This window comes from Cryptomeria japonica, chromosome 11 (assembly GCF_030272615.1).
Source record: "Cryptomeria japonica chromosome 11, Sugi_1.0, whole genome shotgun sequence".
NCBI lineage: Eukaryota > Viridiplantae > Streptophyta > Pinopsida > Cupressales > Cupressaceae > Cryptomeria > Cryptomeria japonica.
The window spans coordinates 105,206,170-105,350,348 of NC_081415.1; the positions used below are offsets into that span (position 1 = coordinate 105,206,170).

Genomic DNA, 144,179 nt, shown 5'->3' on the forward strand with positions numbered 1-144,179 from the left:
GAGAGCTAGGGCAATCTATAAGATAGACCACGGGGGAAAATACATCCTCATTGTCATCTACACTGTCACAAGAGCATAGTGCAAAGCGAAAATAAAGCAGCAACAGTCAGCAGCGATGGCTTTTGTTCACAGATTCGATCGTGTTCGCCGATTCTAGAGGCCAACGGAGGCAGGAGAGCCAGTGAGTACCACAAAACCTCCTCGTAATTTGATGCATTTATTATTGTCATTAATTCATACTAGGTAATGTAATAAATGCGCATTTATGTCAAGAAAATGTGTTTGTGTCCAAAAATGCGAATTTGTGTCTTCCAGGTCAAATCGGCAGTTCTGTGATGAACATACGCTGTCGATTGGATAAGCTGCTGAGAGGATACACTCAAAAAGGTCCTCTAGGGAAGACTAAGATAGATCAAGGCACTTTGTGATGAACAGTGAGTACCAAGATAGAGTACTTTGTGATGAACAAGGAGTACTAAAATATGAGCAGCACTTTGTGATGAACAGGGAGTGCAAATGTGAGTAACACTTTGTGATGAACAGTGAGTGTCACACACGTAGTACTTTGTGATGAACAGGGAGTACTACTAGGATAGATAGCAACACTTTGTGATGAACAGTGAGTGTCACTAGGATAAATAGCTATGTGCATTTAGATAGCGAGTAGCATTTTGTGATAAATAGTGAATGCCACTATGACTGACATGATTTGATTTGCTTGACTACAGGAGTACTTGCCGATGCTGGAGTCACGGGAGAGATTCCCATCGACTCAGAGGTTGCGACCTGAGTTGACAGTCGAGGACTGAGCTGTGATTGAGGTTATGGGATTGAGATACATTCTGTATGTGCCTGAGTTTCGGGTGAACATGGGATTGTTGACTGCACTGGCTGAGAGATGGCACTCAGAGACTTGTAGTTTGCATTTGCCGATGGGTGAGATGACAGTCACCTTGGAGGATGTATATAGGATTCTACAGATACCGATCGATGGGGAGTTAGTACCCTATGATCGAGACGGAGATAGGGATGCACTGAGACGAGTATTCTAGGATCCAGGACTAGGGATGAGGGTGGGACATGTGGCATGGGATACCATGACATGGACAGGATTAGCACTACCAATAGTGTTGACAGGAGTTATCAGTGGGTTCCTCTGTCTGGATAGGACGACACGAGGGGTGGCTGCAGGGGACACAGGGGCCAGGAGAGTTGATCTTGGGGTGGGTCCTTCTAGGGCTCAAACTCCGTCGAGGCCAGGCGGCTCCGAGGGAGGGAGTACATCATAGCCTTAGAGGGCTCCCTATGTATCAGTATTGTACCATTTTTGTATTGTAGACACCTGCGGGTGATTTTGTAGCCATATGATTCTTTTGACATCATTGTATCATGACACTTTTGATTATATATGAGAGATGATCCATTTTTGCGGCAGCTATATGCATGTGTACCTTATGTGATGAAATGTTCTTATGTGATACATGTTTTATGATATGGATGCTTATATGATGCAATGCAATATATTTTTATTCTTTTATGTTGTATATGTGTATGCATGATGCAAATGTGAATGTATGTAATGCAAATGAATATGATAATACAAATGATTATTTACATAATGAAAATGTGAGATGTGCTAACATGTGTTGTATGCAGGATGTGATGCAATTGTGATATCTATATGTATGTATGAAATGCTTATATGTGGTGATGTAGGTGTAACTATATGAAATGCAAATGTTTGTGGTGTGTCATTATACTCAGTCATGTGATAGCGGGCTACGCGGACTCGAGAAGGACAATGGAAGTCAATCAAGAAAGGGGGATGAAAGACAGAAGATATGAACGTGAAAGAGCTTCTTGTGCATTATCATCATTGAGCTTTATTATGGCAGAATAGGTTATGACAATCGAGGCATTTGTTCGGCCCAGAAATTCATTGTACCTGTTTGCATGGAGATAAGACAGTCACAAACAAGGAATGCCCCAGTTCATACTAGACTCACAGTGTCCTCATATCCTTGGACAAGTCATAGCATTACTAAAAGACAATCGACAAACAACAAATGCAAATAGGTGACGATACCCCATCCTCGCCTTTCTAGTCAAAGACATCCTGGAGATAGAATCTCTAGTCAAAGACATCCTGGAAAAGCTAAAAGACATGTCACCAAAAAGATAAAATCAAAAGAAAACCAAGACTCGACACCAACATCCACTGTAGTCCTCAAGTTTAGTGTCTCTTGTCACTTGTTTAAGTCTTATTCGATTGTGGTCACAATGTTCACTTTCACAAAAAGGATAGATAGCACTGAACCATATGTTGTCTGAGTCTGTTGAAAGATTTGATTTTGTTGAAGCTCATTGTTGCTGCTGTGTCTCATTTGAAACTGACTGAATCCATGAAACTGATACTTTATTGTGGAGAAGATGGAACTTTATTGTGGACTGGCGATGCAGATGTTGCTTTATTGCGGATTGTGCACGGATAGACTGAAGAAAGCTGGAAGAAACTGTACTCCTCGAAACATGTGATGTTCTCAGTTCCACACCCATTACTAGACGTAGGATTTGCCTTAGCCACAAATAGGATCTGATTTATTATGGATGGAAAGGGAGTGAAAAGGGAGGGTTATGGATGGCTAACCAATCTTAGGTAGATCAATAACAAGCCACGATGGGAATAGGTAAGTTTATTGTGAACGAATAGTTTGTGAGTGTGTGCAAAGTGAAAGATGAAAGAGAATCCTGAAAGAGGGAGGAGCAAAGTCTCTACACATGGTGCTGGTGACCCAGTTTTCACCATGGTACTTGCCCAGGGCGCCACCGAAGTGGTTTTCACCGTTGGATGAAATTATTTCTCTTTACTTTTTTTTGATTTTTCAATTTTTTTGTTGTCACAAGGTGCCTGTTTGCCAGGTTTTCACCAAGTGACGATTTTTTTTGTTTTATAATTTTTTTTGTATTTTTGAATTAGGATGTTCCGAAGAGCTTATGTGTAGAACCTGCGAAGGTGCATGCTGTTGATAGGATCCTCCAAGGGTTCACCTTCTGTAGTTGAGAGCTGATATGTCCCAGATCCATATACCGCTGTGATGATGTAAGGACCAAGCCAGTTTGGTTCGAACTTGCCCTTCTTATCTCTATCTTGCTGATTCTTGGGGTTCTCTCTGAGAACCAAGTCGCCTACCTCAAATGTGCGAGGCTTGACTTTGTGATTGTAACTGCATTGTTCCTTGACTGAATGATGTGTAGCTTGAGTGACTGTCTTCCTTGATAAAGGAACTGAGATAGAATTACTAGTGTGTGGACTACACAGGCCCGTATGCGTGTCACCTGAAGAAGTTTGGGCATCACTGATAGCAAAGTCCTTCGAGGAAGCTCCATTAAAGGTCCATGATGTATCACTAGAAGGGAAAGGATGTGCGGAACAAGTGGATGAGTTATGAAGGCTTATGATTGCAAAAAGAAGTGAAAGTAGGATAGCATGATGGAGACTTAGGATCAACAAGTATGCTTTTTGACTTGAAATTTTAGAACTTTTGCCCCCAGTTATTTTGATATTAGGGGAGATCAACTCTTTCTCTTTTTGCTTCATAGGATTTTTATCCTTGACTTTGATTTTTGCAGAGTCCAGTAGCTTTTGATTTTGATTTGGACTAAAGGACTTCTCTTTATTTTTGACTTTTAGATTTTTCTTTTCAAAGCTTGATTTTTGATCCCCAATTAGTAAGGGCTTTTGTAATTCTTGTTCATCCAAGTCTGGGAGTGGAGTGGAAATGGAATGAGTGGATGAAATAGTAAGGCTATGTGAGCTCTCAAGAGGGCTGACAATACGCTCAATAGATTCTTTGTTGGAACCACTCTTAGGACTATTGATATCAAGAGTTGCTTGCACCACTAGAGGATATTTGCATTCAAACTTAGTAGCCACAACACTAGGTGGTTCACACCCAATTCCTTGACATTGCAAATTGTTTGTAGTTTGTTCTTGTCGACTGAATATCTTAGCAAATAGTGGGAGTTGATCAACATGAAAGATATACTCACCACATCCCAGGTCTTTAATCTTGAACTTTTCTTTGATCTCTGCCTGTTTTGATGTAGAAGCTTTCAATGATTCTGGATCCACATATGATGAAGATGGAATAGCCTCTCGATTGATTGGAATTGTTATTTCTGATTGAGGTTGCAGATTGTTGCAATATATGAATGGATTTGGATCAGCTTTGACAGTCACTTCAACTCCATTGTGTGGAAACTTGATGCATCGATGATATGTAGATGGGACTGCACTCATCTCATGAATCCATGGACGTCTTAGCAATATATTGTATGTGAGATCAAGATCAAGGACTTGACAAACCACATCCTTTGTAACTGGCCCAACTCTGAGAGGTAAGGTGACCGTGCCCTTGGATGAGCGCTCTTCATCATCATATGCCTTGATGGTGATTTGATTTGTTGAATTCACAGCTTTATCAGAATATCCCAATTGTTTAATGGTCCTCAATGTACAAATGTTTAGACCTGCTCCTCCATCTACCAGGACTCGTTTGATTGTATGTTTGTGTATGAAGGCTTCAATGTGTAATGGTGCATTATGTGGCTGACTTATGGAGGCGTCATCGGCTTTTGTGAACGTAAGGGAATGTGGAATGGAAAGGTATCCCACCATGGCTTGAAATTGGTCCACGTTCAGATCAGTAGGGACGGTAGTATCTCTCAAGATTTTGTCAAGGATAGCTTTATGTGCAGGGGATATACGTAAGAGCTCAAGAATGGAGATGAGCACAGGTATCTTCCCTAGTTGTTCTACAAGGTCGTACTCAGGCTTAGTTGATGAAGGATTGGTATTCTTAGTGGAGGCACCTGGCAATGTAATCTTACCTCGACGGGTTGTAACATGACATTCAGAGGTATGCTCAGAAGAAGATCCCACACCTCTTAGGACAATTTTAGGTCGCTGAGGAGGATTCTCAGGATTTTTGTTTTTAATAGTAATAGTAGAAATATGATTGTCCATTGAGATGTGATTGATAGTAGAATCATAATTGTAAGGTGCTCTAGTGTAATTGGCTTGATCATCTGTGACTTTGCCTTTTCCTTTGTCGTGTTTTGGGAATGGTTCCTTAAACACCTCATGTTCTTGGTTAGATGAATGTCCCTCAATCTCAATATCTCCTCTATCAATGAGATCTTGCACAATGTTTTTCAATAGATGGCAATTACCTGTCTTATGACCCTTGCTCTTATGAAACTCACAAAACTCATCATCATTCCACCAATTTGGTTTAACCTTTGGTTCATATGGAGGAAAATCTGGAACTGTGATCACTTTGTTTGCCACAAGCTTTTTGAATACTGATTCAAGTGGTTCTCCCAATGGAGTGTACTTCCTTCGAGGTTTAGAAGTCGTTTGATTGTTCACTTGATTGTTGGTAGAACTTGATCCAGAAAAGATGAACTTGGGTCTCACTGTGTTGGCATCAACAACACCATCATTAACTGTGTTCTTGTTCTTGTTCCAAAATTTTGGTTTGTCCTTTCCTTTAAAGTCCTCTTTGTTTTCTTTGAATATCTTAATGACTCCTTGTTCAATTAAGACTCTTTCTGTTGCTAGGCCCTTTTCAATAACATCCTTGAATGTGGACAAACAAGCTTTCCTGAGATCATATCCAATATCCTTGTTAACGTTTTGTGTGAACATTTCTACCATTTGTTTCTGCGGGATTTCGCAAGAACATCTGCTAGCTAGATTTCTCCATCTTTGTAAAAATGTTGCGAAAGATTCTCCTTCCTTTTGTTTCGTATTGCACAAGGTAGTAACTAAGACATCTGTTTCTATATTGTAAGAGAAATGCTGAATGAATGCCTCTGCTAAGTCACCCCATGACTTAATACCAGGAGGTAATTAAGAAAACCATTCCATAGCTTGATCACCTAAGCTCTGTGGGAACAACCTCATCAAGTATGTTTCTTCTGCCACTACCTCAATGCAAGCTGTGAAGAATTGTCTTATGTGTGCCTTGGGGTCTCCTTTCCCTCTATACTTGTCAAATTTTGGCGTCACAAAGTGTGCAGGAAATGGAGGCATTGGAATGCTCTTATCGAAGGGATAAGGACATATATCTCTCATAGTGTATGTTGGTTTTGATGTACTCATGTCCTCCATTTTCTTTTGTAAATCTCTTATTTGTTGCTCCAAATTATTTTTGGGAGGAGATTGATTTCTTGTAGCATACCCCATGTTTGAAATACCCATTTGAGGAAGAGCTTGTTGCATATATGGATGATACTGATCGTAGACATGTCCATATGGAGGTCTATATTGTTGTGTCATATAAGGAGCACTTGGCATAACTTCTTGTTGAGGGACCCCATATCTGTTTTGTGCATATATACCATATTCAATAGGCCTTTCATTTTCCATTGTGTTGCCCCCAATTTTGACATGAGGTCTCCTTGTGTCAAAATTTTGAGGATGTCCTTGAGTATCTACTTGTCTTGATGAATCCATACCTTGAGCATGTGTTTGAGCATAAGGCCTCCATGATTGTCTTTGAGTGTAAGTATCATATGTTTGAGCTTGTGTATGTGGGATTGCTGGTTTTTGAAGCAAAACTGATGGTGACTCAGGCATTACATTCAGTCCTCTATTTCCTCCACTATTTGGTCTCCTTTGATCCATGTTGAATTGAGTTTGCTGTGAGGGTCGACTTTCCATAAGTTGAGATAAGTCAAAATCATGCGGTATTTTAACTCCACTTTGTGCCATCATGTTTAAAAAGTATTGACGATCTCTCCTCATTATCTCTTCAACCAATCTATTGAATTGAGGATTCATTATGGATTCTTCTATGTCTGCTGATAGTATTGAAGAGTTGTCCGCATTGTCATTGTGCGTAGCATTGTTGTTTATAGTGTTTGTGCTTTCCACATTTGGATTGTTTCTATAAACACTCATGTCTGGTAATGTAGTGTGCTCAGGATTGTAAAATAAATCATTGTCATACTCATAAGAACTCATGTTTGCGGATTCTTGAGCTTCTTTAGCTATTCTCCTAGATTTTTGAAGGCGGGTTTCAACCATGAACTAGGTGTTTGACCAATATGTGAGAGACTAGATGAAAAATGACAAGAGTATGGAAGACCAAGAGTTGTATGAAGTGTAAATGAATCTTGAGGCGTACTTGCAATGTCCAAAGTGTAAGACCAAGTATGTAAGTAGTAGAGTAGGTGTGACTTCCAAAGAGAGGATCGTTTCTCTTGATGAGGTAAGCTGACCTTGACTCTAAGTAAGACCAAATGAGACCCAAAGGTAAGAAACCTTGATGAGGGACCACTTAGCAAAGTGTAGTAGTATGTAGTGTGTTGAAAGAGTATAGTGAGGACAAGCAAGTGACCTTTTTGACTCAAGTTTTTTGACAAGTATGAATGTAAAATGAGATGTGAAGCAATGATGGACTGTATGAGACCTTAGAACAGGCTGAATGCTAGATGAAACCTGAAGAGACAACCTAGGAAGCTCAAGTATGCTGAAACTGATTTTCTTTGTTTGCTGGACTGTTAAAGTTTTCAATTCCTGACACAGACACCTCTGTATACTTCACAGACGCGATTTCCAGACACAGACGCTTCTCTGTTTGACGCAGACGCGGATAAAAACACAGACACTATTCTGTACTTCACAGACGCGCTTATATGATGCAGACGCGGTTTTAACAGACACAGACGCGTTTCTGTAACCTTAGTGCAATTTTTTCGATCTGTGAAGTTATTTTGTTGTGACCAAATCCGACTGTTTGACTGTTTTTAGTGACAAGAGGACACAATATTGATGACTCAATGTTTGCAAACTGTTTAGACTCCAAAAGTGTGTTGTTTGATGTAAAAAGTTTTGCATACACTTGAAGACACAAAAGACACAATGTTTTGTTGTTTTGTCTTGAATGTTTGAGTGTTTAGCATAAGACAAGCACAAATCTTAGGGCTGGCCAAGACAATAGTTGTTGATCCCACATAGGGTTTTACCCCCGAGGCTACGCTATTCAGAGCGGATACTTAGATGCTTGACCTCACTGGCTCCACCCTCGGCACTCACTTCTCGGGTCAGCCAAGCATCAGTCCCCATGAAAACTCCCCATGGCGAACTTTGCATCTCTACTAAGAACCGTATGTGTGTGGGCCGCTACTAGAGGTCCGACCTCCTGCCTCAACAACTAGAAGGATTTGGGCTTCTAAAACAAAAAGGTGCTAGTAAGGGCATCCGCTCGTGTGGCCATACATGCGGCACTTTCAGCTCTGTAAATACAGAAGGCTCCCAGCCAGTAGGGGTTACGCCCTACAAATGATCAAATAAATTTGATCAAACGGGTTTATGGGGAGACATAGTGTCGGTATGAACTAATCAGCACACGTTATTCATAGTTTTCACCATGAATACATTTGATTATAGTGGTTCAGAAGAGGTGGGTTTTCCTCGCTACCACTTGGGTCGTTCTCTTCTCACTAGTAGTCCTAATGACCACACGGGAAGACAAGCCCTCTAAAGATTAAACAAAAAGAGCCTATTGCTCAAGACACAAAAGACAATGATTCAATTTTAGTGCACCAATGGAAGTGTTTGCTAATCTATGAAAACAAGGCACACAACAAAATTACAAAACCCTAGCTAAGGCCCTGCAACAAAATTGTTAGTAGTTTGGGTTGTTTCAAATGATAACCCCTTCCTGCAAGCACACAAGTTAGGTTAATTTTAGAAAACCCAAAAAGACTTTGTGAAAAGGGGCCTTCAACAAAAACGTTTTTGCCTCCCAAAGCAAGCTGCACAAACCAGGTTAGCTAGATCTGCAAGGGTTAGCCGAAAATAAACCAGATCTAAAACCTTAAGTACGAAATCCGAAAAACCCGAATCGAAGAAAAATTAAAATTGCAAAATAGAAAGCACAGACGCTGCTATACCATACACAGACGCGTCTGTATTACACAGACGCGATTCTGTGATGCACAGACGTGCTCAGAGACCGCAGACGCTTTTCTCGAACACAGATGCGATAAGATCAAGCACAGACGCGGTTTTAATTCACAGACGCGGTTCCAGAGACTTGCAAAAATAAAATCTGGCAAAAACACAGGCACGATCCACGATATCACAGACGCTTCTGAAACACAACAACGCGATCCGAACACTCGTAGACGCGGAAAAACCTAAAATGTCGTCGAAAATTGTCGTCGAAAATTGTCCGATCTGCAACTTCAAAAATGCAAAATCTGCAACAAAAATGTTAAATGCAAAGGGACAAGGGTCCCACCGGGCGTGCCAAAATGTTTATGGTGAAAATGGATAACAATAACAACAATATTGCAAGGCTAAATGAATCCAACCACTAAACCCTAGCCTAACAATGAACAAAGATCCACCATAACATATGAAGATCACCTAACACAATGCAAATAACTCAAAATCACAAAGATTATACCATCACATGTCCAATAGGGTTTTGATCTCCATTCTTCCTATCTCCATTGATCTTGCTTGATATATTTGCTCTCAGATTTTTTGTATGCACAAGAGCTCAACAAAGAATGAAATGTGGTTGTAAGTGGAATTGTAGTGTAGCCAAGTACTCCAAAATCAGTCATTAGGGTTTGACAATGAAGGAAGCATCTCCTTAAATAGAAGACACAATAAGAAATGGAGGGTTAAGATTGAGAGGTGTAAAAAGAGAGGTCGGCTAGGATTAGAGGGTAGGTAAAAGAAATACCAAAATAATGAAAGAGGTAGGTAGTGTATGAATTAAGAGATGAATGACATGTGTCATGTGTAGAAAAAGATAATGAATTAATTAAATAAATAAAGATTTATTTAATTAATAGAAGAAGTAAGACAATTAAATAAATAAAATATTTATTTAATTTAGGAAAGGGATAATTTAAATAAATAAATGTATTTATTTAAATGAGAAATAAGGCTAGAAGAGGATAAATGAATTAATTAAATAAATAAAAAATTATTTAATTAATAGAAGAATTAGGCTTAGATAATTAAATAAATAAAATATTTATTTAATTAGACATGACAATTTTGAGTGTCTACACTATGTTAATGCTAAAATATGTACATTTATCTTATTTATTTAAATTCTATACATTTTATTTAATACTTGATGAGTTCTATTCATTTATCTATATGAATACATTCATTATCATTTGCCTAATTTTTTAGAAAATGTCAATGTATCCTTAGTCTGTTAGTGAAGTTGAAAGGGGGTTCTTAATGAGCCTACCATTAATCAAGTCCTACTAAATGTAAGGCTTCACCATCTTAAAAGATGAAACTGAGATTGTATTTTGGACGAATTCAACAGAATGGATACCCTCAATCCTTGATCCTTAACTGAAAGGAGTGAATAATCATTCATAAAAATTAAAATTGTAGAAAAATTATACCTGAAAAAAATTGAAGTCATTTATTATGGTGTGATGATGGGCCCAGAGTCATCGACCTAGGACAATGTGAGACAATGACCTAGCACCAAGACTATTATTTGTTCCTCGTATGATTTTTTATTGAAAAGAGTCTCTTATATATTAATATTTAATAACTATGATAGTTTAATTTTAGAGTATAATTAAATAAGCCGTCGTGTGAGAAATATTAAAACATCTCATCATTTTATACAATACACCAAATAGCTCAAACAGAGATTATTTATCGATTCGTGTCTATTTTCCCTGTTTTTATCCTGTTCCTATAGAAGGAATTTTCTATTTTCGGTCTGTATGGTAGCTGTTTTTGCTCATTCTTCTTTAATTTATTCTATTTTCCAGCGTTTTACTTACGCTTGTAATTTCAGTTGATTGACACCCACAAAACCAAAATCCGTAGCTTTCTGAGCCGCCCTGTAACGTATAAGTAGATCACTGTATACTAAGCAGCTTGCGTCACTTTATACTCAGTAGCTCGTGTAATTACACTTGGAGCAATATTAAAAAAATACTCAGTAGCTCGTGTAATTACACTTGGAGCAATATGAAAAAAATACCCTTTTCACTTTCCAAGTATCTTTTTTCATTATTATTTAGATACATATTTGTTAGGGATGTGATATAAGTATTAGGGGAAGATTAAGGGTCTCTTTGACAGCATTGGCTATGCAAAGCCTTGTGAAGTTTGTTTGCCGCATTCTCTGGACGGGCTTTTTTAAAAAGCTTTTGAAAAGCTCTGCTGCAAGTAAGTGTACCGTTACTGAAGTAACTCTCCTCGTGTGGTGTTGTTTGGATGCTGGACATGTTCTGTGAATATCATTCAATCTTTATTCAACTGTTGATTTTACAAATTGAGTCTTAAAGAAACGCCCACTTGAGAATTTTGAATATACAAATCATTGTAAAGCCAATACTCTGCTCTGATAATGCTATCTGGATTCTGGGTCTCTTTGGGAGTATGATTTCTTTGATTTTGTGACTATTAATCATAAATATGCAGTCATGAAATCATCAGCAACTGGGAATTTCGTATACCCAAATGATTCCTTAGGCCAGATCAGATTAATCAACTAAGCTGTAGTTTTGTTTTATTGATTCTGGGTTGTAAATATTTACAGAATGAATATATATGAATGTTAGTCATGCAAACGAATCGTAGGATTATACACTGTTGACAATTTGACTATCCCAGTCACCGTCAGCGCATCTTAAACCTAATAACTCTGCCTGTTAAACATACAAATGGAGCCATAAAAAAACACTCGTTTGAGAGTTTTGAGTACCCAAATCACTCTTAAGCGAATTGAGATGATAATTTAAGTAACGCTTCGGCCCCAAATTTTGAAGTGTTTCAGTTCTATATATTCATTTACTTTTTTCCATAAATTAGTCCTCAGCAGTCGAGAATTTAAACCGATTTTGACTTCCCCAAAATCAGTCAGCCCTCTTCTCAATTTGTTCCTCCAGAGTTTTCAAAATTTTGAAGAGCTCGATCTGCTTCTCAGGGTGTCTTAGTTGGATTGATGGTGTTTTAAAATATTTGTATATCCCGGTTGCCAATGAACTCACTACAAAAGTCCCAAACTACGGAACTTTTTTCTTCCGACTTCCTTTGAAGCCCTAACCAGATGATACAAGTACCTTGGGAGTTTCAGTTTTGGACAGTTTAGTTCAATTACAAGGGCATTCTTCCTGTTCTATAATAGCTTCAAACGTTGGATTGATGGTGTTTTAAAAATATTTGTATATCCTAGTTGCCAATAAACTCACTACAAAAGTCCCAAACTAACGAGCTTTTTTCTTCTTACTTCCTTTGAAGCCCAAACCAGATGATGCAAGTACCTTGGAATTTCAGTTTTGGACAGATTAATTCAATTACAAGGGCATTCTTCCTGTTCTATAATAGCTTCAAACGTTGGATTGCTGGTGTTTTAAAAATATTTGTATATCCTAGTTGCCAATAAACTCACTACAAAAGTCCCAAACTAACGAGCTTTTTTCTTCTTACTTCCTTTGAAGCCCAAACCAGATGATGCAAGTACCTTGGGAGTTTTCGTTTTGGACAGCTTAATTCAATTATAAGGGCATTCTTCCTGTTCTATAATAGCTTCAAATGTTGGTTTTGCTCTGAAATTCATTCTTGCAAATAAAAACAACTATTTTATCTGTCGGTTGAAAAATTTATTGCTTGTTCTCTATTTGCTGTAGAGTGATTACTTGGCTTTCTTCTAGCAGAAACTGAGTTGTAGTCAGAGGAACCCTTAAGATTAAAGGAGCACCCTAACAGTATTGGGATTGGGATTGGGATTGGAATTAACCTAGTCAATTTCAGGGGATGTTCTTGAACTGTTAAGACGCTTAAGCTCATGATTTGATTTGGCTCATCAAGGAAACTTTAGTCATCAGACTAGTTTGGCTCTACAGGTAATCTCATGTTCTGGTTTTTATTTGTTTTATATTTAGAATTTCAGAATTTATAAGCAAATTAGAGTTGAAATAACTGTGCAATACAGCGAGGAACAACACTTACAAATTATCTATACTGGGTACTCATAAAGTGAAATCTTGATTTTAACTTATACAGGTGATGGATGGGCCTATACCTGAACAGATATTGTTGAGCCAGTGTATGTAACATTTGATTGCTTGGTGATATGTTGTTGGTTCTCCACGGGCTTAGTTTTTAATGAAATACGTGATGCTAGAGAAGAAAAATCCAGTAGTTTGGATCCTCAAAACTCATTCTCATTGTTTGTGGCCCAGCATATTCATTTGATGCTATAAAGTTTGCTACCTTGTTAGAAGGTGGTAAAACTCTAATAAAAAGAAAGGCACGCCATATATATTAGATTTCAAAAGAGCTGTACCTTTGGAAGATGGAGTTCACAGTAAAATCAAATGAAGGATGTAAGGAAGATGAAACTTCGTCCAGTACAGCAGCCGAAAGACCAATTATTCCTGCATTTACTCCAAGCCAAAAGGTTATACTCATCTCCAGCAAATCCTTTCTTGAATCAATTTTTGGGTTTTGCCTCGTTAATAAAAATAGTCTTAAAGAGGAGTATTTAGCATTGCATTTCATGTTTCCATCTCTTCTTTTACTGTTTGGTATCAATTCGTTTTTAAAGCTTTTCTCTTTCTTGCTCAAATGAACCATCCAGAATATTGGGTTGTCATCCACTTTTGAATAACAATCAAATTGCCTAGGAAAAGCACACTATATATATTGCTCTTGCATAAGTAACAAGATCAAGAATGCATGCAAGAATTGATTATAGAGAATAATTATTAAATGCCCGGGATATGCAAATATAGAAAGTCTTGACCATTATAATTTCTCATCACAAATGCCACATTGGTTTCACTTTTAATGGTATATATGTTTTGTATTTTTCCACAACTATCTAATGCTGTATGCTTTGGAAATTATAATCCAAACCCCAATAGTTTCATGAAAAATATTAAATAACAGAAATTTTTTTCCCTTTCAAATTGCCCAAAAGACTCATCTAAATATTGTTAATTTTCTTACCATTTAATTAAATAAAATTCTAGGAAAAGCATACGGAAGGGATCTAACACTAACAATTGAAATAGCTATAATTTATGGTGGCCAAATTTCATTGACTTTGTGGGCTTGTACAAATTGACTAAATCCCATCTGAACGATGAATTATATAGAAATTAGACTAAACAAACATGATTTCGCCAAATTTCGATTGCTGTGGCCATGAAGAGAATTTGAGGGTAGTTAAAACTTGATTTTGAAGAAAACGTCACAGTTTAATTTGAAGAGAGGATATTAAAACTTAGAACAAAGGTGAAATGGGTGCACAGTTATATATGATGCAGGAACACAGCACCTTGTGTGGACCTCTGAAACATGGCTATATTGGTGATTCTCTTGATATGCATAATTGGCTGATTTAATAAAAAGGATAAATTTTCATGGAGTAAAACAATAATTTAAACTATCTAAAAGACATATGTTAGTAATGTATTCAGCAAGGTCAGACATTGCATTCAGGCAATAGGCTTCGACTTGTATATTATCTAAAAAGTTCTCAGAACATAAAGTCCTGTCATATCAATAAGATATGTTAGGTTGCTTCTCATGCACAAGGATAATATAACTGAGTGGCCAGCAACAGTTTTAAGCTTCAATCTTTTTGTTTTTTAATAAATAGCATGACATTAGAAAATCTCAACAATCGAACTAATTCCAAATTTTAAAGTATTGCCTCTCTCTCACTTGTATTAAACTATCAAGCAAAGAAACGAGCTGTGAAGAAGACTACTCTTGAAGGTATCCTATGTCCAAAGAGTCAGAATACTACTGCTGTTCTCCAATACACGATTTTCAGAATTCATTCAGTTTGTATTTACATTATCTCTAGAACTTTTTTTCAGTTTTAGCCCTGTTGCATATTGCTTGAGAATGATTCTCTATTTTGGTGTTTGATCTTGAACAACTTCACAGTTTTTGCAAGGAACTTTCTTTTGTACTTAGTGCTACTTTTTCACGACTTGAGTTTGATACTGTAGAGAATGCATGCAGGCATTGCAACCAATTGAAAGTCCAGGAACTGAAGAAATCACACTTGTTCGACATAGTGTAAACCGACCAAATATTTCAGTTCAAATACCTTCTAGAAGTTCGGACGATTCCAATCTTAGTCCTGCAAAAGTAAATTTACCAACTACTCCAGGTTCTTCAAAGGGAAACAAGGCCTCGATTCGATCACTTATACCACGGCCAAGCTTCAAGAGCAGGGTACCTCCCGCAGAGAGTGAAAAAGCTGTTCTTCTCACCCCAGGGGTATCATCAAAATCGCTACTATCTCATGGTGGAGATCAGACACCTTGTGCTCTGAGATCATTTTCACTTACAAAAGTACTTGCACCATTGGCTGCAAAAAGGACATCATCTCTGCCTGTTACTCCTATTGCAGATTTGACTCAGACTTCCTCTGCGTCAGTCCATGGAGTGCATGCTGTTCAGCCAGGTGCTTTAGCTGTAAGTGTTTAGTTCCTTTTGATTAAAAATAATACTGTATGTATATATTAGCTGTGTAAACTTTCTCTTCATATGTTCATTACATTTTTCATATTGTTATTTTTATTGGTTCTGGCCTCTAATCCAGTTTTTTAAAATGGTTTGAGCCCGAGTCAATATGTGCATTATGAAGACATTGAATAGGGCTAGATTTCGGGTAGGGAAGGGATGGACCCAGAATGGATAGAAAGGAAAAAGCACACATTAATGCTCTAGGAGGTAGTTTTTTTCCCGATTTTTACAGCATATGTACACATTTTATATATTGTTGAACAGTGAACAGTGAACAGCTTGCCTGCTCTTATCTATTAACATCGCTTTATACCCAAGAAAGCAAAAGGAAGCAAATGACAAATCTTAATATAAAATCCCGTATAGAGGTTGCACACTTAACAAAGTTGGATTGCAAAGGTAGATGGAGGGATGGCTAGCAGAGGGGTAGTTATATGCTAAGGTGTATTCTGAAAATAACAGAGCAATGAAGATTATTGAAATATTAAATATGAAAATCTTCAGGGGAACTCAAATCCCTTAAATTTAAAATTATGAAGAACTACCTGTTATAGTGGAAAATAAAATTACTTAGAAATTTGAACATGGCAAGTGCTTTGTAGAGCCAAAATAATTTGGGGAAGGTGCCATTCCCAATCTGGGTGCCCTAAAAATGGGAAATGGGGAATCACCCAAGAATTGCATTAGAATCGGTAAATTTTAGGTACTGGTGATTCTTCTGCTGTAAATATTTTCATCAGGCAGGAAAGTTAGCAGGGTGTTTCCAGATTATAATTTCTTTTTTTTGTGGGCAGCAATGGTGCTTTTATAAAAATTATTGCCATTCAGTTCATTGTTCCCTCAAGTGTTTTTTTACAACATTTTTCATTTCTTCCGAGTCAGGGATGGAGCTTCTTCCTTTCCAGCACCACCTCTTTTAAAAAAAAAAAAAATCAAGTTGCTGTCAAGGGGACAGCTCCCTTTCCATTAAACTTCAGAGAGGAAATTACAATTTTCAGATTTGAGGTACTAGTTCCAATCCTTTATTTAATCAGTGTTATGCAATAGATGCATAAGTCCTTTCTTCTTTTGAGGGAAGAACAAGTCTAGTTGACCAATCAAGAAAATCCTAAACTCTTTGAAAATGCATTTCATTGGCCCTACTGCCAAGAGCTTCAGACATTCCTTCAAATCTGCACTATTCTTTAATGCTCTTTGTTAGCTCTTTCCCCTGCTACCATGTCTCCTGATGCAGCCTGACAGTAATAATTTGAAATGGCTGAAAGAACATCGTTGTGCTACAAACTGTTAACATACCTGTTTGAAGCCAACTAAATAGCACCTTTTTTAACCATTAAAGGATTTTCTTTGTATTTGTAATTTTGTAAAGGCCTTGTTTTGAGGGTCCAGTTTGCATTTATGATCTGTCAATTTCTTCATATCTGAATTTTGTACTTTGGCTTTCAAATTTTGTCTTCATTTTCACTTTGAACTCAGTGTGTAAAACTAAATATCCACAAATGGCCCTTGGTGTATCTTGATTTGTTTTGCATTTTTTATGCCTGCTTTACAGCATCATGGCATGTGATAGGAGAAGTTTGATTGCATGCAAGTCTTTTTGCATCTTTTGAGATTGCTAGGACATCAACACATACTGTGTTATGATCATTTGCACTTTTGAGATGTGATAATTGAACTTTTGATTAAGTTTCAGTTTATCTTGTTCCAAATTATCAACTGGACAGACTTATACCTATTACGTCACATTTGTAAAGCCTTGTGCATTTTAAATCTTGGCCATCTGTATCCTGGCTCCTATTGCATGTAATTGGCAATCATGGTTTCAGTGCCACTTCATCTTCTGTGCATTGCACTTTAATTTCAACCATTTAAGGTAATTGTTTACACAGAAGGTAATTTCAAATACGAACTCCTATATACAACTTGACTTACACTTGGATATTGAATTGACCCAAGCCTGTGTACCTCATTGATGCTTTAACACTAAACTTGAGTTTTTTTTCGGTTGCTGTGGGAATCATGTCTAAATTTTTTCATGCTTTTTGGTTACCAATATGCCTGTCTATATCTATACATTTATTTTTATGATTATAAGAATTGCTACAAGATAGGTTGGAAAGACTTCATTAGCCTTGATATCAACTAGCTCTTATCTATCTTACAAACTTTTAACTTTGTGTTTGTTTAATTCTTTTAGAGCTAGAAATAGATGTTTTAAAGCCTTTAAACAAACAAGGTTAGTTGCACATCTAGAGGATGCAAAATGTATGTGCTACTAGGGTACACTGGATACATTGAAATATTACTTAGGTTGAAATAATGATTGTTTCATTGTACTGGATTCTAGATCTGAGAGCTTGATACCAGCAATAATTTTGCATAATATCTCACAAGGGCATATTTATAGCAAAGTGTTTTCTTCTACAATTTCATGATGGCTGAGTTTTGCCATGGATTGGAGTTCCTTATCAATGCGAATTAGATGTCAATTTGTTATTTATGTAAATCTTGACAAGTGTCCTATTCCCCATCCTTTTTAATTTTCATTTATCCATAATTGTTCTCATTTTTATGAATTATGTAGAGATAATTTTTGATAATTTGAACAAACGAGGTTGTGTGTGTTGGAAAGGATTTCATTTCCATCACTAACCCTAAGAGGAAAGATATGTAGATTATAGATCTATTGAAGTTTCAGCAGCATAATGGATGGTAAAACTCAATGTATTACTGAATGTAATATATTAATGTGGTGCAATTAAAGAGTGTACTAACACTCCCAAAGCTCTAGGGGATAGAAAGATACTAACACTCCAATGCTACAATTAGAAGCTCTTGGAGGTGTTTGTGAACTGTTGAAATCAATTTAGGGAAAATATAAGTTGAAAGAAGTCCATTAGGAAAGTGCCTGAAACAATATTTCATTATTGATTGAATGATTACAAATGGAGATGTAGTCTCCTTACATCTTATATAGAGAAATAACGAAAGACAAAACAAAAACAGTAGAGATTACAAAAACATTCTAAATTACCTAACTGACATAGAAAATAGAAACTAGCTGATAAACTAAAGATGCCTAAAAGACATAAAATGACCATTATAAGATAATCTAATATTATCTTAATACCCTCCTGTTGATGTGTTTTTTATGCACATAACAATACAGAATAAATTACCAAAGTAATTTACCCTCTCTTGAACAAAATCACCTCAGATGCTAAGAATGAGATCAACTAAAATGATTCCAAGGTTTCTACATGTCAGGTCTTGACAAGTGGGTAAGTTCAGTGGTTGATGTGATTTGCTGTGTTTCACTTGGGGACTTACGCAAATGTTTGGATTATCATGAATGATGCGGAATAGGTGTGCTGACAACTTTAGATTTATCAATAAGGCTCTGGATTTACTTCTTACTAAAAAAGGGGGAAAAAGAATAGGGTTCAGGAAATCTATTCTAATCCTAGGAATGTAGGAAATGATGAATGGATTTAGTGGAATCAAACCAGGCAAGGTCTCACAATCAGGTATTGACACAAGCTTAGTGCAATCATCTAAGGTATACTTAATGATTTTCAGATTATTACCATCAAACGTAGACACCATCTAAGTTGATGCTTGTCAACGGACGCATAATAGTTGAAGTTATGCTTACTCAAACTCCAGTTGACCACACAAGGCGCACTTACCAGCGGCAAGAGGCTAGTGGTATGGATTAAGGATTCCACACAAATAAATTCAACAAATCTTCCACTCAATCTAACATACATGAAAATAAATTCTAATCTAAATTCTAATCTAACTTGGAGGAATTGAGAACCATGAATGCAAATACAACATTTGAAGAGCAAAATCACCAACAATTGAACAATGATTAGGATTCAAATAGCTGTAGCATATACCAACAATTCTACAAAAACTCTCCCTTACAAATGAGAGACAAAGAGGCATATATAGAGTCTCTTACAAAATGGATGGCCCAGATTGATCTAAGATCAACAGCCAAGATTACAAGATAAAACCCTAATTAGGGTTTGTACAACCACCATTACATTGGCCAATAAGAAACGAGGGTAGGTAAGATAAAATAATATTTGATGTAGCGCCATGTGTCACCTATTCCCTCTTTGAATGAATGTTGACTTGGTACCCTTTGATTGAACAGATGGTGACTAGGATGCTACCTCAGCTTGCCTTGCACACTTAATCAATTTGCCTTGTACATTATTCATCTTCACAATGTTTGGAATCCTTTATGATACTTTACATTCCATCCTTATGTTAAGGAATTCCATAAACTGTTCTCTCCTTATGCTTGGAAAATTTCCCAATCTTGGAATCCTGAAATATTTCCTTCCTTGACGCACTTTGATATTGAAATTCCTTGATGTAAAATCCTTTGTGTTCATTTCTTGAACTTGCTTTCCTTCATTTGTTCACCATCAAAGTGAAGTCTTCTTCATGATTGATCTAGTCCTCATCTTCACCTTCTGGAACCTCTATCTGGAAATCCCTATCCAATCTTTGAAGTATTGATCTTCCTTATCCTCATTGCGTGCATCCTCCTTCACTTCAAGCCTTGATCATCGTACTTCCTTTCCTCGTAACAATCCTGCAAAACAAATAAGCATTGAATCAAACACTAGTATGATAAACTTAACTTCAACCTTGGTGGGAAATTCATCCGCATATGGATTGATCATTCCTCAAAACCATCCATATTATCCTTGTCCATTCTTCACTCGGCGGAAATTTGATGCCTATCTAGACAACTTCCTTCCTTTGTAATTCCGCCCTGCAGTGGAAATCTGACCCTCATCCGGACTCATTGTCCTTGAAAATCTTGTGTTGACTGGATCACCATTCCATGGAGTGGAAATCCGGACAGCATCAGGACTTTGTTCCTGACATTTGTCCCAACATGTGATAGGTAATCTTAGAAAATTGTAACACCAATTCTGGAAAATATGAAGGTCCGGATTAAAGTCTGGAAGATTTTTCTTAAGAAAAACCGATTTTCAGACTTAGGATAAGTCTGATAATAATTGCTAAGTCTGAAGACACCCATGTAAACTCAGAAAATCAAGTGTTTGGAGCCCAAAAATGAATGTCCAGGTCTGGAAATATCACTTGGAGGTCTGAAAACACTCAGAAAGTGACTGATTTTTTATATCAAAATTGTAATAAAAGTCTGATTTTCTGAGGACAAAGTCTGAATACGCCCTCCAATGCCTGAAAATACTCAGAAAATGGTGTATTGAAGTCTGATTTTCTGATTCTTAAGTCTGAATACACCCTTTGAAAGTCTGAAAATGGCTCCAGAAAGTCTGAAGACACTCTGAAAATGATGAATGTTAATGGCTGGAAGTGGTCACAGCCATGTCACATGCTTGCATTTGAATTATTTTGACCTTCAAAACTCAGAAATGGTCACACTTGGGCACAACTATGTGGCTGGAAATGAAGTTTCAGTCTGAAGACAACCTGGTATACTCAGAAAAATGTCAAAAATGGTGCTCGGAAGTATACCACAATTCTGAAAATGCTTGGAAAAGGGTGTGGAAAAGTCTGATTTTTAGTTCATAAAGTCTGAAGACACCCTTCCAAGGTCCAACAATGGCTGCCCAATGTCTGAAGACAACCTGCAACCTTAATAAATCAGTCATTTAAACTTGTCGCAGTCCTAGGAAACACCTGTATTTGATGGATTTCACCTTCCGAAAGTGAAGTTTGTCAAATTTGGGCACAAACAAAGGGCTAGTAAAAAATATCTAAGTCTGAAGACAAATCTGAAAATGGAGTTTCAGACTTAGATCAGCAATGGAAGCTCCACCAAATGCCCAAAAAACTAATAAGAAATGACGACCAAGTGAAATTTTCCAAGTTTTCCAAGTTGGCAAGTGGCTGGAAATGAAAATCAGTTTGAAGACAACCTGCAACTATGGAGTTTTAGACTGTAACAACAATGGCAGCCCTTGAAAATGCACTGAAAACTCCTCCAAACAGCCCTTAACCAAAATCGGCTTAGTGTGGATGAGCTAGGCAATGGAGAATAATTCTGAAAATGTGTTCCCAACCAACAATGGAGGTCAAATCACTCCTAGCAATGGCGCCCAGCAAGGTCTGAAAATAATGGCAGCCACCAAGCATGAAGAAAATCACCCCAAACAACGACACAAAGCACTCCCAAATAAAAATCGAAATTTTCCCAGCTATGGCGCCATTCCAAAATTCTGAAAATGTCTTCAACAGCAGCTCGGATCTGCAACAATGGAGGTTGGAACAACAAGCAAAAAATGGAGAAAAATATCGCCCAAGTCTCCAAACACAAAATTGCCACGTTTCACCAAAAAGTGTCAAATTTGGAAAAATCGCCAAACTTAGCAAAAATCGAAAATCTGGAACTGGTCTTTAATGGCAGCAAAGGGGAATAGATCAGCAAGCTGTAAAAAATAGAGGAGGAAAGAATCCTCAACCCACCACTTCACTTCAATCACTTGCTAAGATTCACCCAACTTGGAGAGAAATCGCTTTTTATGGAGACACCTGGCAAATTTAATAATAAAATAATGTTGGAAACTCCTCTCATATACTTGCTTTCATCTTTCACTTTAACCACACAAGCAATGTGGGATAAAACACTTGTATAAATACTTGCTTGGTGAAACCCTAACTTGATTCTAGAAGGTTCAAACATTTAATAATTATTGCAAGTTATTAAATTTTGCTTTTAAATTTTAAATAATCATTAATAATTATTTAAAAGCAATTAAATGGGGCTTTATTTTATAAACATATTACAAATTAAATCCAAAATAAGCCTCCAAGGGAAAATCGATATAGGTTGGGATTGAAAAATCCCTTTAAAAATCATTAAAATGCCAAAATTTACCCCACAAGGGAAATTCGACCCATGCTTGGATAAAAATCCATGCATAACTTCATCAAAATGCACACAAAAAACCTCCCAGGGGAAAGTCGATATGTGTTTGGACAAAAATCCAGACAAAAATGCACTCAATTTGCAAAAAATCACCCCCAGGGGAAATTCGATATGTGTGTCTGGACAAAAATCCACACTCAAAACTCACTTAACTTGGAAAAAACCTCCCTAGTGGAATTTCGACCTCAGTCTGGATGAAAATCCGGACTCAAAACTCTTAAAAAATATTCCCAGTGGAAAATCTATCCCTGTCTGGATGAAAATCCAGACAAAAATCCTTACAAAAATGCTCAGGGGAAAATCGACTTCTGTCTGGATGAAAAACCAGACAAAAATCCTCACTTAGTTGTCACAAAAATCCTGGTGGAAAATCGACCCAGGCATGGAATTATCCTTGCACTTTAGTCCGCACTCCAGTCCGCACTCCTGGTGGAAAATCGATGGCAGTCTGGATAAATCCTGACACTTAGCCAAATTTTAGCACTTCTAGGGGAAATTTGACCTAGGTGTGGATAAACAGTGGGGGAAATTAGTAGCCAGTATGGATTTTAGGGGAAACCCATGTGTAGTGTGGATTTTGAGGGGGGGAATGGGTTGGGTAGTCTGGAATGTGAGGGGAAAATCACCTCTAGCATGGATTTTGACCCTTTAACCCTTGGAATATGGATTTCCCTTAGGATTTTATCATTTTGACCACTCGAAATCACTCAACGACTTTAAATTTAATTGGACTTAGACTAATTTTCCAAAAAATATGAGCGAAATGCTAGGAAAATATTGGAATAAAGTGCAAAACCAATTTAAATAATGCCTATGGAGCGAGGAAACAACTCCAAAAGGTCTGTGAATATCTTGGCACTTTAAAATCACTGATGCTCGTGTTTAAAAACACGTTAACGCTCAATATGTCTACACTTAGACAAAACTTAGGATCATTAAAAATATCATCTTTTGCAACTTGATCCTAATACTTCAAAAACCCTAGATGGCACTAGGCATGATCAAAACTCCGAGACTTGGGCACGGGAAACGCAAAATTGCCCCACTCCAAAAAGTGAAAAGTGGGGGTCCCCATTTGCAATGGGGCGATGTGTGAAGACGTCACAACACCTCCCATAATGGTCAATTTATTAACTAACCACCCTACACAAGACAAAAACATTAAAACACAAAGAAGGTTGACTCCTTCTCCTTAGAATGCTTTGCGACATGAGCCTTCTGTTGAGACTCTCCCTGGTTGGTCTTCTTATCAGCCAACCGCTCTCTGCGGAACCTTTGGATATGACCAAGCTTCCCACAATAGTGACAGGTGAAATTCTTCTTGGAACCATTCTCAGATGTGTGCTGTCCTTCTTCTGAGTGGACTCGTCTTTGCCTTTATCCTTGGCAGTAAATGCTTGTTCCGTATCGACCATGTCACTGTTGCTACCAAACTGCTGTCTCGACCGAGCTTGCTGCAATAGCTTAGTGCACAACTCTTCAAACTCAAGTCAACATTAGTGGAGGTAATGTTGAGCGTCTCAATAAAGTGTTTGTAGGAGCGTGGTAGACTCTTTAGCGTAATCACTACCATGTCCTCCTCTTCCATCTTGTGACCAATGGCCACTAGTTGATCGCGTATATCCTTGATCTTCATAAGATGCTCTTTCAGAGACATCTTCTCATCCATCATCATTGAAAATAGCATGTTCTTCAGAAAGAATGCTTGGCTCTTGTTTGAAGTCTCATGGAGATCTTTCAAATTTGTCCATATCTTTGCAACTGGCTTGCGAGTTGGCACCTCTGGAAGTGTTTCATTGGTGACCAATAGTTTCAGCCAAAGATGTAAATATCTTAATCGACAATAAATCTTTTGGCCGGAAATTTAAAAAAAATTGGGAATCAGGAAAAAATCGGCAAAATTATTGAACATTTGAAAATATATAATTTCTTTAAATATTCTAAAAAAACACATGTATACACTAAATTTATAGAACACAATAGCATATTACTGGTTTCCATCATATATAAATCATAGTTTGAATCAAATACATAGCATATAGCAAAGTGATATACCAAAAAAACAAAACAAGTTCAAGTTCTAAATAGTAAATACGTTTGAGTCAAATACATATTGTAGAGTCTAGACCACTAAACAAATCAATCTGTGGAGTCTGAATACATATTAAGTTCATGGTTTCATATCATTGAAAACTAGAAATCATAGATTGCGTCTATGACTAAAGCTCAAAAAACTTTATTGCCGCTGAGTGGGTGCTCAAGTAGATGGTGTTGCAGCAGCAGCTGCTGTTGCTGCAATATCCTCAGCAGGTGAGGAATTTGCCTCTTCTGGATCAGCAAACTTGTCTCCTGCCTCCTCATGTTCTACCATCTGTGCCACCCATTCAACTACCTCCCTCTCCATCTCATCTAACTGATCGTTAGTGATAAATGCATCCACATCAATATCACCAGTAGCACCATCGGGTTTAACAATCCAATCCGTTGTGTATGGATCAATCTCATCAATGTCAAGTGTGTCATATGAATTGTTCCCTTGTACCCTCTTTTCATGCAGTTGAAGGTTGTACCGCACATATACAAGGTCATTCAAGCGCTTTTGAGTCAACCTATTGTGCTTTTTTGTGTGAATGGCCTCAAAGACACTCTAGTTGCGCTCACAACCAAAAGCACTACAAGGCTGAGATAATATGCGGATTGCAAGCTTTTGAAGATTAGGCGTTGTGGCACCATAATCTTCCCACCACAGATCTGCAAGCATACAAATTGGCATTTATAAGTTGGTAAAGATTTTTATAAACTTAAAGATTGAAATAAATGGTAAAATAGATTTAAGAGCACATTTTTTTTTACCTAGCAGCATGGTGTCTCTCTTACGAATACCAATAGGTGAAGAAAACAATGGCCCATCTTCCTTCTTGTACCTCTGCGACTCATCAACAATGAGGTCTTGAATATTTTCATCAGGAACCAACCTCTGAATACATGTGTCAAGGCCAAGTTGAACCTCCTCATCTATTTTGATAGTGCGGGAGTAAAAGAACTTGGTGTTCAAATATTAGGCAGTAGCATGGATATGTTGGTGGAGTTGTCGGTTCCACCTTTGATCAATTATGCGCCATATGGGTTCATATTTGGTCTCGTCTGACCCATACAAGTGCTAAATTGCCTCTTTGGCCTTATCCATGGCCTCATATAGATACCCTATGGGGTTTTTATCCCCATCCACCATCCGTAGAACCCTCACCAACGACTCTGACAACTAGACACGACAAATTTAACAAAAATCAGCAATGTGTAATATTAGAAAATTAAAAAATAAATCATCAATTGAAATTTGAACTTTGAAGACTTACATTGATGATCTCCTCCATGAGTTTGCCAAATCTATCATCAAAAACGGCCTTCACGACTTTCTCTGCTTCAGGCTTCCTACAATAAGGGCTCTCCAACCATCTTTTACTCACAAGCATCCTCTTTAGGTTGGGCTATGCATGTAATATGCTCTGTAAGTTGAGAAAGTTTGTGGCAAAACGTGTGACTCCTGAACGCACAAGATCCTTACCATCAGCGTGTTGTCTCATAAGCTCCAAGACCCATATGTGGTTGTAGATGTACTTTGTGATTTACCTTCCATCTTTAACCACATTCTTCACCCAACTAAGTTTCCCTATGTCCCCGAGGAGTAAATCAAGGCAATGAGTAGCACAAGGGCTCCAAAATAATGTCGGATGCCTAGCCTGTAGAAGTTTACCGACTGCCACATATGCAGCTGCATTATCGGTCACAACTTGAACAACTCCCACTTCGGTCACCACCTCATCCAACATGTTGCACAAGATTTCTGCATTCTTCACTTGATCTGAGGCATCAATCGATTTTAAAAATACCACCTGTCCCCTTGAAGCAACTAGAAAGTTTATGAGTGTCCTATTCCTACTAAACGGAATATTGTTGTAAAACCAAAATCTAGCCATTGCTGCTTTTGTCTGCTGATGCACTTCCTTATTCCATGAAGTACCTAACAATCCAGGTTGCGCACCAGGAGTGTTACGAGGAATGAAAAACAAGATGTATTGCTGCCCACCCCAATATTTTCTGACCCTGTAGAACTGATATCTCTCATTGGGGCTGCCATTGCCTTTGCTGTCCTCTTTTTTTCTACCTTCTTTTGCTCATATTCTGAAAGTCTTGCTTTTGCCTCTCTTTCAACCTCTTCAAGACAATTTTGACATATCGTAATATTCCGTCCACTGATCTTTGCAAGGTGAATTTTGAGTCAGTATATGCCACCGGTCATAGTTTTCGTGCAATGGTTACAAATAACCTCTCCTGGCACTGCACATGGTGTGCCATGTTTCCACATATGATCCCTCTTTCTACCACCACCTCTAGTTGCAGAAGCCATTGTCTTTTATAAAAATTCGGAAGACACCTAGAAAAAGAGAACAAACATGGATCAATATGCCCTTGATACATAATACATATTACAAAAATATTGGGTGGCAATATATGCCATTAAGGAAAAAATGCTGGTCTTTATCTAGCTGATATTGGAAATGGCATTAAAAGTCTAGACTCTATACACATTATAGACATTCTGAAATATACAAAAATTGAGAAAATGATTATGATCAAGCTTAGAAAAAGAGTGCTAGCAAATCACAAACCTATGAATGTATACAACAAGTAAGGTGCATGATATTATGTTATCGAAAAATCAGATAATGAACATCATAGGTATTGACATGATAACAATCGGATAAAGTTTTGGTTGCTTAAGAGTGAGAAAGGTTGTGGATTTGAGGGGTCTGTGAAGGATAAAATGCATGTACAAATATTGTGTATAGAATGTCTCCATTGCTGTTTATATTTTTCTAGGGAGATCTTTGACGGTTGTAAAGGTTTTCTCTTGTCACACTTACTAACATGAATGTAATGAAGATTTGATATTGTGACAAAATTCTAATATATTACAAGCTTTGTAATAGTCATTTGTTCACTACATATGGATTCATACAATTTAATTTGGATAACCAAGAATGCTTTTTGTAATGTTTGTACTTTGATGGTACATGTGCCCAGATCAATCCTTTTATCAAAGACTAAGCATCATTACATATGGAGGATGTTTAATAAATTAATACTAATGAATAACGTTCAATCTATATGCACGGAATAAAGTTTTTTTAATTACGAATTGTCATTGAACAATGGTGGCATGAATAACCATGATTGAACAATGGTGGCATGAAATTTGAATAACCCTGTTGATCACCATCAATTAGATCAAATCAGAATTCTTGTTAAGTTATAGGGATCGATCCAAACTTGGAAGTGACAATTTGGAGTTTGGACGTCGGGCATGAGGGAAGTCGCAGAGGGATGTCGGGCGTCGGGTAGAAGGGAAGTTGCGGGCAGAGCCGTAGTTGCATGTTCCGGCAAAAAAAAAAACCTTTTTGCTTTCATTTCGCATGACCCTTTTTACATTTTAGGGTTCACGACTTTATTTTTAATGCCGATTTTTTGCATTTTAATCGTGTTTAAATCACGATCTTTTTCCACTTCGAATCATGATTTTTTTCGAATAAATTAGACGTGATTTAAATGAAGATTTAATCGTTTGGGCAAATGACTTGCAATAAATCGCGATTTGCCCGATTTTTTGACGATTTTTACATCCTTGGTTTCAACAACATAATTGCTTCTCTGTTACGTTCATCAAACTTGTCCTGGTCTTTGCCCACCACTGTGGAACGAGTAGATTTACCTAGAACAATCTGATCGAGACACTGGTACTAAAAAATGGAGATCATCCTCTGCTTCCAGGCTAAGTCACAGAATATGGCAATTTTCATGGATGAGGTTCGAATTTAATTGAATTTCAAACTTTTATAAAAAAATCGTTCAAATTCGTCCATAAAGTTAGCAACTGTTGGGTCGCAGGTGCTGGTTTGCGGGTGTCTGCAACTGCTGGGTTGTCATCAGGTTTTCTCCAACAAGGGTCAATATGCGACGAAATATTCAGCGACGGAAGTTTAAGTATGTGCGACGGTAAATGTCTCCTTAAACTTTAAGTTGAGGGAATCCTTCAACTTCAGTCGGATTTTCTGAAGGCAAATTTAAGTATGTGTGACAGTAAATGTCTCATATATTGTCGTCACTGAATATTCAGCGACGAAAGTTTGTTATTATCCATTGTTGGGGATTTCATATTTGTGCTTGGTAAAATTATTAGCGAAGGTCTGGAAATATTATTCAGCGCAGGGATTAATTAAGGAAGTTTGTTATCATATATGTATTTGTCGCGTATACATATAGTTAAGGATGCTTGAGGCGTGGATTAATTAAAGGAAGTTTGTTATTATATATATGCTGTCACATAAATGTCTCGTATACATATATTTAAAAATAAACAAAATTATATAAGGCGAATTTTATCTGAATTTTCCCAGGTCAAATTTCATCCGAATTTCATGGCTATCGAATTCAAATTCGAATTCGAACCTTGTGACTTAGCTTCCAGGTATTGCAGTTCCTACCGTTGAACCATTGATTGGCCTGCAACATGATGTTGGTCAACGATGCCATCCCTCTTGTGTTGTTATGCACAAAAAACGAGGTCGGACACAAAATGTAAAAAATCTGATTTTTCTATCAAAAATCAATGAAAAACCTTCAGCAAGTGGTTGGCACAAATCCCAAGACAAATTTGCACAATATACAAAACTTTGTTTTTAGGAAAAAAGGGTAAACCCTTGTACAAAATGATGATTTTTAGGAGAAAATTGCACAAAACCCAGATAATGAAACACAAACCCTAGCCACATTCCAGAAATACCAGTTTGGAAAAAAACAAAACCCTAGTAGGATTTCGAGTTTTGCTTTTAGAAATCACATAGGTCTCAAAAGAGCAAGCTGATGCCCAGACAAAGCCGACAGGTGAAAAAAATGGGCACCAAAACTCACCTGAAAATATCCCAACTTGGATCGGGTACACAAAAATGCGAATTTAAACAAAAATCCGCCACATACCCAGATTGTCAAAAGTTGCACTGTTGCCCAAAAAAACGAAACTCGCGATTCTCTAAAAACCGTGTTCACTGCGAAAACACATAGAAAAACGTGAAAAGCGAGCTGCTGTTGCCGCTCAAAATATGAAAATCTTAGAAATGACTCTCTTAAAACACCAATGGTAGAAAAAAATGCACTGATCACACATAAATACGCTGCGAAAAACACAAATGCACGGGATAGAGTCGTGTTGGTAGAGAAAAAATGGTGCCACGAACCATAGAACTAGAAAAAAATCGCATGGGCCCAAAACTGAAAAATCCCTTGCAATTTGAGAAGCATGATTTTTCATAAAAAATCGTTTAAAAAATTCTGGAAAATAAATTCTAGGTAAGAAATTCATGAAATTTATTTAAAACTTCGCCAAAAAAATGTTTGGCTTTGATAGTACCATGAAACAATATTTCATTATCGATTGAATGATTTTAAATGGAGACGTAGTCTCCTTATATAGAGAAATAATGAAAGACAAAATAGAAACTTTCTAAATTACCTAATTGACGTAGAAAATAGAAACTATCTAATAAACTAAAGAAGCCTAAAAGACATAAAATGACCATTATAAGATAATCTAATATTATCTTAATAGGGCCACCATGATGTGTTACCACTTGAGGCAGGGTATTATCATTGAACACATTGTGGCCAAATGATTGACTAAGACGTTACTATTATGATTTGATTTACTATTGTCTGTAAATGAGACCATCCTTGCCTTGAAGTCATTTTGACTAAGCAGCATAAAATAATTGGAGTGCTAGGAGAAATCTTCAACTCAATCAAAACTGGGTATTACCAATTTGCAGAATTACGTGCACAATAAATCCTAAAGCGATTACCTTCCTGGTACATTGGAGGGGAAAATTGGATCACAATGGAAATAGGAAGGCAACACATCAACATGAAACTATTTAGATTGATTTGTACATTGTTTTATCCTTAGTTACAACTTGCAACCAAAGAATCATTAAAAACAATTGATTCTAGTTTTGACTAAGATAAAAAGTAGTTTAGTTACTCAAACAATTAGTTTATCCATGCAAAGTAGTTCCTTGTTCTGTTTATTGAATTTTGAAGATGAAACACAATGCATCTTCAAAGTGTCTCCTCATAAGTACTGTTATGTTGCAAACATACATGCCCCATTGCAATGTGGGCCCCCACTTTTTTGCTTCCTAGTGTAGGTGTTTTAGTTAGTCGTCTTTAGCTTGGCAGTGGTCCTAGTTGCTAACCTTTGCTCTTGAGAGGACGTAAGTTTTGTCAAATTAGGATTTGAGGTAAGTTAAAGTTGCATATTTTGTCAATGTTGCAAAAGTTGTCAAAGTTGTCGATGTTGTCAGGTGCATGATGTTGTGAGGAACTAATAAATGAGCTAGGAGTGGTAAGCTTGCTTGTAATTTTGTTAGGAATTGCAACCATAACACCTTAAGGTCACGCATTTCAAGACCACATTATGTAAGACCTAGGAGGGGAAAATTATGAAAATTTGTATAAGTATGTGGTCAACCCCCTCCTGGCATGTACAAATTTGTGCAAGGTTGGGGGTGTAAACTGTGCACTAGTGTCAAACCCAAGCTCATGATCAAGTTCTTAAGTGTCGAAGTGTTGAACCAAGGGGGTAATTTCGTGTACAAATTAGTGTGATTAAGGCCTAGGTTCTACCCATGGAGGAAATGATGAAAATTTATCTTAGGCGAGATTCAACCCTTCTTGAGCATGCACAACTTGTGTTTGCAAGATCCCATGTGTTTGCAAGATCCCAAAGTCCGCTCTCATGTTTTGGCATCAAGGGTCCTTAATTCCACCCAAGGGGGGTGAGTTGTGCAAAGCTACCCTCCATATGGGCCCATGCACAAAGTTGTGCAAAGCACCCTTCCATATGTGCTCCAACCTAGGTTTGTGCATGACACTACCTCAAGTGCTCTCATAAGCTGTGCACTCATACCCCTAATTGCCAATCAAGATTGTGTAGGGCCACTTTCCTTTTGAGCTCAAGGCGGAAAATGGAAAGGTTTTAAATCATAGTGGCCAAGATGAGATCAAGTTGTGTAGACACCTATCTTAGATGCGCTTAGCAATCTTGTGCGTCCAAACTCTCAAGATGTGCCCCCTTTAATTTGTGCACATAGGCACCTAAATCCTGCCCAACATCTATGCTTGTGCATTTCATCTTCTCAAAGCCGCTCAGCTCCAACTTTGTGCAAACTCTAGTGTCTTATGCGCTCTAGCAACTTACCTTGTGCATAGCACCCATGTCAATCCCGCCCATGCATCTTGTTTGTGCACACCACCTACCTAAACCTGCTTCTCATTATTGTTGCATACCCCTACCTATGTTGTGCAAACAAGTTACTAAATCCTGCTCAAGGCATTTATTGGTGCAAGATACCCCCTAGAATGTGCCATAGTTAATTGTGCATGTGTAACCTTCAAATGTGCTCATTAAGGAGTGCAAGTGGGCACTTCAAATCTGCTATGCATGCCTAGACCTAATATGCACCCAAGGGCCCTTGGAGAAGTGGTAAGGAGTAACCAGGTCAGATCAGACCTCAAAGCATATTGATCAGACCTTTAAACAAGGAAAGATCAGACCTAGGATGGTGAATTAGACCCTAAACAACATCAGAGATCAGACCTAAAACTCAACTCAGATCTAGAGGCATTAAACTCAGACCTAGATTGTGAAAAATCAGAATCAATTCTCTTCAACTCAGAGCGCTGAGGTAATTAAATCTGAATATGGTATTTGAATGGTGTTGAGGAGGGCTGCGCTAGACCTTCATTTATACCCCCCTCTTGATAAACAATCATGATGATACTCATGGCTGACTCATTTGTGCAAGTTAACCCCCAAAACCCGCTCCACATATTGTGCACATGTACTTCTGTAATGTGCTCAAAGAGGATGAAGGAAGATAAAAGGTTGGATGAAGAATTAAGTTGGCTAAGGTGTCTAGGTGGTAAAGAACATTTTAATTTATGAAATGCCAAGCCACCCCTAGTGGAGGAGATGTGACTATTGATTGAGATACCTATAAAAGGAGGATGGGGCATCATCATTTAACAACAATTCAAATCATAAACAAGCAGACCAGAGTGATTTTAGGAGCAGATTGAAAGTTTTCACCAGTACACTAGGGCAAATCATTAGATCAGATTTAGAAGCAAAGTTAGACTTAGTGCAAATTCAGGACTGAGTTAATCAAAATCAGAAGTTAATCAAAGGAAATCAAACCTGGAGGGATGAAATCAGACATGTGGAATCACCATTTTCAGATTAGGAAAGTTTTGGAAGCATGACAATTGTAATGTTATAATGTTAAGTTGAATTCTATTTCATTGTTCTTGATTCCTAAATATGTTCTTTTCAGGTTTGACATGTGAAGAGGATATATGGAGCACGGAGGTGGACTCATCAACATGAAGAACAAAATTTACAAGTTCAAGGAAAGCGTCAAGATGAGGACTATCTCAAGCATGAGGGTGATTAAAGGGAGATTAATCAACATCATGAAGGAGCTAGCACATTCATGCCGAGGACTCATACATCAACATCCACGAGTTTAAGTTGGCAACATGAGGAGCTCAACGTAGTCAAAGCTTTCATTACATCATGAGTGACAGAGGTATCAAGATTCAAGGCAAGGAGGGAGTTAACATATAAACCTCACACTTTCAACATCGCACTACAAAGGGAGACTAGTTCAAGAACTTTAAGATGAGGACTCAAAAAGGGAAAAGCATGAGACTATCTTGAATTTCATTTGGAAATCCAAGAATCAGGGTCAGTATAAGGAGGTAATTCCGATTAGGGACATTATGCACAAGAGGATCAAGTGTGGACACCATTAGGTTAGGATTAAGCATCAAGGGTATATTCACACTTGGTTTGTTAGGAGGAGGTAGGATGTTCAAGGTGAAATGCGTCACAAGGAAGATTTCAAAGTTAGAGGATGGAAGAGTAAGAACGATCAAGTTGGATAGCTTCAGAAGAGTTAATCAAAGTTAGAAGGTTTGATCACCAAGATGATGCAATTCAAGAATATGTCCCATCATCATCACAACTGAGCTTGGAAATGTTGAGTATCAAGAGATATTGCCCCAACACAAACACTTTTCTGTGATGATCTACAAGACAAGTGGGCTGAGGTGGCATCCAATCATCATCAAACCAATCATGAGATTCCTAGTCAACATGTCCAAGTACATTGACCTTGATTCACCTAGTGAAGGAGAAAGTGACACATGGCATTACCTTCGAGATTGTTTTACATACCTAACCTCATTCCTAATTGGCGTACATTCAAAGAAGGACATGTCTCCTAAATATTGTAATAATTTCATTGGTCGAAGGGAGTTGGTTGTAACTAACCCTAATTAAGGTTTTATTATGTAATCTTGGCTATTGATCTTGAATCAATTTGAGCCATTGAATTGACCTCTATATAAGGCCTAGACCTCTCATTTGTAAAGGTTAATAGTTAATAGAGAGTTCAGTAACAAAAGTAATTAGCAAGTAGAGTAGAATAGGAGGAAAGGAGATTGTTGCCAAGGCTTTGTTGTAATAAACATACTATTTTCATTGAAAATATGGTGGATCTCGTGTGCTATTTCAACATGTTGCATGGTCTCTACTTCTCATAGTTTAGATGTGTTAGATGTATGGAAGACATTATTGTTGATGAATGATGAAGCCTATTGTTCATATCACTTGAAATTTGTTGATTGCAAGTTGCAATGCGTGGTTAGACTAAATTTATCAAAAATCTTAACTTCAATTGCTTTATGCTCATTGTTCATAACATTGGTGCTTATGATACGAAAATCATTCACTTAACCTTAGGAGATTGTACCATCTTTGTGTGGTTGTTTCCTCATGGTGAAGCGAAGGTTGGTTTGGTTGTGTTGATGTGTGTTTTATGCACATAACATTTCAGAATAAAATACCAAGGTAATTTACCCTCTCTTGAACAAAATCACCTCAGATGCTAAGGGTAAGATCAACTAAAATGATTCCAAGGTTTCTACATGTCAGGTCTTGATGAGTGGGTAACTCAATGGTCGATGTGAATTGCTATGTTCACTTGGGGACTTACACAAATGTTTGGATTATTTTCTTCGATCATGAAATATGTGGAATAGGTGTGCTGACAACTTAGGATTTAGCAATGTAGTTCCAGACTTAATTCTTACTAAAAAGGGGCAAAGGGAATAGAGTTCAAGAAATCTATTCTAGGCCTAGGAATGTAGGAAATGATGAACAAATTTAATAGAATCAAACTAGGCAGGGTCTCACAAACAGGTATTGACACAAGCTTAGTGCAATCGTCTAAGGTATACTCAAGGATTTTCAGACTATTACCATCAAAAGTTGACACCATCCAAGCTGATGCTTGTCAAGGGACACATAATAGTTGAAGTTAAGCTTACTCAAATATCCAGTCGACCACACAAGGCGCACTTACCAACGGCAAGGGGCTAGTGGTATGGATTAAGGATTCCACACAAATATATTCAACAAATCTTTCACTCAATCTAATAAACATGAAATCAAATTCTAATCTAACTTGGAGGAATTGAGAACCATGAATGCAAAACAACATTTGAAGAGCAAAATCACCAACAATTGAACAATGATTTAGATTCAAATAGCTGTAGCATATACCAACAATTCTACAAAAACTCTCTCTTACAAATGAGAGACAAGGAGGTATATATAGAGTCTCTTACAAAAATGGATGGCCGAGATTAAAACTAAATCAACGGCCAAGATCATGCCAACAAAACCCTAGAATTGCCTTAATTAGGGTTTACATAAAAAATGGCGCCACCAACATATGGCCCAATAGAAGGATACCTAGTCATCAAATAGGGGATCTTCTAGAAGATTCCTCTCTGCATCTCTCTCTCTCCTAGCATACTCCAAGAATCTAGCCAATACAAAATCTAACTCTTCCATGGAAATGCTAGGTAAGGTATCTTGCTGCTAATCAATCACGTCCAATGAATCCGAGCAAGCGTCCAAAGTGTTCTCCCAATCTGACATGAGCTTCTGTGAACTATGAACATGAATCAACAAAGAGACCAAATCATCCATCTGACTCTTCTTCAAAGAGTCCAACTGACAAAAATACATAAGTTTCATCTTGTCTCTTAATTCGGCTAAGTGTAAACCACTAGCATCACTAACATCAACACCCAATAATTCCTCAATTGAGGCAAGGATCTTCATTTGAATGCCCTGAATCAATCCTTCCATCTCTATACAACTCAGCTGGGCGTTCTCATAAGTTGATTTCTTCATGGCCAATGAACAACTAGCCATGGAAATCGTATCTGTCTCCACTGTGCACAATATTCTCGCTAATCAACGTGGACTTGGGAATCTTCTTCAAAGCTCTGAGGCGTGGAATAGTTTTCTACTGGATAGGCCGGAATTCTTTCCAAACTCCCTCCAAATATTGGATTCTAAATATGAGCCCTGTTGTCCTATCATATGCCTGGACAAATTGAGTAAGTAAATCATCCGCCTGTTTTATTGCACTTTCAATCCACTTCCCCACCTTCAAGAGTGTATCTCTCGTTGCCTCATAGTGTGAATGTAGTCCATAATCAACCTGTTGACGTGTATTTTGTACACAGCCTAACACAGAATAAAATACCTAAGGGTATCTTATCCTCTCTTGAGAAAAAGTCTCTAACTGCTGAAGATTCGCATAAAGGATCAGTTAGGATGACTCCAAGGTTCCTTTTAGTAGGGTCTCTACATGTGGATAAACTCGCCGTGGTATGATGTGATTTGCTGGAATCACAAGGGGACTTACATTTGGTGATTGAATTTCCGATCTGCTTTGCTAGAACACAAGCTCTCACTAACTTAGATTAAAAAAGGGAAAAAAGGAAGGGGGGGAAGAGAAGATCTAATCCTAATACTAAGAATGTAGGAGCAATGATTTGATTTTTTGATGAAACTCTAACTAGGTCTTGTTTTGACATCAATGGAACATCTACACAAGGCTAGTGCGATCTTCTAAGGGAAGCTTTATGATGTTCAAATCATCACCGCAGGCATAGACACCATCAAGTTGATGCATATCAATGAAGAAGCGACAAATTGAAATTGAGCTTAAGCTGAACGATTCCAGTTGACTACACAAGGCAAGTCTGCAATCAACAAACTGCTAGTAGTATGGATATACGAATTCCATCATTAATCAATCACATTTCCTCCATTCATCTAATCATCTACCATCTAAGATTGAAGACTCAACAAGAAACCATGCAAATTGCAAGAAACGACACACTTCACCATTACTTCAATGAAAATGGAGTTTGTTTACAATCAATGGCAACAATTTCTTGCCTTGTCCTCCTATTCTACTCTAATTACTATTCTATCAACTATATTCTAACTCTTCCAACTATTTACATGCTATCTCTAACTTATTGCTAATTAGCCTTTACAAATGAAATGCCTGGGCTTATATAGTGCCCACAATACAATTTGATGGCTTAAATCAATTCGAGATCAATGGCCAAGATTTTACAATGAAAACCCTAATTAGGGTTTGTTACAACCATTACATAACATTTAATGCTCAACCAATGATAAAATTGTATTGCTTGGACACATGTCCCTTCTAGAAAAATCGACCAATGGATAGCCGGGGTAGTGTTGACGTGTATTTTGTACACAATCATACACAGAATAAAATACCTAAAGGCATCTTATCCTCTCTTGAGAAAATAGTCTCTAACTGCTGAAGATTCGCGTAAAGGATCAGTTAGGTAGACTCCAAGGTTCTTTTAGTGGGGTCTCCACGTGTGGACAAGCTCCAGTGGTATGATGTGATTTGCTGGAATCACAAGGGGACTTACATTGAACTTCCGATCTGCTTTGCTGGACACAGGCTCTTACTAACTTAGATTAAAAAAAATAGAAAAAGGATAAGGGCGAAGAGAGGATCTAATCCTAATACTAAGAATGTAGGAGCAATGACTTGACCTTTTGATGAAACTCTAACTAGGTCTTGTTTTGACATCAATGGAACATCTACACAAGACTAGTGCAATCTTCTAAGGGGAGCTTTATGATGTTCAAGTTATCACCGCAGGCATAGATACCATCCAAGTTGATGCATATCAATGAAGAGGCAACAAATTGAAATTGAGCTTAGGCTGAATGATTCCAGTTGACTACGCAAGGCAAGTCTGCAATCAACAAACTGCTAGTAGTATGGATGTACGAATTCCACCATCAATCAATCACATTTCCTCCATTCATCTAATTATCTACCATCTAAGATTGAAGACTCAACAAGAAACCATGCAAATTGCAAGAAAAACGACATATTTCACCATTACTTCAATGAAAATGGAGTTTGTTTACAATCAATGGCAACAATTTCTTGCCTTGTCCTCCTATTCTACTCTCTAACTACTTTCAACTATTTACAAATCTCTCTAATTCTATCTAAAAATCTCTTTCACTCTAATTCTCCTTTTACAAATGAAATGTTTGGGCTTATATAGTGCCCACAATACAATTTGATGGCTTAGATCAATTCAAGATCAATGGCCAAGATTTTACAATGAAAACCCTAATTAGGGTTTGTTACAACCATTACATAACATTTAATGCTTGACCAATGATAAAATTGTATTGCTTGGACACATGTCCCTTCTAGAAAAATCGACCAATGGATAGCCGGGGTAGGTACATCGGAGTTTGTGCCACCTTCCATGAGTTAAGTACATTGAATCTGGACATGCTGAGATGGACTTCTCTGATTGGAGAAATGATGACTAGGACGCCACCTCATCTGACACTTGAAGCTTGCTAGATATTTAATTTGATGTCGTTGAGAGGCTATCTTTGATTAACTCTTGTTCTAACTCCTTTTGTCCTTGATGTGCAGGATGATGTACCTCGCCTTGGAACGCTGGATTGGAAGAGGTCGCCCATGTCTTGGCTTGATCGTCCTGGCGAAGACCGTCCTTGATCCGGCTTGATTTTCCTTGAAGAGACCTCCATTTGACGCCTTACTTGAGAGCTTAACTCTAAAATGCAAAATAAAGGAATTCGCCTAGGCAAAATTTGAAATTCGATAGTCTTGATGTGATCTTCAAAAGAACGTTCCTCTTATCAACTTCGCCACCCTTCAAGCCTTGGACGTGATCTTTTCTTCAAGTTAGCAATTTCGCCATCTTTGATATGTCTTTGACGTCCTAGGCAACTTCGCTCAAATAGAAACTTCAAGTTCGCCTCTCCTTTGGATAGTTACTAGTGCCTTCTAGCTTGAAATGAAATTCGTTCCTCCTTTGCCTTCTCCAAGTCGCATATGAGAGATGATAAATGATGATGTGAAAATGAAATAAACTACCCCTCCCTTTATAGCGCTCACACCTCTCACCACCATTTAGGCCGACTTTGTAAAAATAAAGCAATTTAAATGATTTTTAAATGAATAACAAGGGCCGACCTCCATAAAACAAATAAATACCAAGCGCTCCATTTAATTTTTTAATGAATTAATAATCAATTATTAAATGCCTTCATTTTTAATTAATAAATTCGATTTTCTTACAAGGCAAAAATAATCAATTAATACCAAGCGCTAAATTTAAATGCCATTAATTAAATATCGATTTTCCTAGCATTTAAATAAATTCAAAAATGCGTTTGAGCGCCAAAATTTTAAAAAACATGGAAAATATGTACCTCATCGCCCTGGTCCCTGACTAAGGGACAGGAGCGATCCATCACTTGGTCTTGATTTTTTGCACTTTTGACGTTCAAAGCCTTTAACCTCACGTTGGAATTGGCATTTTCGCTAGGATTTTCAAACTTGAGTGACTTGTCTTGCAAATAAATGTCCCTTAGATGTGATATCGCCCTGGTCCCTTGAAGAGGGACAGGAGCGATCCTGAAGCTCTAGCCAAAACGTGTCATCTTTCATCCTTGGTTCCTCGTTCATTGCCTCTTAAAGGACGTCCTTGACCTTAGCTATCCTTGCATTGTCTTGATTTTGTCGGAACATGAGTGTTTTAGTAAAAATCGCCTTGGTCCTTGTCCAAAGGACAGGAGCGATATGAGTCCTTTAACTTAATTGATAACACTTTTACGTTCAAAACTCTTGCATATCATCTTCAAAAGACACCTTGTACCTTTTACCCCTTTGCAAAACCTTGACTTAACGTGATTTTTGAAGGAATTAGCAACTATAATCAATATCGCTCTGGTCCCTTCCTGAGGGACAGGAGCGAACTTCAAGTCTTTGGGTTCATGCTTGCGTTCTCCAACTTGCAATCACCATCATCGTGCAAAATAAAGTTCCTTGATCCTTCGTGATCACTTGATGCTTGATAAACTTTCAAATTTTAAGCCTTCATAAGAATTTCGCTCTGGTCCCTTGGAGAGGGACAGGAGCGATTTTAGCTCTATGGGCCTTATTTCACTTTGTCACCTTCAAAACTTATATTCAACGGGTTCGTAATGTGCTCTTCTATTCATCCATGCCTTGAGATCGGTTCAAACTGTGCAAGAAAGTCATCCACAACAAAAATCGCTCTGGTCCCTTCCTGAGGGACAGGAGCGAACTTAAGCATTTTGGTCCTTTGTTGACGTTTGATAATCTTCAATTTGTCTTCAACGGGTTCGATTGACCTCCTTTCTTGCCTTCGAACATAAAATTTGCTTGATCTTTGCCTAGATCGTACCTTATGAAGAATTTCGCTCTGGTCCTTCAGTGAGGGACAGGAGCGAATTTGACCCTCTAGGCAAAACTTCATCATCTCATTGTTTTTGATCAAGTCTGGATGCTCTATCATGCTCATTTCGTCCTTCACCATGCCTTTGATGTCTCGATTCGTCCAAACAAGGTCAGGAATGGCTCAACTAAGCATTTTCGCTCTGGTCCCTTGGTGAGGGACACGAGCGAAATTTGACTTGTCGCACTCTCGATCAGGACAATTTTAATGGAATATAACATTTAAGTATAAGTGACATTTCCTTCTATGTTTCTTCTTTCTTATACTTTAAGTTATATTCCATATATACTTTCAGGATGTTTGAGAGTGGTTTCAGACCTCCAGGAGTTATATTGCAAAATCTAGTTTTTGGAGGTTTTTTCAGTTTCCAGACTTAGTCAAATTCAGGATCAGGGCATTCCAGACTTAGCCAAATTTCAGGATCAGGACCTCACTCAAGCCGGACTTGCTACCCTGTTGATCTCCCCGACAGCACTTCAAGTTATATTCATTTGATAAAATGTACCTCTTTGGACCTTCTCACATCGTCAAGACGTTAAAATCTTGCAAGGACAAAGCAAAATTGGATTTGTAGCTCCGGTCCTTCACTGAGGGACAGGAGCGATTTTGCTCCTACAGGCCAAAATATCATGATTTTACACATTTTATCACTTCACAAGGCGAAAACAAATCATTTGAAATGCCTAGGATCAAAAATCAAAAAAGTCAAAATTTGGTCAAAATTACTCAATTGGACAAAATTCATGTTTCATCATCAACACTTAGACGAATTTAGACTCTGCGTCAACATTCCAATTGAAAATTAGACCATTCTGGCGAATTCATTTCATTCAAAATTTGCATTCTAGAAAAGGAAACTCAAAAGCTCTCAAAAGCGACTGGATTCTGGTCCGAAAAGACGGTAATTAAAACCCTAAGGCTTGACCCTAAATCCAGACAACTAACAAACTAACAAAACCCTAAAAAAAAGCAAAGCGAAAACGAACAAAACGAGCAAAAAACATGGGTCCCCATTTGCAATGGGGCGATGTGTGAAAACGTCACAACATCTAGCGCCACCTTGAATAAATGTTGAAAAACATTTCAGAGATAAAGACTCAATCGACACCTAGAACCTCTGGAAAATTCAACCTAGCTCATCAAGAGATTAGAAAATGTACTCAAAGTAGAAGGAGAATCCTTAACCATATCTAGACACTTAGTCTTTGATTACCCAGGTGTGTGCAAGTGTATTCATTCCTCTCGACAAGACAACTATGACTTTCAGGTTCCCCTGTGATAGGCTACGTAGTATATCTGAACTTCAAAAGCATCCTGGATAGAGCCTCGCTGCCAGTCAGACGTCCATAGTCCCGACGAGGTTATCGCCGCAAGCTCACGAACATTGCTCCATTGCCAGCCAGGCGTCTATAGCCCCGATGGAGTTACTCGCATATTCCCTTTAGCCAATTTTGATATTTCGTTTCATTTCACTTTTCTCTTCATTTTTTTCTTTCATTTTCTCTTTTTTTTTTTCTCTTTTTTCTCATTTTTTCCTTTTGATATTGCTTTTTCTCTTCGTCAATTCCTTTGGCTTGTAAGCAGTGAAGCTTACTGGGGTTTGAGGATTGCGGTGGCGCTGAAGCCAGATTTTAGATTTTTCACCAATCACAGCTTTGCCTAAAAACCATAATGACTCGGAGTCTATTAATGTGTGAAGATATAGTAATCAACAGATGTCGGCATCAAGACACAGAAAATGATTCCCTTCCAAGTCAAATACAGGTCCTGATCAGATGATAAAGCTGAAGAGGAACAACCTCGGATTCCGAGCACTTCATGAATAGATATCTAAGAAATGAGTCTAACATAAGATCCAGGATATTGCCAGCGTGCGGGCAACAACACAAACGCCCTTCTCACAAGATGGAGGCTCCCACTCAAGACACCTAAACTAAAGCAAACCGACCGACAAACCGACTCAAAGCAAACTAAACTAAAACGCACACCAAAAGCAAACAACTAAACTACCTGAGCCACACTAGATCATGAGTCAAATGACTCAAGGCAAATTAAGAACAAGGCTCAAAAGACCTCTAATCTAAAAACACAAAAAGAAAACCTACTCTAAACCTATATACAAGAGTCCTAGACTCGACACGACTCAAAGAAGCAAAATATGTACATGACTTTACATGATTTCTCAGGTTGTGCAACAGGAGCATGGCAAACGTGATGGTTCTCAATCGGGCAAATTCATCCTTAAATACAAAAAGGCAAACTCTCACCATGCACATCTCATACTCAAGCAAGTTTTCACTCAAAATGATCAACTGAGGTAATTCGTTAGGACCATGATCAATCCAGATGCAAGTTGTTTTCCCAAAATCCCCATAATCAAAATCATAATAACTTTCAAGGCTAGGACTAAGGAAAGAGACAACCTGGCGTATTTCAGGCTCAGACGACATTGTATTGTCGGAAGCGAGGTCACCAACTGCTTCAGGAGGTCGCCATTGATGACGAATCATTCCACGAGTATCCACAACATATTGATCTTGATTAGGAAATTCCTCTTGAAACAAGCTCAGCGCCCCTTCGAATAGCTCAAGATTCTCTGTTTTCACTGAGATATCTTGCATAAACCAGGCATCTTCATGAAATATTGTTAGCATATCTTCAAAAATGAGAGTCTCCTTGATAGATTGAGCTTCAAACATCTCCTCTAGTGGATCAAAGATAATCTCAGGTGACCTTTCTTCTTCAAGTATAGTCTCGGGAGGTCGAAGTTGATGATGGATCATATCACTCCCAGTAACTTGCTTATCTAGAAAAAATTTTGGCAGTGATTCCATTTGTGTTTCCTCTGCAAAATCTTTCAATGCTTCCTCAAATAGCATAATGGTGATAAAATCTTCAAGCGCCCCTTTGAATTGTTCTTCATACCTGGGCTCACTTATGATAATTTGTAGCTCTTCACTCAATATCTCAACTTGATTGTCTTCTTCAATGAGGCCATTCGAAAACTCTTGCAATTCAATTTCAAGGATCTCCTTTTGTAGCATAAGTGAGAATTCTTCAAGGAATGAGTCGTCCTTTCCTTTAGTTGCTTGTTCAACTCCTGGATCTTCCTTTATTATTGCTTGAATATTCTCAACTGATTCTTCAACTTTTGTTTCATAGTATTCCTTTTCAGGTGCAAGGCATGGCAGGCTATCCATTGTAATACATTGATCATCAGGTGCATTGGTATTGTCAACGTACACTTGATCCTTCTCACATTCAGATGTTGGAGCAATGTCCTGTTCATAGGTTCTCCTAAATTCGGCTGCGAGATGTGCACCCCAAGATCCATTCATGATACATTCTTCCTCGGACAAAGTTGGCATTCCAAACTGGTTTATGACTTGATTGATAGCCATTTCACATACTAAGCAAGTAAATTCCGAGTGAGGTGAGTTGTGAATTCTACACCACAATGGTAGCAATATGTTTTCCAGACGCATTTCACCATCCAAAACGAGTTGACTCTCGATCATCCACATGAAGCTTAGAAGAGGATCTTTAGTCTCTGGGACACTGAAGTTGCCTTCTTCCGTTTCTGGCCTTGGGACATCCCAAAAGAAGATTTTTCCCTGTGCTGCCGATTCCATCCTTGATAAGTACTTCAAGCAATGCATCTCATCATGTTCCTCTGTCTCGTGGACTCGACACTGCCCTTGTCTTGCAAACTCGGACAATCTTCGTGGATAAAGTTGTGTATCTAACCTCCACCAAAGTTCAGGAAAATCAACTTGTTGCTCCTCGTGAAACTGTTGCCACTCCATTGAGAAATCTTTCTTTTTTGATTTTTTGATTTTTTGATTTTTTGGATTTTCTATTTTTCACTTTTTTTTGGATTTTCTATTTTTCACTTTTTTTGGATTTTCTGGAATAAGAGAGATCTTGAATATCTCAGATTTCAACTTGAACGTTCAACTGGTTCCAGCTTGATTCCTTCTTGCGTAAGTCCAACTAACGATCCAGCAGTCACCTTCCTTCGAGTGTTTGAGAAAAAGCTTTCCACTGATCTTCCTTGGATTCAAGAGTTCGTGTTCACTGTCAAGCGCTTCTCAGGATCTGACGTTCAAATGCTCAGCCCTCCTTCTAGCGCCAATTCTGTTGTGCGCGGGAGGAGGGACAAAAGCTCTTGAGATAACCTCCGTAAATTTGAAGTGATAGAATCTGGAGTTCACGTACAAGCCCTCCTTCTAGCGCCAATTCTGTTGTGCGCGGGAGGAGGGACAAAAGCTCTTGAGATAACCTCCGTAAATTTGAAGTGATAGAATCTGGAGTTCACGTACAAGCCCTCCTTCTAGCGCCAATTCTGTTGACGCGGGAGGAGGGACAAAAGCTCTACACAACTCCTTGCGAATGTGATTATCTATGAACAGCTTGATAATGATCGAGGCATGATAGTACAAGCCCTCCTTCTAGCGCCAATTCTGTTGACGTGTATTTTGTACACAATCATACACAGAATAAAATACCTAAAGGCATCTTATCCTCTCTTGAGAAAATAGTCTCTAACTGCTGAAGATTCGCGTAAAGGATCAGTTAGGTAGACTCCAAGGTTCTTTTAGTGGGGTCTCCACGTGTGGACAAGCTCCAGTGGTATGATGTGATTTGCTGGAATCACAAGGGGACTTACATTGAACTTCCGATCTGCTTTGCTGGACACAGGCTCTTACTAACTTAGATTAAAAAAAATAGAAAAAGGATAAGGGCGAAGAGAGGATCTAATCCTAATACTAAGAATGTAGGAGCAATGACTTGACCTTTTGATGAAACTCTAACTAGGTCTTGTTTTGACATCAATGGAACATCTACACAAGACTAGTGCAATCTTCTAAGGGGAGCTTTATGATGTTCAAGTTATCACCGCAGGCATAGATACCATCCAAGTTGATGCATATCAATGAAGAGGCAACAAATTGAAATTGAGCTTAGGCTGAATGATTCCAGTTGACTACGCAAGGCAAGTCTGCAATCAACAAACTGCTAGTAGTATGGATGTACGAATTCCACCATCAATCAATCACATTTCCTCCATTCATCTAATTATCTACCATCTAAGATTGAAGACTCAACAAGAAACCATGCAAATTGCAAGAAAAACGACATATTTCACCATTACTTCAATGAAAATGGAGTTTGTTTACAATCAATGGCAACAATTTCTTGCCTTGTCCTCCTATTCTACTCTCTAACTACTTTCAACTATTTACAAATCTCTCTAATTCTATCTAAAAATCTCTTTCACTCTAATTCTCCTTTTACAAATGAAATGTTTGGGCTTATATAGTGCCCACAATACAATTTGATGGCTTAGATCAATTCAAGATCAATGGCCAAGATTTTACAATGAAAACCCTAATTAGGGTTTGTTACAACCATTACATAACATTTAATGCTTGACCAATGATAAAATTGTATTGCTTGGACACATGTCCCTTCTAGAAAAATCGACCAATGGATAGCCGGGGTAGGTACATCGGAGTTTGTGCCACCTTCCATGAGTTAAGTACATTGAATCTGGACATGCTGAGATGGACTTCTCTGATTGGAGAAATGATGACTAGGACGCCACCTCATCTGACACTTGAAGCTTGCTAGATATTTAATTTGATGTCGTTGAGAGGCTATCTTTGATTAACTCTTGTTCTAACTCCTTTTGTCCTTGATGTGCAGGATGATGTACCTCGCCTTGGAACGCTGGATTGGAAGAGGTCGCCCATGTCTTGGCTTGATCGTCCTGGCGAAGACCGTCCTTGATCCGGCTTGATTTTCCTTGAAGAGACCTCCATTTGACGCCTTACTTGAGAGCTTAACTCTAAAATGCAAAATAAAGGAATTCGCCTAGGCAAAATTTGAAATTCGATAGTCTTGATGTGATCTTCAAAAGAACGTTCCTCTTATCAACTTCGCCACCCTTCAAGCCTTGGACGTGATCTTTTCTTCAAGTTAGCAATTTCGCCATCTTTGATATGTCTTTGACGTCCTAGGCAACTTCGCTCAAATAGAAACTTCAAGTTCGCCTCTCCTTTGGATAGTTACTAGTGCCTTCTAGCTTGAAATGAAATTCGTTCCTCCTTTGCCTTCTCCAAGTCGCATATGAGAGATGATAAATGATGATGTGAAAATGAAATAAACTACCCCTCCCTTTATAGCGCTCACACCTCTCACCACCATTTAGGCCGACTTTGTAAAAATAAAGCAATTTAAATGATTTTTAAATGAATAACAAGGGCCGACCTCCATAAAACAAATAAATACCAAGCGCTCCATTTAATTTTTTAATGAATTAATAATCAATTATTAAATGCCTTCATTTTTAATTAATAAATTCGATTTTCTTACAAGGCAAAAATAATCAATTAATACCAAGCGCTAAATTTAAATGCCATTAATTAAATATCGATTTTCCTAGCATTTAAATAAATTCAAAAATGCGTTTGAGCGCCAAAATTTTAAAAAACATGGAAAATATGTACCTCATCGCCCTGGTCCCTGACTAAGGGACAGGAGCGATCCATCACTTGGTCTTGATTTTTTGCACTTTTGACGTTCAAAGCCTTTAACCTCACGTTGGAATTGGCATTTTCGCTAGGATTTTCAAACTTGAGTGACTTGTCTTGCAAATAAATGTCCCTTAGATGTGATATCGCCCTGGTCCCTTGAAGAGGGACAGGAGCGATCCTGAAGCTCTAGCCAAAACGTGTCATCTTTCATCCTTGGTTCCTCGTTCATTGCCTCTTAAAGGACGTCCTTGACCTTAGCTATCCTTGCATTGTCTTGATTTTGTCGGAACATGAGTGTTTTAGTAAAAATCGCCTTGGTCCTTGTCCAAAGGACAGGAGCGATATGAGTCCTTTAACTTAATTGATAACACTTTTACGTTCAAAACTCTTGCATATCATCTTCAAAAGACACCTTGTACCTTTTACCCCTTTGCAAAACCTTGACTTAACGTGATTTTTGAAGGAATTAGCAACTATAATCAATATCGCTCTGGTCCCTTCCTGAGGGACAGGAGCGAACTTCAAGTCTTTGGGTTCATGCTTGCGTTCTCCAACTTGCAATCACCATCATCGTGCAAAATAAAGTTCCTTGATCCTTCGTGATCACTTGATGCTTGATAAACTTTCAAATTTTAAGCCTTCATAAGAATTTCGCTCTGGTCCCTTGGAGAGGGACAGGAGCGATTTTAGCTCTATGGGCCTTATTTCACTTTGTCACCTTCAAAACTTATATTCAACGGGTTCGTAATGTGCTCTTCTATTCATCCATGCCTTGAGATCGGTTCAAACTGTGCAAGAAAGTCATCCACAACAAAAATCGCTCTGGTCCCTTCCTGAGGGACAGGAGCGAACTTAAGCATTTTGGTCCTTTGTTGACGTTTGATAATCTTCAATTTGTCTTCAACGGGTTCGATTGACCTCCTTTCTTGCCTTCGAACATAAAATTTGCTTGATCTTTGCCTAGATCGTACCTTATGAAGAATTTCGCTCTGGTCCTTCAGTGAGGGACACGAGCGAAATTTGACTTGTCGCACTCTCGATCAGGACAATTTTAATGGAATATAACATTTAAGTATAAGTGACATTTCCTTCTATGTTTCTTCTTTCTTATACTTTAAGTTATATTCCATATATACTTTCAGGATGTTTGAGAGTGGTTTCAGACCTCCAGGAGTTATATTGCAAAATCTAGTTTTTGGAGGTTTTTTCAGTTTCCAGACTTAGTCAAATTCAGGATCAGGGCATTCCAGACTTAGCCAAATTTCAGGATCAGGACCTCACTCAAGCCGGACTTGCTACCCTGTTGATCTCCCCGACAGCACTTCAAGTTATATTCATTTGATAAAATGTACCTCTTTGGACCTTCTCACATCGTCAAGACGTTAAAATCTTGCAAGGACAAAGCAAAATTGGATTTGTAGCTCCGGTCCTTCACTGAGGGACAGGAGCGATTTTGCTCCTACAGGCCAAAATATCATGATTTTACACATTTTATCACTTCACAAGGCGAAAACAAATCATTTGAAATGCCTAGGATCAAAAATCAAAAAAGTCAAAATTTGGTCAAAATTACTCAATTGGACAAAATTCATGTTTCATCATCAACACTTAGACGAATTTAGACTCTGCGTCAACATTCCAATTGAAAATTAGACCATTCTGGCGAATTCATTTCATTCAAAATTTGCATTCTAGAAAAGGAAACTCAAAAGCTCTCAAAAGCGACTGGATTCTGGTCCGAAAAGACGGTAATTAAAACCCTAAGGCTTGACCCTAAATCCAGACAACTAACAAACTAACAAAACCCTAAAAAAAAGCAAAGCGAAAACGAACAAAACGAGCAAAAAACATGGGTCCCCATTTGCAATGGGGCGATGTGTGAAAACGTCACAACAGGTAGGTACACCGGAGTTTGTGCCACCTTCCATGAGTTAAGTACATTGAATCTGGACATGTTGAGGTGGACCACACTGACTGGAGGAGTGATGACTGGGATGCCACCTCATCTGACACTTGTAGCTTGCTAGATATTCAATTTGATGTCGTTGAGAGGCTATCTTTAATTAACTCTTGTCCTAACTCCATGTGTCCTTGATGTGCAAGACGATGATGTACCTCGCCTTGGAATGCTGGATTGAAAGAGGTCGCCCCTGTCCTGGCTTGATCGTCCCGGCGAAGACCGTCCTTGATCCGGCTTGATTTTTCTTTGATGAGATCTCCATTTGATGCCTACACAACATTTCAAAATTAGTAACATGATTTTGCAATGAATAGCATAGATTAAATTAATTTTAGGAAACCTCATGATAAGTCCTTGAGTTATCATTTCCTAAATGACGATTAAGCTACCAAATTCAAAATTCAAAATTCAAGCCTAAGGCAATGACGATCAAAATTCGAAATTAAAACAAGAGATCTTGCCATACCTTACTTGAGAGCTTAACTCTAAAATGCAAAAAGAACAAAGAACAAAATCGCCTAGGCAAAATTGACGTTAGATCCCTCTTCAATGTGATCTCTTTTTTCAAAATAGCAATTTCGCCACCTTTGATATGTCTTTGACGTGATCTTCAAGCCTTGGCAAATTCGCTCAAATGAAAACTTTAAGTTCGCACCACCTTGCTTTGAAACAAAATTCGCTCCTTTGAATACAACTTCGCGCTTCTCCCTTTAATCGCATTTGAATGATAAAATGGTGATGTAAAAATGAAATCTTTCACCCTCCTTATATAAGCGCTTACACCATCAATTCATTAAGGCCGACTTGGTAATTAATAAGGCAATTTGAACGATTTTAAAACAAATAACAAAGCCGACCTTTAAAATACCAAGCACTCCATTCAATTTTAATTAAAATAATTAATTATTATTTGCCAACGTTTTTTAATTTAACAATTTCGATTTTTTAGAAGGCAAAAACAATTAATTAATACCAAGCGCAATATTTAAATGCCATTTAATTGAATTTTCAAAAATTATCGATTTTAGCATTTAAAATAAATTTAAAAATATTTGTTTGAGCGCCAAATTTTGAAGATGAAAGATACGTACCTCATCGCCCTGGTCCCTGACAGAGGGACAGGAGCGATCCATCACCTTGTCTTGATCCTTGCATTTTTTACGTCCAAAAATCTTCATCTCCACGTTGAATTTGCCATTTTTGCTAGGGATTTCGAGCTAGATTGACTTGCTTGTGTGAATGAGTGCCTTAGGATGTATTGTCGCCTTGGTCCCTTGGAGAGGGACAGGAGCGATCCTTATGTTCTAGCTTGCAACTCTATTTCAAGCTCAAATTGGTAACATTTTAACGTTCACCTCCTTTGTATCGCCTTCCAAATGATGTTTTAAACCTTGTGCAACTTTGTTTTAACGTGATCTTCAAAGGATATCATGTGTTTTGGCAAATATCGCCCTGGTCGCTTGGAGAGGGACAGGAGCGATCCTAGTGTCCTGGCTCAAATTTGCAAACTTTTGATCTTCGTTCTTTGTTCTTCGTCTTCCAAAGGACGTCCTTGACCTTGCCTATCCTTGCCTTGTCTTGGTTTTGACGGGACATGAGTGTTTTGATGAAAATCGCTTTGGTCCTTGTCCAAAGGACAGGAGCGATATAGGCCTTTTGTACAAATTGGTAGCATTTTAACGTTCAACACCTTGGTATATGACCTTCAAAGGACGCCTTAGACCTCTTACCAATTCGCATGGTCCTGACTTAACGTGATTTTTACATGAATTGGCAAATATAATAGATATCGCTCTGGTCCCTTCCTGAGGGACAGGAGCGAACTTCAAGGTTTTGAGTTTGTCCTTGTTTCGACCAATTTGCCATCACTTTCATTACGTAGAATGAAGTCCCTTTGAACACCTTGGACGCTTGAAACTTTTGAAATCTATGCCTTTATGGAAATATCGCTCTGGTCCCTTCCTGAGGGACAGGAGCGCTTCGCCTTGGTCCTCCTGGGAGGGACAGGAGCGAAATTCGCTCTGGATCCTCAGTGAAGGACAGGAGCGAAATTTGACTTTTCGCACTCTCTATCAGGATAATTTTTATGGAATAGAACATTTAAGTATAAGAAAGAAGAAACATTACTTATACTTTAAGTTATATTCCATATATACTTTCAGGATGTTTGAGAGTGGTTTCAGACCTCCAGGAGTTATATTGCAAAATCTAGTTTTTGGAGGTTTTTTTAGTTTCCAGACTTAGTCAAATTCAGGATCAGGACATTCCAGACTTAGCCAAATTTCAGGATCAGGACTTCACTCAAGCCGGACTTGCTATCCCATTGATCTCCCCGACAGCACTCAAAATGCAAAGGCTAACTAACAAAACCCTAAAAGACCTAGAAAACAAACCCAAAAAAGCAAAAAACATGGGTCCCCATTTGCAATGGGGCGATGTGTGAAAATGTCACAACACAACCGCAATAGGGGAAATAAGGGTGGGATTCTCACGCTTTATCCTTGCAATATACTCTCTAAGTCTGATATTCTCTTCTCTGTACTTTTCCTTCTCTTCAATCTCTTTATCCAACCTTGCGCTGATCGCCCTAAGGTTAACCTTCTGAAACTCTTGCTCTCTTGTAGTACAGCCAAGGGCAACTCAAGTAATTTGGAAATCCATAGGAGTAGCAATGTCCGCCGTCACACCTCCAATAGGAACAACCACTTGCTTAATCCGCATTCCTATCTCATCTCTAGCTATGTGCGACAAAATCTCAGCTCTCTAAGGTTCTTTCTCCTTATTGCTCCTAGCTAGGCAGTCATCAATGTTGTCTTTCCTCTATCATCTTCTTACTCTTTTCCATACTTTTCATCAGCCAATCAGGAATAGCGGATATCTCCATACCATCATTGAGACAAATATCTCGATCAAGTCCTCTCAATGCCGAGATAACATCATCATCATCATCAGGATTACTCCTGGTTAAATCATATATCTCATTTCCCAAACTTACCTCCAAAAGGACAGTAGGGGATCCCGACTGATCATCATTCTCATTTGGTGGAGTAGATGTTGCTGTGGCATGTAAATCCTGAATATTCTTTGGTAGTATCACTGTGTTGGAACATTGTTGGGTATCCTTATTCTGTTCTGTTATTTCAACTTCCTTAATTGATGAGACACTGAGAGGGGGTGAAGGAATGATAGGTGAAGGAATGATGGTCTTTAGCTTCTTCTTCTTGACCTCCTCAATCTTCTTCCCTCCAGCCTTGACCCCTCCTGGCGTGTTTTTCCTTCTCTTGGGATCTTGACTCTCTTCATCTACATAAATCCTGACATCACTGATAGTCCTCTGAACATCTTCAAAAGTAGATTCTTCCGGCTTCATCTTTTCATAAGTGAAGGAAACGCCCATGTCAACTAACTTATTCATCTGAATATCCACCCATGTACGGGAGAAACTCAAGACCTCTCTCATCAATATCTTTAAATCTATCTTTTTTGATTCTGACCAATTAGGCAATAAGATTGCCTTCTTCATTTCATTTTCATACTTTGGATGCGTATGATCTCTATCATCTAACACTTGATCAGGAATGAGGAAAAGTCCATGCTTCCTCATGAAATCCACTGACATTCTTGACCACATTCGTCTCTTCATTGCCTGTTCGTCCATCAAGTTGGTCCAATAATCCTCTATGTCTGTCTTGTGGACGAATTTCTCTCTCCCGATCCTTCCAACTTTCTTATCTGGATCAAATCTTTCTCTTTTCTTGAAGTTTGCAAATCGATAGAATGCAAGCTCGTCACTCGCATTGTTGGCGGCTAAGGCAGACTGACAAACCTCCAACATCTTCCCAATTGAAATAGGGAATGTCATGCATGTCCTGTGCTTCTCTTTCTGAATGGAATCAAACTCTAGAAGCTGTCTCACCACTTCCAACAAGATCATTCTGTCGCAAGGATACCTAGGAAGCCTGTAGGGTTCGGATTGAAACCCATGAATCCTAAGGTATGTGAAAGTGGGAAACTGAATATACCATGATCCATATTTCTCTATTAGCTCTGTTGCCTCCTTGGACAACCTCCTGTGGATTCCGCCTTGCAGCATCTGTGTGATGTACATTGTGAATACATCATTCACTCTCTTATAATCTTCAATTCTATACATGTTCAGTTGGGAATAGCACTCATAACTCCTGAATTGTCCTTGCCCATTTCCGACTTCACCTCTGCATATCAATCCTTTGTATGTAACAAACCGTGCAAGCAGGTATACCAAGTAGGAAGTCATGGCGAATGACTTGGACCGCTCTACATAATACATTCCTCAGCCGAAAGTCCAGATTGTCACTTATGATTCTAGACCAATTTATCAACGTCCCTCTAAGACAATCCTGGATGAAATAGAACATCCATTCATCGTATATTGCACCCCGCGGCATCCCCATCACTCGGTTAAGCAGGAATACTAAGTCACTATATTCCTTTTTGAAGTTTGTGCACATGATCATCTACTCTTTATTTACTACATTTTTACACGCATCCATCTTCTTCGTGTATCGATCTTCATATTCATCCTTAGTTACATTCTTCATGTTTGCTCTATGTGGAATTCCAAAAACTTCAGCAATCGCATCCTCAGTAAGGTAGGCAATGACAACACCCTTAGGAGTCTTGATCATTCGCGAGCGAGGATCATAACATCGTGCACACTCCAGGATAAACTCACTGCACTGTATGGATTGCGGGAATCCAATGGCTTGAAAAATACCACTCTTCATAATGTTTACATATGCTGGGGAAGGAATTTGATTTCCAACTCCGAACATCCGCTGTCGCATCAGGTTCAGGCTCAGGAAATGCATGTTCGTATCCGTAATCTCCTTCCATCTGGATGACATCTTGGATTCTGGATAGAATCCAGTCTCCACAATCCTCTGTTGTTCTCTTCTTTCCTTAAATCCGGACTTCGACATCGCACCTGTACGAAGCTTGAAGTTAGACTTAGGAAAAATATAATATTCTTAATAAAATTCTTGACTCCTTAATGATTTAGTCTAATTAGGGTATGGAAATCAGGAAAATAGTCCACACTCTAGGTAGATTTTAACAATTTAAATTCGAAATGTGACAAGATTAGGGTATGAAACCCTCATGAAATCAACACCTCCTTATACTTAGAAATTTTGTGCAAATTATAGTGCAAAGGAGTATACCGGATCAAGAGTGACTAAGGAGAGACGTGAAAGATGGTGTTTTCACACAAAATTATGTCTGAGGACACCTTCCGAAGTCAAAAAAGTCTTAAGACACCTTCTGAAGTCAACAAAGTCTGAAGACAACCTGCAATTGTACAAATTAGCCTTTCAAAACAAGTTGCAATCACCTAAACCTGCATAAATTTGATGGAAAACAACTTAGACAATGAAAGCAAATCAAATCTGGGAAAAATAGTATGGCTGGTAAGAGTTAAATTTTCTGAGGACAAGCAGCCATGGCGAAGTTGCAAACCTGTAACAGCCCTCAAATGGTCAAGTGATTGACTGAAAACGACTTGAAAATTCTCCCAAAGGTAAATCGTTAAGTTTAGAGTTGGCTGGCAATGAAAGTTTATGTCTGAAATAGATGGACAGCCAACAATGGAGGTCACCCCTGCTGCAACAATGGCATCAAAGTTCAGATCTGAGGAATGACAGCAAGTAAGGAGCAATGGGAGTATCAAGCACGCATGGAATCCATCAAACTATGCCCCCAAAACACTTGCCAAATAAAAATCGAATTTTCCAAACTATGGCGTCACCTTCAAATCTGGAAAAGTTCTTCAATCTGCATATAATCTGCCAACAATGGTCTGAGAACAGCAAGTGAGGATGGCAGCATCAAGAAAAATCGCCTCAAGTTGGAGGAAGAAACTCCAAACACAAAAATCACCCCTTCACCAAAATCGTGGATTTCTCCAAAAATGGCGAACTTTGACCAAAAATCGTGGCATGAAGGGTCTTCGATGGCAGCAAATCAGTCTGATAACAGCATGTGAAAAATGGCAGCCCCAAGGAAAATCGCCAACTTAGAGGTAAGAGTCCCCTAAAATCATCAAAGTTGCCAAACTAGGAAAAATCGCTATCTCCCCCAAAATCAAAAATCTGAAAACAATGGAGTCAAGGAACCTCAATGGCAGAAATCAAGTGAATTGCCAAGCTGGAAAAAATGGAGGAAAAAATGGAAGTCTTCAATCAACCACTCCACCAAAACACTTCATTGAAAATCGCCAATAAGAGAGAAAATCGCCCTTGCATGGAAACACCTGGCAAACTTAACAATAAAATAAGGTTGGACCTCTCTCTATTTGAACTCACTTTCATCATCAAATCTCACCACACAAGCAATGTGGTATAAAACACTTGTTCTTATACTTGCTTTGGTGAAACCGATTTGCTTCTAGAAGGTTAAAACATTAAATGCTTATTGCAAATCATTTAATTGTTTTTTAAATTTATTAAATAATCGTTGCTTTATTAAAAAACAATTAAAACAAGGCTCTCTTTATTAAAATATTTAAATTTAAATCAAAATTTGAGCCACTTGGAAAAATCGATCCGAGTAGGGATTTAAAAATCCCATCAAAATCATTTAAAACGTCAAAATATTTCCCATAAGGGAAAATCGATCTAAGTATGGACAAAATTTCCCAACAAAATCCATCAAAATGCACACAAAATGGGGCTAGGGGAAAATCGACCTTAGTCTGGATGAAAATTCGGACTCAAAAATCACTTCATTCACTCAAACTACCCTTGGTGGAAAATCGACCCAGGTGTGGAATCAAGACAAATGTCATCGACAATCCTATCCATACTCCTTGGTGGAAAAACGTGGGTAGTCAAGATTTATCCTGACACTTAGTCAAAATTTAATGATTCTAGGGGAAAAACAACCCTAGTATGGATTCACAGTGGTGGAAAAATGAAGCAAGTATGGATTCCAAGGGAAATCCATGTCCAACTTGGATTCTGAGTGGGGAAAACCATGTGTAGTCAGGAATATGAGGGGAAAAGCACCTCTAGCATGGAATTTTGACCTTTTAACCCTTAGAATATGGATTTTCATCCGGAAAATGATGATTTTTCCACTTAGAATCACTTAGAAACTTCGAAACTCAATAAAACTCAATTGGACCTATGCAAACTCTTCAAAAATTGGAGCGTACCACAAGGAAATCTATCAAGATAAAGTGCGAAATCAACTCAAATAACTCCCTAGGAGCGAAAAAACAACTCCAAAAGGTTTGAAAACACCTTAGCACTTAAAATCACTGATGAGGACATTTAAAAACACGTCAATGCTCCGAAGGGTCAACACTTAGACAAAACTAGGATCATTAAAAATCTCAATTTTACGCGCTTGATCCTATAACTGCAAAACCCTAAGCGACACTAGGCATGATCAAAACTCCGAGACTCGGGCACGGAAACACAAAATTGCCCACTAAGCAGCCAAAACCCTAACCTAACAATGCAGAAAGCAAGAAAAGAGGGGGTCCCCGTTAGCAATGGGGCGATGTGTGTAAAGGTCACAACAGGTTGCACCAAGCCAACAATCATTTCTTACATTGTTAGGACTAGCATAGACTTTCTTAACCCTTATCTCCTTGTGTCTTTTTTTTCCAAGCGAGTCAGTAAGATTCCATGTTCCACTTGTGTTCATATGCGTAAGTCCCTCTGTGATTACCAGCAAGATCACATCAAACACATTGAGTCAAATTATGAAGTCGATTGTTCGTATTGCTAACCTTGGAGTTGTCTCATTTGATCATATTCTTTAGCATATGAGGTTTCTTTGTTCAAGAAAGGATAGAATACTTGGTATTTATTCTGTGTTCGAGGTGTCCTAAAAAAACACATCAACAAGTACCCTTGGCTTTGCTATAATGCACTTGCATTTTTTGGTTGTAGCAGCTACATATTGTTTGTCATGTTGTAGGAAGTTTCAAACATACATTCATTTCTTATAGACAATCTGTATAAGAAATCAATTATGGTCTAGAGGAAAATAACTTAGAAAATAATGAGAGAGAAAGTTTAAGTAGGGATTGCCTGACCAAGGACCAACGTATAAAAAAATTCTTTTGCAAAGAAAAGAGTAACATGTTAACTAAAAGTTTATTTTCTGAAGAAAAAAATTTAAAAAGTGATTGTCTGGGATGGGTTAGGGCACATTGTGGGTTTCTTACAGTGAGATTCTTGTATGGATGAAGGATATATGTTCTACATTTTTTCTTTTGGACTGTCATAACACTTATGATTTGACTAGACAGACTTCATGATGTTCTGCATATTTTTTTCCCTGTTTTATGATGATTTCTATTTTATTACGTTCTGGGTCTATCCATAAGCCTGGCGTTCTAGGTTGTAAATAACTGTTCTTACCAGACTTCATTTTCTGACAGAGAGCAGTTGACAGAGGGAATTTTTCTCGGTCACTATCAATGCCCTTGAATAATAATAAAACAGGAAATTTAAGGAGAGTGGATTCCTCAGGTGCTATCATCCGTGTGACACTCGTCACCCCTCGTAACACTGAAGATGGAGCATTTGCAATCTCAAAGGAGGTTTCTGCAAAAGATACTGGTACCTTTTTCATAATTAGCTGTTGTCTATAAATAATTCTGCTTGTTGCTAGAATGCTGTTTAGAATAGAATGATATTATAGTACTGAAATTGATTATCTGTTTTATGCTCAAATGAACATTCCTCTTTTTCCTGACATTCTTTTTACCAAATATTTTCATCTTTATTCATCGAGGTCTTTTCATTAGTAAAGGGACTACTTTCATGTGATGATATATCCTAGTCATGGCATACATTGTATTCTCAGCTCCATGATATTCAGCAGGTTCTGAAGATGGTGGTGAAGATATTCCTGAAGAGGATGCCGTTTGCAGAATTTGCCTTGTTGAGCTTTGTGAAGGGGGGGAGACTCTTAAAATGGAATGCAACTGCAAGGGGGATCTTGCACTGGCACATGAAGAGTGTGCAATAAAATGGTTTAGCATAAAGGGAAACAAGACCTGTGATGTCTGTAAGAAAGAAGTTCTAAATCTACCAGTGACATTGCTGAGAGTGCAGAGTGTTCAGGCTTCTAATACACAAATAACAGGTGGACCTCATCATGTAGAGGTGCAGCATTACAGGTAACTTTTGAATCAGCCAAACATACTTTAATGACAAAAAGAAAAATTAATTAAATGCTGCATTTGAATGTCGATTCATCAATAGAGAGCTTTAATTTATGACATAAGACATGTTTAAGTGTAAAATAGTGCCAGATTTGGTAGTACAAACCTCTTCAGTGGTATTGTTACTTGCAATCTAACCTGTAAGAAATTAGTGGCAGTCAATACTAAGGCACAGATGGAGTTGTATGGTTGATAACTTATGTTACAAATAAACTGCATTTGGAGTAAATTCCATCACAAGATTGAACCGATGGATTTGATAGCTGTCATCTTGTTGAGAAGAAGAAACTGTACGCATTACATTCTAGTAGCAATCATGAACTGTTAAAACTTAAAACTAAATCTCTAAGTTACTGGGTTCTCCCTTTTTAGGTCCTGTACCCGTTCTGGGAGCGTCCCGATGTTGGTATGCCACGGATCCCCCATGTTCTGTGTACCCACAGGGAACCCAGGGCGTCCATGGTGCTCCCTGGGTGTACCTAGAGGGTTTAGCTGCTCAAAAAGTGCCCAAAACAATTGTTTTGAACATTTTTTAACTTAAGTCAATTATTATTTTTGATTTTTATTTATTTCAGTTTTGTAATTGAAATTAATTTCACTTGAATCATGAACCTAGACATATATATTATAATTCTGAACTATCAAATGGCATTTAATATTTATCTTTATCACTACTATTTTGGCATTTGGCATTGATCAATGATGAAGTATCATACTACCAAATGTATTTAATTTTACAATTCTGTATATTTTTTAATTTATTGTATATATATTCAATGTACCCAAGAAATTTATTTTGCAATACGGGCATACCCATATCCTGTACCCGTACTCTGTACTGTACCAGAACCAGCAATTTAGCTAAATCTCTATCCAAAATGAAATGAACTCATCCACTGTGGGCACACTGGCTTGTTACATGCCATTTTTCTTTACAGTGGTAGGGTTAGTTCCAGGTTTCCAGAATAAGTGCAACTAACAAGTGAATGCTATACAGTGACTAGTCATAAAAAATGGATATATGATTTGTTAATAAAAATTAAATGCTTGAAAACTTTTTCCTTCACATATGACTGTATGGGGTTACACACTTGCTAAAACCTGGATTTTCTTATGATAAAAGAAAAAAGCAGTAAATCTTGGGCAATATTATTATTTGGTGAGTAGTAATTGCAGTAAAAGAGATTAAATTAATCTGACAGCAGGTGATTTTTAGACAGAATAAACTAGGAGGTTCATGTCCCATCCCGTTTGCTACTACAGATCGTAAAGACAAAAGATACGTCAGTATACTGCAATTTTCAGACAGCAAATACTTAAAATAAGCTACATACTATGAAAAGTCATTCTTTTGGCTTAAGTTTTTGATTGGATTAATAACTCCCTAACTCTTTCTGGTACAATTCCATTGGGTAGTCAGCTTTATGTGCTGTTCCAACCCATATGTGTTTGGCCCTACTTATGCTGTTTTCTGTAGTGGTTTCCTTAGAAAGGATACGTAAGGTTTTCAAATGTAAGATTCATTGTAAAGGTAAGCTACTTTTCGTGGCATGGGAAAGAGGTAGTACCATTCAATTTTTCAACAGCGAATACGGGCAAGTTAGTCTGGACTAATTTTAGAGTAATCAGCTGCCTGGTACAACTTGCTGAAATGCTGAGCATGTGTAAGATCGCTGCCAATTCTATACTGAATTTTATTTCTGAGTTTATTTGCTGCTGATTGAAGTTTAGAATGGTTCCTCGAGGTTTTGTGCTTAAGTTTATTGTCAATGCTGTTGAAATGGTTAGCTAGTTCAGATCATATTTTAATGTTGCCTTTTGGCAATTAAAATATTATCTTATTGTAATGTGTGGTTAAGCAATTCATGTCTATAGGGCTGGGCCCAAATGTAACGTGTGGTTAAGCAATTCATGTCTAATAGGGCTGGGCTCAAAAGGAAACGTGTTACATCTTGCAAGTTACGTATGCCCCAAATTGGGCGCCAAAAGTGCAAATTGAAATATTTAAAATAAAGGGAATTGGTTAAAGCCGACTTGGAAGACTTGAACATGAATCTTGTATATAAACAAGATTCATTCTACACAATGCATCATCTTCATCAAGCGCTGTTAGCCTTATGTGAATCATCCTTCCAAGAGCAGCGAACTATCTTCTTGAGGCAGCGATTCATTCCTAGGAACAACGAATTGTCTCAGTAGCAGCAAATCACATTCACAGTCAGCGAATTCACTTCTATGCTTTGAAAATGATCTGCATGACAGCAAACAACAAATCTTGATATTGTAGATAAGTTTATCAAGCTATTCCTTGTGCCCTAGTTTGGAATCTTCATTCTTCTGTTCTTATTTATATGTTGCTTCAAGTGTTGAAGCAAAGTTGTATACTGACATTGTCTAAAATAAACTGAGATTTTGTTGCTGGGTTTTTCCTCCAAGAGGGAGGTTTTCCCAGGGTACTTGTGTGTTGTGTTGTGTACTTTATTGTTATTTCTGCTTATTCTCAGTCTATTTCTAATTTAAGTAACTAGATTAACATCTGATTGCCTAAAACCAACAAATGCTTGCTCAGAGTTTAAGTGTGATAGAATAGAAAAGGTAATAATACTTTGAACCACAAAATGAATGAATATAATTGATTGATAAATAAATCAGAGTTCTGATTTTAATGAACAACAAAGTAAATACTTCTAGAACTAAGGATTCTAATTATTCGTGTAAATGTAAATAGACTGTTATTATTTTTTGAGCAATCAGAATTCTGAGACAACTAGTTTAAAGGTTTTAGCATAGAATATAAGAAATGTAAAACCGATTTTAATAGTCTTATCAATTTGCCTCTGCAGTTGAAAACAAATGATTATGTTTTACTATCGATCACTGTATTGTTTTCTCCTATCGAAAATTATCTTATTCAACGGAGAGGGTAGCGCATATATATCGTTTGCTTCTATTGGATCGTGCCTCCACAGGGGGTCACGATCCTTCTACACCGGCGATCATTTCCTTAAGTAAACTCAACGATGCATTAACATAGCATAGCAATTTTGTTAGTTAATACTAACTAAATTTAATCTTAATTAAATTGCGCATGACAGACTTAGTTTCTGTGCGCTGATAAAAAATAAGGAGATAGATTTATTTATTTCTTTTGAGTGTTACGACTGAGACTATAATTAACACTCCCTCTTAGTCCTAGGAGTATAGACCTAAAACTTAATTGAGCTCACCACTAATCTCATGAGAATTACATCACCTAGGTGTGAAGTATCATCGTGTGATACTCAGGATATACTCACTTTGATATCCAATTTTAAGTATCAGCCTGTGATACTAAGGATATGCTCACTTTGATATCCAATTTTAAGTATCAGTCTGTGATACTAGGGATATACTCACTTTGATATCCTTGTTATAGTATGTGCACTGACATTAATCCGCTTACATAATGTCTACTATAACTTATCATATTACTGATATTCAAATTTTTTGATTTTCAGTTTATATGATCTTTCAAACATTTATAAGATCGTCACCTTACAATGTTAAAATACAAGTGTTCATTAACTAAAGAATCGTCATCCTTTAATAGTGAACACAGGGAAAGGTTTCATACTTCATATACTCAAATATATGACCAAGAAGTTTACATAAATTTTAGACATCAATTACATTTTAACCATACCAAGATACCTCCTGAAGTGATCAATTTTCACTCTTGCTAGGGGTTTGGTGAGAATGTCAGCTGTCTAATCTCCTGTATTGACATATTCCTGTCTTATTACCTTTCTCTCTGTCATGTCTCTTACATAGTGATATGAGATCTCAATGTGCTTGGATCTATCATGAAAAATTGGATTCACTGAAAGTTTAATGCAACTCTGATTGTCACAATGAATGATAGGAGGTTTCAAACTTTCACCAAACAGTCCTACTATCAATTTCCTCAACCATACGGCTTCCTTAGCTGCCATGGATGCAGCTATATATTCAGCCTCTGTGGAGCTCTGAGCTATGGAAGATTGTTTTCTGCAGATCCAAGATACCATAGCTGACCCTAAGCTGAAACAGCATCCTGAAGTGCTCTTCCTGTCTATCACGCTTCCAGCCTAGTCTGAATCAGAGTATCCATGTAGGTTCAATGCAGTGTGTTCATAATGCAGTCCATAGTCCAAGGTACCTTGTAGATATCTCAATATATGCTTTACTGCAACCAAATGTATTTCTTTGGGTTCAACCATGTGTTGGCTGAGTGCATTTACTGCATAACATATATCAGGTCTGGTATTGACTAGGTACATTAATGATCTAATAATCTGTCTGTATAATGTTGGATCTGCAAATTTGGAATTTGCTATAGCTTCTTTTAGTTTATGTAGGTTTGTTTCCATAGGAGATGACATTGGCTTACAATTCATCATTCCAAATCTCTTCAGAATGTCAATGGTGTATTTACCTTGATTTAGATAAATACCATCTGGTTTTTGCCATACTTCTAATCCAAGGAAATAATGGAGTAGACCTAAATCTTTCATCTCAAACTCTGAAGCTAGTTCTTGTTTGCATTTTGCAATGAGATGATCTCCACCTGTAATTAATAAGTCATCTACATATAATATGAGTATCAACATTTCACCTTTTATTATTTTGAAATACAGATTTGGATCAGCAATGTTTTTAGAGAAACCTATCTCTAATAAGTAACTGTCAATTCTTTCGTACCATGCTCTGGGAGCTTGTTTTAATCCATACAGTGCTTTCTCTAACTTGCATACATGTGTTTTAGCATTATTTACCTCAAATCCCTCAGGTTGCTCTAGATATACTTCTTCTTCAATTGTTCCATTCAAAAATGCAGTTTTTACATCCATTTGATGAACCTTCCATCTTTTAGATGCTGTTATAGCCAGGATTGTTCTGACAGAAGTGTATCGTGCAACAGGTGCAAATGTTTCTTCGTAGTCAATTCCTTCCTTCTGAGAGAAGCCTCGAGCAACAAATCTTGCCTTATGTTTTTCTATACTGCCATCAGCAACATGCTTAATTTTAAAGAGCCATTTAGAAGATACAACTGATTTTCCTTTAGGTCTAGGCACAATTTTCCACACATCATTCTTTAAAATAGATCGACATTCCTCTATCATGGCATCCTTCCATACTTGCTGTTTAAGAGCCTCTTTGGCACTTGAAGGTTCAACATTTATGAGGTCTGTCATTAGAGTAACATAGCTAGAAAACTTTGAAGGTCTTTTGCTTTCTCTAACTGTTCCTCTAGGTGCTGCAAAGGATTCTGCTTCCTGTACTGTTTGAGTGGCCCATAGTGGTCTCTTCTTGGGATTCTCTGTTGTAGTGTTCTCAAGTTCCAAGGTGTTATCCTCAGGATGCTCCTTTTGATTTTCATAAAGAGAATCTTCTTCCAAATTAATGGAATTAGTTGGGATTTCAAGTGTGATGGAACTCCTTGTTTTGTTAATAGCTATATCTTCCTCAAATATGACATCTCTGCTTAGTTCTATTTGTCTTTGACCAGGGATGAATATTTGGTAGGCTTTAGATGTTTCACTATATCCTACAAAAATCCCTTTCTGTCCAGTAGGTTCTAATTTAGTTCTTTTCTCCTTAGGTACATGAATATAAATAGGACATCCAAATATTTTGAGATGGCTAATATCAGGTTTAACTTCGGTAAAGACTTCTTCAGAAGTTTTGTCACCAATATGAGAGTGAGGACATCTATTTTGAATGTATACAGTGGTATTAGTGGCTTCTCCCCAAAATGCAATTTTGTAGGTTTTGATCTAACAACATAGCTCTTGCCGCTTCTACTATTGTTCTATTTTTTCTTTCAGCAACCCCGTTTTGTTGAGGATTGTAGGGTACAATGAACTCCCTCTTAATCCCAACATCTTTACAAAACTCTTTAAATACTTCTGATGTGTATTCCCTACCATTGTCAGTCCTAAGAGTTTTGATTTTCCTACCAGAGTGATTTTCTGTAATAGATTTGAACTCTTTAAATTTCCTAGGAATATCTTCAGATTCTTTATTTTTAAGGAAATAAATCCAAGTTTTCCTAGAAAAATCGTCTACAAAGATCACATAGTATAATGCGTTTCCTAGTGATGGTTCAGACATAGGCCCACATAAGTCAGAGTGAACTAGTTCTAGTACTCCTTTAGTTTTTCTAGAACTGCAGGGAAAAGAGCTTTTAGTGTTTTTCCCTAGTGCAGATCCTTTACAAACATCCAAATGAATTGGCTTTAGTTTAGGTAGTCCTGTGACTAATTTCTCCATAGAGGGTAGAGCACGAAAATGTAAGTGCCCTAGTCTTCTATGCCAAATTTCTGCTTGATCTATGACTTCATGAAGTAAGGTTTGATTTGGCTCATTACACAATTCATATAGGTGCCCTTGTCTGTAACCTATCACTTGTGCTCTTTTGAAGGTGGCTGTTTTTGGCCATGCCATTACCTTTCCTTCTATGAATGAGAGTCTATATCCGTCGTCCTCAAGTGTAGAGATAGAGACTAAGTTCCTTTTGATGCCTGGTACAAATAATACCCCGGTGAGTTGGATTGAGATTCCAGACTTCAGTCTGATTGTACATGTCTCGACACCTTTTACAGGATGTGCAGAGTCATCCCCTATTGTTACCTCTTCATTTGATCCCTTTTCCATTGAGTCTAGTAATTCTCTGAATCCGGTGACATGTCTTGACGATCCACTATCTATCACCCAAGTGTTAGACTTATTTGAGGCTTGACTTGATAGTGCTGAATATAATACAAACTTCTCAGATTCAAGTTCTGTGTTCCTCTCTACTTTGGCGAATGATGCCTGCTGTTTTACTTTGTCAGGACAATTAAATGACATGTGTCCGTACTGATCACATCTATGACATTGGATTTTTGACATGTCTTTCTTATGAAAGCTTTTCCCATGATGGGATTTTCTCTTCTTGAAGTTTCTCTTCTTGCCTTTCTTACGGGAGTCGGTATTCAGAATGTGGAGGTTCTCATCTTTAGTTTTGTGATTTCCCCCTTTCATTTGCCTTGATTCTTCAAGGAGACAGTCATCCCTTAGTCGATCAAATTCTGTGAATTTATCCCTTGCATTTATGCCTTGTTTGAATGATTCCCGGGATTCAGGTAATCCGTCTAGGGTAATCATTGATAGTTCTTGCTTCTCAACGTGATAATCAAGTTTTTGCAGTTGATCTTTGAGTGAACCTATCCTCATGAAGTATGAGTTTATTGTTTCACCTTTATTTATACTTATGTGGTTCAACTGTCTTTTTAGAGCTAGGGTTTTGCTTGGATTGTTTATTTCATACGTCCTTTCAAGGGTTTTGAACATTTCATATGCATTGTCATATTTTAATATAAGTGGTATTATGTGATCCCTTACTGTATCTATCATGATTTTTACAGCTTTATCATTTCCCTCATTCCAAACAGTTTTCTCAGGTTCGTCTTCAGGTTCGGGCTTGTCTTCTTTTATGAATTTGATTACTTTGTTCTCTTTTAACACTATCATAATTCTGACTTTCCAAGCCACAAAATTTGGTGCTCCTTTGAGTTTGTCCTTGAATCTAATTGTGTTCGCCATTTTAGAACTCTTCAATTTTGTAAACTTCGCTTTCAGTCTATTCGGATCTTAAGTAGTTAGGCTTTGATACCATGTAAATGTGAATAGACTGTTATTATTTTTTGAGCAATTAGAATTCTGAGACAACTAGTTTAAAGGTTTTAGCGTAGAATATAAGGAATGTAAAACCGATTTTAATAGTCTTATCGATTTGCCTCTGCAGTTGAAAACAAATGATTATGTTTTACTATCGATCACTGTATTGTTTTCTCCTATCGAAAATTATCTTATTCAACGGAGAGGGTAGCGTATATATATCGTTTGCTTCCATTGGATCGTGCCTCCACAGGGGGTCACGATCCTATGTGGAACCACGTGGTTCCACATAGGGTCGTGACCCTTGTGTGGAGCCACGATCGTTCTACACCGACAATCATTTCCTTAAGTAAACTCAACGATGCATTAACATAGCATAGCAATTTTGTTAGTTAATACTAACTAAATTTAATCTTAATTAAATTGCACATGACAGACTTAGTTTCTGTGCGCTGATAAAAAATAAGGAGATAGATTTATTTATTTTTTCTGAGTGTTATGACTGAGACTATAATTAACAATTCGGGACAACAAGTAGCATACTAGGAGTCTAGTGCCAGCCAGGAAAGATGCTTTTTATTGATAGAACTGGTGAATCTGGCAATTTAGGAATCTCCCGATGGTGCCAATACCTCCAATGAGGTTTATTTGCATCTACTATAATTATCAAAAACAATTATGGGAAAAATAAATAGTTCTGCTACAATTCCTTTCAAGCTCCCAGGCAAGATCATTGAATTTGACCCATTTTCAACATTGAATTGCTGATAGTCATCACATATGCCATAATAAACCTGAAGGAAAGATTTATTTGCTGTTTACTACTACTGACAATGAATTTCTAACAAATTTGAAACCCTATCTGCTGCTGAATTATTTATTTGGCACTCTAGGTGCCTCCAAGGTGTATATCCTGCCCTAGGAAGCCACGTGGGAGCTGGAAATGAACGTGGCAGCCTTCAATGGCATCTAAAACCCGATCAATATGTTGATGCCAATCTGATAAAGCTGCTGTAGGTCTGATTTTGATGCACAAACAAGAATTACGGAAGAATTCTTCAGTTATGTGAGTTGGGGTTGCGTCCAAACTCACCTCCCTCTGAAAAGTTTTCATTTCCCAAGGTGGATCTATTGCTGGTATGCACTTCCAGAGGTCAATTCCAAATAGAAGCTGTATAAATAATAGTCATGAATGCCAAAAAGTTGTCGTACTCCCTCTATGCTTCTGAAAACCCCACGCCCAAATTAGGGTTCTCATATTCCCATATCCCAAGGGAATATTCTATCCACTTAGGTGTCCAATTCGAGGGTCCAATTCAACATTAAATCTTGCCCATTTTTTAACAAGAAACAACTTGCCCAAGTAGGCGTTGTTAATTTTGTGACCCAGATTAGTAATCAGATTATCAGTATTTAATTATTTGCTAATATTAAGGAAAGTAATGACAGAATGAAAGTAAGTGCATAGGAGACAAACACAAATACCCTGGGAAAACCTCCAAGGAGGAAAAACCGAGCACTAAAGACCCACAGGTCAGATTATGTTTTCAATCTGAATTGTACCAATACAATAGTTAGCTGAACTCTTCAGCCTCTTATCAGATCTGCATGTTTAATGGTCAGATCTGCCCTTCTAATTATTCCAAGTCTGCATCAAATCTGCTCTCTAACAGAATTCTGGAACAACCAATGCCTTTGACCTTCTTGGATGATTTCGCCCAGTTTTACTTCTCAAATTCGCATGCTTAGTTGCAGAGGTATTTCACTTTGCAAGAGGGAAAATGAGAATGTGTTTGTGTTTGGTAAATGATCATTATTTATATGATCATTTAACCCACATACCCTTTAAGTCGGCCTCCATTTACATATTCATTTTGGTGCCAATTTAATGTGGGGTGGTGAATGGGGCTGGTCTTTGTTTTAGGGCCACGTTAACCCTTTTTGGGGCCGGTCCTCCACTTTATGCTTAAGGGAAGGGGTTCGGATGTTGCCTTAGGGCAATCCGAACCCTCTTTCCTAGTTACAAACAACACTCCCTCTTAACTAGGGAAGAGGAGAATACATAATCTGAACCTTTAGAGTTCCATCTAGCACATAAGCATAGAATTACATCTTCCACCTAGCACACGAGCATAGGATGATTCTAGCACACAAGCATAGAAAGTGTAATACAAAAGTGGGTCTTTACATAATTACAATTTTCCATCTAGCACACAAACATAGATTGGACATAATTCATTCTTGCACATAAGCAAAGAATGATTCAAATTGCTGTAGATAGAGTCACTGAGATTGAAGCTCCTTCTCAATCAGGGTTCCATTTTCCACAACACCAAGTCTGTCTTTGAAGTATTCGAACTTCACCCTGGATAACGGTTTGGTAAGGATGTCCGCAGTCTGTTCTTCTGTGCTAATGTACTTTAGATGAATGGCGCCTCTTTGCACCATGTCCCGAATGAAATGATAGTGTGTTTCCACATGTTTGGATCGATCATGAAATACGGGATTTACTGACATCTTTATACAGCTTTGATTATCACAATGAATGGTGGTAGGACCACTAGCTTGACCAAATAATCCAACAAGGAGCTTGCGAAGCCACACTGCTTCTCTGGATGCAACAAATGTGGCAATGTACTCAGCTTCTGCAGTGCTTAATGCTACCGAAGATTGCTTTCTACATGCCCAAGAGATCACTGCAGAGCCTAAGTTGAAGCAGATCCTTGAAGTACTTTTCTTGTCCTTGACACTTCCTGCCCAATCTGAATCTGAGTAGCCTTCCAAGAGGATTGAGGTATTAAGTGAATACTTCAGCCCATAACCAATCGTGCCACGTAGGTATCTTAGGATGTGCTTAGCAGCAACTAGGTGAACAAGTTTAGGTAAGCTCATGAACTGGCTGAGAGCATTCACAGCATAACAGATATCTGGCCTAGTATTGACTAGGTACATCAGGGAACCAATCAACTGCCTGTACTCAGATGGATCTGCAAAATCCGAGTTAGCTACAAAAACACTTAACTTCTTTAAGTTAGATTTCATAGGAGTATGCATAGGTTTACAATCTATCATTCTAAATCTTTTCAAAATATCAATAGTATATTTTCCTTGACTTAGAAAAATTTCATTGGATCTTTGCCATACTTCTAACCTTAGGAAGTAGTGCATTAGACCTAAATCCTTCATTTCAAATTCTGAGGCTAATTCCTTCTTACATCTTATGATTAATTTACTTTCACCAATGAGAAATAAATCATCCACATACAAAACTAAAATAAGCATCTCATCATTATAAACTTTCAAGTAAATGTTAGCATCAACATCATTCTTGCAAAATCCTAAGCTTAGTAAGTACTTATCAATTCTTTCATACCAAGCACGAGGACCCTGTTTGAGCCCATATAAGGCTTTCTTCAACCTGCAAACATGAGAATCTCTTTTATGGATTACATAACCTTCTGGTTGCTCAATATAGACTTTCTCCTGAATGACACCATTGAGGAAGGCTGTCTTAATGTCCATTTGATGCAGCTCCCAACCTTTGGCTACAGCAATAGCTATTATAGATCTAATAGAGGTATATCTAGCAACAGGGGCAAAAGTTTCTTCATAATCTATTCCTTCCTTTTGAGAGAAACCACGAGCTACAAACCTAGCTTTATATTTTTCGATACTACCATCAACATTATGCTTAATTTTAAACAACCATTTAGAGGAAACAACAGACTTACCTTTGGGTCTGGGTACAATGTCCCAAACATCATTCTTGATGATAGACCCATACTCTTCATCCATGGCTAATTTCCAAGCATAATGGGACATAGCTTCTTCGACATTGTGAGGTTCAGACTCAATGATATTGCACATCACAGAAATGTAGTTGACGTGATTCTGGAATCTCTTGCTATCTCTAAAGGTTCCTCTGGGAGCAGTAAAACCTTCAGCATCTTGAATCGTGTTTCTAACGCAAAGTGGTCTCTTCTTGCAGACCACAATATCCTGAGGTATATCGGTAGGGAGCATAGGCTCTGATGAGTCATTTTGAACTTACCGATCTAGAAGGTCAGTAGGCTCCTCTTGTATCTCAGGGTTAGCATCAACTATTGAATCTTGATTTTCAATTTCCATATCATTATTGTTGGATAATGAACCTTTAGATCTTTTGAAAGCAATATCTTCTTCAAAAGTTATATCTCTACTTACCTCAACATACCTTGATCTGAAATGTAAATCCTGAAAGCTTCGGAAGATTTGCTGTATCCCACTAAGATGCCTTTCTTTCCAGATGGATCCAACTTGGTTCGTTTTTCTTTAGGCACATGAACATACACTGGGCTCCCGAATATCCTTAGATGACTGATGTCAGGTTTGATTCCTGTAAAGGCTTCTTCGGGAGTCACATCCTTTAGGGCGCGATGAGGACATCTATTTTGAATATACATTGCTGTTTTGGATGCTTCCGCCCATAGAAAAGGTTGCAGGTCTTGATCATGGATCATGGCTCTTGCAGTTCAACAATGGTCCTGTTCTTTCTTTCAGCAACTCCATTTTGCTGAGGATTGTAGGGAACACAAAACTCCCTCTTAATTCCTGCTTTAATACAAAAGTCATAAAAACTATTGGAGGTGTATTCACCTCCATTGTCAGACCTCATACATTTGATTCGGTTTCCTATAGTGTTTTCAACTAAGGCTTTGAATTCTTTAAATCTGTTTAGGACTTCTTCAGACTCTTTAGATTTAAGAAAATAGATCCATGTTTTTCTAGAGAAATCATCTATGAAGATAACATAATATAGGAAACTGCTAGGAGATGCTACAGACATAGGACCACATAAATCTGAATGAATAAGTTCTAACCTTTCTTTAGCCCTACTATCGCTTTTATGAAAAGGATTCTTCACATTCTTGCCCATTGCACAACCTTTACAAGCATCATCATGAGATAAACTGAGTTTAGGCATACCTTTAACCATTTTACCAAGAGTGGGAAGAGCTTGAAAGTGTAGATGTCCCAGTCTTCTATGCCATAGCTCGCATGATTCAGGGGTCTCATGAATGAGAGCTTGAGTTGGATTAGCTGCAAGCTTATATAAACTATCACATCTATTTCCAATAATACTAGCAGATTTGAAATGAGATTTCTTAGGCCAAGCGAGTACTTTCCCTTCAGAGAATGCTATTTGCAAACCCTTATCTTCTAAGGCAGAAATGGAAATAAGATTTCTTTTAATACCAGGTACAAAGAGAATATCACAGAGTTGTAAGGAAATACCAGAATCTAGTTTTAAAGAGGTAGTACCAGAACCTTTTATCGAGTATCGAGCATCATCACCGATTACTACATGAAGGTTGGTGTCTTTTTCAATCAGATCTGAAAGATGCTCACGAAAACTTGAGATGTGTCTGGAGGCATGTAATGTCCCCTAATTGGTTAACATAAGTTTTAACCGTAATTAATCAATTTCCAATATATTTATAACTTAACTAAATCGATTAAGAGACAAAACTATCTTAACATGAATCCAACCTAGGATGTTCTACCCTTTTTGTAGCCTATCAAGTACTAGCTATCTTATCATACTAAATAATTAATCCTATTTTTGATATGTAAATCATTTACGCCTTTTAATTAATAAATACTTATTATTATCAACTAATTAATAAATACTTTGTTTTGGTGATTTAATAATATTTATTAATTTACTAATTAATTTGTAATGTCCCCTACCTGATTAACATAATTAATCTATCTCAATATACTAATATTGGTTGATTGAGAGACTAAACATAAAGTCAGACAGTGATATCTTTCAATTTATTGGTTATTAACAAGTACTTATGTAATTTTCCTCATTAGACGATCCTCATTAGACAATTAATCTTGTTATTCTTGTTATTGACTATTTACTAAGAGTTCTTTCTAATTCTTATTGATCTTATATTATTATTTCTTTGATCAAACATCTTTTTATATATATATATATATATATATATATATATAAACATTTATTATGTATTAGCTTATTACCCTTTGTGTGAATCCTTAATACTACCATTGCTTATTAATCATATATATATATATAGTGCTAGTAAAGGCAGACATATCTGACACATGTCAGATCTGGTCTACCATTGTTTGCTGTCCATATCAATATGATTATTGAATTCTGCCTAAAGACATTTTCGGACTCATATATTAAGAAAATTCATATGAATGTAAATCATTATTTTTGTTCACTGTTATTAATATTAAACGGGTCATTATGTTTAGTCCCGATTTATCAATAACCTGTAGCAATGTATCAATTCATAATTTACTTTATCCTTATGTCTTATGATTATCATTTCAGTTTGACTGAATACGAATTCATTAGAAATTGCTTGCTAAATCTATGCTGCGATTTATTTCATATTATCTAATCCTAGACATGCTGTATCTTACTGTATATTTAATAACAGATTATCATCAGATTTATATGCTTGAGAAATCTGTATGTGTGTATACCTATCTGCTATGTGTCCTATATGTTCAGTTTGCTATAGACACTGACTGCTTAGTATTAACTCCTTGTTGTATCGAGCTGTAGTATATATATTTTCAATCTTATCTGTTCTCTTCTATCTCCCTTTTGGTCGGCCACCAGTTGTATATCCAACACGAGTCTAATAGCCATGGTCTATATATTTACGGATGCTTGTATGTTATTCGCACCTCTGATCTGCTGTGTAGTATCCACTATGTATCGTTGTATCTTTAAGGGTACTGACTGCTGTATATATATATTCACCTCTTACCTTTATCGCTGTGTTATATTATCTTCACCGACTGCAGAATATATTATAGAATGTTGTATATGGTATTAATTCCTTGTCCGTATTCCCTTTTCCCCATTCTTCAAAAATGAAAACCCCAATATATATGAAGCTCGATGGGTTTTATAGAAGTCATGACTAGCCTAAGAGACGCCACGCCTCATATACTATGATGGTTTGTTAGAGACCGATCAATATAATCGGTGATATGTTAAATCGAAATCATATTAGACAATCGGTTATAAACAACCGATGATTATAAACCATCCAAGCAACCTGATGACAAGGATGGAATCGGTTATGAGGGCATTAGTAATATTAATTGTATTAACATTATTAAATCCTATTAATAAAATGTGATTCACATATTACTAAATAATTTTTGTATAATAATTTTCAATATTAATTTGTGAATAATAATAATAATATTTAATACTTAAATATTAATAAATAATATTTAATAATTAAATATTAATAATTTCAAATAATCATTTGTTGATTATATTAGTCTATAATAATAATTGTTTCATTTAGATTTATAAATAACGATCAAGGAGGTGACATGACAAGGCACCACTGTCAAGTATCCACGTAATACTGTCCGTAGGAACATTGCTGGATAGAGTAGAGATAAGAAGATAATCCTCACTTTGTTTGACAACTTCATTTAAATTGACTTCCCTTTCCTTCGGATCATTCTGACAATCTTTGGCATAGTGACCATACTTATCACATCTGAAGCAACGAATGTGAGAGGAATCTCTTGACTTCTTCCTTGGATCATAGGAGGAGGATCTAAAATCTTTGCTTCTCTTTTCTTTCTTCCAATGTCCACCTTTCCTAGATTTAGCTAAGAGAACATGATTATCTTTGTGAGAGTTCTTGAGTTTTCCTCTTACCTCAATTCGAGATTCCTCTTCGATGCAATCAGATTGAAGATGCTCAAAGTTGGGACGATCAGCTTTTTCACAAAATACTATGAATGAATGGTTCCCATTCATCAGGTAGACCATTTAATGCAATCATAACAAGATCTTTGTCCGAGATTTGGCAATCAAGAGTGCTTAGCTTGTCCTTTAGTTCATTGATCTTCATGAAGTAGGCTATGATTGAGTCTTCTTCTTTCATTTTTATGTGAAGAAGCTGCTGTCTTAGTGCAAGTGCCCTGCTGAGGTTGTTGACTTCATACATCCCTTCCAAGTGTTTGATCATTTCCCTGGCAGACACAAACTTTGATATGACAGTGACAAGATGATTCTTGATGGATTCAATTACAATCCTCCTAGCCTTGAGGGAATCTTTCTTGAACTGTTTCAGTTCTTCAGCATCTTCTGGAGGAGACAACCCTTCTTCTACAAATTTCAGCACATCATTCTCTTCAAGGATCAATAGAATACAAACCTTCCAAGCAGCAAAATCAATGGCTCCCTCAAGTCTATCTTCAGTCTTCAAACCTGACATTTTAATCTGAAAACAAACAGCAGCTATATGCAACAAATGATTTACTAAAATCAGAAGTTAGTAACACCTTAGCTCTGATACCATGTCAATTTTTTGACCCAGATTAGTAATCAGTTTATCAGTATTTAATTATTTGCTAATATTAAGGAAAGTAATGACAGAATGAAAGTAAGTGCATAGAAGACAAACACAAATACCCTGGGAAAATCTCCAAGGAGGAAAAACCCAGCACTAAAGACCCACAGGTCAGATTATGTATTCAATCTGAATTGTACCAATACAATAGTTAGCTGAACTCTTCAGCCTCTTATCAGATTTGCATGTTTAATGGTCAGATCTGCCCTTCTAATTATTCCAAGTCTGCATCAAATCTGCTCTCTAATAGAATTCTGGAACAACCGATGCCTTTGACCTTCTTGGATGATTTCGCCCAGTTTTACTTCTCAAATTCGCATGCTTAGTTGCAGAGGTATTTCGCTTTGCAAGAGGGAAAATGAGAATGTGTTTGTGTTTGGTAAATGATCATTATTTATATGATCATTTAACCCACATACCCTTTAAGTCAGCCTCCATTTACATATTCATTTTGGCGCCAATTTAATGTGGCGCGGTGAATGGGGCTGGTCTTTGTTTTAGGGCCACGTAAACCCTTTTTGGGGCCCGTCCTCCACATTATGCTTAAGGGAAGGGGTTCGGATGTTGCCTTAGGGCAATCCGAACCCTCTTTCCTAGTTACAAACAATAGGCGTGCCTAGGTAACTTTATGACTTTTAAATTGGAATTAAATAATCTTCCTTTATAAAGTACTTCTATAAAATATTTCTATTTTTAGAATAAAGTAACTTTGTAATGAAATATGATAAAGTACAAATGAAATAAGCTATCCAAGGCCAAAAATGGCTAAGTATGGATCCCCTTGGTAGTATTAACATCTCCTGTCCACTAAATTTCACTTGCGAAGATGGCTAACAGGCAAATCCATGCTCTTGAGTGATCACTAGGAAAGTGGGGACATTACAGTCCTCCCTTCTTGGAATTGTTTGTCCTCTAGCAATCTGCACCTTCATAATGACAACTAATTCCTGGATCCCATACCAATATAAGAAATGTTGCTACACCAAACTGCTGCACTACTCTGATATAAACATCTGTACACCCTAAGTGAAGCAACTCATCATGGATCCATCGAAGGAATTCACCAAGAAATGCAGCACACCTGTCAATGCTAGGTTCCCAAATCTCTATGCTGTTACATCCATCCATCATGCCAATCCTCATTAAGCTGCTGCAATGAATCAAGACATCATCTATCCAATTGAGAATTTCACTCCAAATTTAGCCACAATTACTACCAACAATCAATGCTGTTTGGAATTCATGGATGAGTCAATCTTTAGCAGGGAAAGTGCGATGAATATGTCATTAAGACCCCCAAACAGCTGCTGCAACTTTACCTATATTTCCACAAGTTAGTGTGCCTCCATTGGAGGTTGCTAGGTAAATGTTTTGTTTAGCCATGCAACCAACGAAGTCCCTTACATTTTGATCCTCATAGCCCAATGTAATATCTAAGAAGACTGAATCTCTAATTAATAAGTATGTCTTTGCTCTATCATATGAAAGAGGTGACAAGTCCATTGATGAATGGGAGATGTTTCTATTTCTCAACAAAGACAGGCTTTTTGTGGCTGGTCCACTATGTGTGCAACCAAATATCTCATCTACTCTAGGTAGGGAAGGATCAACTTCACACTTGATCATCCCAACTTGAATGTTCTCAATCCAGGGTTCAAAGTTTAATTCATGAGATGAAAGAGAATTGCTGATCAAGCTCAGAAAATCAGAAGTATACTTTGTTGGATTTTGCCAAGATCAAGGGCACAATGAAAAGCATAAAAGAGACAATAGAATGACAAGAACAAACTGTATTCTCATCAATATAAAAATGATCAACTGGATTAACCAATACAATGAATAGAGGCCTGCTTATATAGGCAAGGCCATATGGATGTATGAGCACACAAATATGACATGTGGCTCAATGAGAAACAAGGGTAGGTAAGAAATACTAAGGGTAGGTAGGAGAAATAATATAATATTCCACAAGAGGTGGATGACCCACCGAATGTGGAGTGTAATAGCAAAATAAGACCACAAAAGGTGGAATTTCTCCTTTAAGCTCTATCCCTAAGTGCACACTTCCCTAAGTGTCTCAATTCCAAACTACGAAGAGATGCATTATCCTAAGTTAACTTAAGTAAGTGTAATAATATCCAAAGTGAATATTTATTTACACCAACACCCCCCCTTAAGTGCAACTTAGGGGAATGAAGACTCAAGTCAACAATGCAAGATGGGTCCCGGCTATTAGGCCATGATAGGTACCCATGTACAATATGCAAATGCAAGCAAAACTATGCAATGCAATCTCTCACAAACGGAGAAAGGGAGAAAACCCAGTGGGAAAAAACTCCCCCCCAAAAGAGAGATGAATGTACAAAAGACTCTCAAAGAAGAAGGACAAAACCTCAGAGGAAAAAGTCCCCCCCATAAGAGAGGAAGGAGAAGTCAGCTGACCCCCCCTAATGACACATCCCGCACCCCCAAGAGAGCTCGCAACTGCTGGAACTTACTCTCGGTGAAAGGTTTGGTGAATATGTCAGCAACCTACTCTGCTGTAGGACAATACTGCAAATCAATGACTTGCTCCTGGATGAGCTCTCGGATATAGTGCATATGAATCTCGATGTGTTTGGTCCGCTGGTGCTGGACCGGGTCCTTCGAGATTGCAATGGCACTCTGATTGTCGCAATGTAGAACTGTCGGCTGTGGAGTGGTGAAACCAAACTCTGTGAGAATCTGCTGGAGCCAAATGGTCTCAGTCGCTGCGTTAACAGCGCCTCGATACTCAGTATCAGTCGAAGAGAGAGCAATAGCATGTTGCTTCTTGCTCTGCCAACAAATGGGGCCTGAACCAAGGTGAAAACTGTAACCAGAAGTAGACTTACGATCAACTAGATCGCCAGCCCAATCGGAGTCTGTGTAACCAACCAAGTGAAGTCCTGTGCCTGCTGCATAGTGAATCCCATAGTGATTTGTACCCTGGATGTAATGTAGAATGCGTTTGGCGGCTTTCCAATGAAGCTCATGTGGTTCCTGCATGAAGCGGGAAACCATGCCAACTGCAAATGAAATATCAGGGCGTGTATGAGTCAAGTAGATGAGACTACCCACAAGCCGACGATACAAGTTGGCATCAACTGGTGGAGAAGAACACTGAGCCTCAAGCTTGACTCCTGAAAGAAAGGGAGTCAGGGCAGGCTTACAATCAGCCATATGAAAGCGTGCAAGTAGATCAAGAGCATACTTGGGCTGCGATAGTGTGATCCCGGAAGGTGATTGTGAAATCTCTATCCCGAGAAAGTAGTGCAAAGGACCCAAGTCAGTCATAGCAAATTTGTCATGCAAAGCAGATTTGACCCTGCTAATGATGGATGAAGTACTCCTAGTAATGATCAAGTCATCAACATAGAGCACAAGTATCAAGTGAGAGTCATCCTGTCGCAAAATGTAAACATTCGGATCGGAATGACACCTGGTGAACCCGGCGGAGAGAAGAAAGGAATCCATCTTGGCGTACCAAGCCCTGGGGGCCTGCTTAAGGCCATAGAGAGATTTCCTTAGTCTGCAAACCAAGGAAGTATCCTGGATGAAACCCTGTGGCTGCTCCATATAAATCTCCTCATCAAGATCACCATGAAGAAAAGCACTCTTCACATCCATCTGATGTACAGCCCAACCATGAGCTGCAGCAATAGCAAGTGTCAAACGAATGGAGTTCATCTTGGCTACGGGTGCAAAGGTTTCAGTATAGTCAACACCTGCAACCTGCGAGAAACCTTTTGCAACAAGCCGAGCCTTATACTTATCTACACTACCATCCGCTGCAAACTTGGTCCGATAGATCCACTTACATCGAACCATCTTTCTCCCCTTAGGGAGATGGACAAGATCCCATGTGTTGTTCCTTATCAAGGAACTATACTCTTCCTCCATAGCTTGGTCCCACTCAATAACCCCTGATGCTTCCCTAAATGTTTGTGGATCGGAAGCGGTAGCAATGAATGCATGTGGAAGATCTTGATGTTGTGATTGAGTTCTCCGTGTATCCGAAGGATCCCCAACAAGAGAACTCGCGGACTCAAGTGTCTGTCGAGCCCAACGAGGTCTGGGTGGAGGGGGAGAACGAGGCTCCTCAACTGCAAGTGGACCCTGCGGAGGTGGAACCCTGCGAGTCGTAGTTGAGGGAGTCTCATCATCAGAATCACTAACATCACTATCCACAATGGAGGAAGGTGGAGTAGGTAGAGAGGCTAAGCTAGGAGAGCTTTCCTCAAAGTGAACACTCCTCTCAATGAATACCTCATGTGTCTCTGGATCCATCAATCTGTATGCCTTAACACCCTCAGGATATCCAACAAATATGCAAGGCCGACTCTGTGGTTCCAATGCCTTGCGTTTCTGTGGAGGTATGCGAGCCCATGCTGGACACCCAAAGACTCTGAAATGTCTCACAATCGGTTTCCTACCAGCCCAAGCTTCAAAAGGAGTAATACCTTGCAAAGCTTTGTGAGGAACCCGGTTCTGGATGTGTGTGGCACAACTGATAGCCTCTGCCCAAAAGGCGGGATCAAGAGAACGTGCATGAATCATACAGCTAGCCATTTCTTTGAGAGTTCTATTCTTGCGTTCTGCAACCCCGTTCTGCTGTGGAGTGTATGCAACAGAATGCTGAAGATCAATCCCCTCAAAGGTACAAAAATCCTCAAGTCTCTTGTTCACATATTCCCTTCCATTATCCGTGCGAAGAATCTTGACCACTTTCCCTGATTGCTTCTCCACACGAGTCTTGAAGTCCTGAAATCTGTCAAATAATTCACTCTTATGAATGAGAAAGTAGACCCAAGTGAAGCGGGAGTAGTCATCAATGAAGGTAAGAACATAGCGGGCCTTACTGAATGAAGGTGCTGGAAATGGACCTGCTATATCACTGTGAACAAGTTGAAGAACTTCCAAAGCTCTCCAAGTTTTCTCTTTATCAAACTTCTCTTTGGGATGCTTGCCCATGGAACAACCTGAACATACACCCTCTGAAAAACTGATTCGAGGAAGACCTTTGACCATGTCTTTAGTGCTTAGCTGTTGAAGATAGCGGTAGTTGAGGTGACCAAACCGCTCATGCCATAGCTTACTTTCTGAATTTGAATGAGTAAGCAAGGCCCTAGAAGGTGAAATTGGCACAAAGTGGGAGAATGAATAAAGTCTAGAGTTGTCATTGACTTGTCCCACTGCTACCAAGGCATCATCATCAAGTTCCTTTACCACAACTGAATTTGGGGTAAACTCAACCTTTTTCCCATTCCCATAGTGAGTGATTTGGTAGATGGAGAGAAGGTTGGTAGACAAGTTAGGAACATAGAGAACATTCTCAAATGTTCCATCATCCATGTCAAATGAACCTTTCCCTTCAACCTCTACTTTTGTGTCATCACCTATGTAAATGTGAGGTACCTTAGATGGCTCCAATGAAGAAAACTGCTCTTTTGTAGAACCCATGTGATATGAGGCACCTGAGTCAAGTATCCATTGTTGTGAAGAACCTGTTGTAACCACAAATGCTTGCCCTTTTCCCTTAGACTGTGAGGAAGAGGAAGGAGTTGAATCCTTCTTTGTGTAGGCGGATGGCAAGTTGATGTTGTTTTTCTTGAGAAGATTGGTTAACTCATCAACTTGCTTTGCGTGGCATCGATGCTCATCATGACCATACTTTTTGCAATATGCACAAGTTGGTTTATCCTTCTTAGGTGGTGTCCCCTTCTTGGAAGAGGATTGAAAATTGCCTTGTGATGGAGAGGATGATTGTCCCTTTTCCTGGTGTGGTTGAGACTTAGATTGCTTCTTCTTGTTGGAATCTTTGCGTTGACTTCCTTGATTTCCTTGATTTGCTACCAAAGCCTTGGACTTTGAAGACTTGAGAAACCCCATGTTCAACAACTTAGATTGTTCCAATATCAACATTTCTGTGAAAGCATCAAATGAAGGCATAACATAAGAACTCCCCACTGTCAAACGATGAGTTTGGAAGCTAGATACAAATGCTGCATATTCTGGTGCAAGCTTGTCCAACAAGTTGAATATCAATTGAGCATCCTTCTTGTCAATTCCACAATCCTTTAGCTTTGCTCTTAGCTCATTTGCTTTGGTTACATAATCTTGGATTGTATCAAAATTCTTGGGATCTAAGTTGGTGAGCTCATTATCAATCTGATAGCCTCTGATTTCATCAACTTGTCCATACAATTTTTGAAACATATCCCAAGCCTCTTTGATTGTTTTACACTTCTCAATGTGGAAAATGAGGTCATTTGATACATACTTGCGTAAGGTTCCAAGAGCCATGCAATTCTTTGTGAGCCATTCTAATTGAGCATTTGGATCAGCCTTAGGATCAGGTGGTGCTGTTATTGTTCCATCTGTGTAGTGTGTGAGACCCTTTTCCATTAGTTTACTCCATACTTTAATTTTCCATGATGCATAATTATGTGGAGTTAATGGTGGAAACTTATTAGGACTCATTGCAACAAGAATGGAAAGAGCACAAAGAGAGGCACAATCACACAAGACACCCCCCCAAATTCACTCAATCAAAGAACCCCCCCCCCAATGTGATGTTTTTGACACTTTATAGGTAGTGCGTATACAATGGGCCACTTGCAAAAAATGGCAAAGTGGACTTCTGATTTACAATTTTACAACTGCCTCAATAAGGCCAAAAGAGTCTAAAACTGATAATGCAAGAGATCTAACTAAGATCCAAGCAATTTACAAGTACCTAACAGGCCAAATAAGACCAATATCTGAAAGTACAATTTTCACTCAAAATCTCTGAAATCTGATCATAGATTCTGAAAGTAGATGAAAATATAAGCACTTTGAAAAAAAACGGCACCTGAAAAGGAGGTCGTATGAGCTCAAACGAGGCCTTTGAAGTTGCAGAATTGAGGATTGGATAGGTACAGCTGAGAGAATCCGAAAATTCCGAAAAACCTGTGCACCAAAATTAGAAAATAACCACACCACTGCGAAGATCACAAAATTTTAGCCCATTTCAAAAAAAATTGCACCAAAAAAGGAGCAAAAATGAGCAAGATATGGCATTCCAAAGTTGGACTGCAAAACTGAAAAGCCCAATGGAGAGGGGTCAAAATTTTTTCAAAAAAGTGCTGATGTGGCGCAGACGTCAGCAAGTCACTGTGTTAAATTTGACGGCCGTATGACCGTCATGAAAACTTTGCCTCCCTGCTGACTGGGCGTCCATATTGTACGAACGACTGACTGTACATGTGACTGCGTAGACCGTACAGATGATGTGGCACTGTACGGATGCGTGCGTGGCTCTGTGACTGGGTAGACCGTACGGTCGAGGTGGCACAGTACGTGGCGTACGGAGGTGACTGTTTTCGAGCCATGTGGCAGTTGAGTGCTGACTGGACTCCTGCGTGGCATTGCTGGAAGACTGGGCGGCGTCGGGAGTCTTTGCCGGCCGCTGTCTGTACCGGAGCGTCGCCGGTGGCGGTCGGGAGCTGCCGGAGGCGGTGGGCGGGGGAAGCGTCGGGGACTTGCGGGTGCCGTCGGTGGGAGATCTCGGCGCAGGCGGCTCTGCAGCGACGGCGTTCGGCGGCAGTCTGCGGGTACGGTCGGCGGTACCTGTGCGCAGAAAGATACAGGTACGGGGGGGTCTGCGGACCCCCAAACAAATTTTTTTCTTTTTTTTTTTTTAATAATTTTTTTTTGAAAATTTTCCAAAATTCCTCTTTTTTTGTTTTTCGAAAAAATAAATTTTTTTTTTCTAGAAAAAAATCCGAAATCCGTACAAAAATAGGCAAAATTGGGGAAAAAATTTTTTCTCACCAAAAGCGGTCGACTTTATAGTCGAAATTTATGGAAATGGCCTCCTGGATTCAACAGTGATGTCCAAATCGCTGTATGATGCCCCCAAAAAATGAAGATCCCCAAATCCGAAAGTAGAAGCCTTCCACGATGTCTCCAAAAACTGATCAACGAAGCCCCAATCGCTCTGATACCATGTTGGATTTTGCCAAGATCAAGGGCACAATGAAAAGCATAAAAGAGACAATAGAATGACAAGAACACCCTGTATTCTCATCAATATAAAAATGATCAACTGGATTAACCAATACAATGAATAGAGGCCTGCTTATATAGGCAAGGCCATATGGATGTATGAGCACACAAATATGACATGTGGCTCAATGAGAAACAAGGGTAGGTAAGAAATACTAAGGGTAGGTAGGAGAAATAATATAATATTCCACAAGAGGTGGATGACCCATCGAATGTGGAGTGTAACAGCAAAATAAGACCACGAAAGGTGGAATTTCTCCTACAAGCTCTATCCCTAAGTGCACACTTCCCTAAGTGTCTCAATTCCAAACTACGAAGAGATGCATTATCCTAAGTTAACTTAAGTAAGTGTAATAATATCCAAAGTGAATATTTATTTACACCAACATACTCATACCTCTTCAAGATGTCTTTGCTGTCCTCTTCTTACCTAGGAAGAATTAAAGATCTAAGATCTGATTCCCTTTATTCACTTGGGTGATCTAGCTGATTGCATTGCTCTTTGACCCTTAGAAGATGTTGTCTTGCTTGGGTAGCTCTATGTAATCAATCTTCATTCAACCTTTGGCAATGTTTTATATCAGCTACTCCAAAGTACACAAAATCAGACTTATGGTGAGATGTATCATCTACATCATCATGTCCCATGCTTGTACATTGTGTACCATCAACGACAGGTTGCATATCATTGATTTTATCTTGGCCAGAGGCCGCAATATCTTGAGAAAGATAGGCTGCATCACTTGGGTGATCTAGCTAATTGCATTGCTCTTTGACCCTTAGAAGATGTTGTCTTGCTTGGGTAGCTCTATGTAATCAATCTTCATTAAACCTTTGGCAATGTTTTATATCAGCTACTCCAAAGTACACAAAATCAGACTTATGGTGAGATGTATCATCCACATCATCATGTCCCATGCTTGTACATTGTGTACCATCAACGGTAGGTTGCATATCATTGATTTTATCTTGGCCAGAGGCCGCAATATCCTGAGAAAGATAGGTTGCATCACTATTGCTATCAAATCCAGAATCACTGTCATACTTTTGTGTCCAATGTGCAACAAAATCTAATCTCTGATGCTGAAAGTCATATGTTGCCTTACCATTCCAAACCTGCATTTCCAATGTGCTCTTTGCCTCCAACCACAACCATGGTGAAATCATCTTTACGAACCAAACATTATCATATGATTAGGCAATATTCTAGTCCCTACAACCAACTCTCTAAAACCAAATGCCTCATATGATTTCAACAAGCAATCCTCCATTGCAAGCATATGAATGAGGCAAGTGAAATCTGTTGGGATATTTTTAGATTTTTGGGTGATTGCCTTAATGGTATCTGAGAGATGTGTTGTCATTGCTGTCAACATATTTTCTCTGTCTAGTGTAGTGTTGCAGTTGAGTTCGGTTAGTTAGTTTATGCTGTATGTTGATGATCAGTGTTTGTGGATTAAAGGGTTTGTAGAGTGATATCTCTAGTTGATTGAGTGCAAGTGTTAGGGGTCCGCATGAAGATTTGAGTGAGTTATGAGTATCGGTGTTGTGGGCAGTTCTTCAGTTGTTCAGTATTGCTAGTGCTCGATTTTTTGATCTGCAATGTTTCGCATTGTAATATCCTGGTTTGCGGATTTGGAATTATGTTTGGGATGTTCTCGTGTGCCTTCAATTCAGGTGGTTCGTGATTTGGTGCTTTGCAAGTTATTTTTCCAGGTTGACAGTCAGTTCAGTTAATGTTGTTGAAGTTCAGTATAATGATGACGATGATTCTAGTAGTTTGAGTTGGTGCGGATGTTGCTGTGGTAATTCATGATGCTTGTGGATGTTTCTAGATCATGTGATATTCGTGTTGGTGGTCCGCATTGATCGGTGAGTGCGTTATGATGATTTTTTTTAGTTCGATGGTATTCTTCATGTTCTTGGCCAACATGGTGATTGTAGCATGTTGGATGTTTGATGCATAATTCTTGGAGATGTTTCATATTTGAGGTGGTGATTTTGGTCCTTGCTATGTCTTAGCCAACATTGTTTTGGTCCGCATGTGATATTGTAGTGTGTATGGCTATATTTTTGTAATTAGGTGATATGTGTTGAGCCGACCTTGATGATATTGGTCCAAGGTTGATGTCATGTATAAATAAGTGTAATATCTTTGTAATTGAGTGTGCTATGGATGTGCGAATGTGTGAATAATGTATTAATCATTTGGTAGTAGAGAAAAAGTGTGGAGAAGTGTGAGAGATACTATGTGCTTAACCGGAACTGTAACTAGGCATTAGGAGATGCTATTTCTCAGTTCATGATCTTCTGGAAGTTATCCGAATTTGTTTGTAAGGCAGTAAGCCTTCCCAGGGTTGTAGCCCCTTCTTTGTTGTTTTTGAGCAGTGAGCTCTAGGCAGTGTGCCTGAGTGCATGTGCATTCCCCATTGTAATATTTCATATACTTCTAACAGGGTATCATCATATTGTGGGTAGGTTCCCACCGTGGTTTTTCCCTTGATCGGGTTTTCCACGTCAAAAATCTTGGTGTTACGTGTATTCATGTTGTGTTGTTGATATATGCTTTCACTGTTAATTATCATAGCTGAGATTATTGTAAGTTGTTGTAAAATTTGGAGACAATGGATTCACCCTCCCCTCCCCTCCCTCTCAGTTGTTTGCCCTATTTTCATCAAAATCTGTTTCACTACATGACCATACATTATCGCAAGGTGATTTCTTACCAATGAATTTTAGAGCTGTCCCATGCGAAGTAATATAGGTGGAATCCACATCCTTGTGTAGCTGATCAATCAGAGTAGAAATTGCAAACTTTGTGGAAGCATCTTCCTCCACCTTGTGGCTGCCATGAAGATCCATGCGTTCCTCACTTGAGGCTGTAATTGTTGCTTCTTGTTTGTTCATATCCTCTTGAACTTGCCCTTCTTTTGACTTTGATTGAGATTCTAATTCAAAATTCATTTCTTCTTTTCTTTTTCTTATGTAATATCTGTCAAAAGATTTGGTAGCCTTGACCTACTCAGGTTCACTTAAATATTCATCAAAAATTATGATAACCTCCTCATTCACAGGAATAGTCAACCTTGACAAATTTTGATATTCTTGAAATGCTAGAAGATTCTTCCTTTTTTGATATCTGTTATACCACTTAGCAATTTTAGTGGCAGCAATTTCATTTTCCCGTTCTTCCATTTCTATAATCATCTCTGACATCTCCCTTTTCTCTATTTTTGTAAACAACCTCATCATCCCACAGGCTGGGAGGATTTTGGCTTTGATACCACTGTAAGATCCCTGCCAATTCTATACTGAATTTTTTTCTGAGTTTATTTGCTGTTGATTGAAGTTTAGAATGGTTCCTTGAGGTTATGTGCTTAAGTTTATTGTCAATGCTTGCTCAAAGTTTAAGTGTGACAGAATAGCAAAGATAATGACACTTTGAACTACAAAATGAATGAATATAATTGACTGATAAATAAATCAGAGTTCTGATTTTAATGAACAACAATGTAAATACTTCCAAAACTAAGGATTCTAATTATTCAGGACAACAAGTAGCATACTAGGAAAGATGCTTTTTATTGATAGAACTGGTGAATCTAGCAATACATGAATCTCTTGATGGTGCCAATACCTCCAATGAGGTTTATTTGCATCTACTATAATTATCAAAAACAATTATGGGAAAAATAAATAGTTCTGCTACAATTCCTTTCAGGCTCCCAGGCAAGATCATTGAATTTGACCCATTTTGCACATTTAATTGTTGATAGCAATCACATATGCCATAATAAACCCGAAGGAAAGATTTATAAGCTGTTTACTTGTGATGTCCCCATCTAAACAATAAAAAATATGATAATGCCGCTCTAAAATAGAATTTAATAATAAATAATAATACAAATATATATATATATATATAACCAAATAAATCAATAAAATGAACTAAATAAAATCTTAATAATAATAAACCAGATTTAATATATAATCTATATTTATTAATTATTAATATTAATTTCATATTCATCAAATAATAATATAAATTTTACAATATTATATTATTACAAAACACAAATAAACAGTTTTCACCGGTTCCTTGAGCTTGATTGCTGCTGCTATCTATGAGTATCTAGCATATGAAATGGTAATCTTTGTGGCAGACCAGATCTGACACATGTCAGAATGGTCTCCCTTGCAATAATATAAAGTCTTTCCAAACTGTTCTAAAGTGAAATACGAACTACTCAATGAGCCACATCAACTCTTGTCTCCATTCACAGGCATATCATTTCCTCTGCTGCCAATATAATAATCTTCAGAAATATTATTGCCCACACTCAATTATTCATTTGATGCTATCTTGACAAGTCCGATTAGTGATGAAGACTTTTATTAATTAAAGAATAGCAATCTGCATTAAGACAATGCTAATCATATGATTAGTCAGCGATGATTGAGAAAGCAACAAATCGTTAAGGTATAGCACCTTGAGCATTACGGAGTATGTGATGAAAAGACACGTATTATGGGGGAGTGATTACAAGAACTAGTGATAACAACGATTATGATTCTTTGATCAAGCAAATTGACAATTATGAAAGAAGTCGGTTATGGATAGGGATGACTCATCGAATCCAAAGGATGCTACCTTTCAGTTTGAAGGGGTATAAGATGCAAGTTCAACACATTCTACCAGGGGAGGATATACACAAACTACAAGAGGAATATAATAGAAGGACAACATCGATTTATATGTTAATCAGTTTACGGCAATGACATAAACCCATTCCATCATGGAGGATTATGGGATTGTTCTAAGGGAACTTACAGTAGAGTGCGTAGGCTGTCAAGGAGGAATTATGTAAGGCTGCGCCTGCATACAATCAGCAATTGTTTCAGAAATAAGACATCGAAGACCAGTTAACCCCATCTATCGATTACTACACCTCAGTCGACTATGACATGAAGATATACAATTATAGGTGAATGACACGATCGATATAGAAACAACGATTTGAGGCAAAGGATTCATATTATTGTGGCATCGATCTGACAAATCGATAATCAGGAGTAATAACTAATAAAGTATGAGAAAGCGAAAACAAATGATTAAGATGTGTGCTTAGTTTCATGATGGGAAGGCATGGTTGTTGGAAGGAAGAAATAGAAGGTACAAAATGGGTGGTGTATGTGTGGGAGGATAATCGTTATTTACATCTAATGGTAAAAGGGTTGTCAATAAAATATCAGATGAAGTGACAACAAGAGATTCAGATTATGTATCATCTACTCATAAGAAGCTATCCAGATAAGTCTATCCTCTAAACTATTCTCAGAATTTTAAGCTAAAAATTATAAGAAAATATACTTAATTTTGATAAAGTTTTATTTATTAATATATTACAACTCTAATTTTAAGTAAATAATGTCGTTTCAGGACTAAATTTTAGCAGATCCTAATTGGGAACATTACATTACTACTGCTGACAATGAATTTCTAACAAATTTGAAACCCTATCTGCTGATGAATTAATTATTTGGCACTCCAGGTGCCTCCAAGGTGTATGCCCTGCCCTAGGAAGCCACGTAGGAGATGGAAATGAATATGGGAGCCTTCAATGGCATCTAAAAACTGATCAATTCGCTGTCACCAATCTGATAATGCTGCTACAGGTCTGATTTTGATGCACAGAAGAATTCCTCTGAAGAAGTTATGTGATTTGGGGTTGCGTCCAAACTCACCTCCCTCTGAGAAGTTTTCGTTTCCCAAGGTGGATCTGCTGCTGGCTAAGTCACTAGGTTCGGCCGAATTTCTTCCTTGAAGTTCGAAATTCGACGAACTTTAAAACAAAGTATAAAATTTGTTCAAACTCGTACATTGAAAAAAGTTAATATTTTTTAATCGCGATTTTAGGGTTTTTTTTATAAATGAGCGCTGAAAACCCACAGTCTTCAGTCTGCCGTAAGTCGTCGCTGGAGAAGTGTGGAAGCTGAAGGAAGTTGTGGTAGTCTGCAATAGTGTGTGATAGTGTTCGAAGAAGCTCGTGTTCGACGTAGTGAGTTCGCCTCTGTTGCCGTGTTCAACGCTTTATTTATTAAAATTTTAAAAAAATTACATATGGCAAATTTAATTCGGATTTTATACATTTCGAATTTTTTCCTTGTCGAACTTCATTCGAATTTTCAAAGCTGTCGAACTTCGAATTCGAATTCGAACCTGGTGACTTAGGCTGCTGGTATGAACTTGCAGAGCTCAATTCCAAATAGAAGCTGTAAACATAATAGTCGTGAATGCCAAAAAGCTGCCGTACAACTCCCTTTATGCTTCTCAAAACCCCACGACCAAATTAGGGTTCTCATGTTCCCATATCTAAGGGAATATTCTTTCTACTTAGGCCTCCAATTTGAGGGTCCAATTCAACTTTAAATCTTGCCCACTTTTTATAAAGAAACAGCTTGCCTAGGTAGGTGTGCCAAGGTAACTTTAAGACTTTTAAGTTGAAATTATATAATCTTCCTTTATAAAGTTACTTTAATAAAATATTTCTATTTTTAGAATCAAGTAACTTTATAATGAAATATCATAAAGTACAAATGAAATAAGTTATCCAAGACCAAAAATGACTAAGTATGGATCCCTTTGGTAGCATTAACATCTCCTGTCCACTGAATTTCACCTGTGGAGGTGGCTAACAGGCAAATCGATGCTCTTGAGTGATCACTAGGAAAGTGGGGACATTACAGCATGCCCTTGCACAGAAATTGTGCAGCTTCTTTCAATGCAAGAGTTAAGATTTGCTTAAATATATTTTAACATGGCAGCTTATCTCATGATCTAAAGCTTCTTAAGACAGGTATCCTGTGGGAAATGCAACTTGTCAAATCAGCTAATTACAGGGATGATTGTTGAAAGCTAAAGTGGTTTATTTAACTGCAAAACTCATTCGACAGTCACTTCAAGCAAATCAACTTTTTAAAATTTAAAGCACTGTAACTGCAAGGTGCATCTCCTGACCCCTGAAATTAGGTACAGTTTCTGGCATGTCTGGGAGATGTTATAACAACTCTAGCCATCTTCAGGTGTCTCCAGGGATGTCCCTGAACTTAAAGGAAAAAACATGTATAAATAAAAACAGAAAAACTTACCATTGTCTGCCAAAACCCTAAAATTTGGAAAAAAATTAACCCGACAACAACATCTAAGATCCAAAATCCAAAATCAAACTCCAATTTCTTTTTTAAGCAGTAGCTAAGAAGGAGATACTGGGATTTCTAAAAAGGAACAGGTTGACCCTTCTGCAAAGAATTTGTGGGCTTTTTGAATTGGGAATATAGGATAAAAACAGTACAGTAATAAAGCAATGTGATAGCTGGATGGAAAAAATTGTCTTCCATGTGTGATAAATCTCATGTTTACCTTTTTTTGAATACCTTTTGTTGAAGAAACCAATAAATTGACTGCTATGTCACTTTCTGAGTCAAGAGGGCAATGTGATCAATGAAGAAAGTCTAGGAGTCAAGAATATGCAAAAGTTTGAGAACATACAAAAGTAATCACAGACGTGGACTGAGTAAAATTAGCTAAGGATAAGGAAAAATATAAATAAAGAAGAACCCAAAAACATTACAATCTCATTTTTAATTCTGTGGATGCATATATAAAAGATACATCATAAACTGACAACTGGAATTCAAACCAAATTATATTGGATGCAAATCAACCACCATACTTCTGGCATTGGGAAATATTGATAGAATATAGTCTGTTTAGTTTAATTAATAATTTGCTATTTAGATTAACCTATCTTCAAGATCTAAAGCATTGGGCTCTGTTTTTCAATAAGAGTTTTAAAAACAGATAAGTCAAGTCCATTGCAGCAAAAACCATAGTAGTGTTACATTTATGCAGCATATTGGAAGTGTAAATGGAATAAAATTACATGGGTTTTAGAATGGGAAAAGAATGGCAAATTTGATCTCAGTTTTTATTAAAAATGTGAAAAAAGGGGTTTTTTTTCCTCAAAGAAACCCAGGTTTGATCAGGTCAAGTCTGTGCCTGTTTTGCTTGACATGTACCAGCACAGGTTGAATGCAGTTAATTGCATTTTATTCTCATTTCATGCTTCTATGGCAAGAACCATGCTGAATGAATTCTCCAATCTTCCCACCCAATTTTCTGGTCCCCCCATCTTGGGAACGATCCATTGTGAAAACTCCAAGCCCAGGGGAGGCCGTGATCTTCTTCCTTTCCCAAATCCACCTACTCTTCCTCATTACAAAATTTCAGATTGATCATATCCAAATATCAAGCCAACAAAGCAAGGAGGAACTGTATAATTTCCTCTAATATGACACCCATTGAACCATTCTAGTGCCAGTGACCAACAAAGAAAGAGAATGGGTGCTACTTAATATAGATGCAACACAAAGTCTCGTTCACAATATAGATGAAATGGAAAAAAAAATCTGTGGATCTTGAAAGATAGAGCCTTAACTTGAATATTCATGGATGCACATCATGGTCCATGATCACTCAGAACTTGGGTAAAAAATAATTGGAACCTTACTAGTTCTGTGGAAATCCTTATAATGCCAAAGAGGTATTCCATGGTTGTTTTCATCTCTAATCAAGGAATACCACTCTTCAGGGAGGACCCTGAGTAATCCGAGCTTCTTTCTGAAGCATTAGGCACCTGTGTTCAACACCACTAAAGATCTTCCAAGCATAGTTATAGTGGTCTCCCTCTTCTCCCAAGTCTATATTGGCAACAAGCTTGCCTGCAGAAAATAGAATCAGTAATTGAATGATATGACACAACCTTTGTATTCACCAATGTATTATGAACTATGCCTCCATATGTATTAATACTGACTTGGAAAAACCTCTAGTGGATCAAATGGTTTTGGACATGGAAGGCATTGATTGGGAGCATTCTTTGGATAAAAAATATCCCTTTATGGGGTTGGTAATGTCGTGAACTTGGGCATCTGGCATGTTTCTGCTCCACACATACACAACATTCAACAAATAGATATCAAGAGACAAGAACACAAGCAAATCAATCAAAAGAAGATACAACACTTCTAGCAAACCCACAACAACCCTCTCAAAATATTAAAATATGAACCCCAGGAAGAGTCTGAATTCCATGAGCATGCTTTAGAAGAGGAAAAACATATGGCAAGCCAAAAGTTCAAGTCCCAATGGAAAACACGTTTGCAGGATTTACCTATATGGAAGAAAATGAAATTCATGATACTTTTGAAAACTCAAATTCTTAGGCAAAAAATGACAACCTGCTGACTCCAAATCAAAATACCCCTCAAAACACAAAAAAACCATAGAGAATGCAATTTCAATCTCATCCATATCCAATGACTACAAGAAATATAGGAGAAAGAAGAAAAGCTAAAAATTATTCTAAGGATCTCATTTGGGTGCCAAGCTTATCATGTGAACTAAAGCACATACCAATCGCTCAAAAGATGTTAAAAATAACAAAGGATGCATAGAAACATAGGAGAATCTAGCACAAGTAAGTCTGTGGAAAATTTGATCCCAATTTGGATGCCAAAAGCCACCTGAAGCCCATAAATCAATGAGAAACCCTCCATAACATCCCCATCTTATGAAGTTCATATCAAGAGTATCAGAGGATTGACAGCAACTAATGAAGCCTCTCCCTAAGAGATCTAAGTCTTGCAGAAAAAGTAGATATAATGTGCTTCAAGAAGTTACTTAAACTGAAACTAATAAGAAACTCAACTTCAAAGGAATTTGGAGCAGCAAACTTGCTCTTCATCAAACACATACAAAACCATTCATCCACTGGAACCATTATGTATGATATCAAATCCCACCAAGGCATTTCTATAAGATCGAGTGCAACTTCCAGTGATTCAGAATTTTTGAAGGAAATCACAATAATCAACATATACACAGATATAATCAACAACTTATCTGATTGCATCCAGGTTGATATGCATTTTAATCTTCTTATCACAGATAATGTCAGCACCATTAGAATAACAATAGAAAAAGGAGGAGTCTTCTTCAACCATAAAATGACTGAATCCTTTAATAATGCGAAAGCGAACACAAGTCTCATAAAAGCACACTAGTTTGTTTACATGTGTTCAACAGGTGAAAGGGAAGTAGTTAGATAGCTGAGAAATTGGATCACATCTTTCTCCTTACAGACTAGATCAATCCAGTATGGAGTGTGGAAATCCATGTCCAGAACAATGCTTTCTTAGAACAATGGCCATTTCTCTTGATCATCTCTCCACCAGATCAACACAAGACAGACAATTGCTATTTGAAGATACATGGTTAATCTGCAAAGACTTTGAGAAATATGTACAAATTCATGGAAAAACTAAAATATTTCAAAACAAATGAAAAAATTTGCACAAATTTTCTTGGGAACATTTTCATTGACAGCATACAGGCCAATTAAAAGGTCCAGACTATCCAAATACATATCAGAGAAACTTGGTTCTCTTTGGAATTAGAAAAACAAGAACACCAAACCATTAGAAAGTAACAACAAACCATTTGTAGACTAATCACTTCAAAAAATGTATCTTTCATGAAAGAACCTGAGCCCAGTGGATAAAAGTGGGTGTCTCTAATACCAAATTCTTTCATTCTACTATCTGAAACGGAAGATATATAAACATGATTCAACAGATTCAGAAACCTACTAGAGAATTTCTTTTAAACAGGGAAGACGTTATTAAATACGCTGTTGAATTCTTTCATAGCATTCTCTCCCAACACATCACATAGAAGAGAGTAATGCAAACTCTTTAAAAAAATAAATTCGAACTGTGATTATGGACAAACAATGCAGCTCTCATACACCCTATCATAGAAAATGGAATTGAAGAAGATATGCTCATCTCTTTTAATTCAGACAAAACTCCTGTGCTAGATGGTTTCATGACTTTATTCTTCCAAGAATCTTTGGAATTCCTCAAAGAAGACTCACTTTTGGTGGTAACTTCAGCAAGAAAGAACAAACAAATAGACATCATAATACTAGTCTTGATAGGCAAAATCACCCAAGCTCATAAATTGGAGCAGTGCAGTTCAACCGTCCTATGCAACGTGGTCTACAAAGTCATCTGTAAAAACATAGCTTGATGCTTCAAATCCCTTGTAATCAAGATGATTTCACCTTAGCGTCTATTTGAGTTCATCATTCTCCGTTATCTTCCCTGATTCTTCACCATTTTTTGCCACTAGTTTTGTTGGTTCTTGAGGAAAGCTACTTGTCTTCTCTTTCTTACCCACATCTTGATCCTTCTGTTTGTCTTGTAATTCATTGGTGCAATCTTCTGTCGATTCTTGACCTTGAATTTCTGTTGGATTTCATTGCGTGTAATATCTTGCAACGTAACTTCTTTTTCCTACGCCAAAGCTTCATTAACTTATTTTGTACATTAATGTTTACAGTTCCAAAGATTCTAACCAAGGAGAACGAAGAAAATATCAAACCCATCCATATCCAAAGCATAAAAGTTTGAATGCAAAACATATTTATTCATAGAGAGCTTCAAATCTTCAAAATTTGAATATCCGTACCCCATATTTGACTATCTTTGGAGTACTTTGCTCATATCTGTAGTTTGCCGGCTAATTTCATGTTGATGAAGTTATACATGCTACTGGGGTTTATAGAAACAATAACCATTTCTTTTTTAATGCATCCATGAATCTTCCTTCCTTGGAGCTAAAGTGTACATGTACCTACATCCTTCATCGTCTCTTCATTATCCTCTTTTCTTTCTCTTTCTCGTTATTCCTCTTCTTCTCCATCTCCATCTTCTCCTTTGCTGCCTCCTTCTATTATTTCTTTTGGTGCCCATCTATCTTAGAAAACTTTTTCCAATGCACCTAATAAAGAAACACTCTTACACAATGGAACGAACCATTTGCTACCTTCACCTTGTAAGTGCATATAACAATATAATTCCCATTCTCTAAATGAACAACTCTTTTAAAATTCAAGTCACCATTCTAATGCATCCCCACTTCCATTATAAATTAGGGGCCCACATTGAAACTAGGATTTCTAAATTTTAACCATATACCCAACTTAGGTCAAATTATTTTGTAATATTTTTGGCCTCGAAAAAAATATACAGATAATAGCCTTTTGATTGATAAATTTTGGTTAGGTTTCCAGAAAGATAAAAATATCAAAAAGTTTCCTTGATTTATGGCCTAGAAATCGTATTTCTGAAAAATCATAAAATTGCAATAAATAACTTTTTATGATCTAAACCTGTTTTTGGACTCTAGCTTTCTTGAATTATGCTCCAACTTCAATGAAAAAATTGCAGAAAAATTCATAGTCGTTTGAAAGATATATGTTAATCTTTAAAATTTAAGGTTTTGTTCTCATCTTTGCCCAAATCATAGCTTTGATACAACTTGATAAGATCCACATAGACTAATGGAAACAATACAATGTAGAAGATAGATCTCACACCACACAAGAGATGTTTGTGGGCCAAGCTGCTCTAATATCTAGTATATGAATATACTCTTGAGGTAGGGTAACACTGTACAATACTCCTTCTGGAAGAAGCCACTCCACACAATATCTCCAATGGATCCCAAACACTATATCATACTCAAGAGATAGCTTTACAATGATATTCAGCTCCTATATATAAACCTTCTCCTGATTATATAATGGAGGGGTATCATAATCCTAATGAAAGCTTGCTCATAACCTTGTATAATTAATTACATAAGTTGTCCACATGACCCAATATAACTAACTTAAAGGATGTGTGCCACATGTCAACAGTTCCATCCACCTAATACATTATAACATCATTTCCTAGGTACATAGAAGTTCTCTTCTCACTTCTGCTCTTTCTCTTTCTCTTCACAAATTGGAAAATGTTAAAATGAGTTTGTTTTTTGCTTTTTAGTTGTTTTTGGACCGTTTTAGGTTTAGGTTTGGTTTAAAGGGGTTTTGGGGTCCTTGTGGCTCCAGCCATCCCCTTTCTTTTTTTAAATGCTGATAAATGCTTGGGCTGAAACGTATCCAAATGTCCCCTAAAAAAATGGATTATCAAGGACGTTTCCTTTTTGTTAAATTTGGCAACATAAGGGACAGACTTGGGACATTTCCTACCAGTCACCATTTCCCTAAAAGGGGAAGTATCCTTGGGGAGCATAGCTCTACATCAATCAATCCTTTTTTGCACGGATACTGGTACGGGTACGGATACAAATATGGCTCGTATACCGATATGGCCATTTTCAAGACCCCTAGTATGGATGTGGCAAGATACAACATTCATAAAAAAATACCAATACACACACACACACAATTGTCTAAGTTATTCAAAGAGATTTTCATCACTTTGGAAGCAATATGGACACATAATTACTACATATTCCACAATGCTTATATTTAAATATAACATCATCATCAAAATAGAATTTGAATTATTTAAATCGAAATTATAATTTATACATTCAAGAAATAAAATTAATAAATTTTTTATTTTTAATTTATAAAATTATTATAAATTAAATTCACAATTTAAAATTTAAATGAAATTATTCCAACTCAAGTCTATATTTATTTAAAACCTCTTAAATTTAAATTTAACCAAATTTTAATTATATCTTAAACTGGAGGACATACTATAATATTTAAAAAACGTTACAAACAATACATGAATTCTTTTGTTTAACATTTAAAAAACATTACAAACAATACAAAATCCAGGAATTCATTTTTTTAACCTAACACGAAGCAGCTGATAAAATTAAATCCTCCCCAACATGAAGGAATGATATCGCTCCTCCCTCCTCCCTGGTGTCGCTTTGATACAGGAATAAAATGCAGCAGAATCTCTGGAAGAATTTTGAATGCCACGCTCTCTGGCGTCACTGATAAAACACAGCAAAATTGCTTGAAGAATTTTGAATGCCACTCCTCTCTCAGGAATAAAACATAGGAAAAAATTCTTTGAAGAATTGAATGCTATATGAGTGCATTCCATAGGGTTTTTAACTTAATAAGTTTTTTAACAAAGAAAAATCAGTTGCCCTTTGATATTTTTAGAAGTTTTACTGTGTAATGTCCCCTACTAGGTTTAGGCCTGTTTTAACTATAATTAATCTATTTCTATACATTTTGACGTAAAACTAACTTGAGTAGGAGACAAATCTGTCTTAACATGAATCAAATCAATGATAACATAATCTTCTTCCCGATATTGAATTGATAATTCAATCTAATTTATAGTCTCAGATTTACTTCTTCATTCAAATTAGTATTTCTATTTCTATATATATATATATATATATATGTATGTATTTATTTATTTTCAGATAGTATTATACTATATGTATTTTACTGCAGAGTAGTCTTTATAAAATATTATAGTAATTATAATTATTATATTATTTTCTATAATTATATTATTATTAAGTTCTGCATAGGAACATTATCGTGCTTCATATATTAAGCATTCATATTGAGCGCATCCCCATGCCTACCACCAAGAACAAGGATGTTACTGCCTGTAACTTAATAACAATTCTGATCCGATTTGATTGATGGTGATCACAAGTGATGCAATCCGACCCCACTTTTATGAGCACCAACTATATATATTCATTTTCAATCCATTCCCGGGTTGCCGATATATATCCCTTCCCTTCTCCTTCCTTCCTTCCTTTATATATCTTCATGTGAATGAGACATATCTCTTCACCAATGAAGAGTTGCACCCATTAAAATACCCTTTGAGGAATAATCAATATCGCACCCCCTTCATGAATTAATCCTTCACTTATTTATTAATTACTGACATATGCTAGGTGTCTATTATTTTAGACAACTGCTTATATTGAGTTGATGCCTTCTCATATTATTTGACAAGCAAATCGTTAATGCAATCACTGATAGTGATGGTGCTGTCTTTAATATCTCTCAAATAATTGATTCCAAACTCCAATATGATCGCATCTCAAAACACTGTCGTTGCTGTGTGTTGCTAAACAGATTGGTGTATTTACTTATTTCTAACCAAATCGCATAATGATCACTCACTTGCTGATAAACTAATCCATAACTGAATCATACACCTTGAACCGGCTGTGCATATTAGAATCGCTTCTTATTTTATCTTCCTTCGTTATGTTGCTGTATATGATATTGCTGTCGATATTAACTGAATCTTTATATATCGGTCAACCTTAGTATTTGACTTTGGATTATTCTTAATAGAGTCACTAGTCTTTTATGAACTTATTGTAATTACCCTCCTTTAGAACTCGCCTATTACTGATGATGTGATTGTATAGACAACCTTTGTCTTTATTCATGAACAACTTATGGCTGTCGTCCATATTCACTGTTGTGTGATTGATTGTCTTTAAATAACCTTTATTGCATTTCTTTCTTTAAACATAATTGCTCCGTAGAATTAATTTACTAATTAATGAAGTTGATCCTTATTCTCAACATTCAGAAGGACAATACAAGTGGCTTTCTTGATGCTTTACTTGGATGCATGTTAGGAAAATTGTGAAGCCTTATTTCATAAGACAATTTTCTGTGTATTTTATTAATTTGTTCTTCTTTAGGGTAAGGTTGTGAGGAGTGTCATGGCAGGAACATGACATACCGCAGTTATCTTCAGATATGGCTCATTTTTTTGGGCAGCCAAACCCCTACAAATCTGGCATGGCTAAAATTAATGTTTTTTTCAAATGCGATTCTGTACATATCTGCATCGTGTTTCTGTCGTACCATATCCATTCCTGTTTCTGGTACAATGGTATGCATACCAGGGGAAGGAGGGTGCCGTATCCGGCAACCTTGCAATCAATTGAATCCTCTTTCAAAGTTATTATGAAAAATTATAAGAGGAATAACACTCATGTAATGAATTATATAAGTCCCTTCCTAAACATTGTCTTTTTGCATTCATAAGTTCATCAAAACCATATTTTAATATTTTATCTTCATCGTTCCTAGTCTGTCAGAAGCCTCTAGGAACATCATTGCCATCCCAAGTTTCCATAAATTGAATGCATTGCTATGAACTGTTTGAAGATAGTTTCTGGTTTCATTGTGGCTAGAGGTCATTTCAATTATGAATTTCTAATTAAAATATCATAAAGATTCCAAAAGTAAACGGAAAAACAAATGTGAAAATTTCGAAGGGAAGTTTAAACTCTCCTACTTGGAGCTCTGATACCACACTACTAAATGCAAAATGTGTTGGAGTGAAAATAAGAACCCTCTACTATTACAAATTATGAGAGCAATAGGCCAAATTAATCACAGTGCAAGCAGAGTAAGGAAAAAACAAAACATATGGAAGAAACGAAAAATTATAGTACACTCAATTTCTAATGTATAGATATATCAACAAAATATATCATCAACAAGTAAATGGAATGTGAACTAAATGATATCCCAAGAAACTTGTAATATACATACCTATATTTTTTTTTGAAATTTTCATCGACTGAAAACAAGATGTAGTGCAATTACCTTTCATCTTTCTCAAGGTGAGAGCATATGATGTTCTGGATTTTACAATTAACTTGAATGCTGTAAATAAAAAGGAAATGCACTAGGTGGCAAGCTGGCCAATACCACTTATTGAATGGAGTTCTTATGCAATACTGAAAATGAAAACAAACTTCTTCCACTTATTCAGTGGTGAGAAAATACAGAATCTCCACCTTTTTAGTGGGAAACAAACAACTCCTCCACTTATTCAGTGGTGAGTGATAATTACAATATTACCATTTATTTAGTAGTGAGCGAACATAGAACCTGTTGTGACGTTTTCACACATCGCCCCATTGCAAATAGAGACCCTCTACTTTTTAGGCCTTTCTGGTCTTTTGGCTTCGTTTTTGGGTCTTTTCGTAGCAGTCTCGTTAGTCTTTCTCTAAGTTTGTGAGTGTTTGGGGGTCAAATTGATTAAGTCTGCTTTTCATTTGAGCAAATTTGGTTAAGTCTAGGACTCGTTTTGTTGGGTTTCTGCCTTCAGTCCTAGATTTTAGGGGTTTCTTTAGGGTTTTGGAAAAATTGAACATATAACTGGAATCAAAACCCTTCAAGGAACCTCCCAGTAAAGTTTGAGCCTAAATGGAGTAACTTTCTATTTTTAGAAAGTTCCTATTTTTTAGGGATTTTGCCGAGTCCCGGAATGTCGTCATTTTGCCAAAAATCAAACTTACTATTTTTAGTAAGTTTCTATTTTTAGTAAGTGCTTTCCTGACCTATTTTGTCCAAACCCTAACATTTTGAAACACTTACTATTTGGGAAAAAATATTTTGGCAGGGACAAACCCTAACATTTTGAAACACTTACTATTTGGGAAAATCTATTTTGGCAGGTTCATCCCTGAAGACGTTGAAGACTGAATGTTCCTGAAGATCATTTCTAAATCCGAAAGAGTCAGAAGGCAGACAAGTTGGATCAAAAAATGGTTAAATATGAAACTCCTATTCCAGAAGAGGAAATCATGCAAAATCATAAGTCTGGAAATTCACATCAATCCACCAATGTCATCCGGATCCGAAAATGGCCTGAAATTTGACTAAGTCTGAAAATTTGAAAGATCTTCTAAAATCCAGAATTTGCATTATGATTCCTAGGAACCTAAAACCACTCTCAAACCACTGCCAATATATATGAAATATAACTTAGAGTATAAGAAGATTCCTCCATGGTCAAAATTCCTTGCCCATAGTAAAAATCCGCCTTGCTTCCTAGGAAGGCGCCAAATTGGAAGGGTCAAGGAAAGATAGACAAAATCATGAATTCCTCCTCCATGAAGAATTTCCGCCCTAAGACAAGGAAGGGCGCTATAATGAGGTATGCAGGGAGAGATGAAGAAGTGCATGAATCCTTCAGCAATGCAAAGCTCTGCCCAACACTCAGGTAGGGCGCTAAAATGAATGATGCATGGAAAAGACTAAAAATTTATTCCTCCTTGAACAAGTGAGAATTCCGCCCTAGGCCAAAGGAGGGAGCTAAAATTAAGCTACCATGGAATTCACAAAAAAACATCAAAATTCTTCCTTCCTTGGAAGGGTGCCAAAAAGAGATATCCATGGGGTCTTGTGGAAAACTCATGAATCTCTTCATAATTGAGAATTGCACTCTAGCCAAAGAAAGAATGTTGAAATGACTAAGTCAAGGAGAATCAAGGAAGTGATGAATTCTGCCATGAAGAGTGAATTCCATGCTCAGGCTTGAAAACTTGAAAAATTGTCTAAGGCATGAAAATCCAAGGGTCAAGGAGGAATGAAAAGCAGATTTTCCCCTGGATTTTTTTTTGAAAAATCCATTCTTGGGCATTAAATCACATCCAAATTTCAAAATTTTTATAGATTTGGATTCGTAGGAGAATTCTCTCCCTCCTGGGCTTGAAACCCTAATTTGTGGAAATTTCCTAAAAAATAGGAGATGGTGAAAATTGATGGAAAACCTTCTTCAAGCAAATAAAGTTGAGGAGACTTCAAGAAAATTCTTCCTGAATCGAATTTTCCTTCTCCAACAATTCTAGATGTGTAGGAGTGGATATACAACGACGGGGTCCACTTGCATGGCGAGGATCTATTGAACACATGGCAATAGAGTGGTGCATTCATTACCAGAATATTTGACCAAATGGCGACCCGGTCATTGCATGGAGAATTAATGGAGCATCTTTCGCATGCAGCCATCACATTTATGGCATTATGGCAGATTCCTTCTGTATGCAGCCATCACGTTCAGGAGATGATGGTGCATTTATGGCATCATGGGCGATTTTTTGCATGAGGGTACATTCATTGCATAGTAGGCACTTTTTGAATGTAATGGTTAATTAATATTTTATGGGTGCTGCCATTTTTGGTAGGATTGTAATTAATTGTATATGGGCTTAATGGGTGTTAAATGCTGATTCCCACCTTGTTGCATCTTGAGTGGGGAATCTTCTAGGGTGAAACCGTGACTAGGGTTTTGCATGTAATCATGGCTTGAGGCCTATATAAAGGGGTGACCCCCTCATTTGTAAGGGAGAGAGCTTTGTATGAAATTGTTGCGATAAGTTTTTGAGAAAATAATAGTGAAACATTGTTCTCTGATGGTATCCACTTAAGTTATTTTTTCAAAACTTGCATGGTTTCACCTTCCTTGCTTAGAGTAGAATTTTATTTTCTCAGTTGTTAGATAAAGTGCTTGGATTTCAATGGAGAATGTAATGATGTTTGATGAATTTCCATGGTTCATACTTTTTGCATCTTGCTGATTGTAAGTCGCTGTGTAAAGTTAGTCTGAGCCCCCTAAATTTGTGCTAAGTTCGATTATGGATAGTCGTTTGGATTGCGCCGTTTTTGGGTATTCAAATGTACTTTCTCGATTTGAAAATCCTCTAGCATTCCTAGAAAATTGCACCGGTTCTTGCGGAGTTGTAGTTGATCTTGGCGAAGCAGAGCTTGGTTTATTTGGAATTTGTCCACCAAAACACTATTCATTGTTATCACCGCCCTTAGGAGTAGATTTAGATCCTTCTAAACCCTTTCCCTTTTACTTTCAGTTCATTTTAGTCCGTTCAAAGCAAAAGCATCCTAGATTCGCTATATCCGATGATGGAGTTCCAGCCACAACAAAGAAGTGAAAGAATGATGCAAACATAAGGCCCTTTGGATTACCAACAATCACATCAGCCAACCGAGTCACGTCCATAGCATAAGGAACCTTGGAGTCGATTGTTTGAACTTCTTGCAATCTTAGCATGCAATCGCACTTTGATCAAGAGAGAGTGAAGTGACCGTTAGGCAACTTTATTTTGTGTTCGACGCTATCATAAAAAACACGTCAATAGAACCTCCACTTATTCAGTGGGAAACAACAACTCTTCCATTTATTTAGTTGTGAGTGATAATTAGTATTACAATATTACCTCTTATTCAGTGGGGTGAGTACATCAGCAAGAAGAAAAGATCAAACCCATTGGCAGTACTACCATCGAGTGTGTGCAAAATAAAATCCATAGAAATATTAGCTCTTTGGCGGTATGACCATCCAAAGCTTTACAAGGTTAGTTCGTATGCATTATAAACACTGTTAAAGAAGCTTAATTCGTGATACAAACAAACTTCTGCAATACCCCAAAATATTGCCAAATATCATGAACCAATCAACTCAGCTATGAAACAACAGCAAGATACTTTGTATGAATGAAGTACAATGTTGGTCAAGGTCTAATAACACCCTGCTAACAATGATCTGAGCAGGTATGATATAAAAGGAAACACTCGGCAAACATTTTAAAATGCTGATTCTACATGCCAAAAATGAAACACTCCTGACATCAAAACATGGCCAAAGTGCACTTCAAACTACTCCCAATCAATATTAGAATAATTAATTATCTATTTAATTGTCCTTTAGAATATTTAGTTTATTTAGTTAGTTTCTATTTCAGTCTTCAGTTTACGTTTGTTTTGTTTAGAAACATCGTAGTGTAAATGTCTTTAAATGTAGCTTTGTTTCTATTAATCAATTATCCAATTACCATTTCAGTCAATACCCACATGCACCAAACAAATGGTTGTAGATCTGATATAGGATTTTTAGCTGCTTTTATAACTATAACAGCAAATACAACACCCAGAAAATTTGTCAAGACTCCAATGAAATGAGAAAAATTCACCTCCAAACAACATAAAACACCAACGACGACCCAAGGCACCTCCAACCTGTTGATTTTAAGGTAGTGCTCGTTAACCACGGGCAAACATCAGATCTGTTGCCTTCCCAACCATAGACGATAAGCTCTTATCATCACCCCCGAGCATGCTACATAAATTTCTCACCATCAATTGATCTGCTTGTACATGAATTCGATATGCTTGATTATGATCGAACTTGTTGTCTTGTCTCTGTTCCAAAGAGGGAAGACCATGTCCATATATATCTGTCGAAAGGAGATATCCAAGAGTCGGCTCTCATCAAGGAGGAACGACCTTCATGAAGCATCACATGCCTTCAAACGAGGGGTGGCGAACTTTAACCAAAAGTTGGCCCCTTTGCAACAAATCCGATAAGTCGAACTCGATAATGTATGTTTAATCATTAAACCTGATAACGCATATGTGACTTAATAAAGATATTAAAGGATTAATATAAGTTATAGATTCATCAAATGTGTAAGGCCAATAGGTCATTCACACATTTGATCTTGCTAAGTCGGCCTGTAGGATTTCACCGACGCTATATCATCAACACTCCCTCTTAGCTAGGGAGGAATCCTTCTTAATCTCTACAAGTCACAACACCTTATCGTGATGACTAACATAATGACTACACTCATGTGAATGAAAGAAGCTTATCACCTCATTGTGATAGCATATCACCTAATCGTGATATTTGACCACAATGGCTACTCTCAGAGGGTGAATACACACAAATGCTAAGTCATGGAGTCTCTCACATGACATCCACCATACCTACTCGCAGAGGGTGGATCCACCATACCCTACTTGCAGAGGGTGGAACAAGGGCAGGAACCTCAAACTTCTCTCATAGAGAAGAATGCACAACAAGGGTTGAAACCTCAAACTTCTCTCACAGAGAAGAATGCACAACAAGGGCTGATACCTCAAACTTCTCTCACAGAGAAGAATGCATAACAAGGGCTGAAACCTCAAACTTCTCTCACAAAGAAGAATGCATCTCCACCATGCCTACTCATAGAGGGTGGATCGAGGGCTTTCACCTCAAACTTCTCCCAGAGAAGAATGCATTAACAAGGGATTGCACCTCGAACTTCTCCTCACAAAGAAGAAGTCATTAACAAGGGATTTCACCTCGAACTTCTCTCTCTTAGAGAAGAACTCATTAACAAGGGATTGCACCTCGAACTTCTCTCTCGCAGAGAAGAACTCATTAACAAGGGATTGCACCTCGAACTTCTCTCTTTTAGAGAAGAACTCATTAACAAGGGCTTTAACCTCAAATTTCTCCATCACAGAGAAAAATGCATTAACCAAATCTTCATGATGACGTGGCTCCCTCTGAAGCTGAAATGTCAGGCTCCCTCTGAAGTTGAAATGTTAGGCTCCCTTTAAAGCTGAAAAACAAGCTCCCTCTGAAGCAAATATTAACCTTCTGACCTCTTTGTCCAAGGTTACTTCTGACGAAATGTCAGACTCCCTCTGAATGCTAATTCTTCGTCTCTGAAGAAATGCAAGCAATCTTCCTTCCTTGAATAGAGATTCGTCAGTGCCTGAAGCTTGGGTAGAGTGATCGCCAATGAAAAGCATAATTCTGGCAGCAGTGCCAGGCACACAAGCCCCAACTAGCCTTGCGGCCACACTGAGAGCAGTGCCAGTGTAATGTGAAGCTCTTGCATCCGTCTGTGCCGCCCACGGATCCTTCTGCAACTCTTCCAAAACCAAATTCAAAGTGAATTCACACTGGGAAGCTGGCAACAAGAATTGGGTGATGCTCTGAGCAGAGAGGCCATCCTTGACGTTGACTACATCGTCAGCAAATTTGTAGATAGCGTCAAGTGTTCTATCAATATGCTGCCGCAAATTAGGATTGGGAGCAATACTAGACATACTGAGCCAATAATGTCCGACCATGTGTTGACGTGTATTTTGTACACTATCAAACACAAAATAAAATACCCAAGGGTACCTTATCCTCTCTTGAGTAAAGCCTTCGAATGCTGAAGATGTCGCGAAAAGGATCAATCGGGATGACTTCAAGGTTCTTGTATGTAGGGTCTCTACGTGTGGATAAGCTCTCTGTGGTATGATGTGATTTGTTGGAATCACAAGGGGACTTACACTTGATGACTGAACTTCTGATTTGCTTTGAATATTGCTGGAACACAGGATTTTACTAGCTTTGATCGGAAAAAAAAAGGAAAAAAGATGAGGGAGAGGAAAGGATCTAATCCTAACACTAAGAATGTAAGAGCAATGAATGATCTTTGATGAAATTCTAACTAAGTCTTGTTTTGACATCCCAGGACCATCTCCACAAGGTTAGTGCGATCTTCGAAGGAAAGCTTTATGATGTTCAAATCATCACTACAGGCATAGACACCATCAGGCTGATGCATATCAATGAAGAAGCGACAACTAAAGTTAAGCTTAAGCTGAATGATTCCAGTTGACTACACAAGGCAAGTCTGCAATCAACAAACTGCTAGTAGTATGGATATACGAATTTCACCATCAATCAAGCACATTTCTTCCACTCATCTAATAACATGAAATCAAATATGAGAAGTATAGAGACCATGCAAATTGTCGAATCGACCCATAAATTTCACCATTTCTTCAATGAAGTTACAAGTCTTTTACAACAACATCTTGGCAACAATCTTTGCCTTCTCTCTCTACTCTACTCTAATTGCTATTCTAATCCCCTTCTAACTACTCTCTATTCACTAACTCCCTTCTATCTCTCTAACTTACTGCCTTTACAAAATGAAGAGTCGGGGGTTATATAGTGTCCATAATACAATTCGATGGCTAAGATCAATTTGAGACCAATGGCCAAGATTCAATAATGAAAACCCTAATTAGGGTTTGTTACAACCATTACATAACATTTAATGCTTGACCAATGAAATAATTGTATTGCTTGGACACATGTCCTCTCTGGAAAATTCTACCAATAGATAGTTGGGGTAGGTACATCGAAGTTTGTGCCATCTTCCATGAGTTAGGTACATTGAATCTGGACATGCTGAGGTGGACCACACCGACTACAGAAGTGATGACTAGGATGCCAACTCGTTTGACACTTGGTTGATGCCAATTTGATGTTGCTGAGAAGCTAACTTTAATTAACTCTTCTGAAACTATCTGCTTCTTCAACGAACCCTTGCTCTAACTCCTTTTGTCTTTGATTTGCAGGATGATGATGTACCTCGCCTTCGGATGCTGGATTGGAAGAAGTTATTCCTGATGACGTGAGTCCAAAGAAGTCCGTCCTTGTCGATGCTAGACTGGAGGAGGTCGCCCATATCCTTGCTTGATCTGGCTTGATTTTCCAACTCCGGGATCTCCATTTGATGCCTAAACATAATATTAAAGTTAGTCTTTTGAGCATGAAACCTTAAAACATGAAATTTAAGACCTTTCAAAGGTAAAACTTACGATATTAATTTGAAAAAAGTCATGCTAAATCAAGAATTACACATTTTCAAATTAATAATGAATGGAATTTGGATCTTCAAGACTTAGACTTTACAAAATTGCAATGGGATCACAATAAGTCTTGAATAAGAACTTCAAAAAAGTAATTCTTCATACCTTCCTTTGAGTATTTAAGTACAAAACCTTGAAAAATGAAGGAAGAGGACCGGATTTTGTTGGGCAAGATTTATAGCCCTCCCTTGGATGAAGTACGCCTCCTTTGGCCTTCAAAAGAGCTTCACCTTCCACTAGCTTCTCCAAAATCTGGAAATTCACCTTCAAACTTGCTTAATTTCACCTTCAATCTTCTGGATTTCGCTCCTCAAAATATGCTCTTCAAGTTCGCATGAGAGATAATGCAAGAATGATTTGAATTTGCTAAAGAACCTCTCCCATTATATAGAGCGCTTACCTTGATCCTTGTTGAGGCCGACCTAGCAATTAAGCCTTAAAACAAAATAAAAAACCACCAAGAAGAAGAAGGCCGACTTGATAAATAAAGACAAAATAATGCCTTGTGCGCTCAACCTTTAATCTTTTAATTATTTAAATCCAAAATTAATTCTAGATTGAATATTGCTGGAACACAGGATTTTACTAGCTTTGATTGGAAAAAAAAAGGAAAAAAGATGAAGGAGAGGAAAGGATCTAATCCTAACACTAAGAATGTAAGAGCAATGAATGATCTTTGATGAAATTCTAACTAAGTCTTGTTTTGACATCCCAGGACCATCTCCACAAGGTTAGTGCGATCTTCGAAGGAAAGCTTTATGATGTTCAAATCATCACTACAGGCATAGACACCATCAGGTTGATGCATATCAGTGAAGAAGCGACAACTGAAGTTAAGCTTAAGCTGAATGATTCCAGTTGACTACGCAAGGCAAGTCTGCAATCAACAAACTGCTAGTAGTATGGATATACGAATTTCACCATCAATCAAGCACATTTCTTCCACTCATCTAATAACATGAAATCAAATATGAGAAGTATAGAGACCATGCAAATTGTCGAATCGACCTATAAATTTCACCATTTCTTCAATGAAGTTACAAGTCTTTTACAACAACATCTTGGCAACAATCTTTGCCTTCTCTCTCTACTCTACTCTAATTGCTATTCTAATCCCCTTCTAACTACTCTCTATTCACTAACTCCCTTCTAACTCTCAAACTTATTGCCTTTACAAAATGAAGAGTCGGGGGTTATATAGTGTCCATAATACAATTCGATGGCTAAGATCAATTTGAGACCAATGGCCAAGATTCAATAATGAAAACCCTAATTAGGGTTTGTTACAACCATTACATAACATTTAATGCTTGACCAATGAAATAATTGTATTGCTTGGACACACGTCCTCTTTGGAAAATTCCACCAATAGATAGCTGGGGTAGGTACATTGAAGTTTGTGCCATCTTCCATGAGTTAGGTACATTGAATCTGGACATGTTGAGGTGGACCACACCGACTGCAGAAGTGATGACTAGGATGCCAACTCGTTTGACACTTGTATTTATTTCCCCTCTGGCATCAATTGTATTTGCAAATATATGATTTGGTTGGCCCAATATTTGCAAGATGTTATGGATATCACTTCGAGTCAAAGAAAAGGGTGAGTTTTCCACATATTAAGATGAGAATGAGAAGCTTGACACACATCTATGACTTTAAATATGATGTTGCTTTTCTAAAATGATTCTATATCTTTTTGGTCCACTTTCAATATTCTCACATTTTGTGACTAGTCATTGGCTGATTTTGATTAGATGTTGTGTAGTATAGCTTCCATTTGATGTTTATTAGCCCAAACAACCTTGTAGGTGAATTTCCGATAAGCCATGATTGACTCTTTTGTGTAAGAACCAATGTGGTGTTTCCTGTTGACTCTTGTCTTTCTTGCCACTTATCCAAAATGCAAAATATAGGGGCCTTATAGTTACACTATCGATGATACTTTTTGCTGTGGAATAGTGGTGAAAATAATTTTTCTTCTCCAAGCAGTAGGAATACATTCTTATTATCTAATAAAATAATTTCCTTTTTCTTGTTTTCTCTTCTTCCTTTTAGGTTCAAGTTCTCCCTCTTTCGATTCTTCATCTGTCCTTGCTTCTATGTAGTGCACTTGTCCCTTCCTAGAACATCTATGATGCCGGCTCCCATGCCCATTGTCCCCTCCAATTAAAGCACAATTTCTTCTTTCGAAGCTCCTCTTGGATTCTTCCACCTTGTGGGGTTGAGAAGGTATTGCCTTTGGTTACAAATTATCCTCGTCAAAGGGTTGCTTATGCAACTCTAATGTTATATTCTTGGGATAGGTCTTGTTTCTAGGTGTGGAGTCTTCCAAATTTAAAGCCCTTCGAATAGCATCTCGTAGAGATGATGGTTCAAACTTCAAAGTTCGGATCAATCCCCTAAATTATTTGGAGTCTTTCGATAAATGTCTATTTTTGCCCTAAACCAATATTCCCAACTTAAGATGAGAATCACATTATATTAATAAATATAACTTTATAAAAAATGACGAAATTTTATTATAATACTTAGATTTATAACTTATGCAATAATTCATAAAATAGAACTTATTGATGATAATGGCTTTGTTTACTTTCACAGTGCTTTCAGTTCTGCCTTACTCAGATTATTAATTGATGACATAATTCTGAAAATAAATCATATCTTGAATTCTTTTGGAAACACTTACAATTCTGCTGAGTTAGAGGTTTTTGTCCTTAGCTTGCCAAAGAGCATAAATGGATTTTCATCCTTCCAACTCTTAACCCACCTTGGAGGGTTTTCATCCTCGAACAAAGATTTGGGTTCATCCAAACTTGATAAGAGCATGAAAAGGCTTTCGTCCTTCCAATTCTTGTGAACTTGAAAGGGATTTCTTCCTTCCTATTTGCAAGACCTTTCCTCGAAGTCGAGACCAACTGCTTGATGTATTGATATGTTGATTCATGGTCTCTAATTTTTCCCTTTCTCTTTCTAAGGCTTGTTGAGCTCTTGGCTCAATTGCATATACTACGTTTTAGATCTATAGGCTAGCATGATCAATGCTCTGGTACAATATGTAATGTCCCTTTTTGGGATGCTCTTGATTTTTGCCATAAAACTGTTGAAGATTGGCAGTGTCGGTCATCACTTCCAACCCAAGGAAGACAAATATGTAAGTAGCTTAATCGGCCTAATCGACTAAGAGGGAGTGTTGATGCTATGGTCAGATTCCTTCAAGCCAACATAGACAACATAAAGGTTGTGATAATAGTGTGATAATATAATATAATTATATTTATTGTGATAATATTATTATTGAGAGATAATATAATTACATTATAATATGATAATATAATTAGTAATAATTTAATTATTGGAGACCAACTTGAAAGAGTGGTGACCCTTGGCGAAGGGGCATCACCCATAGGTATAAAGGAAGAGTAAATCTTCCTCTCTAAAAGTATTGGATGTTAGAATAATATATACAAAATGTGTATACCACATTTCAACAACAAAACCAATAATATCTACTCAAAATGATAATAGCTGTAGCAAAGATTCAAGAATTTATGATAATATTCAGATCAATAAATCATAACACAATACTCAAAATCAATCTTATTGTGAATTCTTCAAAATACTTACAAATCTGCTGAATTAGAGGTTTTCCTCCCTAACTCAACACTGACAATACCAAGGGTTTTTGTGCTTAGCTTTCCAAAAAGCATGAAAGGATTTTCGTTCTTCCAACTCTTAATCCACCTTGTAGGGTTTTAGTCCTGCTTGACCATGATTTGCATTTTCATCCAAACTCTTTCAGAGCAATAAGGCTTTTTATCCTTATCTGCTCGTGAACTTGGAAGGGATTTGGTCCTCCCTATTTGCAAGACATCCTCAAATTCAAAATTGATTGCTTGAGGTATTTGCTAGATTATTGCTGATTGCTTTGGCTGATTTATATTTTTTGATGGGTTGATGAGTAAATGCTTGAATGATGCTCGAATGATTTTATGCTTGAACTAATCCTTGGAATGGTCTCTCCTTTATTGGTGAAAGAGTCACCACCTTTCACAAGAATTGAGTCACCATTCTTCATTGCTTCCTTTTAGAACAATACTATATTTCTAAATTGATTCCTTCATTCCCAATTGATGATTGATGGCTGAATGCCCTTTCTTCATTGAAATGATCTACCATTTATGCCCTATTTTTGAGGGAGTCACAACTCTTCACTGCTATGGCCTTTGAAAAAGTTACAACCTTTCATCCTTAATCGCTGACAATCATGATTAGTTTCAATTGAATTTTAATTAAATGCTTTCTTTTAGGAATTACTGCCTATGCTAACATTTCTTTGGCACCACCATCATTTGCTTTCAATCACCTATGTTATAATTTCAAAGAGCTACGATCTTGTCTTGGCGGGGCCATGGCAGTTAACCAACTTGAAAACTGGGGTAATTGCTCACAAACCAAATTTTCTTAAAATGGGAACATTACACAACTTGAAAATTATACACTTGGAATTCGCAAAAAATATATAGACTATTAGTTTAGAAAACTAGTTTAAACTTCTATTTATAATGACTAGTTTAGGCCTTGTACACTTTACATGGTTTCGGGTCTCTCATATACTGTGAGCTTTTACAGGATTTGGCAGGATGTACCCGTCCTTGTCATGATCAGCATGCTGGCATACTTCTGTTTTCTTGAACAACTTCTGGTAAGAGAAAACTTTGGGGTTTGTACTGGTTCATTAAGATGTCATCAGATGATATGTGCCAATGAAAAACTACTGCTTTCCGTTTTATTCCATTTGAATCTTTGATCAAAAAGATAATTCATTAATTGAGATTAAAGTTTCGATCAGGTTGGTAAAATGGGCTCCAGTGCTCTTGCTGTGGCCTTACCATTTGCATGCATATTGGGCCTTCTTGCATCAATCACAGCATCAACTATGGGTATGCCATCTATGAATTTTCCTTTTCACACTTTATATCTTGCATCTAATCACAACACGAGAGATATTTTTAGATTATTACAATATTGTATATTTAAGTTTGAGATACTTAAATAGGTGGCGTTTCCTCTTACTGCAGTGACCAAAAGATACATTTGGGCATATGCTGCATTTCAGTTTGCACTTGTTATACTTTTTGCACATCTCTTCTTTTCAGTGGTAAGTAGCAAGATCCATGCGTTACATATTCATCGGATTTCTTAAAAAAGTGAAACGATTAGAAAAGAGGCCTTGTGAGAAACATATACGCATATTCATCCTTTCATATTAATATTAGTCCTGATTGGTTGATTTCATTTGAATTGCAGCTCCATGTGGAGGCTGTTTTGGCAGTTCTACTTTCATCCTTTGCTGGCTTTGGTATTGCAATGAGTGGGAATTCATTGTTTCTAGAATACTTGCGATGGCAAGTAAGGGCAAGGAGGAGACCAAGAAATTCACAAAATACTCGTGCAACGCAACCACCAGACCACCCCAGAGAAAATAGAAACAACAGTGATTCTCAACCTGTTCCACATGAATTAGTAAACGAACAACAAGAACATGATATTGAAAGCTTGACTCCTGCAAATAACAACACACCTGGTTCCCACATGGCATGAATTGTAAGTTGTAACGTTATTACTTCCTGCCGTCCTGTTTCCTGATACGGGCTTGAATAGCAGGTTTATATGCTATTCCAAGGTCAGGGGGAACACAATAATGATATTTAGATAATTTTGATGAGAAAATGGATGTTTAGAGCTTCGTCCTAAATTTTATGTAAGCTTGAATATGTTGGTTGATCTATTGTTTCCTTTTGAATGCCAGCAAGCATACCTAGCAGGTATAAAACTAGTATATCTGTATTCTCTTCTTTTCAGATTCCCTACTTGAATCAACCTTGGGGGAGACTGAAGGATGGATGTAAATTAGTTGGTTTGAACAAAATGCTTGTCGTTGTTCTAAATTGAGGAGCCATAAATAGTTTTCTCTCATTTAAATTGGCCAGTGTCAGTAGCAGCTCAAATCAGCGATTTCCTACCTTGGAATGATCAAGGTTATATGAGAACTTTTGAAAGTGTAATGAACCGCTGTAACAGTTCTCATGGAAGAGAGACACTCGTAATATAAATATGTATATAAACATGTTTTCCCAAATAAAATTGTTAAAGCCTCTCTCTATTTTAACCATTCTTAATACACTGCTATGATGGTTGTACTTAAATTTGCAGTTCATGAAAGCTCTAATTAGTTTGTGATAGCTCAAGTTTACTTCAATTGTATGCACAACAGAAAAATGGAGAGAAAGCATGTTGGTGCCCGTGCGTCCACAAGTGGCCATAAGGTTGATGTGATAGTTGTAAAAGTATTGTAATTTCCAATTTAATGAACAGGTTATATGCAGAATGGTGTATTTTAATTTTGATATTATGACTATGACACTAATATTGCTATCTTTCTTTTACTGCAGGTTAGGAGGATGAACATGTATCGATTGAAATATACCACACTTAAAAAGTCCAAATATAACATTAGCACAGATGATAATAAAAAATTGAAGTATATATGTTTACTCATTTTCCAATTCATTTTAGGTTTTTATTAAATTATATCAATGTGTTTTGTAATGGGATGCACTTAGGATTTGGGGTAATTACACTAACGGCATCAGGTGGCATGCATCAAGTATAGTTTATTTTATACTTCATTTACATAATTGTAGGTCCCTCTCAAGTATTCCCCAATTTTAGTTTTGTAAGCACATCTTGCAAACATTTGGTAAAAGCTAAAGTGCTATGATAAGAATGCATTCTAGTCTATGATCCTTGGGGATAAATCCCTTTCTTGAAATGCCCTCTTCTCCTATAGAAGACATTTTTGGGACATGAGAACATGAGGATTTGTAGGATATGTTCATCCCATCTCCCATGCAAGAAAAAAAGGGAAACATTCAAAGGATGCAAAAAGACACTGGAGATGCTAGGATATGGTTAGCTATTTGTAGGATGGCTAAGGGATAATTTCCTCTGACTATCCCAGAGATGTCTAGTTGTCCCTTGCAGCACAATTTTTCCAATTGATTAAAAAATCAACAAAGTATTTTTACTTAAAAAAAAATGATGGGTTGGCCCATAACACCCCATCCCTTTCCATTTCATTTTAGTTTTTTATTATTAATATATACATATTAATATGTTTTGTGATTGGATGCACTTGGGATTTAGGGTAATTGCATTGATTGTGCATTAGGTATGCTTATTTTGTACCCACATTTGGATACTTGGTGCAGGTGCATCTCAAGTATTCCCCAATTTTTCTTTTGTAAATGCATCTTGAAAACATTTGGTAACAACTAAAATGCTATGATAAGAATGTATTATAGCCTATGCTCCTTGGGGACACATCCCTTGCTTAAAATGTTCTCATCCCTATAGGAGGCATTTTGGGGACATGGGGACACGAGGATCAGTAATAAATGTTCCCCCAATCCCCCATGCAAGGTAAAAAAGGGAACATCCCAAGGATGCCAAAAAAGATACATGGATGTTAGGTGACAATTAATTATCCCGAGGATAGCCAAAGAACAATGTCCCTTGTTGTTATGTAGATGGCTAGTTGTGCCTTGCAACCCATCAACCTTTTCAATTTATTTAAAAATAAATAAAATATGTAATAAAAAAATTGATGGGTTGGCCCACGAGGAACCCACTATTCTTCCTTGAAGAGCACTTAGTTATGTTGTTGGGGGGAGGGAGGATGAAACAATATAACAACAAAATTTTACTTTTCACAACTTAATCACAATATCAACACTTCAAAACTTAATAATCTACAACAATAATACAAATGTAAGATCTAGCAATCATGAACACAAGAAAAACACACGATTTACATGGAAACCCTTGGGGAGAAAACCACTACAAAATATTTCTTGTATTGGAAACTCCTGACAATCTTGGTAGACACCAATCCACAAGAGACATGATCACCTTTAGATGATTTGTAGGCACTAACCCAACGAAGGCATCAATGCCCACAAATGAGCACTATATCAACAAGAGACACCAATCCCTTCAAGTATGAGGCACCAACCTCCAAAAGAATAATGTGATGAGTTCTTGATCTTCTTTTTGAATCAAATCTCATTCTCCTTTATAAATCGGATCAAAACATTTTCAAAATTTGTCTTAACATGTGCTCAATATATCTCTTAGATCTGCCCAAAATTCTTCTTCAAATCTGCTTATTATCTTCACCAATTTTTGGTCATAGATTTGCAATAATGTTCTTCATAAGTTTGCTATAATATCTCTGTACAAGTTTGTAACAATATCTTTAACGAATCTACTACAAAATGACTTCTATATCCACTCTTCCATATAAAAGATATTCAATGAATGCTTGTTGAAATAAACCTCAAATGATCTTCTTTTTATAAATGTTGATGCACTTCTTCACCAATGGATGCAACCCTCCAAACCAAGTCAGCCTTATGCTGTAAAAAGATCTTTATTTGAATTAAATTCCTTTCCCAAAATGGGTGTTCATCCTAATGAAGTTGGCCCAAGCAAAAATATTTTTAATTTATTTATTTGCAACCCCAAGGTAGGTCGCACTTCTTAAGAGGGTCTTCCCTATTAAAAAATATTTAAATGCATTTTAAATTCCTTAAAAATAGGATTGCATCGAGAGGAGGTGGTCCCTTAGTATTGAATGACAATTTTGCATTTACTTTTCTTCTCCAAACATGGATCAACACATGTATAGATAATTGTGCAATTTAATATTTAAATTGCTTCCTTCCTTGTCCAATGAAGCCTGAAAAAAGTGTCATGGATTTGACACAATCTATCCTTCAATCTTGGTCTTCAAATGCCTAACATTAATGGAAACAATTTTCAATAGTCTTCCCCTTGTCATTGATGACAAGGGTATGTGCACCAGGTTGTGGTACCAAAAGGGGGTCTTAAGATGCCACTTTTTTCTGAAATCAACAAAGTCTGAACTTCAATGACAAATTGAAGATAGTTACACTCCAAATTTGAAGATGCAACAAGAACAAGAGTCAGAGTGCTTCGAGTCTATTTTCTAAACTACTAATTTGTTTTGAAAATGGTGGAGATTAAGGGCTTTAAAAAGGGGGGCCACACAAAGTGGTCTTGTTTTTATGCAAAAAACATAACATAGCGTCTGTTGTGGCCCCCCTAAAATTTTAACTTTTTTTTTGAATTTTTAAAATCGCTTCAGTTAGAAATTAGCTAACACCTTGTAGTTTATGCCAGATTTTTCAGCTTATCTTTTAATGAGTATATAATTTTTTACTAATTTTCGAAGTGGACACATCCCTAAAAACAAAAAATTGAGCATTTTCCCCCCAAGTCATTGATAACTAATCACAAATCAAAACTTTTTTGTTTTAAATTATGTAGAATGGAGTCTAGTTTCTAAAAATATAATTTTTTTTGAAATTTGATGAACGTGTAAAAAATTATACCCAAAATAGTGCATGTTGGTTTTTGACCAAAAATGGACACACTAACAAAAGAAATTATAGATGAAAGCCTTAATGAAATCAAAATGCAAAAAAAATTAAATGCTTGGATAGCTAAGAGAGAGATTGAGGTTGCTATAGTGTTTTTTTTAGTTTCATTGAAACACGTGCAAACCTGATGGAGAGCATGGCCAAAAATATGTGAAATTTTTTAATCTTCTGTTAAAAACATGTCTCAGGCCTGAAATGGTCGTCCAACCCTTTGGGTTGGATGCCCAAGTATAATCCAACCCAAAGGGTTGGTGGTTTCCAATCCAAACCATTTGGCGAGTGCTAAATGTTCTGCATTGTCCAATGTGAAGGTTTTGTGAGTGTGTAGATTATCACATTTCAATGTGTCTTTTTTCTTTCTTATACTTTAATTTATATTTCTTGTATACATTTGTAAGATGTTTGAGAGTGGTTTCAACTCCATAGGAGTTATAATGTAGATTCTAGTTTTAAGAGGATCATATAAAATTTTATACTTTTAGTCAAATTTTAGTAATTAGCCTGCGCCTATTAGCATTCTTTAGCTATGTATCTCACTCTCTTTATCATCCCCAAACTCTAGACCTATCTCTATCCCTCTCTGGTCTCTCTCACTTCTCTCTCCCCTCTCTAGGTAAACCCAACTTCTCTACCTTTCATTCCTTCCTTAACCCCATATCTATCCTTTACTCCCTCCCTCTCTCTTCTACTCTCTCATTCTCCTATTATCTCACTCCTCTCCCTCTCCATTCTCTTGGTCACTACCTATCCCTTCTATCTTCTCTCTCCCCATATCTAGGTCTCTTCGTCACTCCCTATTCACCTCACTACATCTCCCTCCCTATATTATTACCCACCTCTCTCTCCCCCTCTAGGTATCTCACCTAATTAATTGTCCACCCTCTAGTTCTCTCCCCCAATCTCCATATTTCTCTCCCTCTCCCTTACCCCTATCCATTTATGAACTCTCTCTCTCTCTCTCTCTCTCCAAACTTATTTATCTCCTCATTCCTTAGGTCTCCGAATCCCTCCATGTCTACCTCTCTATCCATCCCCTCTTAATCATCTCTTTTCTCTTCCATCTATTCCCTCTCTCCATTGTCTAGGTTGTCACCTCTCCCTCCTACTCTCTCTACCCGCCTCTCTCAAATTTCTAGGTTTCTCCCTCATTCCCTCTCCATCTCTATACTTATCCATTAATGTCTCATTAGGCACCTATCTTTATGCCCCTCTATCTATCTCTCCTCTATCTCTCCCATCTAGGTATTTAACCTCTCTCTCATGCTCTACATATCTCATCTCTCTATTTATCCCCTCTCTAGTTCTCTCTCTTCCTCTCCACGTCTCTCTCTCCATCACCCCTTACCCATCTCCCTTTATGAACTCTCTCCTTCTCTTATCTCTCTCGTCACCTCTTTATCTACCAAAAAATCTAGACCTATTACTCCCCCTTTGTTCTCTCTATTTCTTATCTCTCCCCTCTCTAGGTCTCTCCTATACTCTCTCCCCCTCTCTCACCTTCCCTCCTTATCTCCATATCTATCCTTCCATCCCTCCATCTCTCTTCTCTTCTTATTGTTTCTCTCCACTCTGTCTGTGTTCTCTTAATGAATACCTCTCCCTCCTAACCTCTCTTTCCATATCTATTTTTCTCCTTCCCTCCATCTTTACATATCTACATCTCCCTCTTTTTATCTTAATCCCCCTGTATCTCCTTCATCTCTATCTTTCCACCCTAGGTCTCTCACCTCTCTCTTCCTAGGCTCTAGATCTCTCACCTCTATATCTCTCTCCTCTCTAATTCTTTCCTTTCCACCTCCTTACCCCTCTTTCTCTCTTTGTGAACTTATCTCTTATTTTATTCTCTCTCTCTCTCTCTCTCTCCCTCACCTATCTACTCTTCCCTCTCTAGGTCCTTCGTAGATCTCTCTTTCTCTTTATTCTTCCCTCTCCCCTCTTTTGTATCCCTCCCCTATATAGGATTAAATAATAGGTTGTACGATATAAGGTTTATGGTATGGGATACAAGATTGATGGAACATTGTTTAGGGTAGATAGGGTTGAGGGTAGTGGCCGTGTTGATACTTGGGACACCATATGACCCCTTAGGACATCATATGACCCCTTACGATACCATATGACCCCTTATGACACCATATGACCCCTAAAAACACCATATCATGTCCTAAAGGGTCATATGGTGTCCTAAGGGGAAATATGGTCTTCTAAGATCTCTTAGGACACCATATGACCCCTAACAACACCATATAATGTCCTGAGTGGTCATATAGTGTCGTTAAGGGTCATATGGTGTTCTAAGGGGAAATATGTTCTTCTAAGACCCCTTAGAAAACCATAGGACACCATATGACCCCTAACAACACCATATCATGTCCTAAGGGGTCATATGGTGTTGTTAAGGGTCATATGGTTTCCTAAGGGGAAATATGGTTTTCTATGACCCCCGAGGACACCATATGACCCCTAATGACACCATATGCTATCCTAAGGGGTCATATGGTGTTTTATAACCCCTAATGACACCATATGGTGTCCAAAGGGGTCATATAGTTTCCTAAGGGGTCATATGATGTTCGAAGGGGTCATATGGTGTTCTATGACCCCTTAGGACACCATATGACCCCTTAGGACACCATATGACCCCATGCGACACCACATGACCCCTAATGACATCATATGGTGTCCTAAGGGGTCATATGGTGTCGTTAGATGTTATATGGTGTCTTATGGGGTCATATGGTGTTCTATAACCCCTTAGGAAACTATATGACCCCTAACGACACCAAATGGTGTCCTAAGGGGTCAAATGGTGTCCTAAGGGGTCATATGGTGTTCTATGACCCCTTAGGACACCATATGACCCCTAACATCATCATATGGTGTCCTAAGGGGTCATATGATTTCGTAAGGGGTCATAGGGTGTCCTAAGGGGTCATATGGTGTTCTATGACCCCTTAGAACACCATTTGACCCCATATAACACCATATAACCCCTAACGACACCATATGGTGTCCTAAGGGGTCATATGATGTTCTATGACCCCTTAGGACACCATATGACCCCTAACAATAACATATGGTGTCCTAAGGGATCATATGGTGTTCTATGACCCTTTGGGACACCATATGAGCCCTCGGGACACCATATGACCCCTAAAAACACCATATGGTGTCCTAAGGGGTCATATGGTGTTGTATGTCCCCTTAGGACACCATATGACCCCATACGATACCATATGACCCCTCACGACACCATATGGTGTCCTAAGGGGTCATATAGTGTCCTAAGAGGTCATATAATACAATATGACTCCTTAGGATACCATATGACCCCTAACATCATCAGATGACCCCTTAGGACACCATATGGTGTCGTTAGGGGTCATATGGTGTCCTAAGGGGTCATATATCACCATATGACCCCTTAGGACACTATATGACCCCTAACAACACCATATGACCCCTTAGGACACCATATAATGTCCTTAGGGGTCAGATGGTTTCCTAAGGGGTCAGATGGTGTCCTAAGGTGTCATATAACACCATATAACCTCTTAGGACACCGTATGATCCCTTAGGATACCATATGACCCCTAACACAGACCATATGGTGTCATTAGGGGTCATATGGTGTCCTAATGGGTCATACAATACCATATGACCCCTTAGGACACCATATGAGCCCTAATGACACCATATGACATGTCCTAAGGGGTCATATGGTGTCTTAAGGGGCCATAAAATACCATATGACCCCTGTGGACACCATATGGTGTCGTTAGGGGTCATATGGTGTCCTAAGGGGTCATAGAACACCATATGACCCCTTCAGACACCATATGACCCCTAACGACACCATATGGTGTCTTAAGGGGTCATATGGTGTCCTAAGGGGTCATAAAACACCATATAACTCCTTAGGACACCATATGACCCCTAATGACATTAGATGACCCCTTAGGATATCATATGGTGCCATCAGGGGTCATATGGTGTCCTAAGGGGCCATACAACACCATATGAGCCCTTAGGACACTATATAGTGTCCTTAGGGGTCATATGGTGTCATAAGGGGTCAAATAGTGTCTTAAGGGGTCATAGAACACCATATAACCCCTTAGGACACTGTATGATCCCTTATGTGACCATATGACCCCTAATGACACCATATGGTGTCGTTAGGGATCATATAATGTCCTAATGGGTCATAGAATATCATATGACCCCTTAGGACACCATATGACCCCTAACGACACCATATGACATGTCATAAGGGGTCATATGGTCTCTTAAGGTGTATAGAACACCATATGACCCCTTAGAACACAATATGGTGTCGTTAGGGGTCAGATGGTGTCCAAAGGGGTCATAGAACACCATATGACCCCTTAGGACACAATATGACCCCTAATGATACCATATACCCCCTAACGACACCATATGACCCCTCAGGACACCATATGGTGGTCTTAGGGGTCATATGGTGTCCTAAGGGGTCATATGGTGTCCTAATGGGTCATAGAATACCATATGACCGCTTACTATACCATATGACCCCTAACGACACCATATGACCCCTTAGGACACCATATGACTCCTAACGACACCATATGGTGTCCTAAGGGGTCATATGGTGTCTTGAGGGGTCATATGGTAGTCTATGACCCCCTAGGACACCATATGACCCCTTTTAACATCCTAGTACATGACATGACCACTTGCAACACCATATGACCCCTCAAGACATAATATGCTATCATTAGGGGTCATATGATATCCTAAGGAGTCATATGGTGTCGTTAGGGATCATATGGTGCCCAAAGGGGTCATATGGTATTCTATGACCCATTAGGACACCATATAACCCCTAATGACACCATATAACCCCTAATGACACCATATGGTGTCGTTAGGGGTTATATGATGTCATAAGGGGTCATATGGTGTCATAAGGGGTCATAGAACACTATATGACCCCTTAGGACACTATATAGTGTCATTAGGGGTCATATGGTGTCCTAAGGGGTCATAAAACACCAAATGACCCCTTAAGACACCATATGAACCCTTAGGACACCATATGGTGTCGTTAGGGCTCATATGGTGTCCTAAGAGATTATTTGGTATCCTAAGGGGTCATAGAACATTATATGACCCTCAGGAGACCATATGACCCCTAACGACACCATATGACCCCTTAGGGAACCATATGACTTGTAACGACACCATATGCTGTCCTAAGAAGTCATATGGTGTCCTAAGATAGATAGTAATGGTTTCCTAAGGGTCCATATGGCCCACCATGCTCCTGCACATACCTAGATGGGTTATATAGAGATATAAGATACCTAGAGGGGGAGAGAGGTATGAGAGACCTAGATAGGGTGTGAGAGAGAGAGGGTTGAGATAGATGAAGGGGGATAGAGAGAGGTTTGTAGTGAGATATGGATGGAGATGTAGAGAGGTGGAGAGGGAATGAGGGAGAAAGCTAGAGAGGGGTAGAGAGGGTGTGTTGGAAAGCTGATGATGTAGATGGTAAAGAGACAATAAGAATCAGTAGGGAAGGGAGAGAAAGATGGGGATAAGGAGGGAGAGAGAGATAGAGAGGGAGAGGGGAAGAAAATAATGGAGATGCCTATAAACGGGAGGGAGGGATAAGAGAAGAGATGAAATGATAAAGAGAGAGAAGAGTATGAGGGGATTGAGGGAGAGGTAGACATGGAGGGACTATAAGACCGAGAGAAGGAGAAGATAGAGAGGTGGGGGGAAAGAGAGAAGAGGACGAGAGAGTTCAAAAATAAACAGGGGTAAAGGGGGAGGGAGATAGAGGGGAAGAGAGAGGGAGAGAACTAGAGAGGGGACACATAGGTGAGAGAACTATATTGGGAAAGAGAGATGAGAGACCTAGATGACAAGAGAGAGGAATTTGATAGATAGAGGGGGTGAGAGAGAGGTGAGTAATGAGACATGATGCAGAGGTAGATAGGTGGAGAAGAAGGAAGTGATAAACCTAGAGAGGTGACAAAGAGTTGATGACCTAGAATGTAGAGAGAGAGAATAAAAGAGGAAGAGAGAATAGAAAAGTGGGGGAGTGAGATATATATGGGGGTATGTATGGATGGAAAGGTAGAGAGGGAGAGGGGAAGAAAGTAAGGGAGAGACCTAGAGAGGGGAGGGAGAGAGAAGAGAAGAGATAGAAGAACAAAGAGAGGAGTAAGAGGGGATGGAAGGAGAGGTAGACATGGAGAAAGTGAGAGACCTATGGAAGGAGGAGATAAAGAGGTCAGGGGAGGAAGAGAAAAGGAGGGAGTTCATAAAGGGAAAGGGTTAAGGAGGAGGGAGATAGAGGTAGAGAGGGATATAGAGAACTATAGAGGGGGCATATAGATAGGTGAGAGACCTTGATGGCCAGAGAGGAGTGATATAGATAGAGGGGGATAAAGAGAGGTGGGTAACTAGACCTATATGCAAAGGTAGATAGGTGGGGAGGAAGGGAGGGAGAAACCTAAAGAGGGGAGAGAGGGTGGGATGGAGAGGTAATGACCTGGACAATGAATATAGAGAATAAGAGAGGAAGAGAGTGTTGGGCATTTGGAGGAATTGATTATGTGTTGCATTGATGTTTTGTCATTGATGTCAACACTAGCTGTTTGGATGCTTTATCGGCACCCTTTTGGTCCCGGTAGGTTGAGTAGTTTCTGGTTGGTTTGGATCTGACATGATCCGGTAGGCTCTGGTATGGTTTGGTTATGGAATTGGCTTAATCATGATACTCATGTTCATATTCAGTTAGTTGGTTTCGGTCTGGTGATCAGATGCTATCCTGTTTGCTTGGAAGCTTGGCTTGTGGTTCCGATGAGGGTTTCACCGATAGAGCTTTTGATGAAGATATTTGATGATATGCATAAGTAGTGTTGGTGCAGCTTCTGGTGGACTGTCAGGATGCTAATGGTGATCATGTTTGAGACTTGGCAGATGGAGATCATTGCTTTAGCATGTGGACCTATATTGGGTCCCGGTTGATCTAGGTTATGGACCAACTTAATGTAACGTGTGGATTGGACCTCTCGATGTGTTTCCAGGATGTCTTATGTGTTGGATATTATTTGTTTGGTCTAAGGCCGATATGTTTTGTAATTATGTAATTGGTTTATTGTTCGATACATGACTTGATTGTTTATGGTCGAGGGTTTGTATATATATGATGTAAGATCTCATTGTCGATCATATACAGGGGAATGGGATATGGATATGTAATGTGCGAATAATGTAATATAATTCAGACAAAGGATTTGGTCGATCATTGGAGATCAAATTAGGTTTATGTAAGAGGATTTATTCCTCCGGTATTGAGCTTAACCGGAACTGTACTCAAGCATAGGAGATGCTATCTTTGCAGTTCAAACACTTCTCCGAATTGTAGTCTGGATTTCTATGTAGTCAGTGCGACTCCTTTTGTGATGAGCAGTGTGCTCTAGGTTGTTGGCCTTTGTGCAAGTGGAGGCCCCTCAATTGTAATTCACATACTTACCGCATAAGTATTATCTGACTATGGGTAGGCTTCCCACAGTGGCTTTCCACTTTACCGGGTTTTCCACGTATAAATATTGGTGGCATGTGGATGGTATTTATTATGTGATTATGTTTATACTTAATTGGTTTAATTGCTATTCCGGTATTAATATTTTGGGTTTCAGTATTAAAGTTTTAATTGCTTAACATTCCAGTAATCTATGACAACTGATTAACCCCGCCACACCCCCCCCCCTCTCAATTGTCTTTCGGTTATTTGAAGTCAGATTGGTTTATGTGAACACTAAAGAGAAGATTGCAGATATCTTCTCTAAACGTTTGCCTAAGGAATCATTTGAGTACTTCAGAGATAGATAGGGAGTTTCTCCCCCTCCAGTAAAGACTTGATTGATACGGTTTGGCATCAGCCTGATATGCATTATCAAGGATTTTTTTTTCGGCACTAATGTGGGGATGCTACTGCTCAGGGGGAGAAGTCACCTTTGTGTTTCAGTGGTTTATGTTTTTGCTTTGATATTTATGTCAAATTTTTGGCATTGATGTCAAAGGGGGAGAGATATTGATGTGAAAAAGAAAAACTTAAGGAGTTGTATACATTAGGGAAGAGATATATGTGTAATTCAAAGCTTTACAGAGATATTATTCATAGGGGGAGTTTGGTCTTTGTTTTAGATTTTCATTGCTATATCTTTGAGTGGGAGATTGTTGGCTGTCTTCCATTAGGGAAGACTTGTTTGGCATTTCTTGGTACTTAGATCTTTTTCACATCTAATGTTGCCATCAATGCCAAAGGGGGAGATTGTTGGCCATTTGGAGGAATTGATTATGTGTTGCATTGATGTTTTCTCATTTATGTCAACACTAGTAGTTTGGATGCTTTACTGACACCCTAGTCTCAGTAGGTTGAGTAGTTTCTGGTTGGTTTGGATCCGGTAGGCTTCGGTATGGTTTGGTTATGAAATTGGCTTAATCATGATACTCATGTTCATATTCAGTTAGTTGGTTTTGGTCTGGTGATCGGATGCTATCCTATTTGCTTGGAAGCTTGGCTTGTGGTTCCGGCGAGGGTTTTACCGACAGAGCTTTTGATGAAGATCTTTGATGATATGCATAAGTAGTGTTGGGGCAGCTTCTGGTGGAGTGTCAGGATGCTGATGGTGATCACGTTTGAGACTTGGCGGATGGAGATCATTGCTTTAGCATGTGGACCTATATTGGGTCCTGGTTGATCTAGGTTATGGGCCGGCTTAATTTAACGTGTGGATTGGACCTCTCGATGTGTTTTCGGGATGTCTTATGTGTTGGATATTATTTGTTTGGTCTAAGGCCGATATGTTTTGTAGTTATGTAATTGGTTTATTGTTTGATAGATGATTTGATTGTTTATGGTCAAGGGTTTGTATATATATGATGTAAGATCTCATTGTAAATCATATATAAGGGAATGGGATATGGATATGTAATGTGCAAATAATGTAATATCATTCAGGCAAAGGATTTGGTCAATCATTGGAGATCGAATTGGGTTTATGTAAGAGGATTTAGTTCTCCAGTATTGAGCTTAACCGGAACTGTACTCAAGCATAGGAGATGCTATCTTTGCAGTTCAAACACTTCTCCGGATTGTAATATGGATTTCTATGTAGTCAGTGAGACTCCTTATGTGATGAGGAGTGCACTCTAGGCTGTTGGCCTTCCTGCAAGTGTAGGCCCCTCAATTGTAATTTACATACTTAGTGTAGAAGTATTATTTAACTGTGGGTAGGCTTTCCATCGTGGTTTTCCCCTTTACCAGGTTTTCCACGTATAAATCTTGGTGCCATGTGGATGGTATTTATTTTGTGATTATTATTTATGCTTAATTGGTTTAACTGCTATTCCAATATTTGGTTTAAGCATTCCAGTGTTAATGTTTTGGGTTCCGGTATTAAAGTTTTAGTTGCTTAAGGTTCTAGTAATTTGTGACAATTGATTCACACCCCCCCTTTCAGTTGTCTTCCGGATATTTGAACTCTCTAACAAAGAGAAGACAAGAGAGTGGGAGAGGGAGATAGAGAAGGAGAGAGGAAGAAAGGAAGGTGGATACCTGGAGAGGGGAGGGAGGGAGAATAGGAGAGATAGAAGAACAAAGAGATGAGTAAGAGGAGATGGATAGAGAGGTAGACATGGAGGGAGTGAGAGACCTAGAGAATGAGGAGATAGATAGGTTTAGAGAGAGAGAGAGAGAGAAGAGAGGGAGATAATTCATAAATAGATAGAGGTAAGGAGAAGGGAGAGAAAGGTGGAGAGGGAGGGAGAGAACTAGAGGGTGGGCAGTTAGATAAGGGAGAAACCTAGAGGGGGAGAGAAAGGTGGGTAATAATATAGGGAGGGAGAGGCAGTGAGGTGAATAGGGAGGGAGGGACAACCCTAGATATGGGGAGAGAGAGGATAAAAGGGATAGGTAGTGACCAAGAGAAAGGAGTGGGAGGGGAGAAAAATAATAAAAGAGTGAGAGAGAAGAGAGAGGGAGAGAGTCAATGATAGAGAAGTGAAAGAGACGAGAGGGAGTGAGATAGGTCTAGAGTTTGGGGAAGATAAAGAGAGTGAGATACATAGCTAAAGAATGCTAATAGGAGCATGTTGATTACTGAAATTTGACATGTTGATTACTAAAATTTGACTGTCTGAAATTTTATAGGATCCTCTAAAAACTAGAATCTACATTATAAGTCCTATAGATCTATACTTAAATGTTATATTTCATGTATATATTCTCCTTCGGGGGTGGATATAACTTGTGCCCAGATTGGAAAATCTACACACTCACAAAACCTTCACATTGGACAATGCAAAACATTTGGCGCACGCCAAAATTGGCGCTCGCCAAATGCAAAAAATTGACTTCACATTTGGCAAGCGCCAAATTTGGCGTGCGCCAAATGTGAAAATTCAAAATTTTGCATTTGGCGAGCCCCATATTTGGTGCTCGCCAAATGGTTTGCTTGGGAGAATACCAACCCTTTGGGTTGGATTTTCCTTGGGCATCCAACCCGTAGGTTTGGATGAGCTTTTCATGCCAATGACACATTTTTATGATAAGATAACAAGTGGCACCTTTTTGGTACCACAACTTGGTACACTTACCCACAACATTGTAAAAAAAGAATTTGTTGATTGCAATAATACATTTCCCCCTAATTGAAGTGTTCCTCCTTACTCTACTCCAAACCCCTCCTCCCCCCGCCCCCCTGATATTAATGGGAAAGGTTATCCAAGACTAAATGACAATACAATGAATAGCTCCCCTTAAACACATACTTCTCTTGAAGGGCTTAGTGATTGAATGAGAGTGATATCACTCTCAATTTCTCCCTTAGATTCTCAAAATTCTCTTTTGGAAGAGGCTTTGTGAAGATGCCCACGATCTGATCCTTTGTAGCAATATATTCCAACTTTACTTGTTGATTGGCCACCTATTCCCTTAATAAGAATATGCTTTATTTTGGAGTGCATGACTAGATTCTTCAAAATGCTGATTGCACTTGTATTATCATAGAATATAGATATAGGATGATCATATTCCACTTTGATATCTTTCAATGTTTGCTTCATCCATAAAACTTGATTGCAACAAAATGCTATTGTAATGTAGAACGCCTCTATAGTGGATAGGGAAATTGATGCCTGTTTCTTACTCAACCAAGAAACAAGATTATCACCTAGAAATAATGCACCACCACTTGTACTCTTTCTATCGTCTACACTATTGGCCCAATTTGCATTTGTATATGCCGTTAGAGTGAAATCTTCACCTTGTGGATACCATAAGCCAAAATCTAGTGCACCTTTCAAATATTTGAATATCCTTTTTTACTGATTGCACATGAGTTTCTTTAGGTGCAGCTTGAAACCTTGCAACCATACAAGCTGGCTGCATAATGTTAGGCCTTGATGTTGTCACATACAATAAGCTTCCAATCATTGACCTATAGAGTGTTTGATTTTCCTCGAGTGATTCATCATCCTTACTTAATTTACAACCTACTACCATTGAGTGTGCTAACAAAATTATAGTCCTCCATTTTGAACCTTCAACATTTCCTTAATATACTTTGTTTGCAAGATGAAAATCCCTTTATCTAATTGAGAAATTTGTAATCGAATGAAGAAAGATAATTCACCAAGCATAGACATTTTGAATTCTTTTTGCATCTCCTTAGCAAAGTCTTGACACATATTGTTCTTTTGATTTAAAACTCACTCTAGTTTGCCTCTCATGTTGAGAGTGCTTATAGGTGATGTTTGCAGGCTTTGAAATCCTTATCATGCCTCTCATGACTTATTGATAGCTAATCTTGACAATATTGTCGAAGTTTAGGTTCCCCATTATCCCATGCCATAACCAAATCTCGTCTTCTTGCCCCATATAACAATTTTTTCTTTTGAATTCATTAAGGATGTAGAGATATTTGTTGTTTTATATGCATTTCCCATCAATTTCCTATCCCCCAGGATGAAATGTGAGAGTGTTCCCTTTATTACACATTTGACTCACACTTGGCATATTTTATTTCAACTCTAACAAAAAACATTCTCAATTTTTTGTTTTTCTATTATCCAAACTAATAGTGCCTTTTCCTTTATTATTTGCCTCAGTATTGTCTCCAAATTTAATTGTTCCTTCATTCACTTGTCCAAAAGTACAATTTACTGTTAACACATGTCACATGTCTTGAACAACCACTATCTGTAAGGAAGTTAAGTAGCGGAAACAACTTCCTACACTAACCTTGAGAGGAGGGTAATGCAACCTACACTAACCTTGAGAGGAGGGTAATGCAAAACTTTTTCAGATCATTACAACAGTTACAGAAAATAGAAATAGATATAATAGCATTCATACCACAACACAGTGATTTACGTGGGGAAAACCCTTTCGGGAGAAAAACCCCACCCTCCAAAAGCAGCTCAATATTTTATTCAGCAATCAAAAACAGATTACAACATACTTGCAGAGCAAGCTCTTCGTAGGAGTACCACTAATCAGAGATTCAGAGGCAACTCAATAGCCATAAGACTCTTACACACAACCTCTATCTCACACACCTCATAAATAGGAGATACAATACAAGAAACCGTCAAACAGTATTACAAAACCATGGGCTAAAACCACCCAATAAGGTGTAGCCGACCTTATCTCCCTTCTATGACATGTTAAAGCACACATCAACATGTGTCGCTCCCTTTTACAGCTCATTTATGTATCCGATACAAATTATTTTTCCTATTTCAGGAGTACAAACTTCCGGAGGCCATAACTTGAGAACCGGGTGTCCGATTGACGAACCGTTTGAAGCGCCGGAAAGCTCGCGAAGTGCTCTATCACCTCGTAACCCACTTCGCCGGTTACGGCCACTTTTCAGGGCGTTTCGGAGCCTCTAAAGTCCCCAAATTTAAGTTTAAACATTTTATTGCACCCCTCCAAGACGAAAACTTTAATATCTTCAAAACTAGCTGTGACCTTGCGACGCAACTTTACCTGAATGCTTATCTAGCCAACCAGAAGCTTCAGGGAGAGTTTCGCACCATTTCGTGCTCAAATGAAAACTTACTATAAATAGTAACCTCACATAAATGCAAGGTTGAGACACCATTTTTCCCAACAAATCTCCCACTTGTCGAACACCTTGCATGAGCGGAAGGGAATGTCAACACAATGAATCAATTGCTAGGGGCCATAAGGCCCATAGACTTTGCACACCATTTGAACTTCTTTGTGCTCACAGCCTTAGTTAAAGCATCTGCAACATTCATCAAAGTTTCCACCTTAACCAGCTTCACCCTACCATCTTCGACCATATCTCTAACAAAATGATACTGAACATCAATATATTTGGTCCGGGCATGAAATGTCGGGTTCTTAGCTAGGCTAATTGCACTCTGACTGTCATAGTAAATTGTCACTGTACCTTGTTTTATTCCAATATCCGAACACAGTCTCTTAAGCCAAATGGCCTCTTTACAAGCATGAGTAGCTGCCATATACTCTGCTTCAGTAGTGGATAAAGCAACCACAGCCTGTCGCTTACTCATCCAACTAATTGCACCACCAAACAAAGTAAACACATAAGCACTGGTGGATCTTCTGCTATCAATATCACCTGCCCAATCTGAATCCACATAACCATGGATATCAAGGGAAGTCATGTCTCCAACTGAATTACCATGATAACACAAAGAATACTCTGAAGTACCCTTCAAATATCTGAAGACTCTTTTGACTGCATCCCAATGAACTCTACCAGGATTAGACATATATCTAGAAAGTACTCCCACTGCTTGGGCAATATCTGGTCTAGTACAGACCATAGCATACATCAAGCTTCCAACCGCACTCTGGTAAGGCACTCTGCTCATGTCTTCCATCTCTAATGGGGATGTAGGACAATCTGAAATAGATAGTTTCATTCCAATTGTAAAAGGAACACTCAATGGTCTACAATTCTGCATGTTGAACCTCTGTAACACTGAATTCACATACTTACTCTGGCCTAGCCATAGCTTTCTGTTCACCCTATCTCTTCTAATTTCCATCCCAAGAATGTGCTTTGCTGCACCAAGATCTTTCATTTCAAATTTAGCAGCGAGCTGAGATTTCAGTTCTGAAATCATACCTTTCCCTTTGCCAATGAATAACATATCATCAACATACAATGCAATGAATAAGAAATGATCACCATAAGATTTATAATAAACACAGTGATCTGATTTAGAACGTTCAAATCCCAAACTCAACACATATGTATCAAATTTCTGGTACCACATCCTAGGACTTTGTTTGAGGCCATACAAAGATTTCTTCAATTTACAGACCAAATTACTTTTGCCTTTCACCACATAGTGCTCTGGCTGTGTCATATAAATATCTTCCTCCAAATCACCATGAAGGAAAGCAGTTTTCACATCCATTTGCTCAACCTCTAAATCATAAGCAGTAACAATAGAAAACAAAAATCTAATGGACGTCATTTTTGCAACAGGAGAAAATATCTCACCGTAATCAACACCCTCAACCTGAGAGTAGCCTTTTGCAACCAACCTTGCTTTATACTTCTCAATGCTTCCATCTGAACCAATCTTTTTCTTGAACACCCATTTACAACCAACAGGTTTTCGTCCTTCAGGCAATGGTACAAGATCCCATGTATCATTCTTTTTCAAAGCTGCCATTTCTTCCTCCATAGCAATCTTCTAGGATTCTGCATCATTCATACCTAATGCTTCTTCTACAGATTTCGGTTCATCCACACTAGTATTCAGAGCAAAAATACATCTCCAATCATCAGGTGAATACCTTTCAGGTGGTTGTCTATGTCTTGTAGACCTTCGAACAAGCTGAGTTGGAGGTTCTTCCTCTTCTTCTGAAGATTCAGAGCTAAACGAGCTCTCCTCAAATTCTTGCCTATCTAGGGGTCTCGATTCAATTCTTTCAGGTGTAGAAGGGAGTTGAATCACATCTTCTTTTTTGGTCTGTTTTGGCTGTAATGTAACAGAAGGAGACTTAATTTCTCTAAAAATAACACTTCTACTGTGAATTACCTTTTGTGCAACAGGGTCCCAAAGCTTGTATCCTTTCACACCATAACTACACCCGATGAAGATACATTTCACAGCCTTGTTCTCTAACTTTGTTCGCTTCTCCTTTGGCACATGTGCATATGCCTCGCAACCAAAAACTCTAAGATGTCTCAATGAAGGCTTGTGACCTGACCATGCTTCCATAGGCGTTTTATCAACAAGAGCTGATGTAGGAGACCTGTTAATCAGGTAGCAAGCAGTGGCAACAGCTTCAGCCCAAAACTTTTGTTCGAGACCAGCACCACTCAACATACTCCTAGCCTTCTCCATCAGTGTCCTGTTCATTCTTTCTGCAACTCCATTCTATTGTGGAGAATACGGAGTTGTCTTCTGCCTGTTAATTCCACAGTCTTTACAGAATCTATCAAAATCATTAGAGCAAAACTCACCGCCATTATCAGTTCTCAAACATTTTATTTTCTTTCCAGTCTGCAACTCAACCATTGCTTTAAATTCTTTAAAACGACTAAAAACTTCAGATTTACTCTTTAGAAAATAAACCCATGTCCTTCTACTAAAATCATCAATAAATGAAACATAATATGTGGATTTTCCAATCGAAGAGACATCTATTGGACCAAACACATCAGAATGGATAAGATCCAAAACACCACAAGTTTTATGAGAACTCGAGTAAAACTGAACGCGGTTTTGTTTTCCATAAATGCAATGCTCACAGAAATCAAAGTCAAGGTTACAGTCATTCAAACCTTCAACAAGGTTTTTATTTTTCAAGGTCCTTAGACCCTTTTCTCTAATGTGGCCAAGTCTCTGGTGCCATAACATAGTCTTCTCTGCAGGTAACTTTGCTTCAAACGAAAGAGCACCCTTAGGTACCCAAAAACCATTTCCATCTGCTGAAGGTGAAACCTTCAAATCTTCCAGTGAAGTATCCGCAGATTTACTTTTTACAGAAGTGCTATTACACTCAACAGTGTATGCTTCAAGCTTATACAAAGTGCCAAACCTGACACCTCTAGCAACTACCATAGCACCCTTAATCATCTTACATCCTGTTTCAGAAAAGACTACCTGCACACCTGCATCTATTAGTTTGCTCACAGATAACAGGTTTCGTTTTAATCCAGGGATATGTAGCACACCCTTAATCCCTTTTATTCTACCATCAGAAAACCTGATTCTAACTTTACCTCGACCAACAATGTCTAGAGGTGAATCATCACCCAAGTACACCTTACCTCCATTAAATCCTTCATATTCAGAAAACCAATTTCTATTGGAAGTCATATGAAAAGATGCACCTGAGTCAATTAGCCAGGCATCATTACCTGCATGAGTCGCCAAAGCCGCAATAAAGGCATCGCCATCTTCCTTGTCGGACTCAGAATCAGAATCGAACTTTTTCTTTTTCTTCTTCTTTTCTTCTTTGCAGTCCTTACGGATGTGACCCGGTTTACCGCAATTCCAGCAAATGACTTTGGACTTTCCAGGAGATTTCGATCTCCCTTTGGATTTGGACTTGCCGCGCTTCTCATTCTTCTTGCCTTTCTCCTTAGGTCTTCCACGAACGGTTAGGGCTTCCTTTGAACTGATGGATACCTTCCTTCGCATCTCTTCACCGAGTAGGGCACCCACCACGTCTTCAGATTTCAAAACAACAGAAGTACTACCGATAGCCATAACAAGAGAATCCCACGAATCAGGCAAAGAACAAAGCAAGATCTGACATTTCTCCTCCTCATCCATCTTAACACCGACGGATACTAATTGAGCCACAATCATATTGAATGCTTCTAGGTGGTCTGCAATTCGTCCACCCTCTTCCATCTTCAAGGAATACAATTTCTTTCTTAAGAAAATTTGATTTAATAAAGATTTCACTTGATACATCTCACCAAGCTTAGTCCATAGCTTCTTTGCAGAGTTTTCTTCATGGACATTGATTAGAACAGAGTCTGCCAGGCACAGTCTGATTAGACCCTTGGCTTTTCGGTCCATAACATCATACTGAGCTGCTGCAGTAGGATCTGAGGGTCTTTGGACATTCGCATCAACAGCATCCCAAAGATCTCGATCTATTAGCAGATCTTCCATCTTCAGCTTCCACATCTCAAAATTACTTCCATTAAATTTCTCCACCTCTATTCTCCCTGACGAACTCGCCATCTGAATATTCCTGCAACAAGATAAAAAAGTGTCTTCTGCACAAGCTCCCACTCAAATCTGGATTAGTTCAAAAAACCCAACTGCCCACAATTGAAACCAAAGGTGATCAGGCTCTGATACCACTTGTAAGGAAGTTAAGTAGCGGAAACAACTTCCTACACTAACCTTGAGAGGAGGGTAATGCAACCTACACTAACCTTGAGAGGAGGGTAATGCAAAACTTTTTCAGATCATTACAACAGTTACAGAAAATAGAAATAGATATAATAGCATTCATACCACAACACAGTGATTTACGTGGGGAAAACCCTTTCGGGAGAAAAACCCCACCCTCCAAAAGCAGCTCAATATTTTATTCAGCAATCAAAAACAGATTACAACATACTTGCAGAGCAAGCTCTTCGCAGGAGTACCACTAATCAGAGATTCAGAGGCAACTCAATAGCCATAAGACTCTTACACACAACCTCTATCTCACACACCTCATAAATAGGAGATACAATACAAAAAACCGTCAAACGGTATTACAAAACCATGGGCTAAAACCACCCAATAAGGTGTAGCCGACCTTATCTCCCTTCTATGACATGTTAAAGCACACATCAACATGTGTCGCTCCCTTTTACAGCTCATTTATGTATCCGATACAAATTATTTTTCCTATTTCAGGAGTACAAACTTCCGGAGGCCATAACTTGAGAACCGGGTGTCCGATTGACGAACCGTTTGAAGCGCCGGAAAGCTCGCGAAGTGCTCTATCACCTCGTAACCCGCTTCGCCGGTTACAGCCACTTTTCAGGGCGTTTCGGAGCCTCTAAAGTCCCCAAATTTAAGTTTAAACATTTTATTGCACCCCTCCAAGACGAAAACTTTAATATCTTCAAAACTAGCTGTGACCTTGCGACGCAACTTTACCGGAATGCTTATCTAGCCAACCAGAAGCTTCAGGGAGAGTTTCGCACCATTTCGTGCTCAAATGAAAACTTACTATAAATAGTAACCTCACATAAATGCAAGGTTGAGACACCATTTTTCCCAACACTATCAACATACCATTTATCCCCTGTGTTTCATGCATGTAGGGCTATTTGAACAAACATGGTTTTTTCTTTGTTTTCTTGATCCAGTCTCCTTCTAAATCTTTGTTGATTCATTCTTATTTTTGCCATGCACATTCTCATTGTTTTGTCTCAGAGGCTCAACAAAAGTAATTATGCAAAACTGTGCTATGTGACCAAATTTGTTGCACTTGTAGCAAATAACATGTTATAATCCATTAGAGGAGAAAATGAATTATAGTTACTTTTGGAGAAACCAATATAATCCTTTGTACAAATTCTGTAGTCTATTGCTTTGTGACAAAAATGATTACATAAAAAACCCATGAAACGAATGATGTTTGGTTATACGTGATTGTCTTTGATGAAATAAATTTTTGAGGCTGTTCTTGTTTTCCTTTGGAGGTGGATTGTTCTTTTGTGGGACTTTATTCTCCTCCTTGTTGCCTTCCATTTTTGTGGAACTCTTGAGAGACTTAATGTAGCTTTTTGTCTTTTCTTTGCTCACCTTTTGTGGAAAATCTGTAGCATTAGACATATAGCCTCCTTTGTCTTATTTTAATTTTTGACAAAATCAAGACCAATTTTAATAAATGGCGACCTTTGTGAACTGATGATATCATCTAATATTTTGATGCTTTTATCAAACTTCAAGCTTCCATTCAACTATTCAATAGATTTATCCATCTCCTTTCATAAGGAAATGATTTCAAACTCCATTATTTCAAACGAGATTCCTTTTCCTTAAGTTGATCTCTTATTACTTCCTCAATTTGTTTTGCCTCTTCTACTTGCAATTTCAAATCTACAATAATTTTATCCAATTTTTCAAGACTCTATTTTAGTTTTTCTTGGGCTTCATTATCCTCTTGAATTCATAGACTTTGTTTTGAATTTTGTTTCTTAAGTTTCTCATTCTTTATATAAGCATAATGGAGTTCTTCCTCAAGATTGACATCCTCCTTAAAGTCTTTTCTTCTTTGTCTTTGTCTCTATCATTCTTTACTTCTCTTGCAAAGAAGAGTATGTCTTCTCTATCACTGCTTGAACTTTCTTGGCTCTTCCCTTTGATGAGATATCATTTTTTCTTGAATAAAGACTCTCTTTGTATTTTTGATAATCCTTCTTCTTCTTCTTCTTCTTTTCATATTGACCTTTCTTGTGGCTCTTCTTTGATGATTTTTTCTTCATTTATTTTTTATCCATGGTACTTTCATTCTTATCATGCAAATATTTAGAAGCAAAATGTCCTATTGTACCTCAATGAAAGAATTTGGATTGTAACTTACCTTGATGTTTTTTGGATCCTTTCTTAGCTTTCTCATAAAGTGGACTTCTTCCCCATCCTTTTATTTTCTTGAACTCTCACTTGGTTCACATAATTTATTCTTTCTCTTCCTTGATGCTTTAAAGATTGCCTCCATTTTTGATGGCTTGTCTTCAATCCTCATTTCCTAGGAAGTAAGAAGCCCATGCAACTTATCCTTTGTCAATTTCTAGATCTCTCATTTCTTCAATCAACTTAGGAATCAAATCTAAGAGGTTATAAACACCTTAATACCTTTTGAATAATCATGACTTATTAAACTTCTTCACCAAGACCTCTTATTGTGTTCACAATCTCATCAACACAAAGCAAATAAGAGGCTTTGTTTTCTTCTTCTTTCATCTTGAGGATTTTGAATTGTTTTCAATTAGTTTGAAGCTTTTCCTTCTTCACTTTATCATCTCCTTCATAGATATTCTTCAACTCATCCCACATGCTCTTAGCTGATTTGCAATGCGACTTTTATAATGTTCGATTCAAATAATCAACATAAGATCACATGCTTGACTTTCATAATTTCTCACTTTCTTTCTTCCCTTGATGATCCATTGGGGGAGTTGAAGGGGATGTGTAGCCATTTACAAGTGATTGGCAAATATCACACCATAAGGCATTCAAATGGGTTTCTATCCTTATGCTCCAAAAGGCATATTTTGTTCCATCAAACAATTGTCCTTTGTTTAAAGAGAATCCATATCTCTCTTGCCTAGTCGTACATTCTCTCTTAGATCATCCTTGAAGAAGTTAGGCTATATCTGAAGGAACCTTCTCTAATACCAATTAAAGAGCACTTAGTTAACTAAGTTGGGCGAGGTGAATAAGTATAAAAAAACCTTTTTTTTAAACTTAATTAATTACGATAGAAATATTTCAAAACTTAATAATCCATAACAATAAAACAAATACAAGATCTACCAATTAGGAACATAAGAAGAATACACGATTTATGTAAAATCCTTGCAGGAGAAAACTACAACATTATATTGCTTGTATTCGAAATTTCTTACAATCTTCATAGGCTCCAACCCATAGGATACACTGATCCCCTTTATATGATTTGTATGCACCGACCCACTAAAGATACTAATCCCGACAACTAAGCACCAACTCAACAAGAGACACCAATCTCTTTAAGAATAATGCACCAACCTCCAAAAGAGTAATGTGATGAGTACTTGATCTTCTTCTTGAATTAGATGTAATTCTCTTTTACAAATCGATTTAAAAATTTGCCAAAATATGTCTTAACTTAACATCTCTTAGGTCTACCAAAAATTCTTCTTCAAATCTACTTATAATCTTCGCTAGTTTTTGCTAATGATCTGCAATAACATTCTGGATAAGTCTACTATGATATCTCTTCACAAATTTGTTCTTAAGCTAGCTATAAATGACTTTTATACCTGCTCTTCCATATAAAATATTTTCAATAAATACTTGTTGAAATAAACCTCAAACAATATTCTTTTTCTACATGCTAAAGCACCCCTTTACCAATGGATGCAACTCTCCAAATCAGGTTTACCTAATGCAACAAAAACCACAATAAAATTAAATTTGTTGTAAAAAATGGGTGCTCATCCTAATGAGGCCGACGTAAGAAAAATGGTTTTTAATTAATGTATTTGCAACCCCTAGGTAGAATGTACCTCTCAAGAGTGTTGTCCCTCATTAAAAAAAATAAAACCATTTCGAATTCCCTAAAAATAGGGCTACATCAAGAGGAAGTCATCCCTTTGTATCAAATGATAATTTTGCATTTATTTTTCTTCTCCAAAAATGGGTCGAACAATGTATATACAATTATGCAATTTAATATTTAAATTGTCTTCTTACCTGTCCAACAAAGCTCAAAAGTAGTGCCATATATTTAGTGGAATCTATCCTCCAATCTTGGTCTTATAACACCTTTGATATCAATGAAAACAAAGATCCCGAGGATGCCAAAAAAGACACAGGGGATGCTAGGGGACAATGCCCCCCCGCTGTCTTGGAGACAACTAGTTGTACCTTGTAGCCCACCAACTTTTTCAATTGATTTAAAAATAAATAAAATATGTTAGGTTGGCCCATAAGGACCTGGCTACTCCTTCCTTCCTCCCCCACCCCTTTAAACCATACCTAAATCTAATAGGATTGTCAAAAGAAGTAAAAAAAAAAAACAATCACATTTTAAAAATGTGTGTTTTGTACTTGGAATGGAGCTCAATCTACTTTTTGAAAGTTATATTATGCAATATAATGCTAATCTGGATGCCATTTTTAGAAAACATAAATATAGTATCATTGACAAGGAGACCAAGAGGATTAGTGCTTTTGGTGTATGAGATCATGATTGTATAGATTAGTTGAAATTGGACAATTTGGGGAACATGCATTGATAGCCAAAATTGCAACTATTGTGACTATAATTTGGAATCAAGATTATGGACACATCACTTTTGTTTACCTCTCTCATTTGGCTAGAGAGAAATTGGTTAATGGAATTCTTGACACTCAACATTGATAGATACAAGGTGTATGGGGGGGTTTTCCAAGACAAAAAATAGCTAAGAACATTTGTAGACACCTAAAATTGTCCAGTCTAATTAAATAAATATTTTATTTATTTAATTACTTTAGCCTAATTCAATAAATATTTTATTTATTTAATTACTTTAGCCCAATTCTTCTATTAATTGAATAAATCTTTATTTATTTAATTAATTCATTTATACTCTTCTAGCCTTATTTCTCATTTAAATAAATACCTTTATTTATTTAAATTCCCCTTTTCCTAAATTAAATAAATATCTTATTTATTTAATTGATCCCACTTCCTCTATTAATTAAATAAATCTTTATTTATTTAATTAATTCATTAGCCTTTTCCACCAATGACACATGTCATTCATCTCTTAATTCCTACACTATCTACCCTCTCATTATTTTATTATTTTCTCTACCTACCCTCTAATCTTAGCTGACCATTTATCTGTTACACCTCTCAATCTTATCCCTCCATTTCATATAGTGTCTTTTATATAAGGAGATGCTTCCTTCATTATCAAACCCTAACTGATCAATTGACTACCTGACTACACTACGCTTTAGAACTTTCATATGCAATCCTACTTGCAACCACATTTCTGTTCTTTGTTGAGCTCTTGTGCACATATAAAATCTGAGAGCAAATATATCAAGCAAGATCAATGGAGATAGGAAGAATGGAGATCCAAACCCTATTGGACATGTGATGGTATAATCTTTGTGATTTCATTTGATTTGCATTGTCTTAGGTAATCTTCATATGTTATGGTGGATCTTTGTTGTTGTTAGGCTAGGGTTTTGTGGTTGAATTCATTTAGCCTTTCAATATTGTTGTTATCCATTTTCATTGTAAACATTTTGGGATGCCTGGTGGGACCCTTGTCCCTTTTTGCTTTTAACATCTTTTGTGCAAATTTTGTGTTTTTGAAGTTGCAGATCTGACATTTCCGGCAATATTTTGACATTTTCGCGTCTGTGCACTTTCGAATTGCATTTTTGATTTTCTGCTATGTTTATGACATCTAGAATTGTGTCTGCATCTTCGACATTATTTCACTTTTTTTTTGCAGATTGCAGGATCGCGTCTGTGTTCCCGAATCGCATTTGTGAACCTCTGAACCATGTCTGTGTTTTTGACAGTATTTTTATTTTCCAGATTGTAGGTTTTCATTATAGGCGCATTTGTGGGCAATTTAATCACATATGTGAGATCTAATCATGTTTGTGATCATTTTAATCACGTCCGTGTCTTGCAGGATTTTCTGTTTTGCATTTTTTTTGCAGAAACGCGTCTGTGTTATGGAATTGCGTCTCCGTAGGGTAAAATCGCATCTGTGTAGGGTAAAATCATGTTTGTGTTTTAATTTTATTTTTTTTCCTCATTTAAGGTTTTCATTTTTTGCCATTTTGTCTTGCATTTAATGTTTCAGATATGGTTTATATTGAGCTAGCATTTTCAGATCTAGCTAACAAAATTGGTGCAACTTGTCTTGAAAGCAAAATCGTTTTGGCGGAGGCCCCTATTTCACAAAGTCTCTTTGGATCTAAAATTTACCTAACTTGTGTGCTTACAGGAAGGGGTGATCATTTGAAACAATCCAAACTACTAACAAATATTTGTTGTAGGATCTTGGTAAGGGTTTTTGATCTTTATTGTGTGTCTTGTTTTCATAGACTAGCAACCACTTCAATTGGTGCACTAAAATTGAACTAGTATCTTTTGTGTCTTGGGCAATAGGCTCTTTTTGTTTAATCTTTAGAGGGTATGTCTCCCTGTGTGGTCATCAAGACTACTAGTGAGGAGAGAATGACCCAAGTGGTAGCAAGGAAAAACCATCCTCTTCTAAACCACTATAAATAATTGTATCCATGGTAAAAACTATGGATAATGTGTGCTAATTAGTTAATACTAACTATGTCTCCCCATAAACCCATTTGATCAAATTTATTTGATCAGTTGTAGGGCATAACCCCTACCTGCTAGGAGCCTTCTGTATTTACAGAGCTGAAAGGGCCACCTATATGGCCACACGAGTGGATGCCCTTACTAGCACCTTTTTGTTTTAGAAGCTAAAATCCTTCTAGTTGTTGGGGCAAGAGGTCAGACCTCTAGAGCGGCCCACACACATACAGTTCTTAGTAAAGATACAAAGTTCACCACGAGGAGTTTTCGTGGGGACTGATGCTTGGCTACCCCGAGAAGTGAGTGCCAAGGGTGGAGCCAGTAGGGTCAAGCATCTAAGTATCCGCTCTGAATAGCGTACCCTCATGTGGGATCAACAACTATTGTCCTGGCCGGCCACAAGAATTGTGTTTGACTTATTTTAAACAATCAAACATTCAAGACCAAACATCAAAACAATGTGTCTTTTGTGTCTTCAAGGGTATGCAAAACAATTTTACATCAAACAACACACTTTTATTTGAGTCTTTTTGAGTCTAAACAATTACAAACATTGAGTCCTCATCAACACTGTGTCCTCTTGTCACAAAAAACAATCAAACATTCAGATTTGGTCACAACAAACAACTTTACAAATTGGAAAAATTGCACAAAGTTTTCAGAAACACGTCTGTGTCTGACAGAACCGCATTTGTGTCATCTAACCATGTCTGTGAAGGGCAAAAATGTGTCTGTGTCCTTTGAGCAACATTGCATTTACAAAATCTTAGAAACATGTCTGTGTCTGACAGAACCACGTCTGTGCTATTTAAGCACGTCTGTGAAGTATACAAGCACGTCTGTGTTCAGAATTGAAAACTTTCATAATCCAGCAAACAAGAACAGTTAGTTTCAGACTTATTGAGCTTCCTAGGTATCTCTCTAGGTTTTCATCTAGAATTCAACCTGTCTTTGGGTCTCACAAAGTCCATCATTGCTTTACATCTTGCATTACATTCACATTTGTCTAAACTTGAGTCAAAAGGTCACTTGCTTGTCCTCATCATACTTTGTCAACACACTACATACACCAACATTTTGGTAAGTGGTCCCTCATCAAGGTCTATCACCTTTGGGTCTCATTTGGTCTTACTTAGAGTCAAGGTCAACTTACCTCATCAAGAGAAACTCTCATCTCTTTGGAAGCCACACCTACTCTACTACATACATACTTGGTCTTACACTTTGGACATTGCAAGTAAACTTTAGATTCATTTACATTCCATCCAACTCTTGGTCTTCCATACTCTTTCCATTTTCATCTAGTCTCATACATCTTGGTCAATACCTAGTTCATGGTTGAAACCCATTCCCAAAAATCTAGAAGAGAAGCTAAAGAGGCTCAAGAGTCCGCAAACATGAGTTCCTATGAGTATGACAATAATATCTTTTTTAATTCTGATCATACCATATTACCTGACATGGATGCCTATAGAAACATTCCAAATGTTGAGAACATGGACACTATAAACAACAATGATATGCACAATGACAATATGGACAATATTTCAGTACATTCGGTAGAAGTGGAAGACTCCATTATGGATCCCCGTTTCAATTGATTGGTTGAGGAAATAACGAGGAGAGATAGACAATATTTCTTACAAGTGATGGCACAAAGTGGAGCCAAGATCCCTCATGATTTTGACATGTCTCAAATAATGGAAAATCGACCTTTGCAACAAACTCACTCCAACATGGATCAAAGGAGGCCTAATAGTGGAGGCAATAGAGGACCACATCTTGTGCCTGAATCACCATCATCTTTGTTTCAAAAACCAGAGGTCCCATACACACATGGTCAAGCATATGATACTCACCTTCGTAGACCATTATGGAAGTCTTATGCAGAAAAATATACTCAATCACATACCAATGCTAAGGACCAACCACCAAAGCAATTGGATATCCAGAGGCATGTTCAAAATTTGGACATAAGGAAACTCCGCATCAAATTTGGGGGCAACACAATAGAACAAACTCATGACATGCCTACAGAGTATGGTATACATGGACAAAGCAGATATTCCATTCCTCATCATGACTCTATACCAAGTGGTCCATATACGCAACATCATTATAGACCTCCTCCATATGAACATGTGTATGATCAATATCATCCATATATGCAACATGCTCCTCCTCCACCCGGTGGCTCAGGCATGGGGTATGGTCCAAGAAGTCGGTCTCCACCCAAGAACAATTTGGAACAACAAATCAAGGATTTATAAAAGAAAATGGAGGACATAAATACATCGAAGCCAACTTACACAATGAGAGACATATGTCCTTATCCATTTGACAAGAGCATTCCAATGCCTCCTTTTCCTACACATTTTGTGACACCTAAGTTTGATAAGTATAGAGGAAAAGGGGATCCTAAGGCACATATAAGACAATTTTTCACAACTTGCATTGAGGTAGCAGCAGAAGAGACATATTTGATGAGATTATTCCCACAAAGCTTAGGTGATCAAGCTATGGAATGGTTCTCCCAACTCCCACCTGGAATTAAGTCATGGAGTGAATTAGCAGAGGCATTTATTCAACATTTCTCATACAACATAGAGACATACATATCAGTCACTACTTTGTGCAACACCAAACAAAGGGATGGAGAGTCTTTTTCATCATTTTTACAAAGATGGAGGAATCTAGCTAGCAGATGCTCTTGTAAAATTTCACTAAAACAAATGGTAGAGATGTTCACCGAAAATGTTAACAAAGACATTGGTTATGACTTGAGAAAAGCTTGTTTGTCCACCTTCAAGGACGTCATTGAAAAAGGCTTAGCGACAGAGAAGGTCCTAATTGAACAAGGAGTCATCAAAATATTTAAAGAAAACAAAGAGGACTTTAAAGGAAAAGACAAGCCAAGATTTTGGAATAAAAACAAGAACACAGTCAATGATGGTGTTGTTGATGCCAATACAATATGACCCAAAATCATTTTTTTTGGATCAAGCTCTACAAACAATCAGGTGAATACTCAAACAACTTCCAAATCATGAAGGAAGTACACTCCATTGGGAGAACCACTAGTGTTCGTTTTCAAAAAGCTAGTGGAAAACAAGTAATCACAATTCCAGATCTCCGTCCATATGAGCCAAAGGTTAAACCAAATTGGTGGAATGATGATGAGTACTATGAATTTCATAAGAGCAAGGGACATAAAACATGAAATTGTCATCAACTGAAGAACATCATACAAGATCTCATTGATAGAGGTGACATTGAGATTGAAGGACATTCATCCAACCAAGAACATGAGATGTTTAAGGAACCATTCCCAAAGCATGACAAGGGAAAAGCTAAAGCCATAGATGACCAAACCAACTATACCAAAGCATCTTATAACTATGATTCAACTATCAATCACATTTCGATTGACAATTATGTCTCTACCATTATCATCAAGGACAACACGCCTGAGAATTCTTCCCAAAGGCCCAAGATTGTCCTAAAAGGCATTGGATCTTCTTCTGAACCTGCCTCTGAATGTAATGTTACAACTCGTCAAGGTAAATTCACTTTGCAAGGTGCTCCAGCTAAAAACATCGCTTCATCATCAACTAAGCCTGAGTATGACCTTGTAGAACAGTTAGGGAAGACACCCGCACTCATTTCAATCCTTGAGCTCATGCGCATATCCCCTGCACATAAAGCCATTCTTGACAAAACTTTGAGAGACACTTCTATCCCTACTGATCTGAATGTGGACTAGTTTCAAGCCATAGTGGGATACCTTTTCATTCCACACTCCCTTACGTTCATAGAAGCCAATGACGCTTCTGTAAGTCAACCACATAGTGCACCGCTACATATTGAAGCCTTCATACACAAACATTGAATAAAACGAGTCTTGATAGATGGAGGAGCTGGTCTTACCATATGTACTTTGAACACAATAATACAATTGCGATATTTAGACAAAGATGTGAATGCTACAAACAAAATTACCATCAAAGCATATGATGATGAAGAGCGTTCATCCAAAGGCACAATCACCTTACCTCTCAGAGTTGGGCCAGTTACAAAAGATGTGGTTTGTCAG

At 37.8% G+C, this 144,179-nt stretch overlaps 1 protein-coding gene across 4 annotated transcripts; it reads left to right on the forward strand.

The window, feature by feature from the left end:
* The first annotated feature begins 10,736 nt into the window (after positions 1-10,736).
* LOC131041291 (uncharacterized) lies at positions 10,737-113,056 on the forward strand. 4 transcript variants are annotated; one of them, XR_009105005.2, is made up of 12 exons: positions 10,737-11,236; positions 12,727-12,915; positions 13,076-13,472; positions 15,050-15,508; positions 57,277-57,457; positions 57,723-58,020; positions 111,095-111,167; positions 111,315-111,405; positions 111,544-111,623; positions 111,773-112,069; positions 112,740-112,791; positions 112,918-113,056. XR_009105005.2 is itself a non-coding variant. In XM_057974331.2 (10 exons), exons 3-10 carry the CDS (start codon positions 13,368-13,370, stop codon positions 112,064-112,066), a joined length of 1,581 nt encoding a protein of 526 aa, XP_057830314.2. In that variant the 5' UTR covers positions 10,738-11,236; positions 12,700-12,915; positions 13,076-13,367; the 3' UTR covers positions 112,067-112,637. The 4 variants fall into 4 exon arrangements, 3 of the variants coding, with proteins under 3 accessions (XP_057830314.2, XP_057830312.2, XP_057830315.2); XM_057974331.2 differs by lacking the exons at positions 112,740-112,791; positions 112,918-113,056 and having other exon boundaries at positions 10,738-11,236; positions 12,700-12,915; positions 111,773-112,637; XM_057974329.2 differs by lacking the exons at positions 112,740-112,791; positions 112,918-113,056 and having other exon boundaries at positions 10,738-11,236; positions 111,773-112,637.
* The last annotated feature ends 31,123 nt before the right edge of the window (positions 113,057-144,179 follow it).

Excerpts from the sequence above, each read along its gene's own strand:
- LOC131041291 (XM_057974331.2), top strand. The coding sequence starts at position 13,368 with ATGGAGTTCACAGTAAAATCAAATGAAGGATGTAAGGAAGATGAAACT. Across the intron at positions 13,473-15,049 it reads CATTTACTCCAAGCCAAAAG|GCATTGCAACCAATTGAAAG; the intron begins GTTATACTCATC and ends GAATGCATGCAG. Across the intron at positions 111,624-111,772 it reads CACATCTCTTCTTTTCAGTG|CTCCATGTGGAGGCTGTTTT; the intron begins GTAAGTAGCAAG and ends TTTGAATTGCAG.